The following is a 144179-nucleotide window of genomic DNA, read 5'->3' on the forward strand; positions in this document are numbered from 1 at the left end:
ACTTGCCTCCCACACCATATATTCTTAATACCTTCCACAGAGCATCTCTATCAAATCTATCATATGCCTTCTCCAGATCCATAAATGCTACATACAAATCCATTTGCTTTTCTAAGTATTTCTCACATACATTCTTCAAAGCAAACACCTGATCCACACATCCTATACCACTTCTGAAACAACACTGCTCTTCCCCAATCTGATGCTCTGTACATGTTTTCACCCTCTCAATCAATACCTTCCCATATAGTTTACCAGGAATACTCAACAAACTTATACCTCCGTAATTCGAGCACACACTCTTATCCCCTTTGCCTTTGTACAATGGCACTATGCAAGCATTCCGCCAATCCTCAGGCACCTCACCATGAATCATACATACATTAAATAACCTTACCAACCAGTGAATAATACAGTCACCCCCTTTTTTAATAAATTCCACTGCAATGCCATCCAAACCTGCTGCCTTGCCGGCTTTCATCTTCTGTAAACCTTTTACTACCTCTTCTCTGTTTACCAAATCATTTTCCCTAACTCTCTCACTTTGCAAACCACCTCGACCAAAACACCCTATATCTGCCACTCTATCATCAAACACATTCAACAAACCTTCAAAATACTCACTCCTTCTCCTTCTCACATCACTACTACTTGTTATCACCTCTCCATTAGCCCCGTTCACTGAAGTTCCCATTTTCTCCCTTGTCTTGCGCACTTTATTTACCTCCTTCCAAAACATCTTTATGTTCTCCCTAATATCTAATGCTTCCCTCTCACCCCAACTCTCATTTGCCCTCTTTTTCACCTCTTGCACCTTTCTCTTGACCTCCTGCCTCTTTCTTTTATACCTCTCCCACTCATTTGCATTTTTTCCCTGCAAGAATCGTCCAAATAATCTTACTTCTTCATCCCACCACTCACTACCCTTTCTAATCAACCCACCTCCCACGCTTCTCATGCCACAAGCATCTTTTGCGCAAGCCATCACTGCTTCCCTAAATACATCCCATTCCTCACCCACTCCTCTTACGTCCTTTGTTCCCACCTTTTTCCATTCTGTACTCAGTCTCTCCTGGTTCTTCCTCACACAAGTCTCCTTCCCAAGCTCACTTACTCTCACCACCCTCTTCACCCCAACATTCTCTCTTCTTTTCTGAAAACCCATACAAATCTTCACCTTCGCCTCCACAAGATAATGATCAGACATCCCTCCAGTTGCACCTCTCAGCACATTAACATCCAATGTGTATTAACATCCAGTGAGTATTTTGAAGGTTTGTTGAATGTGTTTGATGATAGAGTGGCAGATATAGGGTGTTTTGGTCGAAGTGGTGTGCAAAGTGAGAAGGTTAGGGAGAATGATTTGGTAAACAGAGAAGAGGTAGTAAAAGCTTTGCGGAAGATGAAAGCCTGCAAGGCAGCAGGTTAGGATGGTATTGCAGTGGAAATGATTAAAAAAGGGGGCGACTGTGTTGTTGATTGGTTGGTAAGGTTGTTTGATGAATGGATGACTCATGGTGAGGTGCCTGAGGACTGACGGTATGCTTGCATATTGCCATTGTACAAAGGCAAAGGGGATAAGAGTGAGTCCTCAAATCACAGAGGTATAAGTTTGTTGAGTATTCTTGTGAAATTATACGGGAGGGTATTGATTGAGAGAGTGAAGGCATGTACAAAGCATCAGATTGGGAAAGACCAGGTGATTTCAGAAGTTTGCTTTGAAAAATGTATGTGAGAAATACTTAGAAAAGCCAATGGATTTATATATAGCATTTATGGATCTGGAGAAGGCATGTGACAAGAGTTGATAGAGATGCTCTGTGGAAGGTATTAAGGATATATGGTGTGGGGGTAAGTTGTTAGAAGCAGTGAAAAGTTTTATCGAGGAGGTAAGGCTTGTGTACGAGTAGGAAGAGAGGAAAGTGATTGGTTCTCAGTGATTATTGGTTTGCGGCATGGGTGCGTGATGTCTCTATGGTTGTTTAATTTGTTTATGGGTGGGGTTGTTAGGAAGGTAAATGCAAGAGTTTTGGAACGAGGGGTAAGTATGCATTCTGTTGTGGAAGAGAGAGCTTGGGTAGTGAGTCAGTTGTTGTTCGCTGATGATACAGCGCTGGTGGCTGATTCGGGTGAGAAACTGCAGAAGCTGGTGACTGAGTTTGATAAAGCGTGTGAAAGAAAGAAGCTGAGAGTAAATGTGCATAAGATCAAGGTTATTTGGTAGAGTAGGGTTGAGGGACAAGTCAACTGGGAGGTAAGTTTGAATGGAGAACAACTGGAGGAAGTGAAATGTTTTAGATATCTTGGTGTGGATTTGGCACCTGATGGAACCATGGAAGCGGAAGTGAATCATAGGGTGGGGGAGGGGGCGAAAGTTCTGGGAGCGTTGAAAGATCTGTGGAAGTCGAGAACGTTATCTTGGAAAGCAATAATGGGTATGTTTGAAGGAATAGTGTTTCCAACAATGCTATGTGGTTGCGAGGCGTGGGCAATAGATACAGTTGTGCGGAGGAGGGTGGATATGCTGGAAATGAGATGTTTGAGGATAATATGTGGTGTAAGGCTGTTTGATCGAGTAAGTAATGATAGGGTAAGAGAGATGTGTGGTAATGAAAAGAGTGTGGTTGAGAGAGCAGAAGAGGGTGTTTTGAAATGGTTTGGTCACATGGAGAGAATGAGTGAGGAAAGATTGACCAAGAGGATGTATGTGTCAGAGGTGGAGAGAACGAGGAGAAGTGGGAGACCAAATTGGAGGTGGAAAGATGGAGTGAAAAAGATTTTGCGTGATCGGGGCCTTAACACGCAGGAGGGTGAATGTCTTATAAGGAATAGAGTAAATTGGAACGATATGGTATACCGGGGTCGATGTGCTGTCAGTGGATTGAACCAGGGCATGTGAAGCGTCTGGGGTAAACCATGGAAAGTTTTGTGGGGCTTGGATGTGGAAAGGGAGCTGTGGATTCGGTGCATTATACATGACAGCCTTTGTTGTCTTTTCCTAGCGCTACCTCGCGAACACATTTCATGTGTGGCGTGGTGGCGACAAGAATGAATAAGGGCAGACAGTATGAATTATGTACATGTGTATATATGTATATGTCTATGTGTGTATTTATATATGTATACGTTGAGATGTACAGGTATATATATGTGCGTGTGTGGACGTGTATGTATATATATGTGTAGGTGGGTGGGTTGTGCCATTCTTTCGTCCGTTTCATTGCGCTACCTCGCTGATGCGGGGGACAGCGAGAAAGTATCATAAGTAAATGAATATATATATATATATATATATATATATATATATATATATATATATATATATATATATATATATATATATATATATATATATATATATATATATATCTTTCTTTTTCTTTCATACTATTCGCCATTTCCCGCGTCAGCGAGGTAGCGTTAAGAACAGAGGACGGGCCTCTGAGGAAACATCCTCATCCAGCCCCCTTCTCTGTTCCTTCCTTTGGAAAAAAAAAAAAAAAAAAAAGAGCATATATATATATATATATATATATATATATATATATATATATATATATATATATTGAAAAGGATCATAATGTTATGCGTGACCAAGATATTCCTTTGAGTACACGGGGAAAATGAAACATGATAAGTTCCCAAGTGCACTTTCGTGTAATAGTCATATCATCAAGGGAGACAAAAGAGAGAAAACGCCATTTGACAATCACATGTTTACCAAATGGCGTCCTAGCTTCGTCTCTTCGATGTATATCAGCTGACTTATATTTCTCTCTTTTGTCTCCCCTGATGATGTGATTATTACACGAAAGTGCACTTGGGAACTTTTCGTGTTTCATTTTTCCCGTGGACTCATAGGAATATATATATATATATATATATATATATATATATATATATATATATATATATATATATATATATATATATATATATATATATATATATATATACCCTTCGGAGGTATATAACTCCGTGTTGTACCGTTAGATTCGGTAAAATGCTATATGCTGGTTATGTGCGCCCGTTGGGAAATGACCGGTGTAGACCCCGTTGCTCACCAACGTGAGACGAAAGGTATTCCAGTACTAAGTATTCGAATAGTTATTTCCTAACAGTCAGGCCCAGAGCCTAGCGGTAGATTTCCGCTTGTTGCACAGGGGTCGCTGGTTCTATCCTGGCTGTTGGAGGTTTGTTTGATATATATATGTATATACATATTTCTATATTATTACTATTATAAGAAAAGAGCTACGAGGGTTGATATACCATCTTTGGTTTTACTGGAATACTTGTCTTTACCCTCATCAATGCCTATAAAAAAGGATTATATACATATATCTATATCATGAGTTTCTGTTTAAAGTTAAAATGGGCCACTAAGTATATATTCTTATAAAGCCCCAATGTGAGATGAAAAATCGATATAGAATGACGTAACATTTATAATGAGTAGATTACATTAAAGCTTGACTTAAGAAAATTGCAGAGGTAATATTTCCTTGTCGAGATTAAACTTTACAGTTTATGATGAACATAGTTATGATGTTACGGGGACTAGAATATAGATGAAGCTGGAATCATTCATCATTACTCTTTTGTGTAAGGGGATAAGTGGACAGGGGAATACTGTATCGGAAATATATCAGTCAAATAGAGCAACCAAAGAGGCAGGGGTTCTAAACAAATAATTCACTTGGCTTATAATCCACGATAATCCCACCAAATCATGATCCACTCTCAGCTCGTCCCCTAGACACGTAATATAATCTTGTTAACCCTCCAGAGTGTCTCTCATCCCCCCTGCCCCCTCCTCCCGAAGCTCTCCCCGCCCCAAGAAAGGTGTTGTGGCGAGGCTGGGAAGCGGTGGCAGTAAGTGCTGGCCGTGCCACCCTCGGCGACGGAGCTGTGCCGCGAGACACTCCCACGCTGAACAATAACGATATCATGTGCTGGCCCATGTGCCCGAGGCTCATGTGACGGGAGAGTACCAGGTCTCTCTAGCCCAGGTCGCTGTGTTGTAACAGCATATGCTTGCGTTGTAACTAACAAGGATCGTTTCTGGGTGTTCACTGTAACTATGAGTTTGTGGAGTGGGTGGTGGTGTTGGGTAGTAGCTGTGAGTCAGAGTGTGGTGGGCGTGACCATAGTTGTGGCAATGCTGCCACTGGTAGTGCCCGTGCTCATCCTGCTGTGGGTATGGCGATTCCTAGCACTGCTCTTGGTGCGGGGAATCCACGGTCACGGGGCGCACGTAGCTTCGGGAATGGAGGCGCTTTTTGCGCTCGATTCCGCCGGTGCGCGGGCAGTAATTAGTGCGGCAGCTGTTCTCCGAGGGCAGGTGAGTGTGGCTGCAGTTAGAAAGATCATAGCTGAGCGCATCACCGATGCTCGCGACGAAAGCGGCCGCTTCAGACACCCGAAATTCAGACAGGTCGTGGAAAAACGATGTGGCGTGGTCGTGTGGATGTGGGCGGACAACTTCCATGTGGACAGTCACGTGCGTCAGCTGCAGGTGAACTGCCGTCCACGATTATTCCAGGATGAGAACGATGTACTAAATGAAATGAGCGCCCGTACCAACCTTCCCTTCGTGCGCGGCCAGGCCAGATGGGAGGTGCTCCTTGCGCCGTTGAAAAAGTTTGACACTTCTAAGAACAGCGAAGAAGAATGGACACACACGGTAGTGTTAATGAGGCTGCATCATGCCTTAGGAGATGGGCGCTCTGTCGTGGGCCTCATAGTAACGGCTCTTGTCGACCCACCCATGCCTGATCCCCGACCCTCACTTGTGGCCCGCCGCTCCTGGAGTGGGTGTGCTGGCCGCTACGGCCGCCTCCTGTGGGCCTTTACAAACCTTCCTTGGGTCGTTATAAGGGTACTGACACGGGGCGACTCCTCGCTCCTGCACGGCTGCAAGCTGGACGGTGAAAAGTTCCTGGCCTGGTCTCCTCCACTCTCCTTGGCTGCCGTCAAACGAGGACGTGCCCTGGCTGGTGTATCGGTCAACGACCTCCTATTAGCAGGCCTCTCAGGGGCGCTCTTTAGGTACATGTCCTAATATTTGGCGAAACAAGTGTAGTTCGGAAGTATTGAACGTGTTATGGGCATCTGGAAGGGATGACTGACAGACCTGGTGAAGTGAGGAGTTACCAAGGTGGAAGGACGTGCGGAAGACGAAGTATGTTGGTTTTTCTTCCCAAACACAGACACACACACACACACACACACACACACACGTCGCTTTAAAGAATATCAGAGATAGTGTTCAAAAGGTTAGAAAAAGTATGATGCTTACCCTCCCACTCATAGAAAACATTTAATGGCAATGAAAAAGTTCATATATATTGCCACAAATGAGCCGTAGAGATTTTCATTGTGCATTTCTTCACTCTTAAAGATGGATCCACTGTTCGGTATCCTATCGTTTATCAAGGTAGAAAACAACTTTTCTTAAACATTTACGAGACATATCAACAAAAAATACCCGTTATAGCATTAACATTGATAAATTAATTGTTCTACTGAAAATGTTAATGCACAGTGGAAAATATACAAGTATATATATATGTATATATAAATATATATACAACATCCAAACCTCCAACAGCAAGGATCGAGCCCCTGATCCCTGTGCACCAGGCGAGAGAGCTACCGCTAGGCTATGATCGTCCATAGCGGTAGCGCTCCCGCCTGTTCCATAGGGGTCCCGTGTCCGATCCTGGCTGTTGGAGGTATGTATGTTACATGAAAGTGCGCGATCGTATGCACTTTGTTCGTATATATGTACATATATATACACATAAACATATATATCTATTTATCATACTTCGTCCCGCGTTAGCGAGGTAGCGCAAGGAAACAGATGAAAGAATGGCCCAACCCACCCACATACACATGTATATACATACATGCAAATATATAACATTGTTGGAGCCACTATTCCTTGAAACATATCTATTTTTGCTTTCTGAGATAATGTTCTGGCCTTCCACACATTCTTCAACACCCACAAAACTTTCACTCCCTCCCCCACTATATTGTGACTCTCTTCCGCTTCCATGGTTCCATCCGCTGCCAAATCCACTCTCAGATATCTAAAACACTTCACTTCCTCCAGTTTTTCTCCATTCAAATTCACCTCCCAATTGACTTGTCCCGCAACCCTTGCTCTTATTCACATTAACTCTCAGCTTCTTCTTTCATACACTTTGCTAAACTTAGTCACCAGCTTCTACAATTTCTCACCTGAATCAGCCGCCAGCGCTGTATCATCAGCAAACAACAACTGACTCACTTCCCAAGCCCTCTCATCCACAACAGACTGCATACTTGTCCCTCTTTCCAAAACTCTTGTATTCACCTCCCTAACAACCCCATCCATAAACATACTAAACAACCATGAAGAAATCACGTACTCCTGCCGCAAACAGACATTCACCGCGAACCAATCACTTTCCTCTATTCCTACTCGTACATATGCCTTACATCCTCGATAAAAACTTTTCTCTGCTTCTATTAACTTACTATATATATATATATATATATATATATATATATATATATATATATATATATATATATATAGTCACAGTGGTGCGCGTGATCTGGTATATGTTGATCACGAAGGAGAAAATGAAACACGTTAAGTTTCCAAGTGCACTTCCGTGTAATGATCGCATAGTCATGGGAGATACAAGAATGAGACAAGATGAAGAACAGTCCGGTGATATACAAGGAAGAGACGTAGCTTAGACGCCATTGGTAAACAAGCGTTACTGGATGGTGGTGTTTGGGTTGATTTTGTTTGCGTCTGGCACAATGGCTATGGGAAATTTTTATCATGTGGACAGGAAAGGGAACTGTTTACAAGTTTTGCCGACGGCAAAGCTATCCAGTTTGTACAGATGTTTAATAATATTAATAATATTAATAATATTGTCATGACTTTTAACATATTTAAACAAAGTACCTGATTCTTGTCCTGTTCTTATACTACACTTATGTTGCTTAAGTCTAATATAAAGATCCTTACCAGTCTGCTCAACATGAAATTAGAGCTTTTACAAGGGGTTCTGTAAATACAACCAGCAGAATTTTCTTGTGAGTTTTTGATTAAAATTTTCTTTGAAGAATCTTTACTACTGAAGGCTACATTCATTCCCTCTAAAGACTTTAAGCAATCTGGCAAGTAATGTAAAGTTGTCACTAAAAGGGAGAACTAAAAGATTTTTGGTATCAAGGGGAGGTTTAAGTTTAACTCTATACAATTATTTCTTTGTCAACTTGAAGGATTTCTTAGATGTATCTAATAGAATATATCTTCTTAAGCTCATCATCAATAGATTCCGGACTGCATACACGTAATGCCCTAAGAAACATCGACAGAAATGACGATAGTTATACTCTGTCCATGTTGGGCTGAGTATAATGAATATAAGAACAAGCATTGGTGGGTTTTCTATATATGCTAAACTTAAACATGATTCTCTGACAGTCCCCAGTATTTCATCAGTACTCATATACCTCATCGGTACGAAAGTAAATTCTAGAATGATTTGGACAAAATTGAAATTGGATGGAGAGAGATGGGTGATTATTGGTGCTTATGCACCTGGTCATGAAAAGAAAGATCATGAGAGGCAAGTGTTTTGGGAGTGGGTACTGAGTGTGTCAGTAGCTTTGATCAACGAGACCGAGTATTAGTGATGGGTGATTTAAATGCGAAGGTGAGTAATGTTGCAGTTGAGGGTATAATTGGTGTACATTGGGTATTAAGTGCTGTAAATGGAAATAGTAAAGAGCTTGTGGATTTGTGTCCTGAAAAAAGACCGGTGATTGGGAAAACCTGGTTTAAAATGAGAGATATACATAAGTATAAATATATGAGTAGGAGATATGGTCATAGGGCATTATTAGATTACGTGTCAATTGATAGGCGTATAAAAGAGACTTTTGGACGTTGATGTGCTGAGAGGTGCAACTGGAGGGATCTCTGATCGCTATCTTGTGGAGGCGAAGGTGAAGATTTGTAGAGGATTTCAAAAAAGAAGAGAGAATGTTGGGGAGAAGAGAGTGGTGAAAGTAAGTTAGCTTGGAAAGGAAACTTTTGGGAGGAAGTACCAGGAGAGAGTGGGTGTAGAATAGGGAAAAGGTGAGAGCAGATGACGTGGGTGAGGAATGGGATGTATTTAGGGAAGCAGTGATGCCATGTGCAAAAGACGCATGTGGCATGAGAAAGGTGGGAGATGGGCAGATTAGAGAAGGTAGCGAGAGGTGGGATGAAGAAGTAAAGGTGTTAGTGAAAGAGTAAAGAAGCGTTTGGACGATACTTATAAAGATAGAGTCCAACTGACTGGAATATGTATAAAGGAATGCGGCAGGAGATCAAGAGGAAGGTGCGAGGGTTAAAAAAGAGGGCAAATGAGAGTTTGGGTGAGAGAGTATCATTAAACTTTAGGGAGAATAAAAAGATGTGAAGGAGGTAAATGGTGTGCGTAAGACAAGAGAACAAATGCGAACATCGGTGAAGGGGGCAAAGGGGGAAGTAGTGACAGGTAGTGATGAAGTGAGGAAGAGATAGTGCGAGTATTTTCAAGGTTGTTGAATGTGTTTCATAACAGAGCGGCAGATGTAGGGTGCTTTGGTCAGGAGGGTGAGAGGATCAGGGATAGTGATTTCGTTAAAAGAGAAGGGGTAGTGAAAGCTTTGCGGAAGATGAAAACCGGAAAGGCGGTGGGTTTGGGTGGAATTGCAGTAGAAGTTCTCAAGAAAGGAGATGTGTGTGTGTGTGTGTGTGTGTGTGTGTGATGTTGATTGACTGGTAAGGATATTCAATGTATGTATGAATCATGGTGAAGTGCCTGAGGATTGGCATGTTATATGGCTAATAGTTCTTAAGAGTATAACGTGTGAGCGCTAAGCTGCTAAAAGCGGTGAAAAGTTTTTCCAAGAATACAAGGCATGGGTACGAGCAGAAAGAGAGGAGAATGATTGGTTTCCAGTGAAGTTCGGTCTGCGGCAGGGGTGTGTGATGTCCCCATGGTTATTAAATTTGTTTATGGATGGGGTGGTTAGGGAGGTGAATGCAAGAGTTTTGGAGAGAGAGTCGAGTATGCAGTCTGTTGGGGATGAGAGAGTCTGGGAAGTGAGTCAATTGTTGTTTGTCAATGATATATCATCGACTCCTTGCTGCTGCACATTAGCCTTCTAGTTTCCCCGTTATCTTTGTCGTTTATATGTATATTTCTGGAGTTGTTCTCAAAGTATACCTGAATTTATGAAATACTTTTGTAAACGACTTCGAATGCATCTATAGTTTTAGTATTCACTACGTCTGACGGTAACTTATTCCAGTGCTCAACACACCTATAGGAAAAGAAGCTTTTCCCAAGACCGTAATACATCTTTTAGCCATGAGTCTTACTCCATTTGTCCTTGTGACCGTATGTTCTTGTATTTCGAAAAGATGCTTGTGTATATATATTTTATTTTTTTTGCTTTGTCGCTGTCTCCCGCGTTTGTGAAGTAGCGCAAGGAAACAGACGAAAGAAGTGGCCCAACCCACCCCCATACACATGTATATACATACACGTCCACACACGCAAATATACATACCTATACATCTCAATGTACACATATATATATACACACAGACACATACATATATACCCATGAACACATTTCACACGGTCTGCCTTTATTCATTCCCACCTCGCCACACATGGAATACCATCCCCCTCCCCCTCATGTGTGCGAGGTAGCGCTAGGAAAAGACAACAAAGGCCCCATTCGTTCACACTCAGTTTCTAGCTGTCATGCAATAATGCCCGAAACCACAGCTACCTTTCCACATCCGGGCCCTACACAACTTTCCATGGTTTACCCCAGACGCTTCACATGCCCTGATTCAATCCATTGACAGCACGTCAACCCCGGTATACCACATCGATCCAATTCACTCAATTCCTTGCCCGCCTTTCACCCTCCTGCATGTTCAGGCCCCGATCGCACAAAATCTTTTCACTCCATCTTTCCACCTCCAATTTGGTCTGCCACTTCTCCTCGTTCCCTCCACCTCCGACACATATATCCTCTTGGTCAATCTTTCCTCACTCATTCTCTCCATGTGCCCAAACCATTTCAAAACACCCTCTTCTGCTCTCTCAACCACGCTCTTTTTATTTCCACACATCTCTCTTACACTTACATTACTTACCCGATCAAACCACCTCACACCACATATTGTCCTCAAACATCTCATTTCCAGCACATCCACCCTCCTGCGCACAACTCTATCCATAGCCCACGCCTCGCAACCATACAACATTGTTGGAACTACTACTCCTTCAAACATACCCATTTTTGCTTTCCGAGATAATGTTCTCGACTTCCACACATTCTTCAAGGCTCCCAGGATTTTCGCCCCCTTCCCCACCCTATGATTCACTTCCGCTTCCATGGTTCCATCCGCTGCCAGATCCACTCCCAGATATCTAAAACACTTTAGTTCCTCCAGTTTTTCTCCATTCAAACTTACCTCCCAATTGACTTGACCATCAACCCTACTGTACCTAATAACCTTGCTCTTATTCACATTTACTCTTAACTTTCTTCTTTCACACACTTTACCATACTCAGCCACCAGGAGTGCAAGGAATAGAGTGAATTGGAACGATGTGGTATACCGGGGTCGACGTACTGTCAATGGATTGAACCACGGCATGTGAAGCGTCTGGAGTAAACAAATGGAAAGTTCTGTGGGCCTGGATGTGAAAATGAGCTGTGGTTTCGGTACATTATTAAATGACAGCTTGAGACTAAGTGTGACCGAATGGGGCCTTTGTTGTCTTTTCCTAGCGCTGCCTCGGACACATGAGGAGGGAGGGCGTTCTCATTTCTCCCCTGTCCCCAGGGATAGGGGAGAAAGAATATTTCCCACGCGTTCCTCACGTGTCGTAGAAGGCGACTAAAGAGGACGGGAGCGGGTGGCCAGAAGCCCTCCCCTCCTTGTATTTTAGCTTTCTAAAGCGGGAAACAGAAGTAGTCACGGGGAGAGTGCTCATCCTCCTCGAAGGCTCAGATTGGGGTGTCTAAATGCGTGTGGATGTAACCAAGATGAGAAAAAAGGAGAGATAGGTAGTATGTTTGAGGAAAGGAACCTGGATGTTTTGGCTCTGAGTGAAACGAAGCTCAAGGGTGAAGGGGAAGAGTTGTTTGGGAATGTCTTGGGAGTAAAGTCAGGGGTTAGTGAGAGGACAAGAGCAAGGGAAGGAGTAGCACTACCCCTGAAACAGTTGTGGGAATATGTGATAGAGTGTAAGAAAGTAAATTCTAGATTGATGTGGGTAAAACTTAAAGCTCATGGAGAGAGATGGGTGATTATTGGTGCATATGCACCTGGGCATAAGAAGAAAGATCATGAGAGGCAAGTGTTTTGTGAGCAGCTGAATGAGTGTGTTAGTGGTTCTGATGCACAAGACAGGGTTATAGTGATGGGTGATTTGAATGCAAAGGTGAGTAATGTGGCAGTTGAGGGAATAATTGGTATACATGTGGTGTTCAGTGTTCTAAATGGATATGATGAAGAGCTTGTAGATTTATGTGCTGAAAAAGGACTGGTGATTGGGAGTACCTGGTTTAAAAAGCGAGATATACATAAGTATACGTATGTAAGTAGGAGAGATGGCTAGAGAGCGTTATTGGATTACGTGTTAATTGATAGGCATGCGAAAGAGAGACTTTTGGATGTTAATGTGCTGAGAGGTGCAACTGGAGGGATGTCTGATCATTATCTTGTGGAGACGAAGGTGAAGATTTGGGGTTTTCAGAAAAGAAGAGAGAATGTTGGAGTGAAGTTAGTGGTGAGAGTAAGTGGGCTTGGGAAGGAGACTTGTGTGAGGAAGAACCAGGAGAGACTGATTACAGAATGGAAAAAGGTGAGAACAAAGGAGGTAAGGGGAGTGGGGGAGGAATGAGATGTATCTAGGGAAGCAGTGGCGGCTTGTGCGAAAAATGCTTGTGGCATGAGAAGTGTGGAAGGTTGGCAGATTGGAAAGGGTAGTGAGTGGTGGGATGAAGAAGTAAGATTACTAGTGAAAGAGAAGAGAGAGGCATTTGGACGACTTTTGCAGGGAAAAATACAAATGAGTGGGAGATGTATAAAAAAAGAGGCAAGAGGTCAAGAGAAAGGTGCAAGAGGTGAAAAAGAGGGCAAATGAGAGCTGGGGTGAGAGAGTATCATTAAATTTTAGGGAGAATAAGAAGATGTTTTGGAAGGAGGTAAATAAAGTGCGTAAGACAAAGGAGCAAATGGGAACTTCAGTGAAGGGGGCTAATGGGGAGGTGATAACAAGTAGTGGTGATGTGAGAAGGAGATGGAGTGAGTATTTTGAAGGTTTGTTGAATGTGTTTGATGATAGAGTGGCAGATATAGGGTGTTTTGGTCGAGGTGGCGGGCAAAGTGAGAGGGTTAAGGAAAATGATTTGGTAAGCAGAGAAGAGGTAGTAAAAGCTTTGCGGAAGATGAAAGCCGGCAAGGCAGCAGGTTTGGATGGTATTGCAGTGCAATTTATCAAAAAAGGGGGTGTCTGTATTGCTGAGTGGTTGGTAAGGTTATTCAATGTATGTATGATTCATGGTGAGGTGCCTGAGGATTGGCGGAATGCTTGCATAGTGCCATTGTACAAAGGCAAAGGGGATAAGAGTGGGTGCTCAAATTACAGAGGTATAAGTTTGTTGAGTATTCCTGGTAAATTATATGGAAGGGTATTGATTGAGAGGGTGAAGGCATGCACAGAGCATCAGATTGGGGAAGAGCAGTGTGGTTTCAGAAGTGGTAAAGGATGTGTGGATCAGGTGTTTGCTTTGAAGAATGTATGTGAGAAATACTTAGAAAAGCAAATGGATTTGTATGTATCTATATGTATTATGGATCAGGAGAAGGCATATGATATAGTTGATAGAGATGCTCTGTGGAATGTATTAAGAATATATGGTGTGGGAGGCAAGTTGTTAGAAGCAGTGAAAAGTTTTTATCGAGGATGTAAGCATATGTACGTGTGTGAAGAGAGGAAAGTTATTGGTTCTCAGTGAATGTAAGTTTGCGGCAGAGGTGTGTGATGTGTCCATGGTTGTTTAATTTGTTTATGGATGGAGTTGTTAGGGATGTGAGTGCAAGAGTTTTAGAAAGAGGGTCTAGTATGCAGTCTGTTGTGGATGAGAGAGCTTGGGAAGTGAGTCAGTTGTTGTTCGCTGTTGACACAGCGCTGATGGCTGATTCATGTGAGAAACTGCAGAAGCTGGTGACTGAGTTTGGTAAAGTGTGTGAAAGAAGAAAGTTAAGAGTAAATGTGAATTAAAGCAAGGTTATTAGGTAGAGTAGGGTTGAGGGTCAAGTCAATTGTGAGGTAAGTTTGAATGGAGAAAAACTGGAGGAAATAAAGTGTTTTAGATATCTGGGAGTGGATCTGGCAGCGGATGGAACCATGGAATCGGAAGTGAATCATAGGGTGGGGGAGGGGGCGAAAATTCCGGGAGCCTTGAAGAATGTTTGAAAGTCGAGAACATTATCTCGGAAAGCAAAAATGGGTATGTTTGAAGGAATAGTGGTTCCAACAATGTTGTTTGGTTGCGAGGCGTGGGCTATGGATAGAGTTGTGCGCAGGAGGGTGGATGTGCTGGAAATGAGATGTTTGAGGACAATGTGTGGTGTGAGGTGGTTTGATCGAGTAAGTAATGTAAGGGTAAGAGAGATGTGTGGAAATAAAAAGAGCGTGGTTGAGAGAGCAGAAGAGGGTGTTTTGAAATGGTTTGGGCACATGTAGAGAATGAGTGAGGAAAGATTGACCAACAGGATATATGTGTCGGAGGTGGAGGGAACGAGGAGAAGTGGGAGACCAAATTGGAGGTGGAAAGACGGAGTGAAAAAGATTTTGTGTGATCGGGGCCTGAACATGCAGGAGGGTGAAAGGAGGGCAAGGAATTGAGTGAATTGGATCGATGTGGTATACCCGGGTTGACGTGCTGTCAGTGGATTGAATCAGGGCATGTGAAGCGTCTGGGGTAAACCACGGAAAGTTGTGTGGGGCCTGGATGTGGAAAGGGAGCTGTGGCTTCGGGCATTATTGCATGACAGCTAGAGACTGAGTGTGATCGAATGGGGCCTTTGTTGTCTTTTCCTAGTGCTACCTCGCACACATGAGGGGGGAGGGGGATGGTATTCCATGTGTGGCGAGGTGGCGATGGAAATGAATAAAGGCAGACAGTGTGAATTGTGTGCATGGGTATATATGTATGTGTCTGTGTGTGTATGTATATGCGTACATTGAGATGTATAGGTATGTATATTTGCGTGTGTGGTCGTGTATGTATATACATTGTGTATGGGGGTGGGTTGGGCCATTTCTTTCGTCTGTTTCCTTGCGCTACCTCGCAAACGCGGGAGACAGCGACAAAGGAAAATAAACAAATAAAATAAATATGAAGGTGAAATTGCATGTAATTTTTCAATACATGCGGTGCTATATGTTTCGTGGAGACAATCCACCTCATCAGGTGCTAGCACTTTAAGTTATTTAAAACCCAAAATCATACTTGGTTATCTCTATCAAACACCTATCTTTACAGACCAAGCACTGTCAGCTTTGTGTGGTCGTAACCGATGCAAGGGAGATTGATTGAGGTGGGTCACGTGGGTGGGGTCGACCTGGGTAGCTGGGTGTTTCTTGAACAATTTCATTTTGATTTTTTAGTGTTTTGTCAATTCTGTCATAATGATTTGGGTAATGCTAGGATGGGCTTTAAAATTTCCTGCGGACAAATTAAAGTTCTTCGTGTTAGCAATTAAGAAAGATTCAATGACGTTAATTGTGGCACAATCAGCAGAGAGGTATATAGTAATGCGATTTTTAAGACCTCTGGGGTGATAATTTTCACGACAATATTTGGCGGTCGCATCTTTATGGTCATCCCTGCTTACTGAATGGCGGTGCCAATAACACCTCTCCGTCACAGTTTTACCTGTCTGGCCCACATAAATATATTTACATCCCTTGCATTTGAACGCATAAACACTCCTAACATTCATCAAGATCTTACTGATGGTGTTATTGTACTGGAAAGCAACATCACAAGCACCGCTTTTTCTTTTTGAGCATGTCTTAGATTAGGAAAAGATAGTACTTGTAATGTTGCAGGGATAACCACAAAAATGCTGTCGTTAAATATTGTCATGAAAATGATCATCCCACAGGTCTTGAAAATCCCGTTATTTTATTAGTCTTTTGCTGATTATGACACGTAACGCTATTGTATCTCTCTCAGTTGCAACGTCTACAGATTCACTTTGACAAACACCATGACGACTGAAGCTTCAGGAAATATCCCTTCTCATGCAACAGTTTATGTAATGACAGCTTAAAGCCAATGTTTCCTACAAGAGAATCGATCATCCTTTGTAAGGCTTCAGAAATGACTCAGATACGTACATCTAAGCCGCCTAGTATCTCAGTAACATTCGTGTTGAGAATGTATGTTTATTGAAACAAAAATTCACCTGACGCCATAAATGACTGAGACAAAAGAAGCCGTATGCAAAGAATACCAGTTAGTACATCCATTATGTCCATTCGATGAGTCGAAACACACTGGTGCTAACTTATTCATAAACACGACAGTGTACGCCATCTAACTCCAGCATCATAAAGATGAGGGCTTTTAATTCATAATAAGATCACTGAGTCCTCATATAGATACTCTCTGATGAAGTATCCTTTTTCATATTAATCTTGACTTCTACTCATAGATATACGTCGCTGAAGCGTCCCAGTCCATGATATTCTTGGGTTATAATTAATTAGTTTTTTATGGACAAAATTCATAGTACAATAATATGAAGGGCAAACAAATTTATCTATTTATATCTATCATACTTGATCGCCGTTTCCTGCGTCGGCGAGGTAGCGCAAGGAAACAGACAAAGAAAGAACCATCCACTCATTACACACATACACACACACACACACACACACACACACACACACACACATACAGACATATATTATTTTTCATACATTATACTTAATTGCCGTCTCCCGCGTTAGCGAGGTAGCCCAGGGAAACAGACGAAAGAATTGCCCAACCCACATGTATATACACAAACGCCCACACACACAAATATATACCTACACTTTTCAACATATACATACATATTCATACATACACAGAAACACATATACACATGTACATATTCATACTTACTGCCTCCATCCACTCTCGTCGCCACCCCTAAACACATGAAATAGCATTCCCTACCCCCCCTCCCCCAACCCGGTGGGGTAACGCTAGGAAAAAAAAAGGCTACATTCGTTCACAATCAATCTCTAGCTGTCATGCGTACTGTGCCGAAACCACAGCTCCCTTTCCACATCCAGGTCTCACGAAACTTTCCATGGTTTACCCCAGACGCTTCACATGCTCAGGTTCAACACATTGACATCACATCGATCCCGGTGTACCACATAGTTCCAATTCACTCTATTCCTTGCACGCCTGTCGCCCGATCGCGAAAAGTCTGTTTCACTCCATTCTTCCACATTAAATTTGGTCTCCCGCTTCTCCTCGTTCCCTCAACCTCTGACACATATATTCTCTTCGTCAGTCTTTCCCCACTCATTCTTTACATATGACCAATCTAAAAATGGTAACATACAATTATTTTAATTTTCGACAGTAAATTTGATGGAAGGTACTGAATTGTTAAGTATGTGGAGAAACATTTGTAGATTTTCATTTGTTGGTCAAACACAAAGAACATCATCTACATACCTAGACCAAATTGCATTAGAAGGTAAGATATCCTTTAGTAATTTTAGTTTCAAAAAATTCCATATAAAGATTACTTAGTACAGGTGAAAGAGGTATACCCATTGCCATACCAAATTTTTGAGCATAACAATCTCCATTGAATTGATATATGAAGTCTTTTATACACAATTTCATCAGTTCAATGAAAGCAGACTTTGAAACAGGTGAATGAATATCATCCAAGACATCAAAAAAATTTTATAAAAGGTCATCAACTGGAACTTTAGAGAAAAGTGAGGAGACATCAAAGCTAACTAGTTTGAAATCAAAATTAACAATGATATTGTTTAGCTTGTTGACTAGATCTACATTGTTCATGATATTAGAATTTGATACCTTACTCATTAAAGGGCTTAATAAAGAAACTAACCATTTTAAATATTCATGTGATGGAGCCTACTGAACTCACTAAAGGTCTTGCTGGAAAATTCTTTTTATGTGTCTTGATAATTCCATACATATATGGCAATGAAGTGGACGAAGATGACAAACTTTTGATAAAAGAACTATTACCTTTCAACAACAACTTCATTTCTTTATTGAAATGGGAATTAACTGCTTCTAAGGGATTTTCACTGAGTTTTGAATATGTTGTGTCATCATTTAAAAGATCATTTATTTTAGATAACTTTCTAAAAGGGGAAACAGAAGAAAGAGTCACGTGGGGAGGGCTTATCCTCCTCGAAGGCCCAGATTGGGGTGTCTAAATGTGTGTGGATGTAACCAAAATGAGAAAAAAGGAGAGATAGGTAGTATGTATGAGGAAAGGAACCTATATGTTTTGGCTCTGAGTGAAACGAAGCTCAAGGGTAAAGGGGAAGAGTGGTTTAGGGATGTCTTGGGAGTAAAGTCAGGGGTTAGTGAGAGGACAAGAGCAAGGGAAGGAGTAGCACTACTCCTGAAACAGGAGTGGCGGGAGTATGTGAAAGAGTGTAACAAAATAAACTCTAGATTGATATGGGTAAAACTGAAAGTGGATGGAGAGAGATGGGTGATTATTGGTGCATTTGCACCTGGGCATGAGAAGAAAGATCATGAGAGGCAAGTGTTTTGTGAGCAGCTGAATGAGTGTGTTAGTGGCTCTGATGCACAAGACCCGGTTATAGTGATGGGTGATTTGAATGCAAAGGGGAGTAATGTGGCAGTTGAGGGAATAATTGTATACATGTTGGTTTCAGTGTTCTAAATGGATGTGATGAAGAGGCTTTAGATTTATGTGCTGAAAAAGGACTGGTGATTGGGAGTACCTGGTTTAAAAAAAGCGAGATATACATAAGTATACGTATGTAAGTAGGAGAGATGGCTAGAGAGCGTTATTGGATTACGTGTTAATTGATAGGCATGCGAAAGAGAGACTTTTGGATGTTAATGTGCTGAGAGGTGCAACTGGAGGGATGTCTGATCATTATCTTGTGGAGAGAAGGTGAAGATTTGGGGTTTTCAGAAAAGAAGAGAGAATGTTGGAGGGAAGTTAGTGGTGAGAGTAAGTGAGCTTGGGAAGGAGACTTGTGTGAGGAAGAACCAGGAGAGACTGAGTAAGAAAAGAGAGAGGCATTTGGACGATTTTTGCAGGGAAATAATGCACATGACTGGGAGATGTATAAAAGACAGAGGCAGGAGGTCAAGAGAAAGGTGCAAGATGGTGAAAAAGAAGGGCAAATGAGAGTTGGGGTGAGAGGGTATCATTAAATTTTAGGGAGAATAAAAAGATATTTTGGAAGGAGGTAAATAAAGTGCGTAAGAGAAGGGAACAAATGGGAACTTCACTGAAGGGGGCTAATGGGGAGGTGATAACAAGTAGTGATGATGTGAGAAGGATATGGAGCGAGCATTTTGAAGGTTTGTTTAATGAGTTTGATGATAGAGTGGCAGATACAGGGTGTTTTGGTCGAGGTGGTGTGCAAAGTGAGAGGGTTAGGGAAAATTATTTGGTAAACAGAGAAGAGGTAGTAAAAGCTTTGCGGAGGATGAAAGTTGGCAAGGCAGCGGATTTGGATAGTAGTGCGGTAGAATTTATTAAAAAAGGGGATTGGTTGGTGAGGTTATTTGATGTATATGTGACTCATGGTGAGGTATCTGAGGATTGGTGAAATGCTTGCACAGTGCCATTGTACAAAGGCAAAGGGGATAAACGTGAGTGTTCAATTTACAGAGGTATAAGTTTGTTGAGTATTCCTGGGAAACTATATGGGAGAGTATTGATTGAGAGGGTCAAGGCATGTACAGAGCATTAGATTTGGGAACAGCAGTGTGGTTTTAGAAGTGGTAGAGGATGTGTCGATCAGGTGTTTGCTTTGAAGAATGTATGTGAGAAATACATAGAAAAGCAAATGGATTTGTATGTAGCATTTATGGATCCGGAGAAGGCATATGATATAGTTGATAGAGATGCTCTGTGGAATGTATTAAGAATATATGGTGTGGGAGGCAAGTTGTTAGAAGCAGTGAAAAGTTTTTATCGAGGATGTAAGCATATGTACGTGTGTGAAGAGAGGAAAGTTATTGGTTCTCAGTGAATGTAAGTTTGCGGCAGAGGTGTGTGATGTGTCCATGGTTGTTTAATTTGTTTATGGATGGAGTTGTTAGGGAGGTGAGTGCAAGAGTTTTGGAAAGAGGGGCTAGTATGCAGTCTGTTGTGGATGAGAGAGCTTGGGAAGTGAGTCAGTTGTTGTTCGCTGTTGACACAGCGCTGATGGCTGATCATGTGAGAAACTGCAGAAGCTGGTGACTGAGTTTGGTAAAGTGTGTGAAAGAAGAAAGTTAAGAGTAAATGTGAATTAAAGCAAGGTTATTAGGTAGAGTAGGGTTGAGGGTCAAGTCAATTGTGAGGTAAGTTTGAATGGAGAAAAACTGGAGGAAATAAAGTGTTTTAGATATCTGGGAGTGGATCTGGCAGCGGATGGAACCATGGAATCGGAAGTGAATCATAGGGTGGGGGAGGGGGCGAAAATTCCGGGAGCCTTGAAGAATGTTTGAAAGTCGAGAACATTATCTCGGAAAGCAAAAATGGGTATGTTTGAAGGAATAGTGGTTCCAACAATGTTGTTTGGTTGCGAGGCGTGGGCTATGGATAGAGTTGTGCGCAGGAGGGTGTATGTGCTGGAAATGAGATGTTTGAGGACAATGTGTGGTGTGAGGTGTTTTGATCGTGTAAGTAATGTAAGGGTAAGAGAGATGTGTGGAAATAAAAAGAGCGTGGTTGAGAGAGCAGAAGAGGGTGTTTTGAAATGGTTTGGGCACATGGAGAGAATGAGTGAGGAAAGATTGACCAACAGGATATATGTGTCGGAGGTGGAGGGAACGAGGAGAAGTGGGAGATCAAATTGGAGGTGGAAAGACGGAGTGAAAAAGATTTTGTGTGATCGGGGCCTGAACATGCAGGAGGGTGAAAGGAGGGCAAGGAATTGAGTGAATTGGATCGATGTGGTATACCCGGGTTGACGTGCTGTCAGTGGATTGAATCAGGGCATGTGAAGCGTCTGGGGTAAACCACGGAAAGTTGTGTGGGGCCTGGATGTGGAAAGGGAGCTGTGGCTTCGGGCATTATTGCATGACAGCTAGAGACTGAGTGTGATCGAATGGGGCCTTTGTTGTCTTTTCCTAGTGCTACCTCGCACACATGAGGGGGGAGGGGGATGGTATTCCATGTGTGGCGAGGTGGCGATGGAAATGAATAAAGGCAGACAGTGTGAATTGTGTGCATGGGTATATATGTATGTGTCTGTGTGTGTATGTATATGCGTACATTGAGATGTATAGGTATGTATATTTGCGTGTGTGGTCGTGTATGTATATACATTGTGTATGGGGATGGGTTGGGCCATTTCTTTCGTCTGTTTCCTTGCGCTACCTCGCAAACGCGGGAGACAGCGACAAAGGAAAATAAACAAATAAAATAAATATGAAGGTGAAATTGCATGTAATTTTTCAATACATGCGGTGCTATATGTTTCGTGGAGACAATCCACCTCATCAGGTGCTAGCACTTTAAGTTATTTAAAACCCAAAATCATACTTGGTTATCTCTATCAAACACCAATCTTTACAGACCAAGCACTGTCAGCTTTGTGTGGTCGTAACCGATGCAAGGGAGATTGATTGAGTTCGGTCACGTGGGTGGGGTTGACCTGGGTAGCTGGGTGTTTCTTGAACAATTTCTTTTTGATTTTTTAGTGTTTTGTCAATTCTGTCATAATGATTTGGGTAATGCTAGGATGGGCTTTAAAATTTCCTGCGGACAAATTAAAGTTCTTCGTATTAGCAATCAAGAAAGATTCAATGACGTTAATTGTGGCACAATCAGCAGAGAGGTATATAGTAATGCAATTTTTAAGACCTCTGGGGTGATAATTTTCACGACAATATTTGGCGGTCGCATCTTTATGGTCATCCCTGCTTACTGAATGGCGGTTCCAATAACACCTCTCTGTCACAGTTTTATTTGTCTGGCCCACATAAATATATTTACATCCCTTGCATTTGAACGCGTAAACACTCCTACTATTTGTCAAGATCTTTCTGATGGTGTTATTGTACTGGAAAGCAACATTACAAGCACTGCTTTTTCTTTTTGAGCATGTCTTAGATTAGGAAAAGATAGTACTTGTAATGTTGCAGGGATAACCACAAAAATGCTGTCGTTAAATATTGTCATGAAAATGATCATCCCACAGGTCTTGAAAATCCCGTTGTTTTATTAGCCTTTTGCTGATTATGACACGTAACGCTATTGTATCTCTCTCAGTTGCAACGTCTACAGATTCACTTTGACAAACACCATGACGACTGAAGCTTCAGGAAATATCCCTTCTCATGCAACAGTTTATGTAATGACAGCTTAAAGCCAATGTTTCCTACAAGAGAATCGATCATCCTTTGTAAGGCTTCAGAAATGACTCAGATACGTACATCTAAGCCGCCTAGTATCTCAGTAACATTCGTGTTGAGAATGTATGTTTATTGAAACAAAAATTCACCTGACGCCATAAATGACTGAGACAAAAGAAGCCGTATGCAAAGAATACCAGTTAGTACATCCATTATGTCCATTCGATGAGTCGAAACACACTGGTGCTAACTTATTCATAAACACGACAGTGTTCGCCATCTAACTCCAGCATCATAAAGATGAGGGCTTTTAATTCATAATAAGATCACTGAGTCCTCATATAGATACTCTCTGATGAAGTATCCTTTTTCATATTAATCTTGACTTCTACTCATAGATATACGTCGCTGAAGCGTCCCAGTCCATAATATTCTTGGGTTATAATTGATTAGTTTTTTATGGACAAAATTCATAGTACAATCATATGAAGGGCAAACAAATTCATCTATTCATATCTATCATACTTGATCGCCGTTTCCTGCTTCGGCGAGGTAGCGCAAGGAAACAGACAAAGAAAGAACCATCCACTCATTACACACACACACACACACACACACACACACACACACACACACACATACAGACATATATTATTTTTCATACATTATACTTAATTGCCGTCTCCCGCGTTAGCGAGGTAGCCCAGGGAAACAGACGAAAGAATGGCCCAACCCACATGTATATACACAAACGCCCACACACACAAATATATACCTACACTTTTCAACATATACATACATATTCATACATACACAGAAACACATATACACATGTACATATTCATACTTACTGCCTCCATCCACTCTCGTCGCCACCCCTAAACACATGAAATAGCATTCCCTACCCCCCCTCCCCCAACCCGGTGGGGTAACGCTAGGAAAAACAAAGGCTACATTCGTTCACAATCAATCTCTAGCTGTCATGCGTACTGTGCCGAAACCACAGCTCCCTTTCCACATCCAGGTCTCACGAAACTTTCCATGGTTTACCCCAGACGCTTCAGATGCTCAGGTTCAACCCATTGACATCACATCGATCCCGGTGTACCACATAGTTCCAATTCACTCTATTCCTTGCACGCCTGTCGCCTGATCGCGAAAAGTCTATTTCACTCCATTCTTCCACATCAAATTTGGTCTCCCGCTTCTCCTCGTTCCCTCAACCTCTGACACATATATTCTCTTCGTCAATCTTTCCCCACTCATTCTTTACATATGACCAATCTAAAAATAGTAACATGCAATTATTTTAATTTTCGACAGTAAATTTGATGGAAGGTACTGAATTGTTAAGTAAGGGGAGAAATATTTGTAAATTTTCATTTGTTGGCCAAACACAAAGAACATCATCTACATACCTAGACCAAATTGCATTAGAAGGTAAGATATCCTTTAGTAATTTTAGTTTCAAAAAATTCCATATAAAGATTACTTAGTACAGGTGAAAGAGGGTTACCCATTGCCATACCAAATTTTTGAACATAACAATCTCCATTGAATTGATATATGAAGTCTTTTATACACAATTTTATCAGTTCAATGAAAGCAGACTTTGAAACAGGTGAATGAATATCATCCAAGACATCAAATAAATCTTATAAAAGGTCATCAACTGGAACTTTAGAGAAAAGTGAGGAGACATCAAAGCTAACTAGTTTGAAATCAAAATTAACAATGATATTGTTTATCTTGTTGACTAGATCTACATTGTTCATGATATTAGAATTTGATACCTTATCCATTAAAGGGCTTAATAAAGAAACTAACCATTTTAAATATTCATGTGATGGAGCCTACTGAACTCACTAAAGGTCTTGCTGGAAAATTCTTTTTATGTGTTTTGATAATTCCATACATATATGGCAATGAAGGGGACGAAGATGACAAACTTTTGATAAAAGAACTATTACCTTTCAACACCAACTTCATTTCTTTATTGAAATGGGAATTAACTGCTTCTAAGGGATTTTCACTGAGTTTAGAATATGTTGTGTCATCATTTAAACGGTCATTCATTTTAGATAACTTTCTAAAAGGGGAAACAGAAGAAAGAGTCCCGTGGGGAGGGCTTATCCTCCTCGAAGGTCCAGATTGGGGTGTCTAAATGTGTGTGGATGTAACCAAGATGAGAAAAAAGGAGAGATAGGTAGTATGTATGAGGAAAGGAACCTATATGTTTTGGCTCTGAGTGAAACGAAGCTCAAGGGTAAAGGGGAAGAGTGGTTTAGTCAGGGGTTAGCGAGAGGACGAGAGCAAGGGAAGGAGTAGCACTACTCCTGAAACAGGAGTGGCGGGAGTATGTGATAGAGTGTAAGAAAATAAACTCCAGATTGATATGGGTAAAACTGAAAGTGGATGGAGAGAGATGGGTGATTATTGGTGCATTTGCACCTGGGCATGAGAAGAAAGATCATGAGAGGCAAGTGTTTTGGGAGCAGCTGAGTGAGTGTGTTAGTAGTTTTGATGCACAAGACCGGGTTATAGTATTGTGTGATTTGAATGCAAAGATGAGTAATGTGGCAGTTCAGGGAATAATTGGTGTTCATGTGGTTTTCAGCGTTGTAAATGGAAATGGTGAAGAGCTTGTAGAGTTTGTGCTGAAAAAGGACTGGTGATTGGGAATACCTGGTTTAAAAAGAGATATGTAAGTAGGAGAGATGGCCAGAGAGCGTTATTGGATTACGTGTTTATTGATAGGCGCGCAAGAGAGAGACTTTTGGATTTTATTGTGCTGAGAGGTGCAACTGGAGGGATGTCTGATCATTATCTTGTGGAGGCGAAGGTGAAGATTTGTAGAGGTTTTCAGAAAAGAAGAGAGAGTGTTAGGGTGAAGAGAGTGGTGAGAGTAAGTGAGCTTAAAGAAAAGACAGAGGCATTTGGACGATTTTTGCAGGGAAATAATGCAAATGACTGGGAGATGTATAAAAGAAAGAGGCAGGAGGTCAAGAGAAAGGTGCAAGATGGTGAAAAAGAGGACAAATGAGAGTTGGGGTGAGAGGGTATCATTAGATTTTAGGGAGAATAAAAAGATATTTTGGAAGGAGGTAAATAAAGTGCGTAAGAGAAGGGAACAAATGGGAACTTCACTGAAGGGGCTAATGGGGAGGTGATAACAAGTGGTGATGATGTGAGAAGGATATGGAGCGAGCATTTTGAAGGTTTGTTTAATGAGTTTGATGATAGGGTGGCAGATACAGGGTGTTTTGGTCGAGTTGGTGTGCAAAGTGAGAGGGTTAGGGAAAATTATTTGGTAAACAGAGAAGAGGTAGTAAAGCTTTGCGGAGGATGAAAGCTAGCAAGGCAGCGGATTTGGATAGTAGTGCGGTAGAATTTATTAAAAAAGGGAATTGGTTGGTGAGGTTATTTGATGTATATGTGACTCATGGTGAGGTACCTGAGGATTGGTGGAATGCTTGCACAGTGCCATTGTACAAAGGCAAAGGAGATAAACGTGAGTGCTCAATTTACAGAGGTATAAGTTTGTTGAGTATTCATAGGAAACTATATGGGAGAGTATTGATTGAGAGGGTTAAGGCATGTACAGAACATTAGATTGGGGAAGAGCAGTGTGGTTTTAGAAGTGGTAGAGGATGTGTCGATCAGGTGTTTGCTTTGAAGAATGTATGTGAGAAATACTTAGAAAAGCAAATAGATTTGTATTTAGCATTTATGGATCCGGAGAAGGCATATGATAGAGTAAGGAATATGTACGTGTAGAAAGAGAGGAAAGTGATTGGTTTTCAGTGAATGTAGGTTTGCGGCAGGGGTGTGTGATGTCTCCATGGTTGTTTAATTTGTTTATGGATGGGGTTGTTAGGGAGGTGAATGCAAGAGTTTTGGAAAGAGGGGCAAGTATGGAATATGTTGTGGATGAGAGAGCTTGGGAAGTGAGTCAGTTGCTATTCGCTGATGATAGAGTGCTGGTGGCTGATTCATGTAAGAAACTGCAGAAGCTGGTGACTGAGTTTGGTAAAGTGTGTAAAAGAAGAAAGCTGAGAGTAAATGTGAATAAGACCAAGGTTACTAGGTACAGTAGGGTTGAGGGATAAGTCAATTGGGAGGTAAGTTGAATGGAGAAAAACTGGAGGAAGTGAAGTGATTTAGGTATCTGAGAGTGCATTTGGCAGCGGATGGAACCATGGAAGCGGAAGTGAATCATAGGGAGGTGGAGGGGGCGAAGGTTCTTGTAGCGTTGAAGAATGTGTGGAAGTCGAGAACTTTATCTCGTAAAGGAAAAATGAGTATGTTTGAAGGAATAGTGGTTCCAACAATGGTATATGATTGCGAGGCGTGGGCTATAGATAGAGTTGTGCGCAGGAGGGTGGATGTGCTGGAAATGAGATGTTTGAGGACAACATGTGGTGTGAGGTGTTTTGATCGTGTAAGTAATAATAGGGTTAGAGAGATGTGTGGTAACAAAAAGAGTGTGGTTGAGAGAGCAGAAGAGAGTGTTTTGTAATGATTTGGTCACATGGAGAGTATGAGCGAGGAAAGATTGATCAAGAGGATATATGTGTCAGAGGTAGAGGGAACGAGGAGAAGTGGGAGACCAAATTGAAGGTGGAAAGATGGAGTGAAAAAGATTTGAGTGATCGGGGCCTTAACATGCAGGAGGATGAAAGGAGTGCAAGGAATAGAGTGAATTGGAACGATGTGGTATACCGGGGTCGACGTGCTGTCAATGGATTGAACCACGGCATGTAAAGCGTCTGGAGTAAACAAATGGAAAGTTCTGTGGGCCTGGATGTGAAAATGAGCTGTGGATTCGGTGCATTATTAAATGACAGCTTGAGACTGAGTGTGACCGAGTGGGGCCTTTGTTGTCTTTTCCTGGCGCTGCCTCGCACACATGAGGGGGGAGAGCGTTTTTATTTCTCCCCTATCCCTGGGGATAGGGGAGAAAGAATATTTCCCACGCGTTTCTCACGTGTCGTAGATGGCGACTAAAGAGGACGGGAGCGGGTGGCCAGAAACCCTCCCCTCCTTGTATTTTAGCTTTCTAAAGGGGGAAACGGAAGAAGTAGTCACGCGGAGAGTGCTCATCCTCCTCGAAGGCTCAGATTGGGGTGTCTAAATGTGTGTGGATGTAACCAAGATGAGAAAAAAGGAGAGATAGGTAGTATGTTTGAGGAAAGGAACCTGGATGTTTTGGCTCTGAGTGAAACGAAGCTCAAGGGTAAAGGGGAAGAGTTGTTTGGGAATGTCTTGGGAGTAAAGTCAGGGGTTAGTGAGAGGACGAGAGCAAGGGAAGGAGTAGCACTACCCCTGAAACAGGAGTTGTGGGAATATGTGATAGAGTGTAAGAAAGTAAATTCTAGATTGATGTGGGTAAAACTTAAAGCTCATGGAGAAAGATGGGTGATTATTGGTGCATATGCACCTGGGCATGAGAAGAAAGATCATGAGAGGCAAGTGTTTTGTGAAAAGCTGAATGAGTGTGTTAGTGGTTTTGAAGCACAAGACCGGGTTATAGTGATGGGTGATTTGAATGCAAAGGTGAGTAATGTGGCAGTTGAGGGAATAATTGGTATACATTGGGGGTTCAGTGTTGTAAATGGATATGGTGAAGAGCTTGTAGATTTATGTGCTGAAAAAGGACTGGTGATTGGGAATACCTGGTTTAAAAAGCGAGATATACATAAGTATACGTATGTAAATTGGAGAGATGGCCAGAGAGCGTTATTGGATTACGTGTTAATTGATAGGCGTGAGAAAGAGAGACTTTTGGATGTTAATGTGCTGAGAGGTGCAACTGGAGGGATGTCTGATCATTATCTTGTGGAGACGAAGGTGAAGATTTGTATGGGTTTTCAGAAAAGAAGAGATAATGTTGGAGTGAAGTTAGTGGTGAGAGTAAGTGAGCTTGGGAAGGAGACTTGTGTGAGGAAGAACCAGGAGAGACTGAGTACAGAATGGAAAAAGGTGAGAACAAAGGACGTAACGGGAGTGGGGGTGGAATGGGATGTATTTAATGAAGCAGTGATGGCTTGTGCGAAAGATGCTTGTGGCATGAGAAGTGTGGAAGGTTGGCAGATTGGAAAGGGTAGTGAGTGGTGGGATGAAGAAGTAAGATTACTAGTGAAAGAGAAGAGAGAGCTATTTGGACGACTTTTGCCGGGAAAAATACAAATGAGTGGGAGATGTATAAAAAAAGAGGCAGGAGGTCAAGAGAAAGGTGCAAGAGGTGAAAAAGAGGGCAAATGAGAGTTGGGGTGAGAGAGTATCATTAAATTTTAGGAAGAATAAAAAGATGTTTTGGAAGGAGGTAAATAAAGCGCGTAAGACAAAGGAGCAAATGGGAACTTCAGTGAAGGGGGCTAATGGGGAGGTGATAACAAGTAGTGGTGATGTGAGAAGGAGATGGAGTGAGTATTTTGAAGGTTTGTTGAATGTGTTAGATGATAGAGTGGCAGATATAGGGTGTTTTGGTCGAGGTGGCGGGCAAAGTGAGAGGGTTAGGGTAAACAGAGAAGAGGTAGTAAAAGCTTTGCGGAAGATGAAAGCCGGCAAGGCAGCAGGTTTGGATGGTACTGCAGTGGAATTTATCAAAAAAGGGGGTGTCTGTATTGATGAGTGGTTGGTAAGGTTATTTAATGTATGTATTGGTATCCCCTGCATCAGGAAGGTAGCACCAGGAAGATGGGGAAAAAAAAGGCCGCCTTCGTTTACCCTCAATCTCTATCTGTCGTGTGTATTGCACCTAGACCACAGCTCCCTATCCACATCGACGCCTCACAGGCGTTTTAGATGCCCTGTTTAAGTCCATTGACATCATGTCGACCCCGGTATACCACATCGTTCAAATTCACTATCAAAAATGATTAAGAGAGCGTTCAGTGAGCCAAGGAATCCGTCCACACTGGTCTCACGCAGCAGCATCCTTGTCACCATCTGATCCATGCATAAGATAAAAGGAAAACAACTCGACGGTGCTGCTTCCTGCCCAACGCCTTCCCGGACAGTCACTACAGCGAAGTGCATCACAATCTTCGTACTCTCTGAGCATCACTTTACCAGAACCCAGTGATTTTAGAACTTGAATTAGCTAATTACGTGGCGCTTTATCATAGACCTTGCTAAGATCGATGAAGAATTTATGTTATTTCACGTTCTTATACAATGTGTAGTCACACAAAAGCCTCAAGCTCATAATCTGCTCGATGCAGCCACGCCCTCGTTGAGGACCCGCCAAGTGTCCATCGCGCTAATGCCTCAATTGATACCACAGTTGACCTTTTGCCAGATTTAAAGAGAACAAACAATTTGTTGAAACACCAAAATATTGGGTAGCACATACCAGTGAACACAGCATTAAACACACTCAAGATAAACATAAACCAACTGACTGGTGGTGTGCTAATCAGGCCTAGACAGATTCCTATGCAGCTTTTGTTCTTCTTTATGTTGGTGTTTACAATGGCTAACTCCCTTGGCGTAAATGGGCCGAGTCAAGGTCAACATTCTCGACCTCGTCCTGTTGGTGTCCTGGATTTGATAATTCCTCAGTGTTGTCGAGATTGTTCATCATCAGGTCGCCAGTTTATAGCCGTCAATATTTGCCTCGTATCGTTAGTTTCCAGGAGACCCTGCCAACGTGATGAGTCTCGTCCACCTTAGCGGAGCCTGGACCTCTCGGAGCGCCTGCAGCAGCGCCGAGCCACGCGTTGGTTCACTATCTCAAATCCTGCTGATATCGAGGTGCTAACATGCAGGGCAGTCACAACGCTTATATCAAGGGTTGTCATATTTTTCCACTACTCGTAGATTATTCTAAATCAGTGGACTTGTACTTAGAACTTTTCACTAATGCTTGGTATGTAGCGGGTTTGTCGCACTGTTCGCCCACCTTACCAGATCGTTCCGATAGTATCGTAGTAGTCATGTGGTTCAACCCACTCATGTCTAGCGTCACACAAAGGGGCGCGTGGTTCGAACCCCAGATAAACTGATTCACATCTACGGCTTTATACAAGGGACAGAGCTATATTTTTTGCCACATACGAATCAACTTCAGAAATCCAAACACTTCCTTGCCTGAATGATAGGTCATCACGGCCAAGTGTTCTGCCGTTATGTTTGAGGTGATTCGCCACGACCATGTCATGTACACTGCACAAGTTAGTTAACAACACTCGTCCTTAGCCATTCACTATCCTATCCTTTACGTCACAGTACTCTTTGACACTACCATCAGAACATGCGGGGTGCCAACACGTGCATTCAAGTCACCCAAAACTACTAACTTATCACTGTCAACACATCGTGCATCAAGTGAACCAAATTAGGACGGGTCGAAATATAACGAGTCACTGGGTGGAATGTACACTCCTCCAAGCTTGACACATAGATACACATCTCTGGAACCTTCCAGTCAGTAATATTCTTGGGTTCCACACATAGCTAAATTTCACTAGAGCCTCCCAATACATAAGCTTGGGTCTTACGCATAGATACGCATTGCTTGAGTCTCCCAATCAATATTCTTGGTTCTTATATAGAGATACGCATTACTGGAGCCTCCCAGTCAATATTCTGGTGTCTTGCGCACAGATACACATCAGTGAAGCCTCCCAATCCATAATTTTCTTGAGCCCTACACAAATATGCACATCGCTGGAGCCTCCGAACCCATAATCTTGAAACTTACACATATATACACCACGCTGGGTCTTAAGCATAAATACGCAATGCTGGAGATTTCCAGTCCATAATATGCTTATGTTCTGCACATAAGCACCAACTGCAGTGTTCAAGTACACTTGTCTTGAACTCAGAACTTTTGGTAAATGCTAAGAAAATTATTCCAAAATTTTCAGCGCAGACAACATTGGAGTCATCTGAGTCGTCTTTATTTCCCCATAATCAACATCCACAGCACCAGACCTCCTGGGAAGCTCCACAAGTGTTACGCTTCACTATATCCATCGATACAAACTAACTTGAATATTCGCACGATGAACATACATATGTCAGTAATGAGTGAGAGTCGCTCTGGAGCGTTCTAGTGACTGATCCTCGTACAGACTATACAAGCATCATCAGAGATCAATATCTAGCATGACAGCTTCAGCATTAAGCCTGATTACCATTGAATTATCAATTTTATCTATAATGTCCCCAAGAGCTTTCTCATGGCTCCTAATGCTCAAGGCTGCGGTGCATCCGGTAGCAAGGAAATGTATGCTCCTTTGGAGTGGAAATTTCTTTCGTAAAGCTGTACTCCTAATGCTACAGCCTCGAGCAGGAGAAGCCCAGTAACACCGTATGATGTAAGAGTCAGAATCACCTTTTGATAAACGTCTCCTTATGAATCTACAACACCATTACTCATGACGAAAGTGTCAGCACTGCCATAAATATTCCACCAGGTATGTAAGTCAGATAATTTGTTGGTATTCTATAATCAGATATCATCAATACTACATGGTACGTGTACAGGAAAACTCACTTAACTGGACGTCCGACTGAAGACATCAGAAGGTACCAAAATTGCAGCATCGCAAGGTGTCGCAGTTGCGTAGAAGCTTCTGCTGTGAATTGTAAGAAAGTTTCAGTCTGGAATTACATAGAATCTCTTACTTATAAGTGTTTACGTGAACTGAAAGAAAGTTTCAGTTTAGTCTCTTATGAAATTTTATACATATATGTGTTTCTGGGAACTAAAAGAAAGTTTATTTCATTGATTTTATGAAATATCTTACATATATGTATGTCTGTGAGCTGGGAGTTTCATTCAAGAATTATACAAGATCCTTTACTTACAAGTGAATCTGTGAACTGTATGAAGGTTTCAGTCTAGAATTTATATATGATCATATACTTGTAAGTGTCTCCGTTAACTGTAAGAAAGTCTTATGCAAGAAATTTATTAAGATAGTTTCAGTCTACAATTTATAAATGTGTTACATATAAGTTCTTCTCTGAGTGCAATTTATATGAATCATATGAAATCATTCACTTACAATATTTCTTTATCAGAGCAGGGTGAAATAAGAGCTAACAAAGAAAAAGAAGTAAAAATCCTAAATGCTACATTTTCCTTCTTCACTCTCTCGTAAGTCCTGACAGTTTAGATGGCTGATAGGCAGAGAGGCATGACGAGACGTGATGTAACTGTGACAAGTATTCCTCCACCCTATTGTGTCCAAACGCCGCCAATAGAGGATGATAAAGATGGGAGCCCATCACTGTCGCGTCACGTACCCAACAGAGCTCTGTCGATATGTCGATGATCCCTTCACATCGTACTTTATGAGCAGCAATGAAACATAATCTGATATTTGACGTCCACTACTTCAACTCAACTCAAACACTCAAACGGCTTATTTGCTTCAATTTGTCACAAGAGTTCCCTACGTCCTACTGGACCCTTTTGTTCATTCTTGTATGATCTTAAGAAACTTTGTTCCACATCCCCTTCTCTCTTGAGACATGCATAGAGAACGATATAAGTTTATTCAAAATAACTGTTAGTACGAATAAACATAAAGAGATGATGATATATACAGTTTCAAGCAAAATAAACACAGAGAGATGATGAAATATACAGTTTGAAGCAAAATAAACACAGAGAGATCATGAAATATGCAGTTTGAAGCAAAATATTAAAAAGGTTATCAGCATAAGAAACTGATGTACAAGGTTGAAAATTTAGTGCACGAATAGGATCATAACATATACAAGGAAAATACAAGGAAGCTGTTAAGATTGTGGATACACTGTGCGCGTCGAGAATATGTAATAAGAATAAAGAGGATATAGGGTCACGTTGATTAAGCTTGTGCATATTGTACAAGCAAAGTAATAGGCCAAACAGTCCGGATCAGCACGGTCCACGGATTGTAACTTCATTCTTGCAAATTGGCTTTAAGGATACTTCATCTATGTCTGTCTTTCTTATAGATTATCTGTGTCTGAATATATGCATAAGCACACACACACACACACACACACAAACACACACACACACACATACATATATTTTTTTTATTTCTTTTTATTTTGCTTTGTCGCTGTCTCCCGCGTTTGCGAGGTAGCGCAAGGAAACAGACGAAAGAAATGGCCCAATCCACCCACATACACATGCATATACATACACGACCACACACACAAATATACATACCTATACATCTCAATGTACACATATATATACACACACAGACACATACATATATACCCATGCACACAATTCATACTGTCTGCCTTTATTCATTTCCATCGCCACCTCGCCACATATGGAATAACATCACCCTCCCCCCTCATGTGTGCGAGGTAGCGCTAGGAAAAGACAACAAAGGCCCTATTCGTTCACACTCAGTCTCTAGCTGTCATGCAATAATGCCCGAAACCACAGCTCCCTTTCCAATACCAGGCCCCACACAACTTTCCATGGTTTACCCCAGACGCTTCACATGCCCTGGTTCAATCCACTGACAGCACGTCGACCCCGGTATACCACATCGATCCAATTCACTCTATTCCTTGGACGCCTTTCACCCTCCCGCATGTTCAGGCCTTGATCACTCAAAATCATTTTCACTCCATCTTTCCACCTTCAATTTGGTCTCCCACTTCTCCTCGTTCCCTCCACCTCTGACACATATATCCTCTTTGTCAATCTTTCCTCACTCATTCTCTCCATGTGACCAAACCATTTCAAAACACCCTCTTCTGCTCTCTCAACCACACTCTTTTTATTACCACATATCTCTCTCACCCTTTCATTACGTACTCAATCAAATTACCTCAAACCACATATTGTCCTCAAACATATCATTTCCAGCACATCCACCCTCCTCCGCACAACTCTATCTATAGCCCGCGCCTCGCAACCATATAACATTGTTGGAACCACTATTCCCTCAAACATACCCATTTTTGCTTTCCAAGATAACGTTCTCGACTTCCACACAATTTTCAACGCTCCCAAAATTTTCGCCCCTTCCCCCACCCTATGATTCACTTCCGCTTCCATGCTTCCATCCGCTGCCAAATCCACTCCCAGATATCTAAAACACTTCACTTCCTCCAGTTCTTCTCCATTCAAACTTACCTCCCAATTGACTTGTCCCTCAACCCTACTGTACCTAATAACCTTGCCCTTATTCACATTTAATCTCAGCTTTCTTCTTTCACACACTTTACCAAACTTAGAAACCAGCTTCTGCAGTTTCTCACCCGAATCAGCCACCAGCGCTGTACCATCAGCGAACAACATCTGAATCACTTCCCAAGCTCTCTCATCCACAACAGACTGGATACTTGCCCCTCTTTCCAAAACTCTTTGCATTCACCTCCCTAACAACCCCAACCATAAACAAATTAAACAACCATGGAGACATCACGCACCCCTGCCACAAACCAATATATACATGTAAATAAATAATTTTTTTTTCACTCTATTCGCCATTTCCCGCGTTAGCGAGGTAGCGTTAAGAACAGAGGACTGGATCTTTGAGGGAATACCCTCACCTGGCCACCTTCTCTGTTCCGTCTTTTGGAAAATTAAAAAAAAAAAAAACGGGAGGGGAGCATTTCCAGCCCCCCGCTCCCTTCCCTTTTAGTCGCCTTCTACAACACGCAGGGAAATAAATTAATAAATAAATAAATATATATATATATATATATATATATATATATATATATATATATATATATATATATATATATATATATATATATATATATACATATATAATCATATATATATATATATATATATATATATATATATATATATATATATATGTATATATATATATATATATGTTGTATGGTTGCGAGGCGTGGGCTATGGATAGAGTTGTGCGCAGGAGGATGGATGTGCTGGAAATGAGATGTTTGAGGACAATGTGTGGTGTGAGGTGGTTTGATCGAGTGAGTAACGTAAGGGTAAGAGAGATGTGTGGAAATAAAAAGAGCGTGGTTGAGGGAGCAGAAGAGGGTGTTTTGAAGTGGTTTGGGCACATGGAGAGAATGAGTGAGGAAAGATTGACCAAGAGGATATATGTGTCGGAGGTGGAGGGAACGAGGAGAAGAGGGAGACCAAATTGGAGGTGGAATAATGGAGTGAAAAAGATTTTGTGTGATCGGGGCCTGAACATGCAGGAGGGTGGAAGGAGGGCAAGGAATAGAGTGAATTGGAGCGATGTGGTATACCGGGGTTGACGTGCTGTCAGTGGATTGAATCAAGGCATGTGAAGCGTCTGGGGTAAACCATGGAAAGCTGTGTAGGTATGTATATTTGCGTGTGTGGACGTATGTATATACATGTGTATGGGAGGGGGGGGTTGGGCCATTTCTTTCGTCTGTTTCCTTGCGCTACCTCGCAAACGCGGGAGACAGCGACAAAGTATAAAAAAAAAAAAAAAATATATATACATGGAGGAAGTGAAGTGTTTTAGATATCTGGGAGTGGATCTGGCAGCGGATGGAACCATGGAAGCGGAAGTGGATCATAGGGTGGGGGAGGGGGCGAAAATTCTGGGGGCCTTGAAGAATGTGTGGAAGTCGAGAACATTATCTCGGAAAGCAAAAATGGGTATGTTTGAAGGAATAGTGGTTCCAACAATGTTGTATGGTTGCGAGGCGTGGGCTATGGATAGAGTTGTGCGCAGGAGGATGGATGTGCTGGAAATGAGATGCTTGAGGACAATGTGTGGTGTGAGGTGGTTTGATCGAGTGAGTAACGTAAGGGTAAGAGAGACGTGTGGAAATAAAAAGAGCGTGGTTGAGAGAGCAGAAGAGGGTGTTTTGAAGTGGTTTGGGCACATGGAGAGAATGAGTGAGGAAAGATTGACCAAGAGGATATATGTGTCGGAGGTGGAGGGAACGAGGAGAAGAGGGAGACCAAATTGGAGGTGGAAAGATGGAGTGAAAAAGATTTTGTGTGATCGGGGCCTGAACATGCAGGAGAGTGAAAGGAGGGCAAGGAATAGAGTGAATTGGAGCGATGTGGTATACCGGGGTTGACGTGCTGTCAGTGGATTGAATCAAGGCATGTGAAGCGTCTGGGGTAAACCATGGAAAGCTGTGTAGGTATGTATATTTGCGTGTGTGGACGTATGTATATACATGTGTATGGGGGGGGGTTGGGCCATTTCTTTCGTCTGTTTCCTTGCGCTACCTCGTAAACGCGGGAGACAGCGACAAAGTATAATAAAAAAATAATATATATATATATATATATATATATATATATATATATATATATATATATATATATATATATATATATATATATATATATATATATTATCCCTGGGGATAGGGGAGAAAGAATACTTCCCACGTATTCCCTACGTGTCGTAGAAGGCGACTAAAAGGGGAGGGAGCGGGTGGCTGGAAATCCTCCCCTCTCGTTTTTTTTTAATTTTCCAAAAGAAGGAACAGAGAAGGGGGCCAGGTGAGGATTTTCCCTCTAAGGCCCAGTCCTCTGTTCTTAATGCTACCTCGCAAATGCGGGAAATGGCGAATCGTATGAAAAAAAAAAAAAAAAAATATATATATATATATATATATATATATATATATATATATATATATATATATATATGTATATATATATATATATATATATATATATATATATATATATATATATATATATATATATATATATATATATATATATATATATATATATCGAAAGAAATGGCCCAACCCACCCTTATACACATGTATATACACACACGTCCACACACGCAAATATACATACCTATACATCTCAATGTACACATATATATACACACACAGACACATACATATATACCCATGCACACAATTCACACTGTCTGCCTTTATTCATTCTCATCGCCACCTCACCACACATGGAATACCATCCTCTCCCCCCTCATGTGTGCGGGGTAGCGCTAGGAAAAGACAACAAAAGCCTCATTCGTTCACACTCAGTCTCTAGCTGTCATGCAATAATGCCCGAAACCACAGCTCCCTTTCCACATCCAGGTCCCACACAACTTTCCATGGTTTACCCCAGACGCTTCACATGCCCTGATTCAATCCACTGATAGCACGTCAACCCCGGTATACCACATCGATCCAATTCACTCTATTCCTTGCCCGCCTTTCACCCTCCTGCATGTTCAGGCCCCGATCACTCAAAATCTTTTTCACTCCATCTTCCCACCTCCAATTTGGTCTCCCACTTCTCCTCGTTCCCTCCACCTCCGACACATATATCCTCTTGGTCAATCTTTCCTCACTCATCTCTCCATGTGCCGAAACCATTTCAAAACACCCTCTTCTGCTCTCTCAACCACGCTCTTTTTATTTCCACACATCTCTCTTACCCTTACATTACTAACTCGATCAAACCACCTCACACCACATATTGTCCTCAAACATCTCATTTCCAGCACATCCACCCTCCTGCGCACAACTCTATCCATAGCCCACGCCTCGCAACCATACAACATTGTTGGAACCACTACTCCTTCAAACACCCATTTTTGCTTTCCGAGATAATGTTCTCGACTTACACACATTCTTCAAGGCTCCCAGGATTTTCGCCCCCTCCCCCACCCTATGATTCACTTCCGCTTCCATGGTTCCATCCGCTGCCAGATCCACTCCCAGATATCTAAAACACTTTACTTCCTCCAGTTTTTCTCCATTCAAACTTACCTCCCAGTTGACTTGACCCTCAACCCTACTGTACCTAATAACCTTCCTCTTATGCACATTTACTCTTAACTTTCTTCTTTAACACACTTTACCAAACTCAGTCACCAGCTTCTGCAGTTTCTCACATGAATCAGCCACCAGCGCTGTATCATCAGCGAACAACAACTGACTCACTTCCCAAGCTCTCTCATCCACAACAGACTTCATTCTTGCCCCTCTTTCCAAAACTCTTGCATTCACCTCCATAACAACCCCATCCATAAACAAATTAAACAACCATGGAGACATCACACACCCCTGCCGCAAACCTACATTCACTGAGAACCAATCACTTTCCTCTCTTCCTACACGTACACATGCCTTACATCCTCGATAAAAACTTTTCACTGCTTCTAACAACTTGCCATCCACACCATATATTCTTAATACCTTCCACAGAGCATCTCTATCAACTCAATCATATGCCTTCTCCAGATCCATAAATGCTACATACAAATCCATTTGCTTTTCTAAGTATTTCTCATATACATTCTTCAAAGCAAACACCTGATCCACACATCCTCTACCACTTCTGAAACCACACTGCTCTTCCCCAGTCTGATACTCTGTACATGCCTTCACCCTCTCAATCAATACTCTCCTGTATAATTTACCAGGAACACTCAACAAACTTATACCTGTGTGATTTGAGTACTCACCTTTATCCCCTTTGCCTTTGTACAATGGCACTATGCAAGCATTCCTCCAATCCTCAGGCACCTCACCAAGAGTCATACATACATTAAATAACCTTACTAACCAGTCAATGATACAGTCACCCACTTTTTTAATGAATTCCACTGCAATGCCACCCAAACCCGCTGCCTTGCCGGGTTTTATCTTCCGCAAAGATTTTACTATCTCTTTTCTGTTTACCAAGTCATTCTCCCTAACCCTCTCACTTTGCACAACACCTTGACCAAAACACCCTATATCTGCCACTCTATCATCAAACACATTCAACAAACCTTCAAAATACTCACTCCATCTCCTCACATCACCACTACTTGTTATCAGCTCCCCATTTGCCCCCTTCACTGTTGTTCCACTTTGTTCCCTTGTTTTACGCACTTTATTTACCTCCGTCAAAAACATCTTTCATTTCTCCCTATATATATATATATATATATATATATATATATATATATATATATATATATATATATATATATATATATATATATATATATATATATATATATATATATATTTTGGGAGCCTTGAAAAATGTGTGGAAGTCGAGAACATTATCCCGGAAAGCAAAAATGGGTATGTTTGAAGGAATAGTAGTTCCAACAATGTTGTATGGTTGCGAGGCGTGGGCTATGGATAGAGTTGTGCGCAGGAGGATAGATGTGCTGGAAATGAGATGTTTGAGGACAATGTGTGGTGTGAGGTGGTTTGATCGAGTAAGTAACGTGAGGGTAAGAGAGATGTGTGTAAATAAAAAGAGCGTGGTTGAGAGAGCAGAAGAGGGTGTTTTGAAATGGTTTGGGCACATGGAGAGAATGAGTGAGGAAAGATTGACCAAGAGGATATATGTGTCGGAGGTGGAGGGAACGAGGAGAAGAGGGAGACCAAATTGGAGGTGGAAAGATGGAGTGAAAAGGATTTTGTGTGATCGGGGCCTGAACATGCAGGAGGGTGAAAGGAGGGCAAGGAATAGAGTGAATTGGAGCGATGTGGTATACAGGGGTTGACGTGCTGTCAGTGGATTGAATCAAGGCATGTGAAGCGTCCGGGGTAAACCAAGGAAAGCTGTGTAGGTATGTATATTTGCGTGTGTGGACGTGTGTATGTACATGTGTATGGGGGGGTTGGGCCATTTCTTTCGTCTGTTTCCTTGCGCTACCTCGCAAACGCGGGAGACAGCGACAAAGTATAAAAAAAAAAAAAAAAAAAAATATATATACATATATATATATATATATATACATATAATTTGTATATATACAATTTGTATAGACTATCACTAATATTAAGATTATAATTCTTTGTTTATTTAATAATAGAAGACCGAATGATATTTCTCGTGGTAATAGAGTTAATAAATGAGATGGCACGTTCTTTACGTGATTATTCAAGGCATTTGATTGTTGTCCCGTTCTTATACTATAGTTATGATCCTTATGTCTAACAGAAAGATCCTTACCAGTCTGCCCAACATAAAACTTATCAATTTCTGCATGGCACTTTATAGATGCACCCGGGAGAATTTTCTGGTGAATTCCTGATTATGATATTCTTTATAGTATTATTGTTGTAGAAGGCAATATTTACATTAAAGGATTAAAGCAATATGGGAAGTAAAGTAAAATCATTATTAAAAGGGAGAGCTAAAAGATACTTGGTGTGAATGGGAGGTTTTGGCTCAACTCTATAAGATGATTTCCTTGCTAACTTAAGGGATTTATCAATGAAAGATCTAGGGTAGTTTAACTTAGATCTAATAAAATATATCTTCTCAAACTCATCATCAATATACTGTGGACTGTAAATACGTAATGCCCTAAGGAACATAGATTGAAATAATGATAATTTAACTGTGTCATGTTGAGATGAGTAATAATGGTGGGTTTTCTGTATATGCTAAACTTAAACTTGTTTCCTTGCCTATGGATCATGCAATCTAAATTTTCTATAGTAAATTTGATGGAAGGTGCTAAATTGTTAAGTAAGGGGAGAAATATATGTAAGTGTTCATTTGTTGGCCAGACACAAAGAAAATCATCTGCAGATCTAAACTAAATTGCTTTAGAAGGTAAGATGTCCTTTAGTAAAAAGATTATGTATAAAGATTACTTAGTACAGGTGAAAGAGGGATACAAATTGCCATACCAAATTTTTGAGCATAATAATCTCCATTGAATTGGAATAGAGTCTTTTATACACAATTTTATCAATTCAATGAAAACAGACTTTGAAACAGGTAAATGAATATCATCCAAAGCTAACTAGTTTGAAATCAAAATCAACATTGATATTGTTAAGCTTGTTGACTAAATCTACATTGTTCATGATATTAGAATTTGATACCTTACCCACTAAAGGGATTAATAAAGAAACTAACCATTTTGACCATTTATATGTGATGGAGCCTACTGAACTCACTATAGGTCTTGCTGGAAAATTTTGTTTATGTGTTTTGATTTGTTCATACATATATGGCAATGAAGGGTGCAATGATGACAAACCTTTCATAAGAGAACCATCACCTTTCAGCAACAACCTTATTTCTTTATTTGTATGGGAATCAACTGCTTCTAGGGGATTCTTACTGAGTTTAGAATATTTTGTGTCATCATTTAATAGAACACTCATTTGAGATAGATAGTTACTTTTGTCTAAAATCACAAGAGAGTTAGCCTTATCCGCTTTAGTGATATGTATATCATTGTCTTTTTTTGAGGTGTTGATATCTCTTATAAGTCTTTTAGGGCAATCAGGTTCCACTGGTTTTTACAAACTGGCATACACTAAACCCTTACATATATAAATTTCATCATTAGTCAAATTACTGTATTTTTCTAAGTTGCAACAAGACTTTGTGGCATCAACATAGCTGGCTTCCCTGTATGAGCTCACAAAACTTAAACCATAGCCTAAGGCACACGAGGAATCTTTATCTAGTTGTTTATTGGACAGGTTTATCACAGAAGAAGGGTTTGTGTTCTTAGTCCAGTCGCTGTTTTTGATAAGATAGGTCCAACTTACAATCGAATTTCATTTGTAGCCTATTGCATTCATTCCTTAGTCTATTATAGCAATAGTCCAACACCCAGCTCTTCCAATATGTCGGTATTGCCATTTGAAAGGCACGTTTCTTCTTTCTTGTAATACGAAAAGCCTCCTCCATTTCAATCTTTTTTAATTCAATGTGTTTCTTTGAAATGATGTTTTGGAATTGGTTAAATGGTCGACTAGATAGCTGCAACAATCGTTGAGGTGGGACAGATCTTGGCATCACTTGTTTATCAAGGCATTTTCTAAGAAATCCAAATCGTAACTTCAGTTGGTGGGCCTTGATTAACAATTTGGAGAAAGCAGTAGCGAAAGAAGAAAGTCCAGGACAGCTTGTAGAGAAGTGATAGATGAGCCGTGTGGAAACCATGTTGGAAAGGATCAAAATTTTGCACGTGATGAAATATATTCCTAAGAGTCAACGGGGAAAATGGAACGCGATAGATCCCCAAGTGCACTCTCGAGTAATAATCACATTATCGGGGGAGACACAAGTGAGAAATATAACAGTCAGTCGGGGTGGCGACGAAAATGGGTAAAGGCAGCAAGTATGAATATGTTCATGTGTATATTTGTATTTGTCTTTTTATGTATATGTATGTATACTTTGAAATGTATAGGTATGTAAATGTGCGTGAGTGGACGTTTACATATGCATATGTATGTGGGTGGACAGGGGCCATTTTTTCGTAGGCTTCATTGCGCTACCTCGCTAACGCGGGAGACAGCGATTAAGTATAATTGATGATGTATATATATATATATATATATATATATATATATATATATATATATATATATATGTATATATATATACTTATATATATATATATATATATATATATATATATATATATATATATATATATATATATATATATATATATATATATATATATATATATATATATATATATATATATAAACGAAACTCAAGGGTAAAGGGGAAGAGTGGTTTGGGAATGTCTTGGGAGTAAAGCCAGGGGTAAGAGGACAAGAGCAAGGGAAGGAGTAGCACTACTCCTGAAACAGGAGTGGTGGGAGTATGTGATAAAGTGTAAAAAAGTAGACTCTAGATTGATATGGGTAAAACTGAAAGTGGATGGAGAGAGATGGGTGATTATTGGTGCATATGCACCTGGGCATGAGAAGAAAGATCATGAGAGGCAAGTGTTTTGGGAGCAGTTGAGTGAGTGTGTTAGTAGTTTTGATGCACGAGATCGGGTTATAGTGATGGGTGATTTGAATGCAAAGGTGATTAATGTGGTAGTTGAGGGAATAATTGGAGTACATGGGGTGTTCAGTGTTGCAAATGGTAATGGTGAAGAGCTTTTAGATTTATATGCTGAAAAAGGATTGGTGATTGGGAATACCCGGATTCAAAAGAGAGATATACATAAGTATACGTATCTAAGTAGGAGAGATGGCCAGAGAGCGTTATTGGATTACGTGTTAATTGATAGGCTCGCGAAAGAGAGACTTTTGGATGTTGGAGGTGCAACTGGATGTATGCCTGATCATTATCTTGTGGAGGCGAAGGTGAAGATTTGTAGAGGTTTTCAGAAAAGAAGAGAGAATGTTAGGGTGAAGAGAGTAATGAGAGTAAGTGAGCTTGGGAAGGAGACTTGTGGAGGAAGTACCAGGAGAGACTGAGTACAGAATGGAAAAAGGTGAGAACAAAGGACGTAAGGGGAGTGGGGGAGGAATGGGATGTATTTAGGGAAGCAGTGATGGCTTGTGCTAAAGATGCTTGGGCATGAGAAGCGTGGGAGGTGGGCAAATTAGAAAGGTTAGTGAGTGTTGGTATGAATAAGTAAGATTATTAGTGAAAGAGAAGAGAGAGGCATTTAGACGATTTTTGCAGGGAAATAATGCAAATGACTGGGAGATGTATAAAAGAAAAAGGCAGGAGGTCAAGAGAAAGGTGCAAGAGGCGAAAAAGAGGACAAATGAGAGTTGGGTTGCGAAAGTATCAATAAATTTTAGGGAGGATAAAAAGATGTTTTCGAATGAGGTAAATAAAGTGCGTAAAACATGGGAACAAATGGGAACATCAGTGAAGGGGGCAAATGAGGAGGTGATAACAAGTAGTGGTGATGTGAGAAGGAGATGGAGTGAGTATTTTCAAGGTTTGTTGAATGTGGTTGATGATAGAGTGGTAGATATAGGGTGTTTTGGCCGAGGTGGTGTGCAAAGTGAGAGGGTTAGGGAGAATGATATGGTGAAGAGAGAAGAGGTAGTAAAAGCTTTGCAGAAGATGAAAGACGGCAAGGCAGTGGGTTTGGATGGTATTGCCGTGGAATTCATTGAATAACTGGGTGACTGTATTGTTGATTGGTTGGTAAGGCTATTCAATGTATGTATGACTCATGGTGAGGTGCCTGAGGACTGGCGGAATGCTTGCATAGTGCCATTGTACAAAGGCATAGGGGATAAGAGTGAGAGCTCAAATTACAGAGGTATAAGTTTGTTAAGTATTCCTGGTAAACTATATGGGAGGGTACTGATTGAGAGGGTGAAGGCATGTACAGAGCATCAGGTTGGGGAAGAACAGTGTGGTTTCAGAAGTGGTAGAGGATGTGTGGACCAGGTGTTTGCTTTGAAAATGTATGTGAGAAATACTTGGAAAAGCAAATGGATTTGTATGTAGCATTTATGGATCTGGAGAAGGCATATGGTAGAGTTGATAGAGATGCTCTGTGAAAAGTTTTTATCGAGGATGTAAGGCATGTGTACGTGTAGGAAGAGAGGAAAGTGATTGTTTCTCAGTGAATGTTGGGTTGCGGCAGGGGTGCGCGCTGTCTCCATAGTTGTTTAATTTGTTAACGGATGGGGTTGTTAGTGAGGTGAATGCAAGATTTTTGGAAAGAGGGGCAAGTATGAAGTCTGTTGTGGATGAGAGATCTTGGGAAGTGAGTCAGTTGTTGTTCGCTGATGATACATCGCTGGTTGCTAGTTCTGGTGAGAAACTGCAGAAGCTGGTGGCTGAGTTTGGTAAAGTGTGTGAAAGAAGATAGCTGAGAGTAAATGTGAATCAGAGTAAGGTTATTAGTTAGAGTAGGGTTGAGGGACAAGTCAATTGGGAGGTAAGTTTGAATGGAGAAAACTGGAGGAAGTGAAGTGTTTTAGATATCTTGGATTGGATTTGGCAGCGGATGGAACCATGGAGGCGGAAGTGAATCCTAGGGTGGGGGAGGGGGCGAAAGCTCTGGGAGTGTTGAAAAATGTGTGGAAGTCGAGAACGTTATCTTGGAAAGCAAAAATGGGTATGTTTGAAGGAATATTAGTTCCAACAATGTTATATGGTTGCGAGGGGTGGGCTATAGATAAAGTTGTGCGGAGGAGGGTGGATGTGCTGGAAATGAGATGTTTGGGGATAATATGTGGTGTGAGGTGGTTAGATCGAGTAAATAAAGAAAGGGTAAGAGAGATGTGTGGTAATAAAAAGAGTGTGGTTGAGAGAGCAGAAGAGGGTGTTTTGAAATGGTTTGGTCACATGGAGAAAATGAGTGAGGAAAGATTGACAAAGAGGATGTATGTGTCAGAGATGGAGGGAACGAGGAGAAGTTGGAACGATGTGGTATACCGGGATCGACGAGTTGTTAATGGATTGAACCAGGGCATGTGAAGCGTCTGGGGTAAACCTGGAAAGTTCTGTGGGGCCTGGATGTGGAAAGGGAGCTGTGGTTTCGAGCATTATTGCGTGGCAGATAGAGACTGAGTGTGAACGAATGTGGCCTTTGTTGTCTTTTCCTAACGCTACCTCGAGCACATGAGGGGGGAAGGGGATTTTCATTTCATGTGTTGCGGGGACTGCGACGGAAATGAAAAGGGCAGGCAGTACGAAATATGTACATGTGGATATATTTGTATGTCTGAGTGTGTATGTACATGTATACGTTGAGGTGTATGGGTATGTATTTTTGCGTGTGTCGACGTGAATATATATATACATGTGTATGTGGGTGGTTTGGGCAATTCTTTCGTCTGTTTCCTTGTGCTACCTTGCTAACGCGGGAGACAGCGACAAAGTATAATAAAAGAAAAAATAATATATATATATATATATATATATATATATATATATATATATATATATATATATATATATATATATATATATATATGAAATGGTTTGGGCATATGGAGAGAATGAGTGAGGAAAGAATGACCAAGAGGATATATGTGTCGGAGGTGGAGGGAACGAGAAGTGGGAGACCAAATTGGAGGAGGAAAGATGGAGTGAAAAAGATTTTGAGTGATCGGGACCTGAACATGCAGGAGGGTGAAAGGTGGGCAAGGAATAGAGTGAATTGGATCGATGTGGTATACCGGGGTTGACGTGCTGTCAGTGTATTGAATCAGGGCATGTGAAGCGTCTGGGGTAAACCATGGAAAGTTGTGTGGGGCCTGGATGTGGAAAGGGAGCTGTGGTTTCGGGCATTATTGCATGACAGCTAGAGACTGAGTGTGAACGAATGGGGCCTTTGTTGTCTTTTCCTAGCGCTACCTCGCACACATGAGGGGGGAGGGGGATGGTATTCTATGTGTGGCGAGGTGGCGATGGGAATGAATAAAGGCAGACAGTGTGAATTGTGTGCATGGGTATATATGTATGTGTCTCTGTGTGTATATATATGTGTACATTGAGATGTATAGGTATGTATATTTGCGTGTGTGGACGTGTATGTTTATACATGGGTATGGGGTGGGTTGGGCCATTTCTTTCGTTTGTTTCCTTGCGCTACCTCGCAAACGCGGGAGACAGCGACAAAGCAAAATGAAAATAAAATAAAATATATATATAAATATATATATATATATATATATATATTTTTATATATATATATACACATATATATATATATATATATATATATATATATATATATATATATATATATATATATATATATATATATATATATATATATATATATATATATATATATATATATATATATATATATATATATATATATATATATATATATATAGTTGGGGTGACAGAGTATCATTAAATTTCATGGAGAATAAACAGATGTTCTGGAAGGAGGTAAATAAAGTGCTTAAGACAAGGGAGCAAATGGGAACTTCAGTGAAGGGCGCAAATGGGGAGGTGATAACAAGTAGTGGTGATGTGAGAAGGAGATGGAGTGAGTATTTTGAAGGTTTGTTGAATGTGTTTGATGATAGAGTGGCAGATATAGGGCGTTTTGATTGAGGTGGTGTGCAAAGTGAGAGGGTTAGGGAAAATGATTTGGTAAAGAGAGAAGAGGTAGTAAAAGCTTTGCGGAAGATGAAAGCCGGCAAGACAGCAGGTTTGGATGGTATTGCAGTGGAATTTATTAAAAAAGGGGGTGACTGTATTGTTGACTGTTTGGTAAGGTTATTTAATGTATGTATGACTTATGGTGAGGTGCCTGAGGATTGGCGGAATGCGTGCATAGTGCCATTGAACAAAGGCAAAGGGGATAAGAGTGAGTGCTCAAATTACAGAGGTATAAGTTTGTTGAGTATCTGGTAAATTATATGGGAGGGTATTGATTGAGAGGGTGAATGCATGTACAGAGAATCAGATTGGGGAAGAGCAGTGTGGTTTCAGAAGTGGTAGAGGATGTGTGGATCAGGTGTTTGCTTTGAAGAATGCATATGAGAAATACTTAGAAAAGTAAATGGATTTGTATGTAGCATTTATGGATCTGGAGAAGGCATATGATAGAGTTGATAGAGATGCTCTGTGGGAGGTATTAAGAATATATGGTGTGGGAGGCAAGTTGTTAGAAGCAGTGAAAAGTTTTTATCGAGGATGTAAGGCATGTGTACGTGTAGGAAGAGAGGAAAGTGATTGGTTCTCAGTGAATGTAGGTTTGCGGCAGGGGTGTGTGATGTCTCCATGGTCGTTTAATTTGTTTATGGATGGGGTTGTTAGGGAGGTGAATGCAAGAGTTTTGGAAAGAGGGGCAAGTATGAAGTCAGTTGTGGATGAGATAGCTTGGGAAGTGAGTCAGTTGTTGTTCGCTGATGATACAGCGCTGATGGCTGATTCATGTGAGAAACTGCAGAAGCTGGTGACTGAGTTTGGTAAAGTGTGTGAAAGAAGAAAGGAGTAAATATGAATAAGAGCAAGGTTATTAGGTAGAGTAGGGTTGAGGGTCAAGTCAATTGGGAGGTAAGTTTGAATGGAGAAAAACTGGAGGAAGTAATAAAGTGTTTTAGATGTCTGGGAGTGGATCTGGCAGCGGATGGAGCCATAGTAGCGGAAGTGAATCATAGGGTGGGGGAGGGGGCGAAAATCCTGGGAGCCTTGAAGAATATGTGAAAGTCAAGAACAATAACTCGGAAAGCAAAAATGATTATGTTTGAAGGAATAGTGGTTCCAACAGGAAGGGTGAATGTGCTGGAAATGAGATGTTTGAGGACAATATGTGGCGTGAGGTGGTTTGATCGAGTAAGTAATGTAAGGGTAAGAGAGATGTGTGGAAATAAAAAGAGCGTGGTTGAGAGAGCAAAAGAGGGTGTTTTGAAATGGTTTGGACACATGGAGAGAATGAGTGAGGAAAGATTGACTAAGAGGATATATGTGTCGGAGGTAGAGGGAACGAGGAGAAGTGGGAGGCCAAATTGGAGGTGGAAAGATGGAGTGAAAAAGATTTTGTGTGATCGGGGCCTGAACATGCAGGAGGGTGAAAGGCGGGCAATTAATAGTGTGAATTGGATCGATGTGGTATACCGGGGTTGACATGCTGGCAGTGGATTGAATCAGGGCATATGAAGCGTCTGGGGTAAACCATGGAAAGGTGTGTGGGGCCTTGACGTGGAGAGGGAGCTGTGGTCTCGGGCATTATTGCGTGACAGCTGGAGACTGAGTGTGAACGAATGGGGCCTTTGGTGTTTTTTCCTAGTGCCACCTCGCACACATGAGGGGGGAGGGGGATGTTATTCCATATGTGGCGAGGTGGCGATGGGAATGAATAGGGGCAGACAGTGTGAATTGTGTGCATGGGTTTATATGTATGTGTCTGTGTGTGGATATATATGTGTACATTGAGATGTATAGGTATGTATATTTGCGTGTGTAGGCGTGTGTGTGTGTACATTGTGTATGGGGGTGGGTTGTGCCATTTCTTTCGTCTGTTTCCTTGCGGTACCTCGCAAACGCGGGAGACAGCGACAAAGCAAAATAGATAAATGAATATATATATATATATATATATATATATATATATATATATATATATATATATATATATATATATATATATATCCGTGGAGATAGGGGTGAAAATATACTTCCCACGCATTCTTCACGTGTCGTATAAGGCGACTCGAGCGGGGTGCTGGAAACCCTCCCCTCTTTGTATTTTAACTATCTAACAGGGAAAAGAGAAGGAGTCACGCGGGGAGTGCTTATCCTCCTCCAAGGCTCAGATTGGGGTGTCTAAATGTGTGTGGATGTAACAAAGATGAGAAAAAATGAGAGACAGGTAGTATGTTAGAGTAAAGGAACCTGGATGTTTTGGCTCTGAGTGAAACGAAGCTCAAGGGTAAAGGGGAAGATTGGTTCGGGAATGTCTTGGGAGTTAAGTCAGGGGTTAGTAAGAGGACAAGACCAAGGGGAGGAGTAGCACAACTCCTGAAACAGGAGTGGTGGGAGTATGTGATAGAGTGTAAAAAACTAAACTCTAGATTGATATGGGTCAAACTGAAGGTTGATGGAGAGAGATGTTTGATTATTAGTGCATATGCACCTGGGCATGAGATGAAAGATCATGAGAGGCAAGTGTTTTGGGATCAGCTGAGTGAGTGTGTTGGTAGTTTTGATGTACGAGTCCTGGTTATAGTGATGGGTGATTTGAATGCAAGGGTGAGTAATGTGGCAGTTGAGGAAATAATTGGAGTACATGGGGTGTTCAGTGTTGTGACTGGAAATGGTTAAGAGCATGTAGATTTGTGCGCTAAAAAAGGACTGGTGATTGGGAATACCTGGTTTAAAAAGAGAGATATACATAAGTATACGTATGTTAGTGGGAGAGATGTCCAGAGAGCGTTATTGGATTATGTGTTAATTGATAGGCGCGAAAGAGAGACTTTTGGATGTTAATGTGCTGAGAGGTGCTACTGAAGGGATGTCTAATCATTATCTTGTGGGGGCGAAGGTGAAGATTTGTAGAGGTTTTCAGCAAAGAAAAGATAATGATGGTGTGAAAAGAGTGGCGAGAGTAAGTGTGCTTGGGAAGGAGACTTGTGTGAGGAAGTACCAAGAGAGACTGATGACAGAATGGAAAAAGGTTAAAACAAAGGACGGAAGGGGAGTGGGAAAGGAATGTGATGTATTTAGGGAAGCAGTGATGGCATGCGCAAAAGATTCTTGTGGCATGAGAAGCGTGGGAGGTGGGCAGATTAGAAAGGGTAGTGAGTGGCGGGATGAAGAAGTAAGATTATTAGCGAAAGAGAAGTGAGAGGCATTTGGACGATTTTTGCAGGGAAAAAATGCGAATGACAGGGGATGTATAAAAGAAAGAGGCAGGAGGTCAAGAGAAAGATTCGAGAGGTGAAAACGAGGGCACATGAGAGTTGGGGTAAGAGAGTATCATTAGATTTTAGGGAGAATAACAAGATGTTTTGGAAGGAGGTAAATAAATTGCGGAAGACAAGAAAACAAATGGGAACTTCAGTGAAGGGGGCTAGTGGGGAGGTGATAACAAGTAGTGGTGATGTGAGAAGGAGATGGAGTGAGTATTTTGAAGGTTTGTTGAATGTGTTTGATGATAGAGTGGCAGATATAGGGTATTTTGGTCGAGGTGGTGTGCAAAGTGAGAGGGTTAGGGAGAGTGGTTTGGTAAACAGAGAAGAGGTAGTAAAAGCTTTGCGGAAGATGAAAGCTGGCAAAGGAGCTGGTTTGGATGGTATTGCAATGGAATTTATCAAAAAAAAGGGGATGACTGTATTGTTGACTGGTTGGTAAGGTTATTTAATGTATGTATGACTCGTGGTGAGGTGCCTGAGGGTTGGCGGAATGCTTGCATAGTGCCATTGTACAAATGCAAAGGGGATAAAAGTGAGTGCTGAAATTACAGAGGTATAAGTTTGTTGTGGGTTCCTGAGAAATTTTATTGGAGGGTATTGATTGAGAGGGTGAAGGCATGTACAGAGCATCAGATTGGGGAAGAGCAGTGTGGTTTCAGAAGTGGTAGAGGATGTGTGGATCAGGTATTTGCTTTGAAGAATGTATATGAGAAATACTTAGAAAAGCAAATGGATTTGTATGTAGCATTTATGGATCTGGAGAAGGCATATGATAGAGTTGATAGAGATGCCCTATGGAAGGTATTAAGAATATATGGTGTGGTAGGCAAGTTTTTAGAAGCAGTGAAAAGTTTTCATCGAGGATGTAAGGCATGTGTACGTGTAGGAAGAGAGGAAAGTGATTGGTTCTCAGTGAATGTAGGTTTGCGGCAGGGGTGTGTGATGTCTCCATGGTTGTTTAATTTGTTTATGGATGGGGTTGTTAGGGAGGTGAATGCAAGAGTTTTGGAAAGAGGGGCAAGTATGCAGTCTGTTGTGGATGAGAGAGCTTGGGAAGTGAGTCAGTTGTTGTTTGCTGATGCAACATCGCTGGTGGCTGATTCGTGTGAGAAACTGCAGAAGCTGGTGACTGAGTTTGGCAAGGCGTGTGCAAGAAGAAAGGTGAGAGTAAATATGAATAAGAGCAAGGTTATTAGGTAGAGTAGGGTTGAGTGACAAGTCAATTGGGAGGTAAGTTTGAGTGGAGAAAAACTGGAGGAAGTGAAGTGTTTTAGATATCTGGGAGTGGATTTGGCATCGGATGGAACCTTGGAGGCGGAAGTAAATCATAGGTTGGGGAGGGGGCGAAACTTCTGGGAGCGTTGAAAACTGTGTGGAAGTCGAGAACATTATCTCGGAAAGCAAAAATGGGTATGTTTGAAGGAATAGTGGTTCCGACAATGTTATATGGTTGCGAGGCGTTGGCTATGGATAGAGTCGTGCGGAGAAGGGTGGATGTGCTGGAAATGAGATGTTTGGGGATAATATGTGGTGTGAGGTGGTTTGATAGAGTAAGTAACGAAAACGTAAGAGAGACGTGTGGTAATAAAAAGAGTGTGGTTGAGAGAGCAGAAGAGGGTGTTCTTATATGGTTTGATGACATGGAGAGAATGAGTGAGGAAAGATTGACCAAGAGGGAATATATATATATATATATATATATATATATATATATATATATATATATATATATATATATATATATATATAGGAATAGTGGTTCCAACAATGTTGTATGGTTGCGAGGCGTGGGCTATGGATAGAGTTGTGCGCAGGAGGATGGATGTGCTGGAAATGAGATGTTTGAGGACAATGTGTGGTGTGAGGTGGTTTGATCGAGTGAGTAACGTAAGGGTAAGAGAGATGTGTGGAAATAAAAAGAGCGTGGTTGAGAGAGCAAAAGAGGGTGTTTTGAAGTGGTTTGGGCACATGGAGAGAATGAGTGAGGAAAGATTGACCAAGAGGATATATGTGTCGGAGGTGGAGGGAACGAGGAGAAGAGGGAGACCAAATTGGAGGTGGAAAGATGGAGTGAAAAAGATTTTGTGTGATCGGGGCCTGAACATGCAGGAGGGTGAAAGGAGGGCAAGGAATAGAGTGAATTGGAGCGATGTGGTATACCGGGGTTGACGTGCTGTCAGTGGATTGAATCAAGGCATATGAAGCGTCTGGGGTAAACCTTGGAAAGCTGTTTAGGTATGTATATTTGCGTGTGTGGACGTATGTATATACATGTGTATGGGGGGGGGGTTGGGCCATTTCTTTCGTCTGTTTCCTTGCGCTACCTCGCAAACGCGGGAGACAGCGACAAAGTATAAAAAAAAATATATATATATATATATATATATATATATATATATATATATATATATATATATATATATATATATATATATATATATATATATATATTTTTTTTTTTTTATTATACTTTGTCGCTGTCTCCCGCGTTTGCGAGGTAGCGCAAGGAAACAGACGAAAGAAATGGCCCAACCCCCCCCCCACACACACACACACATGCACACACACACGCCCACACACGCAAATATACATACCTACACAGCTTTCCATGGTTTACCCCAGACGCTTCACATGCCCTGCTTCAATCCACTGACAGCACGTCAAACCCCTGTATGCCACATCGCTCCAATTCACTCTATTCCTTGCCCTCCTTTCACCCTCCTGCATGCTCAGGCCCCGATCACACAAAATCTTTTTCACTCCATCTTTCCACCTCCAATTTGGTCTCCCTCTTCTCCTTGTTCCCTCCACCTCCGACACATATATCCTCTTGGTCAATCTTTCCTCACTCTTCCTCTCCATGTGCCCAAACCACTTCAAAACACCCTCTTCTGCTCTCTCAACCACGCTCTTTTTATTTCCACACATCTCTCTTACCCTTACGTTACTCACTCGATCAAACCACCTCACACCACACATTGTCCTCAAACATCTCATTTCCAGCACATCCATCCTCGTGCGCACAACTCTATCCATAGCCCACGCCTCGCAACCATACAACATTGTTGGAACCACTATTCCTTCAAACATACCCATTTTTGCTTTCCGAGATAATGTTCTCGACTTCCACACATTCTTCAAGGCCCCCAGGATTTTCGCCCCCTCCCCCACCCTATGATCCACTTCCGCTTCCATGGTTCCATCCGCTGCTAGATCCACTCCCAGATATCTAAAACACTTCACTTCCTCCAGTTTTTCTCCATTCAAACTCACCTCCCAATTGACTTGACCCTCAACCCTACTGTACCTAATAACCTTGCTCTTATTCACATTTACTCTTAACTTTCTTCTTCCACACACTTTTCCAAACTCAGTCACCAGCTTCTGTAGTTTCTCACATGAATCAGCCACCAGCGCTGTATCATCAGCGAACAACAACTGACTCACTTCCCAAGCTCTCTCATCCCCAACAGACTTCATACTTGCCCCTCTTTCCAAAACTCTTGCATTTACCTCCCTAACAACCCCATCCATAAACAAATTAAACAACCATGGAGACATCACACACCCCTGCCGCAAACCTACATATATATATATATATATATATATATATATATATATATATATATATATATATTTGGTAAATATGTTTACCAAATGGCGTCCTAGCTTCGTCTCTTCGATGTATATCAACTGACTGTTATATTTCTCTCTTTTTTTTTTTTGTTTTGCTTTGTCGCTGTCTCCCGCGTTTGCGAGGTAGCGCAAGGAAACAGACGAAAGAAATGGCCCAACCCACCCCCATACACATGTATATACATACGTCCACACACGCAAATATACATACCTACACAGCTTTCCATGGTTTACCCCAGACGCTTCACATGCCTTGATTCAATCCACTAACAGCACGTCAACCCCGGTATACCACATCGCTCCAATTCACTCTATTCCTTGCCCTCCTTTCACCCTCCTGCATGTTCAGGCCCCGATCACACAAAATCTTTTTCACTCCATTTTTCCACCTCCAATTTGGTCTCCCTCTTCTCCTCGTTCCCTCCACCTCCGACACATATATCCTCTTGGTCAATCTTTCCTCACTCATACTCTCCATGTGCCCAAACCATTTCAAAACACCCTCTTCTGCTCTCTCAACCACGCTCTTTTTATTTCCACACAGCTCTCTTACCCTTACGTTACTTACTCGATCAAACCACCTCACACCACACATTGTCCTCAAACATCTCATTTCCAGCACATCCATCATCCTGCGCACAACTCTATCCATAGCCCACGCCTCGCAACCATACAACATTGTTGGAACCACTATTCCTTCAAACATATCAATTTTTGCTTTCCGAGATAATGTTCTCGACTTCCACACATTCTTCAAGGCTCCCAGAATTTTCGCCCCCTCCCCCACCCTATGATCCACTTCCGCTTCCATGGTTCCATCCGCTGCCAGATCCACTCCCAGATATCTAAAACACTTCACTTCCTCCAGTTTTTCTCCATTCAAACTCACCTCCCAATTGACTTGACCCTCAACCCTACTGTACCTAATAACCTTGCTCTTATTCACATTTACTCTTAACTTTCTTCTTTCACACACTTTACCAAACTCAGTCACCAGCTTCTGCAGTTTCTCACATGAATCAGCCACCAGCGCTGTATCATCAGCGAACAACAACTGACTCACTTTCCAAGCTCTCTCATCCCCAACAGACTTCATACTTGCCCCTCATACTTATATACTGATTATATAAGTGTGGAAAAGAGAATGACTCTTGGTCGTAACTGCGCTGAGAGGAGCAGCTGATGGAATGTGTGATCTTCACTTGGTGGAAGCGAGGTAGAGGTTTGGGAAAAAAATAGAAATAGTGTCAGAGGTGCTAGAGGATGTGTAGGTCAGGTGTTTGCTTTAAGGAATGTGTGTGAGAAAATACCTAGAGAAACAGAAGCATTTGTAAGTGATATTTATGGATCTGGAGAAAGTATATGATAGAGTTGATACATATGAGTTGTGGAAAGTCCTCAGAATATAGTGTGTGGGAGAAAAGTTGCTAGACGCAGCAAAAAGTTTTTATACGGGTGTAAGGCGTGTGTATGTGTTGGATGAGAAGAAAGTGAGTTGTTCCGAGTTGTTCAGCAGTTGTGTGATGTCACCCTGGCTGTTTGATTTATATATGGATGGGGTTTTGTGGTAGGTAATTGCAAGAATCTTGAGGAGTTTGCTGTTTGCTGATGATACAGTTTTGGAAGCAGATTCAAGTGGGATACTGTAGTTGTTGAATGAGTTTGGAAGAGATTGTGAAAGCAGTAAGTTGAAATTAAATGTGAAAAAAAACAAGGGTATTAGGTTTGGCAGGGCAGAAGGACAGGCTAGTTAGGGTGTGAGTTTGCTTTGGAGATATCGAGGGCTACTACAAAAATTTTATCAAATTCCATGTGAGAGGAGGACTAGAGATGAGTCGCATAGGAGAGATTGCACCGTGGGAACTATGCTAGTTATCAAAATGAAGGGAATGAAATTTTAAGGTTTTACGACAATGAGATTTAAGGAGTGTCAAAGGCTTTAGGGTAGATGTGAAAGTTGAGAGGACTGGTTGAAAGTGTTAGAACAACCCCCTTTCTTGAGACTAAACTGCGCTAAGTTATGCTTCCAGAAGAAGGAGAATTTTGGGATTTTAGACAAAGACGAAATACGCGAGTAGTAAGAATCGGAGTCAGCGTAGAGGCACACTCACATTAGACTCGAGTACGTATACCATTTGGACCAAATACCTTGCCCACCGAAGCTCGGGAAATATTCAGAAGACTTTGCGATAAAATATGGTACAGGCCAGAGGTTCAGTGGGAGGAGACTGGGGTGGAGTAGTCGACTAAGAATCATCCAAAGTAGAGTCAGAAAAAAATAAGGTTAAAATAAGTAGTTTTATCAACTGGGGAGTTAGCTATGGATTGATCGGTCGGATGAAAGGAGGGAAAGTTGTATTCCAGAAGTTATTGGAAATGCTTTCGGTTAGGGATAAGAAATATCTATCAGGAGAAGGAGAAATAAAGAAAAGTGAAAGATGAGTAAGATTTGAGAGGAGGGAGATGCATAACCCAACTTGTAGCAAGCACCAGAGCCAGAGCGATCAAACCATGATTTAGGGGAAAAAAAATCTGGTAGAAAAGGGGACGCAGAGCTCCATCCCACCCAAGTTAACCTCTGCTATACGTCAGCGCAGTTAGGAGCATTTCATCTAGCGAAGCAGTACCCATCTCATGGAAATTCAGTGAAGAAACTTCTCAGTGATAACCTCTGACCTATCCTAAAGTACCAGAATTGGCAGTTCGAGAGGGAGGACTGGGAGTGGGCAAACTCAACTGGATGTGGGGGAGATAAGTTTGTGGTTGGAGGACTCTGAGGAGGCAGACATAATTCATATGTATTGGGAGAATTCAGATGATAAAAAATGTAGAATAACGGTCGGGGCTTCGTACTGGGTGTTTGATTATTTGTCCCTGATCAATGGGAAAGAGAAGGGAAGGAAAAGCCTCGACTGCACTGGGATCGTTCCAATTAAAACTTAATCGAAACTTATGGTGGCCATCAGAATCCCCTGCATAAAGGATTTCAGCGTGTGGATGTGAATAAAGCAATGCTTCGTGGCAAGAGATTAAGTAGTAAAGGAGTTTTACATAAATGGAGGTATTGATAGGTTAATGAACCAAATGACGTAAATGGCTTGGAAGTTAGAGACTCAAGATCCAAGAAAGAAGATCAGGGAGGCAGTAGACAGACAGTGTTCCACGATGGGGTAATTAGACTAAGTCAAGAATATTGCAGGAATGAATAGGGGAAGAGTCAGGCCTGGACGAGAGGAGGTGGAAACAGTCCAAGCGTCCTAGACGGGTGACGCCATTCTGATATATTGCTGGAGAGTCACTGAACTGGTCTGCTTCTAAGTTCTATTACTTGAGGTCGACAAAATCTAGTGTTGAAAGTAAAGATATGTGCGTATTATGTGTTGTCAACAATTATGTATGAGACGATAGAGTGTGAGTTTATAGAATGAATGTCAGAAATCTGACTGAAGCAGAAAATTTACCAACCTGGACCAGGGTGGAACACGGGGCAGCCATCGTAGAGGTGACATACTGCATCACCATCACTAACCTGCAGATACCTAGGCGGTAGTACCAACCTGGTCAGTGATTGTCTGGTACCTACTGTAGTACCACCCTGGTCAGTGATTGTCTGGTACCTACTGTAGTACCAACCTGGTCAGTGATTGTCTGGTACCTACTGTAGTACCAACCTGGTCAGTGATTGTCTGGTACCTACTGTTTATTGTCTGGTACCTACTGTAGTACCACCCTGGTCAGTGATTGTCTGGTACCTACTGTAGTACCACCCTGGTCAGTGATTGTCTGGTACCTACTGTAGTACCAACCTGGTCAGTGATTGTCTGGTACCTACTGTTTATTGTCTGGTACCTACTGTAGTACCACCCTGGTCAGTGATTGTCTGGTACCTACTGTAGTACCACCCTGGTCAGTGATTGTCTGGTACCTACTGTTTATTGTCTGGTACCTACTGTAGTACCACCCAGGTCAGTGATTGTCTGGTACCTACTGTAGCACCATCCTGGTCAGTGATTGTCTGGTACCTACTGTTTATTGTCTGGTACCTACTGTAGCACCACCCTGGTCAGTGATTGTCTGGTACCTACTGTTTATTGTCTGGTACCTACTGTAGTACCACCCAGGTCAGTGATTGTCTGGTACCTACTGTTTATTGTCTGGTACCTACTGTTTATTGTCTGGTACCTACTGTAGTACCACCCTGGTCAGTGATTGTCTGGTAGCTACTGTAGTATCACCCTTTTCAGTGATTGTCTGGTACCTATTGTAGCACCACCCTGGTCAGTGATTGTCTGGTACCTACTGTTTATTGTCTGGTACCTACTGTAGTATCACCCTGGTCAGTGATTGTCTGGTACCTACTGTAGCACCACCCTGGTCAGTGATTGTCTGGTACCTACTGTTTATTGTCTGGTACCTACTGTAGTATCACCCTGGTCAGTGATTGTCTGGTACCTACTGTAGCACCACCCTAGTCAGTGATTGTCTGGTACCTACTGTTTATTGTCTGGTACCTACTGTAGTACCACCCTGGTCAGTGATTGTCTGGTACCTACTGTTTATTGTCTGGTACCTACTGTAGTATCACCCTGGTCAGTGATTGTCTGGTACCTACTGTCTATTACTGATGTCTCATCATCCTTGGTAGTGTGGTCTTCATCTTACCTTCTGGGAAGTGAAACAAAACATTAGATATTAGTGGGTCATACACAGAGAGAGAGAGAGAGAGAGAGAGAGAGAGAGAGAGAGAGAGAGAGAGAGAGAGAGAGAGAGAGAGAGAGAGAGAGAGAGAGAGAGAGAGAGAGAGAGAGAGAGAGAGAGAGAGAGAGAGAGAGAGAGAGAGAGAGAGAGAGAGAGAGAGAGAGAGAGCAGAAGAGGGTGTTTTGAAATGGTTTGGTCACATGGAGTGAATGAGTGAGGAAAGATTGACCAAGTGGATGTATGTGTCAGAGGTGGAGGGAACGAGAAGTGGGAGACCAAATTGGAGGTAGAAAGATGGAGTGAAAAAGATTTTGAGTGACCGCGGCCTGAACATGCAGGAGGGTGAAAGGCGTGCAAGGAATAGAGTGCATTGGAACGATGTGGTATACTGGAGTCGACGTGTTGTCAATGGATTGAACCAGGGCATGTGAAGCGTCTGGAGTAAACCATGGAAAGTTCTGTGGGGCCTGGATGTGGAAAGGGAGCTCTGGTTTCGGTGCATTATTACATGGCAGCTAGAGACTGAGTGTGAACGAAAGTGGCCTTTGTTGTCTTTTCCTAGCGCTACCTCGCGCACATGAGGGGGGAGGGGGTTGTTATTTCATGTGTGGCGGGGTGGCGATGGAAATGAATAAAGGCAGACAGTATGAATTATGTTCATGTGTATATATGCATATGTCTGTGTGTGTATATATATGTATACGTTGAGATGTATAGGTATGTATATTTGCGTGTGTGAACGTGTATGTATATACATGTGTATGTGGGTGGGTTGGGCCATTCTTTCGGGAGACAGGAACAAAGCAAAATAAAGTAATATATATATATATATATATATATATATATATATATATATATATATATATATATATATATATATATATATATATATATATATATATATATATATATATATACATATATATATATATATATATATATATATATATATATATATATATATATATATATATATATATATATATATATTTTTTTTTTTTTTTTATACTTTGTCGCTGTCTCCCGCGTTTGCGAGGTAGCGCAAGGAAACAGACGAAAGAAATGGCCCAACCCCCCCCCCATACACATGTACATACACACGTCCACACACGCAAATATACATACCTACACAGCTTTCCATGGTTTACCCCAGACGCTTCACATGCCTTGATTCAATCCACTGACAGCACGTCAACCCCTGTATACCACATCGCTCCAATTCACTCTATTCCTTGCCCTCCTTTCACCCTCCTGCATGTTCAGGCCCCGATCACACAAAATCTTTTTCACTCCATCTTTCCACCTCCAATTTGGTCTCCCTCTTCTCCTCGTTCCCTCCACCTCCGACACATATATCCTCTTGGTCAATCTTTCCTCACTCATTCTCTCCATGTGCCCAAACCATTTCAAAACACCCTCTTCTGCTCTCTCAACCACGCTCTTTTTATTTCCACACATCTCTCTTACCCTTACGTTACTTACTCGATCAAACCACCTCACACCACACATTGTCCTCAAACATCTCATTTCCAGCACATCCATCCTCCTGCGCACATCTATATCCATAGCCCACGCCTCGCAACCATACAACATTGTTGGAACCACTATTCCTTCAAACATACCCATTTTTGCTTTCCGAGATAATGTTCTCGACTTCCACACATTCTTCAAGGCTCCCAAAATTTTCGCCCCCTCCCCCACCCTATGATCCACTTCCGCTTCCATGGTTCCATCCGCTGACAGATCCACTCCCAGATATCTAAAACACTTCACTTCCTCCAGTTTTTCTCCATTCAAACTCACCTCCCAATTGACTTGACCCTCACCCCTACTGTACCTAATAACCTTGCTCTTATTCACATTTACTCTTAACTTTCTTCTTCCACACACTTTACCAAACTCAGTCACCAGTTTCTGCAGTTTCTCACATGAATCAGCCACCAGCGCTGTATCATCAGCGAACAACAACTGACTCACTTCCCAAGCTCTCTCATCCCCAACAGACTTCATACTTGCCCCTCTTTCCAGGACTCTTGCATTTACCTCCCTAACAACCCCATCCATAAACAAATTAAACAACCATGGAGACATCACACACCCCTGCCGCAAACCTACATTCACTGAGAACCAATCACTTTCCTCTCTTCCTACACGTACACATGCCTTACATCCTCGATAAAAACTTTTCACTGCTTCTAACAACTTGCCTCCCACACCATATATTCTTAATACCTTCCACAGAGCATCTCTATCAACTCTATCATATGCCTTCTCCAGATCCATAAATGCTACATACAAATCCATTTGCTTTTCTAAGTATTTCTCACATACATTCTTCAAAGCAAACACCTGATCCACACATCCTCTACCACTTCTGAAACCGCACTGCTCTTCCCCAATCTGATGCTCTGTACATGCCTTCACCCTCTCAATCAATACCCTCCCATATAATTTACCAGGAATACTCAACAAACTTATACCTCTGTAATTTGAGCACTCACTCTTATCCCCTTTGCCTTTGTACAATGGCACTATGCACGCATTCCGCCAATCCTCAGGCACCTCACCATGAGTCATACATACATTAAATAACCTTACCAACCAGTCAACAATACAGTCACCCCCTTTTTTAATAAATTCCACTGCAATACCATCCAAACCTGCTTCCTTGCCGGCTTTCATCTTCCGCAAAGCTTTTACTACCTCTTCTCTGTTTACCAAATCATTTTCCCTAACCCTCTCACTTTGCACACCACCTCGACCAAAACACCCTATATCTGCCACTCTGTCATTAGACACATTCAACAAACCTTCAAAATACTCATTCTATCTCCTTCTCACATCACCGCTACTTGTTATCACCTCCCCATTTACGCCCTTCACTGAAGTTCCCATTTGCTCCCTTGTCTTACGCACCCTATTTACCTCCTTCCAGAACATCTTTTTATTCTCCCTAAAATTTAATGATACTCTCTCACCCCAACTCTCATTTGCCCTTTTTTTCACCTCTTGCACCTTTCTCTTGACCTCCTGTCTCTTTCTTTTATACTTCTCCCACTCAATTGCATTTTTTCCCTGCAAAAATCGTCCAAATGCCTCTCTCTTCTCTTTCACTAATACTCTTACTTCTTCATCCCACCACTCACTACCCTTTCTAAACAGCCCACCTCCCACTCTTCTCATGCCACAAGCATCTTTTGCGCAATCCATCACTGATTCCCTAAATACATCCCATTCCTCCCCCACTCCCCTTACTTCCATTGTTCTCACCTTTTTCCATTCTGTACACAGTCTCTCCTGGTACTTCCCCACACAGGTCTCCTTCCCAAGCTCACTTACTCTCACCACCTTCTTCACCCCAACATTCACTCCTCTTTTCTGAAAACCCATACTAATCTTCACCTTAGCCTCCACAAGATAATGATCAGACATCCCTCCAGTTGCACCTCTCAGCACATTAACATCCAAAAGTCTCTCTTTCGCACGCCTGTCAATTAACACGTAATCCAATAACGCTCTCTGGCCATCTCTCCTACTTACATAAGTATACTTATGTATATCTCGCTTTTTAAACCAGGTATTCCCAATCATCAGTCCTTTTTCAGCACATAAATCTACAAGCTCTTCACCATTTCCATTTACAACACTGAACACCCCATGCATACCAATTATTCCCTCAACTGCCACATTACTCACCTTTGCATTCAAATCACCCATCACTATAACCCGGTCTCGTGCATCAAAACCGCTAACACACTCATTCAGCTGCTCCCAAAACACTTGCCTCTCATGATCTTTCTTCTCATGCCCAGGTGCATATGCACCAATAATCACCCACCTCTCTCCATCAACTTTCAATTTTACCCATATTAATCGAGAATTTACTTTCTTACATTCTATCACATACTCCCACAACTCCTGTTTCAGGAGTATTGCTACTCCTTCCCTTGCTCTTGTCCTCTCACTAACCCCTGACTTCACTTCCCAGACATTTCCAAACCACTCTTCCCCTTTACCCTTGAGCTTCGTTTCACTCAGAGCCAAAACATCCAGGTTCCTTTCCTCAAACATACTACCTATCTCTCCTTTTTTCACATCTTGGTTACATCCACACACATTTAGGCACCCCACTCTGAGCCTTCGAGGAGGATGATCACTCCCCGCGTGACTCCTTCTTCTGTTTCCCATTTTAGAAAGTTAATACATATATATATATATATTTTTCTTTCAAACTATTCGCCATTTCCCGCGTTAGCGAGGTAGCGTTAAGAACAGAGAACTGGGCCTTTAAGGGAATATCCTCACCTGGCCCCCTTCTCTATTCCTTCTTTTGGAAAATTAAAAAAAAATAATGAGAGGGGAGGATTTCCAGCCCCCCGCTCCCTCCCCTTTTAGTCGCCTTCTACGACACGCAGGGAATACGTGGGAAGTATTCTTTCTCCCCTATCCCCAGGGATAATATATATATATATATATATATATATATATATATATATATATATATATATATATATATATATATATATATATATATAGTGCATATGAACACGCACTTACATATAACATACAAACCTTCAACAGCCAGGATCAAACTCGGGATCCCTGCGTAGCAGGCTGGAGCAGTAGTGTTAGGCTATGATCACCCCCTAAAAGAGAAATGACTTCATGGGGAAAATGAACGGCTGGGATGACTGTGGACCGACCGCTACAACCAGGGTTGAAACCTATGCGCTCAAACGAGGACAGCTCGTAAATGCGTTTCGGTCAGCAACTGTGACTGCTATACCACGGAGGTCTACAACTGTCTTATTTAGGGAATCAACAACTTGCTTAATCTGCACTTTGTGTGATCGCGTCTCGTCCTCAATCTTCGCCAAAAAAAATCATCGTATGATGGGAACTCTACACGCTATTTATTTCAAACTCTATTACAGTATTACAATGACATTACGTTTATGCAGGCGTAACCACTGTGCCCTTGTTAGCAGTCAGTTTCAGTCCATAATGTCTCGTGTCCTCTGGCGATTTACCAGTTAACGCAAACGTTATCCACATACAGTAGTATCCCTGCAGTCCACCTCATTTCAACCTTTTCCTGCATTAGTCCTCTGTCAGGATCTCTCCTACTGCTCAATTTACGAAGGATTCTGGCACAGGTACATACATAACAGATCCTTGTCTTACACCAGCCTCATCTCGAACCAACTAATCTTTTTCTGCTGTTCGCAGTCAATTTGCCTCTCTCTCTCTCTCTCTCTCTCTCTCTCTCTCTCTCTCTCTCTCTCTCTCTCTCTCTCTCTCTCTCTCTCTCTCTCATCTATTTATGTCTGTTTATCCATCTTTTTTATTTATCTGTCTGTGTATCTATATATGCATCTGTCTATTTATCGATCTACCTATCTATTTGTTCCTCTGTATATCAATTTATCCAACTAACTATCTATTTATCTATCTATCTATCTATCTATCTATATACATATATCTATCTAGTTATCCACCTTTTGTATATCTATCTATCTATCTATTTGTCTGTCTGTATATCTAGCTATCAATCCATCTATCCATCTTCCTGTCTATTGATTTATCTGTCTTTATAATAATCTGTCTATCAATCAATTAATCAATCAATTAATCAATCAATCAATCAATCAATCAATCAATCTATCGATCTATCTATCTCTACATACATCCATCTTGTTTCTAGCAATATTCAGTGTCTTCATCAGATTCAGTTCTTCGTGTACACAGTTTAACCAAATCCAGTCTCCATCTCTTCCAGTCTTTTCAAGTTAATGGACATTCTATCCACGTTTCTGTTTCACTAATTTCCTTCACGTTTATCCAGAAGGTAAAGCATGTGATGCCCTCAATATGGTGGTCTGACAAATCCTTAAACACATATTTTCATTTTTCCGAAACATTATCATATAAGGTCGTGATATGTCCACTGAAAGGATTCTTCTATTTATGTTTGAAGATCATCATATGCTTATTGTAATGGATGAACGATGTCATGTTACATGCACCGTCTAACAGGCTCCAGTTATACGGTACAATGGCACTATGGATGCATTCCGCCAGTCCTCAAGCACTTCACCATGTTCCATACATGCACTGAACATCCATACCAACCAATGAACAACGCGATCACCCCCTCTTTTTAAAATAAATTCCACTGCAATACCATCCAAACCCGCCACCTTGCGGCTTTCATCTTCTTTCATCTCTCTATCCTAAATAATTCTCCCTGACACTCTCACTTCGCACACCACCACCTAAACACCATATATCTGTCACTCTATTATCAAACACATTCAACAAACCTTCAAAATGCTCACTCCATATCCTTCTCACTTCATCACTATTAGTTATTACCTCCCCATTTACCCCTTCACCGATGTTTCTATTTGCTCTCTTCTCTTACGCACTCTATTTACCTCCTTCCAAAGCATCTTTTTATTCTCCCTAAAATCTAATGATACTCTCTCGCCCTCTTCTTCACTTCTTGCACTTTTCTCTTGACCTCCTGCCGCTTTCTTTTAAACATCTCCCAGTCATTTGCACTACTTCTCTGAAATAATCATCCAAACTCCTTTCTCTTCTCTTTCACCAACAATCTTACTTCTTCGTCTCACTTCAGGTGAGTATTCAAGTTACAGAACCATAAGTTTGTTGAGTATTCCTGCGAAATTATATGGAAGGGTATTGATTGAGAGGGTAAAGGCATGTACAGAGCATCAGATTGGGGAAGAGCAGTGTGGTTTCAGAAGTGGTAGAGGATGTGTGGATCAGGTGTTTGCTCTGGAGAATGTATGTGAGAAATACTTAGAAAAACAGAAGAATTTTTATGTAACATTTATGGATCTGAAGAAAGCATATGATAAGGCTGATAGAGATTGTTTGTGGAAGGTTTTATGAGTTTATGGTGTGGGAGCCAAGTTGTTAGAGGCAATAAAAAGTTTTACCAAGGATGTCAGGCATGTGTACGAGTAGGAAGAGAGAAAAGTGATTGGTTCCCAGTGAATGTCGGTTTGCGGCAGGGGTGCATGATGTCTCCATAGTTGTTTAATTTGTTTATGGATGGGGTGGTTAGGGAGATGAATGTAAGAGTTTTGGAGAAAGGGGCAAGTATGCAGTCTATTGTAGGTGAGAGAGCTTGGGGAGTGAGTCTGTTGTTGTTTACTGATGATACAGCATTGGTGGCTGATTTGGGTGAGAAACTGCAGAAGCTGGTAACTGAGTTTGGTAAAGTGTGTGCAAGAAGAAAGCTGAGAGTAAATGTGAATAAGAAAGAGCAAGGTTATTAGGTTCAGTAAAGTTGAGGGACAAGTTAATTGGGAGGTAAGTTTGGATATAGCAGCGAATGGAACCATTGAAGCAGAAAAGAGTCAGATTGTGGGGGAGGGGGCGGAGGTCCTAGGAGCGTTGAAGAATGTGTGGAAGGCAAGAACGTTATCTCGGAGAGCGAAAATGGGTATGTTTGAAGGAATAGTGGTTCCAACAATGTTATATGGTTGAGAGGCATGGGCTATAGATAGAGTTGTGCGGAGGAGGGTGGATGTGCTGGAAATGAGATGTTTGAGGTCAATATGTGGTGTGAGGTGGTTTGATCCAGTAAGAAAAGAAGGGTAAGAGTGATGTGTGGTAAATAAAGAGAGTGTAGCTGAAATGGTTGAAATGGTTTGGACTCACGGAGAGAATGAGTGAGGAAAGATTGACAAAGAGGATATTTATGTCAAAGGTGGAGGAAACAAGGAGAAGCGGGAGACCAAATTGGAGGTGGAAGGATGGAGTGAAAAAGATTTTCAACGATCGGGCCTGAGCATATAGGAGGGTGAAAGACGTGCAAGGAATAGAGTGAATTGGAACGATGTGGTATACTGAAGTCGACGTGCTATCAGTTGGATTGAACCATAGAATGTGAAGCGTCTGCGGTAAACCATGGAAGGGGGGGGGATTGTTATTTCATGTGTGGCGGGGTGGCGACAAGGATGGATGAAAGCAGCAAGTATGATAAATACATGTGTATATATGTATGTGTCTGTGTATGTATATATATGTATACGTTGAAATGTATATGTATGTACATGTGCGTGTATGGTCATGTCTGTATATACACGTGTATGTGGGTGGGTTGGGCCATTCCTCGTCTGTTTTCTTGCGCTACCTAGCTGACGTGGGAGACAACAATTTAGTAAAATATGAACAAATGAATATAAGAATATACAGTGGGATTGCATTGTTGTCTTAGATCTTATCCTTAACACCTGAAGAAGGTGTTAAGGATATTTCGTTGACTGCCTCGAAGACCCTGGCATTTGATAGGCCAAAAGCCAGAAAAAAAAAAAAAAACACCAAACCAACCAATATTTCAAGAGGGTATATGTTCAATGAAGGCGCGTATGGCTTGAGAATTGTCCTGAACACGTAAGAAAGGTGTTGAATTTTCTATTAATTGGTGGTTTTTAACTTGACATAAGTAACCTTTATCACCCTGATAATCGATTGGCCGAGAGCCTAAATAACCACCCAGTCAATACCATATCTGCCCATAGCGCTACTTTGAGATTGGTCCTACTATACCTTTGTATTCAAGTCGTCTACAAGAACACCTCATTTTTCTCAATCCTATCCATGCTACTCAGCCTTCCTAACAAGGTCGAACCACGGTAAATGAAGATGATGTTAGGGAAAAGCCTTTTCGAATAACAGTATTATCAGAATAGGATATGCGAGTTCTAAATATGGAGGGTAACTCGATATATTAATCATGTAATATCCCATCATATTCAATATCCTTTTTTATTCTACTCTGTGAAACAGGATTCTCACCATCCACGCTGTTGTTTCTGCAGGCACTTCAAGGAGGAGAATGCCGAAGTTCCTCGTCACGTGATGACGGTGTTACCGCTTGATGTAACGGCTCCTGGGACGCCCATCTCCCTCGCCAACCGCATCTCCCTGTGCACCGTGCCCCTCCCGACCAGTGAGTGCTCCTCTTACAAACCCATAACATGGCACAAATACATGATTCACTTTTAAAGACATAAGTTCTAGTAAATTAGATACTTAAGCTGGTAGGTACTAAGTGTACGGACACTTGCGAACATCAACGAAAGTCATATCAAATCGAAGTGTTGCTGTTCGCAGAAAACTCTGAAGCCTGGGATACTGAGTCTGAATTAACTCGATATTGAACGCGATAGTGAAGATTGGAAAAGCGTGGGGCTCAGTATCTCAAAACAAGGAAAAAACGCTCAGAAATCGAGAGAACCCACGAAAAGCACACCTAACTCGCCTGTAGCTCTGACATTTCTCTTATAAAGTTATATCTCAGAATATATCACTGTTGTAATACTATTTCGTTCACTTTTGACCGTTCTTATCTAGAACGTCCATGACAATATGCTCGGAATCTATTTCTGTTCACGTCCTGAACTAACAAAGATATCAAGCGCATGCAAGAAATTCCAGTCCTCTATGGTAAGAACCATGTCTTTTTTTAATTTCTTTGAAAGAACATTTGACCACATGGGTCACCGTGTGACTGACACAGATGATAACGTCATATTGATACAATACAACGAATGACGTAAACCTCGGGTCTTAGTAAAGGGTAAACGAGATTTCCTGAAGTCCTCCCTGGTTGTACTGTTTTCCTCTTTTTCTTCCATCCAAACTTCCACAAACCTAGTGCAGAATGAAACGTATTTTAAGGGAAATTCCACAGGCAAAATAATGGTCTGCTAAATGCAGCAAATCCATGATCATCAACGTCGTTCATGTTTATTAGTTCAGTTGTGTTAGTACGATCAATTCATATGTTGATAATGGTTGTGCACGCGCGCGCAGTGTGTGTGTGTGTGTGTGTGGTGTGTGGTAAAGTTCAAGTTGATTGATCAAAATGAAACTATGTGAAGATGAGGGTGTGGTTTCACTACACCGCGATCTTGACATGGCATAGTGATCTTAGCTTTATGATGATAGAGGTGATTGTGAAAATGAAGACATAATGAAGAGGAGAGCGTGGAACACAAAATGAATCTAGCATAGTGAAGATGACGGTTAAGTGATGATGGCCTTTGCAAAGAGAATGGGCGCATGGTAAAGAAAAAATATAGTGAAGAAATCAGATGAAATCTAAATTCAGCTTTGAAACAAGTGTTGTGAAAGAAAGAGTATTGTGAGGATGAAAGTATAGTGAAGAAGAGTATTGTGACCACAATCAATACGAACCATAGGATCAGGGTCGGTCGGCTGCATACTAAATGAATGAATGAGGACGTAAAGTAGACGAACATATTGATCATAGTGAAGACACGGATAAAATGAATATAATAGGGCAGTGAGGATGAAGATAGAGTGAAGATGAAGAAGTGGTGATGAAAGTGGAGCAAAGTGAGGTTGTGGTGAAGATAAAGATGTAGTGAACATGAGTTAGTTGAAGATGAGGGTGTAATGGAGATAGACTTTTTTGACCTGTCCCCAAAAAATATTATAAGCTAGAGTCAATGTATTTACGATTAAAACTACAACTACTACTACTACTTCTAGACTGCTACTACTACTGCTGTTGCTATTACTACTACCACTACTAATGCGACTACTACTACTACTGCTGTTGCTACTACTGCTACTACTACCACCACTACTAATGGTACTACTACTACTAAGCTGCTACTACTAGTGTTGTTGCTACTACTACTACCACTACTAATGCTACTACTACTACCACTACTAATGCTACTACTACTACCACTACTAATGCTACTACTACTACCACTACTAATGCTACTACTACTACTAGACTGCTACTACTACTGCTGTTGCTACTACTGCTACTACTGCTACTATTACTAATGCTACTACTACTACTAGACTGCTACTACTACTGCTGCTGTTACTACTGCTACTACTGCTACCACTACTAATGCTACTACTACTACTAGACTGCTACTACTACTGCTGTTGCTGCTACTACTACTACTACTACTACTACTAGTACTACTACTACTACTATTACTACTACTATTACTACTATTACTACTACTACTACTACTACTACTATCACTACTGCTACTACTACTAGACTGCCACTGCTACCACTGGTGCTAATAATACTACTACCATTACTACTACTGCCACTTCTACAACTTTCACATCCTTAGACCTCTTGAAACCTCTAAGATAAGTACATTTTCTTTTCTGTGCTGGAGGCCCCAGTTATGGACAGAATTCCACATCAAGGCTGGGGCCTTAATTGGAATATAGAGAGGATTATGAAAGGGAAAACGAGGATTTAAGGGAAAGTAATCAAGAACTTTAAAGGAAGTGAAAAACCTGTCTTTCAAAATGTGCTAGGTCATAGTTATTGGGAAAGACATGAAGAGGTAGTGACAATGTCAATGTTAGTTATGTTATAAAAGAAATCAAGCACACCTGTCACACGTGAGAGATTACGTTGAAGATCATGCTGAGACTCAGTTATTAAGTGGTGGTCATTTAGATGACATTTATTTTGCCTCGAATGATAGTTTCTATATTTCTTTTCTTAACTACAAAAGTTAGACTTATTTAACGATAATTTCCAGGCAGCGACTTATTTCCGTTTTTTTTTTTTTTGACATTGGAGTTACAATGGAAAACTTCCATTCCTCTGGAACTTCTGCCATAGGAAGAGATTTGTTGAAAAGAACAGTCAAGAGCTTAACTGTCTCATTTTTCACCATTTTCCTTTTCCTTGACGAAACTTAACAGGTCCTGACGTTTGATTTACTCTAATTCCGTTTATTGTTGGTTGTATATCTTCAGTTATTATGTTACTATACAAAGGAATACAAATAGATTCAAACAGCAACAGGTCACTGAATCCTTTCGAGGCTGTTTATGATCGTGGAATGTATCAGAAACCCTTAGATCTGTGTGGTAAAGTAGGAAGGCATACAGATAATTCAAAAGGAAAAGTCTGTAATTAGTTAATGAAGTATGTTGCAGAACGTCCTTCTTACAAATGATGATAATGATAATCGTAACAATTATAATAATGATAATAACAATAATAATAATAATGATAATAGTAATAATTATAATAATAACAATACTGATAACAATAATAATAGTAATAATAATAATAATGATAATGATGATAATAATGATAATAATAATCATAATAATAATAATTATAATAATAATAATAATAATAATAATAATAATAATAATAACAATAATGATAGTAATAATGATAATAATAATAATAATAATAATAATAGTGATAATGATAATAATAATGATAATAAAAATAATAGTAATGATGGTAATAATAATGATAGTAATAATAATAATAGTAATGATAATAATAATAGTAATAATAATAGAAATAATACTATTTCTTATATTGATAATGATAATGGCAGCTACTTGCTTTGTATTCGCCAGTTGACCCCGTTAAAGGAGTTCTCAGGTCAAGTGACCCCGGTGGTTATATGAGACTCGCGTCTGGCAGGGCGCGCAGTATACCCTTAGGGTAGTCTAAGGCTGCGTCACGGTGCTTTTAACCGATATGAAGACAATATCTCTATCTTCAAAAGGAAGCATGGGGTGTAGGCAGGGCGTCCAGGTCTTTGGGTTTACTTACGTTCAAGTCTGTATAGTTTCTTTGCAGTACATGATAGTAATGTATATTGCAATAGTGAGTTGAAGTGTTTTGCCTGCTTTTTTTGACCAACGAAGCATTTTTTGGGAAAGTTTTGTTAGTTCATCACCGACCAGAGCAGTGGACAGTCCATTTGAGACGTGCAGCACAATCTTTCTCAATTATAGATGTGTACCTGTCCTTGTATATTTGTATGGCTAGCCTGAAAATACAGATAATTACTGTCATGTTATCATATGTTAATTTTATGTTCTTTTCCTTATATATTCTGCAACATGAGATATAAGGATAAGGGCTCAGCCTCTTACCGACACAAAATACTGTCAAATTCTGGGAGTATCTGGAGTCAGATCACAGGCCAGCTTGGCCAGCTTGTCCGCCTCTTTGTTTCCTTGGCTCCAGTGTGTGTGTGTGAGGTTGTCCACAAGAAAGTGGTGAGGGAGTTCTGGTGGAGTGTTAGCAGACGCTGCTTGATTTGGTTAACCAGAGAAGGAAAGGTTGGTGATGGTGACCCTTCACAAGGAGAGTTATTAAGAAAGGCCAGTGTGTAGTGGGTAGTTGCAAGCTCACTGTCTTTAGTGATTCCCTCACGTGAGGGACGCGATAGAGGGAATTTTTCAAGGAACCTAACTTTGTTGTGAGCGAAAGCGCAGCTTGAAGATCCACCAAGTGATCTGTGTCGGTGAAGATTCGTGTAACAATGGGAGAAAGTTCTCGCATCATCCGCATGTTGCCCTCGACGACCTGCTCGTGTACTTGCACGGGAAGATCTTTGGAGACAACATAAGCATTCCCAATCCGAAAATCCAAAATCTGAAATGCTCTAAAATCCGAAACTTTGTGAACGGTGACATGACGTCACAAGTGGAAAATTCCACATCTAAACATTATTTTTCCATTGCGCTGTCGTTATTTCATTTTTTAATTACTACTAGGTACTTATTAGCGAATAAGTGTAAGAAAATGATTGTTTATCAATAGCATATAAGTTCAGAGTCAGGAATGAAGGTGATGCCAAACAACCACAGATTATCTACACGGGCGGCTCAGGTTGTGGCACTTGAGCTTTCTAATGGTTCAGTGTTACACAAACTTTGTTTCATGTGCCAAATTAGTCCATAGGAAATATTGTATAGATTACCTTCAGGCTATGTGTATAAGGTGTATATGAAACATAAATGGATTTTGTATTTAGATTTGGGTCTCATCCCGAAGATATTATGTATATGAAAATATGCCAAAATCTGAAATAAATCAAAATCCGAAATACTTGTGGTTCCAGGCGTTTCGAAGTAGGGTACTCAACCTGTATAGGGAAATATATAACAATAGGATATGTTTGTAGCCACGAGAGTGAAGAAGAGGTTGGATTTCCTCTTGCTCTTTTTCCATATCACTTTAGTGCAAAGTGTCTCGCATGTGTGTATAAAGTTTTGCTTATCTGGAATAAAGGCGGGCAGCATTATAGCTCTGTATGTGATGTAAAAATTTGGGTTGGGTGGGGGGACAGGGGCTAAAATGGGGCATTTGATATATTCTATGTCAGATATCGTAGCTAATAGTTATGTTTTATAGATAATGTATATCACTTTTAATTCAGTCTGCTTGGTAAGGACTTGTGTTGACATAGAACAGTCAAGTATGATTCTAAATGCAACATTCTCAAGCACCTCGAGGGGTCTTATGTATTCCTCAGGAAGAGAGGCAAGTCGTAAGCAGTGGTAGTTTATGACTGGTCGTACGTAGGTAATGTATAGTGTTCAGGCAAGAAGGATACAGGTGACCTTGCGTCCGTTTACAAGATCAGAGAGCTGACAGAACCTTATCAGGATAGTGTCGACCATGTTTTGTAGGAGCGATCCCAGTCGTATGAACAAATGCAGCAGCCCCTAGGTAGCAGCTTTGTAATGAACGGAATGATATCCACATAAATACGTAAGGCAATTACGCATCGGGTTCAGCAAGATATTCCTCGATTTTTCTCAGAGGATATATGGAGTCCATAGTCTAGGGTTGAAGTGAGAACGACGAAAGTAGTTCTTGTACTCCGCCTGGGGTACGCTGCCTGGATACAAATGTCTTCCATGAAAGTAACTGCGCTCTCTATGTCTAGGACAAATGCCCATTGATTGTAGATTTCTATATATTAAGATCAGAGTCGTCCCAAAGTAGAAAGGACGTGAGGAGTTGAGTGTACCCCTGATGTCGACACCTGACTGTCCGCTGTAGAGGTTGTGGTCGTAGATCTTCCTGAATACCTCACCCATTTACCACCAGAAGTGCAAGTGTCTCCTAATTCATACTTCACACAAAAATCCCTCCAGGAAGCAGGTTTTAGACTAAAAGTGTCCATTGATCCCACCACGACTCATCCAGGTACCCTCATATGTGTACCTTTTCTTAAAACAGAAACTCATAATCTCTATTCTCCTTCCAGCACACAACTCGACAAGTCTTTACCCACTTCAGATTACATTGGTGACTCCGTGCCCAAAGATGTGCTCTCATCTGTCACATCACCCTTCTTTGTATTCAGTTCCCTTAACACCATCCCTTGTTCACTTCCTACCTAAATGCAGTCCTCTTTAATCTACTCACCTCACTTCCAGGTGCATACACGCTAACAGCAACACAGTTATTGTGGGCAACTTACCCATATCAAACGTGAATATGCTCTCCTACGATCTTTAACACAGTCTCACAGCCCCCTGCTCATTAGTAATACCATCCCTTCTCTCGCTCTTGTCCTTTCATTAACCTGTACATTCCCAAACCACAGTTCAAGTAAAGCCTGAACTTCCGGGTCTCTCTCATGGATTAAGCATTATCTCCCCACTTCGTTTTACTCCAGCTGCAGCTCCATACATTTGGAGACTCAAACCTGAGGCCTTGAGGAGATATATTCGCTGGCATCATTCTTCTGTTCCACTATTTAAAAGATGATGATGTGAGAGGGTAGGATCTTCACTTCTCCAATCCCGTAACTGTTTGTCGCCTTCTGTGACATCCCGAAGATTCGTGGGTAAGATTCTACCCCATCCACAATGATGAGGAGTGTAGTGACCAGTGTGTAGAAGATATCGTTTTTCATGACCCGTAAAGGTCAGGTTAAAGAGCAATGGTGTTGATGGTTTATTGATATCTATGAGGTGTTGAAGATAGTCTTTGACGTGATCCATAAAGCTTAAGTAAAAATGAGGACGTAGTGAAGGTGTGCGTGTAATGAAACTGAGCTTGTAGTTGAGATGGAGGCAGAGCGAAGATGGACTCGGACCTGACATTTAAAACTCATTTCAAAGGCCTTCGAAATTACTTTAGGTTTGCTGGTATTTCCCTTCCGTAATGACCATTAGGATGGGTGATAATGCTGAGGTAGAAATATTGCATTCGTTTGCCAGTGTCACAATAACACCATAGCCAATAATGACACATCTCCCTCCACGATGTTCCGAGTAAACTCTCCGATAACTGATCAACGACAAGTGAAGGGTCCACATAGAAACATCTATAATCCAAACAGTACCGCTTCCGGAGAAACAATAGCGCTACCTCTGCGACTGCGATCGGAGCAGAAAAAAAATGCTATCTCTAGGGGACAGGAAATGTATACCAAGATGATTCCCGAACTGAGAAAAAATTCTATGACTTAAATCTATTTAGTCTAAACAAGGATAGGTTAAGAGATGATCTAATACAGGCACTGAGAAATATTTGTCAAAGTGGTTGAAATCAGTACTGTGGATATGTTTAATGAATATTTCGCTTCATTTCAATGTCTGATATCAATTACGCCTCCTTAGCTATATGAAACTTTTGTTGTACGTTTTCTGTTTTGAATATGTAAATATTTTAGATATGTCTTCCTTCTCTCACTAAACTGATCTATGACGTCATATGTCTTTCTCTACTAAACAGAATAAACAACAAAGCCCCTAAGGGACCCAGTGGTCTGTTGCTGTTTAAATTCCTTTGTATTCCTTTGTATAATAAACAAAGAGATATATGCAAGGTCTTTGACAGAGTGTGGACTGAATGCCTATAATACAAGCTACTTGAGCAAGGGAAGTCAGATATCACAGAAACACTACTGTTTAGCTTCCTTAAACAGCACACACCAGTAATCATCATCATTTTGGAGACATCACTAGAATTTCCTTGACTAAACTGGGTCCCATAAGGTATTGGAATTGTTACCAAAGATATTCATTAATCACACAACTGATATTCCTTCTTCAACTAGAAATATGTTTATGGGCGGAACATCCTTTATGCCGATAACCACACACTAATAAGAGTTTCAAACAATTCAGTCCCAGAATACACACTTCTGATAAAGACAGAGGCTTTCAGAGTAAAGAAATTCGAATAAGACTAGAAAATATAAACAAACATAGCAGATAACCATAATGATCGGTCTGTATAGACTCTGGTATCTTCTGGAAAGGCTAAATTCACACCTGGTGAAAGCAATGATCACACTTATTCTTACCTATTCCCTTGTGCCCACACATCTAGCCTTCAAAACTCGCTCGCTGACGCTGCGCAGAATACAAAAGTAGATTCTACGATTCATCACAAAATAGAGGTTCCCATACATCGAAAAACACAATTAATAAAAAACTAATTGTTAAACAAACTAGACATATCCCAGAACCTGACAGGTAAACAAACATGGAACGTCCCTTGTTTTCTACGGGATCCGTAAAGTAGCAACGTAACAACGAGCCGTCCACTGACGTATAGGATGATCATCACTTAGTTTAGCTATACTTCCTTGTATTTCCTTAATTATCAAGACACTTCATCCTTACATACACATTCCCCAACCTGCCTGCCGGAGGATATACATAAGGCATCAAAAACACGTTCTCAGAATACTTTTCCCACACGCAAAATAAACTACATTAGACTCCGTAATTCCTTACTCTTATTTCAAAACTATGTCGTCGCTCGCCCAACCTGTTCTTCATTTCCCTATCAACCCATTTAAAAGACAAAATCGACGTCCAAATTTAGCATTTCTGGTTAATTTTGTCTTTACATTCTGTTATTTCTGTGAGCGTGTACTTTTCAGTTATCCACTTTTCATCTCTTACTTACTCCGCACTCCCAATATCTACTCCCACAGCCAATCTTCTATAGGATATCTGTTATGAAACGAAAGAAAAATCACCTGTAGATAAAAGAATATTTCTTGAGAGGTGTATATCCATTTACAAAGTATCTAGAAATATTGGGGAAAATGTCATACACTCAAAAGCCAGGGAGAAAGAGAGGAACGCCGTTAACAATTTTCATTCCTCAGGTAAGATGTCTCGATATACTCGCCTTATGACTGTACATCGTCGTCTCAACATCCTGAAGAGTTCTCCAGACGTCTTGGTCAACTATGTGGCGCTCGACCTCATCTCCAACCTCCTGCCGACGCCCCTGGCTCGCCGAGCCCTGTGTACGCATGGTGTCACCATGGTAGCCTCCAACATGCCGGGTGAGAACACTTCGTTGTTGTATAAAGATAATGGGAAAGGGTGCGAGAATATCCTCTATGGTTAGCTGTTCAAAAAGCCACTTGAGTAGCCTTGTTGTGTTGTTGAAGCAAAGCTTGCCTCTTCTACTTTACATATTTGATCGCTATTTCCCGCCATAGCTACGTAGCGCCAGAAAGCATATATATATATATATATATATATATATATATATATATATATATATATATATATATATATATATATATATATATATATATATATATATATATATCCCTGGGGATAGGGGAGAAAGAATACTTCCCACGTATTCCCTGCGTGTCGTAGAAGGCGACTAAAAGGGGAGGGAGCGGGTGGCTGGAAATCCTCCCCTCTCGGTTTTTATATATATATATATATATATATATATATATATATATATATATATATATATATATATAGGCGACTAAAAGGGGAGGGAGCGGGGGGCTGGAAATCCTCCCCTCTCTTTTTTTTTTTCTTTTTTCTAATTTTCCAAAAGAAGGAACAGAGGGGGCCAGGTGAGGATATTCCAAAAAAGGCCCAGTCCTCTGTTCTTAACGCTACCTCGCTATCGCGGGAAATGGCGAATAGTATGAAAAAAAAAATATATATATATGCATATATACATATATATGTCAAGAGAGAGGTGCAAGAGGTGAAAAAGAGGGCAAATGTGAGTTGGGGTGAGAGAGTATCATTAAATTTTAGGGAGAATAAAAAGATGTTCTGGAAGGAGGTAAATAAAGTGCGTAAGACAAGGGAGCAAATGGGAACTTCAGTGAAGGGCGCCAATGGGGAGGTGATAACAAGTAGTGGTGATGTGAGAAGGAGATGGAGAGAGTATTTTGAAGATTTGTTGAATGTGTTTGATGATAGAGTGGCAGATATAGGGTGTCTTGGTCGAGGTGGTGTGCAAAGTGAGAGGGTTAGGGAAAATGATTTGGTAAACAAAGAGGTAGTAAAAGCTTTGCAGAAGATGAAAGCCAGGAAGGCAGCAGGTGTGGATGGTATCGCAGTGGAATTTATTAAAAAAGGGGGTGACTGTATTGTTGACTGGTTGGTAAGGTTATTTAATGCATGTATGACTCATGGTGAGGTGCCTGAGGATTGGTGGAATGCGTGCATAGTGCCATTGTACAAAGGCAAAGGGGATAAGAGTGAGTGCTCAAATTACAGAGGTATAAGTTTGTTGGGTATTCCTGGGAAATTAGATGGGAGGGTATTGATTAAGAGGGTGAAGGCATGTACAGAGCATCAGATTGGGGAAGAGCAGTGTGGTTTCAGAAGTGGTAGAGGATGTGTGGATCAGGTGTTTGCTTTGAAGAATGTATGTGAGAAATACTTAGAAAAGCAAATGGATTTGTATGTAGCCTTTATGGATCTAGATAAGGTATATGATAGAGTTGATAGAGATGCTCTGTGGAAGGTATTAAGAATATATGGTGTAGGTGGCAAGTTGTTAGAAGCAGTGAAAAGTTTTTATCGAGGATGTAAGGCATGTGTACGTGTAGGAAGAGAGGAAAGTGATTGGTTCTCAGTGAATGTAGGTTTGCGGCAGGGGTGTGTGATGTCTCCATGGTTGTTTAATTTGTTTATGGATGGGGTTGTTAGGGAGGTAAATGCAAGAGTTTTGGAAAGAGGGGCAAAAATGAAGTCTGTTGTGGATGAGAGAGCTTGGGAAGTGAGTCAGTTGTTGTCGCTGAGGATACAGCGCTGGTGGCTGATTCATGTGAGAAACTGCAGAAGCTGGTGACTAAGTTTGGTAAAGTGTGTGAAAGAAGAAAGTTAGGAGTAAATATAAATAAGAGCAAGGTTATTAGGTACAGTAGGGTTGAGGGTCAAGTCTGTATCATGACAGTGATACAGCCTTGCAAATGGTGTACTTTTCATTCACTCATGGTGTAACCACATGAAAGCAGATTTCAGTAACACACATTTCATACATGTTTAACATTTCCCAGGCTGGTAAGGTGGTGTTAGGATCAGAGAAAGAAAAGGCCCCATTTGCTTACAACCATTCTTTAACTATTTTGAATAATGCACCAAAACCACAGCCCCCTATCAACAACCAGACCCCACAGACCTTTCCATGGTTTCTCCTGGCTCCCTCATTTGCCCTGGTTCAGTCCATTTACAGCATGTCACTCCAGTTCACTCTATCCCATGCATGCCTTTCACTCTCATGCATCTTCAGGATTCGAGCACTCGGAATCATTTTCTTTCATCCTTTCATCTCCAATTGGTTTCCCCCTTCTTGTCCATTCACTTCTGACACATACATACATACATACATACATATATATATATATTTTTTTTTTTTTATACTTTGTCGCTGTCTCCCGCGTTTGCGAGGTAGCGCAAGGAAACAGACGAAAGAAATGGCCCAACCCCCCCCCATACACATGTATATACATACGTCCACACACGCAAATATACATACCTACACAGCTTTCCATGGTTTACCCCAGACGCTTCACATGCCTTGATTCAATCCACTGACAGCACGTCAACCCCGGTATACCACATCGCTCCAATTCACTCTATTCCTTGCCCTCCTTTCACCCTCCTGCATGTTCAGGCCCCGATCACACAAAATCTTTTTCACTCCATCTTTCCACCTCCAATTTGGTCTCCCTCTTCTCCTTGCTCCCTCCACCTCCGACACATATATCCTCTTGGTCAATCTTTCCTCACTCATTCTCTCCATGTGCCCAAACCACTTCAAAACACCCTCTTCTGCTCTCTCAACCACGCTCTTTTTATTTCCACACATCTCTCTTACCCTTACGTTACTTACTCGATCAAACCACCTCACACCACACATTGTCCTCAAACATCTCATTTCCAGCACATCCATCCTCCTGCGCACAACTCTATCCATAGCCCACGCCTCGCAACCATACAACATTGTTGGAACCACTATTCCTTCAAACATACCCATTTTTGCTTTCCGAGATAATGTTCTCGACTTCCACACATTCTTCAAGGCCCCCAGAATTTTCGCCCCCTCCCCCACGCTATGATCCACTTCCGCTTCCATGGTTCCATCCGCTGCCAGATCCACTCCCAGATATCTAAAACACTTCACTTCCTCCAGTCTTTCTCCATTCAAACTCACCTCCCAATTGACTTGACCCTCACCCCTACTGTACCTAATAACCTTGCTCTTATTCACATTTACTCTTAACTTTCTTCTTCCACACACTTTACCAAACTCAGTCACCAGCTTCTGCAGTTTCTCACATGAATCAGCCACCAGCGCTGTATCATCAGCGAACAACAACTGACTCACTTCCCAAGCTCTCTCATCCCCAACAGACTTCATACTTGCCCCTCTTTCCAAAACTCTTGCATTTACCTCCCTAACAACCCCATCCATAAACAAATTAAACAACCAAGGAGACATCACACACCCCTGCCGCAAACCTACATTCACTGAGAACCAATCACTTTCCTCTCTTCCTACACGTACACATGCCTTACATCCTCGATAAAAACTTTTCACTGCTTCTAACAACTTTCCTCCCACACCATATATTCTTAATACCTTCCACAGAGCATCTCTATCAACTCTATCATATGCCTTCTCCAGATCCATAAATGCTACATACAAATCCATTTGCTTTTCTAAGTATTTCTCACATACATTCTTCAAAACAAACACCTGATCCACACATCCTCTACCACTTCTGAAACCACACTGCTCTTCCCCAATCTGATGCTCTGTACATGCCTTCACCCTCTCAATCAATACCCTCCCATATAACTTACCAGGAATACTCAACAAACTTATACCTCTGTAATTTGAGCACTCACTCTCATCCCCTTTGCCTTTGTACATGGCACTATGCACGCATTCCGCCAATCCTCAGGCACCTCACCATGAGTCATACATACATTAAATAACCTTACCAACCAGTCAACAATACAGTCACCCCCTTTTTTAATAAATTCCACTGCAATACCATCCAAACCTGCTGCCTTGCCGGCTTTCATCTTCCGCAAAGCTTTCACTACCTCTTCTCTGTTTAACAAATCATTTTCCCTAACCCTCTCACTTTGCACACCACCTCGACCAAAACACCCTATATCTGCCACTCTATCATCAAACACATTCAGCAAACCTTCAAAATACTCACTCCATCTCCTTCTCACATCACCACTATTTGTTATCACCTCCCCATTTGCGCCCTTCACTGAAGTTCCCATTTGCTCCCTTGTCTTACGCACTTTATTTACCTCCTTCCAGAACATCTTTATATATATATATATATATATATATATATATATATATATATATATATATATATATATATATATATATATATATATATATTTTTTTTTTTTTTTCCGCTGTCTCCCGCGTTTGCGAGGTAGCGCAAGGAAACAGACGAAAGAAATGGCCCAACCCACCCCCATACACATGCCTTGATTCAATCCACTGACAGCACGTCAACCCCGGTATACCACATCGCTCCAATTCACTCTATTCTTTGCCCTCCTTTCACCCTCCTGCATGTTCAGGCCCCGATCACACAAAATCTTTTTCACTCCATCTTTCCACCTCCAATTTGGTCTCCCTCTTCTCCTCGTTCCCTCCACCTCCGACACATATATCCTCTTGGTCAATCTTTCCTCACTCATTCTCTCCATGTGACCAAACCATTTCAAAACACCCTCTTCTGCTCTCTCAACCACGCTCTTTTTATTTCCACACATCTCTCTTACCCTTACGTTACTTACTCGATCAAACCACCTCACACCACACATTGTCCTCAAACATCTCATTTCCAGCACATCCATCCTCCTGCGCACAACTCTATCCATAGTCCACGCCTCGCAACCATACAACATTGTTGGAACCACTATTCCTTCAAACATACCCATTTTTGCTTTCAGAGATAATGTTCTCGACTTCCATACATTCTTCAAGGCTCCCAGAATTTTCGCCCCCTCCCCCACCCTATGATCCACTTCCGCTTCCATGGTTCCATCCGCTGCCAGATCCACTCCCAGATATCTAAAACACTTCACTTCCTCCAGTTTTTCTCCATTCAAACTCACCTCCCAATTGAATTGACCCTCAACCCTACTGTTCCTAATAACCTTGCTCTTATTCACATTTACTCTTAACTTTCTTCTTTCACACACTTTACCAAACTCAGTCACCAGCTTCTGCAGTTTCTCACATGAATCAGCCACCAGCGCTGTATCATCAGCGAACAACAACTGACTCACTTCCCAAGTTCTCTCATCCCCAACAGACTTCATACTTGCCCCTCTTTCCAAAACTCTTGCATTTACCTCCCTAACAACCCCATCCATAAACAAATTAAACAACCATGGAGACATCACACACCCCTGCCGCAAACCTACATTCACTGAGAACCAATCACTTTCCTCTCTTCCTACACGTACACATGCCTTACATCCTCGATAAAAACTTTTCACTGCTTCTAACAACTTGCCTCCCACACCATATATTCTTAATACCTTCCACAGAGCATCTCTATCAACTCTATCATATGCCTTCTCCAGATCCATAAATGCTACATAGAAATCCATTTGCTTTTCTAAGTATTTCTCACATACGTTCTTCAAAGCAAACATCTGATGCACACATCCTCTACCACTTCTGAAACCACACTGCTCTTCCCCAATCTGATGCTTTGTACATGCCTTCACCCTCTCAATCAATACTCTCCCATATATTTTGCCAGGAATACTCAACAAACTTATACCTCTGTAATTTGAGCACTCACTCTTATCCCCTTTGCCTTTGTACAATGGCACTATGCACGCATTCCGCCAATCCTCAGGCATACATACATTAAATAACCTTACCAACCAGTCAACAATACAGTCACCCCTTTTTTTAATAAATTCCACTGCAATACCATCCAAACCTGCTGCCTTGCCGGCTTTCATCTTCCGCAAAGCTTTTACTACCTCTTCTCTGATAACCAACTCATTTTCCCTAACCCTCGCACTTTGCACACCACCTCGACCAAAACACCCTATATCTGCCACTCTATCATCAAACACATTCAACAAACCTTCAAAATACTCACTCCATCTCCTTCTCACATCACCACTACTTGTTATCACCTCCCCATTTGCGCCCTTCACTGAAGTTCCCATTTGCTCCCTTGTCTTACGCACTTTATTTACCTCCTTCCAGAACATCTTTTTATTCTCCCTAAAATTTAATGATACTCTCTCATCCCAACTCTCATTTGCCCTTTTTTCACCTCTTGCACCTTTCTCTTGACCTCCTGTCTCTTTCTTTTATACGTCTCCCACTCAATTTCATTTTTTCCCTGCAAAAATCGTCCAAATATATATATATATATATATATATATATATATATATATATATATATATATATATATATATATATATATATGTGTGTGAAAGTATGTATATACATGTGTATGGGGGGGGGTTGGGCCATTTCTTTCGTCTGTTTCCTTGCGCTACCTCGCAAACGCGGGAGACAGCGACAAAGTATAAAAAAAAAAAAAAAAAAATGTATATACGGAGAAAATGAAACACGTTAAGTTCCCAAGTGTACTTTCGTGTAATAATCACATCATCAGGGAAGACACAACAGAGAAATATAAGTCAGTTGATATACATCATAGAGACAAAGCTAGGACGCCACTTGGTAAACATGTGATTGTCCAAAACATACAAGGAGCGTTCATAAACTTATCATTTTACCAATCTGATCAACAATAAAGTTATCTATTTTGTATATACCATCACTAAAATTAAGATTATAATTCTTTGTGTTTTTAATAATAGAAGATTCAATGATATTTCTCTTGGTAATAGAGTTAGAGTTTATGACTGAGATGGTATTACTCTAGTCAATACTTTGATCATAGTTTTTAACGTGATTAAACAAGGCATTTGATTCTTGTCCGGTTATTATACTATATGTGGCTTAAGTCTAACAGAACAATCCTTACCAGTCTGACCAACATAAAATTCATTACAATAAAGAAATGAAGTTGTTGTTGAAAGGTAACATTTTTCCTATCAAAAGTTTGTCATCTTTGTCCCCTTCATTGCCATATATGTATGGACTTATCAAAACGCATAAACAGAATTTTCCAGCTAGACCTACAGTGAGTTCAGTAGGCTCCATCACATACAAACTGTCAAAATGGTTAGTTTCTTTATTAAGCCCTTTAGTGGGTAAGGAATCAAATTCTAATATCATGAACAATGTAGGTTTAGTCAACAAGCTAAAACAATATCAATGTTAATTTTGACTTCAAACTAGTTAGCTTTGATGTTTCCTCACTTTTTACTAAAGTTCCAGTTGATGACCTTTTAGAATATCTATATGATGTCTTGGATGATATTCATTTAACTGTTTCAAAGTCTGTTATCAGTGAACTGGAAAAATTGTTTATAAAAGACTGAATTTCAATTCATTGGAGATTATTATGCTCAAAAAGTTGGTATGGCAATGGGTAACCCTCTTTCACCTGTACTAAGTAATCTTTATATGGAATTTTTTGAAACAGAATTACTAAAGGATATCTTACCTTCTAATGCAGTTTGGTTTAGGTATGTAGATGATGTTCTTTGTGTTTGGCCAACAAATGAAAATCTACAAATATTTCTCCCTTTACTTAACAATTTAGTACCTTCCATCAAATTTACTGTAGAAAATGAAAATAATGGTATGTTACTATTTTTAGATTTCATGATCCATAGGCAAGGAAACAAGTTTAAGTTTTGCAAATACAGAAAACCCACCAATGTATGCTCACATATCCATTATTACTCATCTCAACATGACAGTTAAACTATCATTGTTTCAGTTTATGTTCCCTATGGCATTACGTATTTGCAGTCCAGAGTTTATTGATGATGAGTTTGAGAAGGTATATTCTACTGGATCCAAGTTAAAGTACCCTAGATCTTTCATTGATAAATCCCTTAAGTGAGCAAAGAAATCATTTTACAGAGTTGAGCCCAAACCTCCCATTGACAATATGGATCTTTTAGTTCTCCCTTTTAATAATAATTTCACTTTACTTCCCATGTTGCTTAAATCCTTTAAAGTAAATGTTGCCTTTAGCAACAATAATACTATAAAGAATATCTTAATCAGGAATCCACCAGAAAATTCTCTTGGCTGCATCTATAAGGTGCCTTGCGGAAATTGTGATAAATTCTATGTTGGTCAGACTGGTAAGGATCTTTCTGATAGACTAAAGGAACATAGATATAGTATAAGAACGGCACAAGAATCAATTGCCTTGTTTAATCACGTTAGAAACTATGATCATTGTATTAACTGGAGTAATTTCCATTTCAGTTATTAACTCTAACTCTACTACCAAGAGAAATATCATTGAATCTTCTAATATTACGTACATATAGAATTATAATCTTAATATTAGTGATGGTCTATACAAATTAGATAGCTTTATTGTTGATAAAATTCGTAAAATGATAATTCAATGAACGCTCGTTGTATGTTTTGGACAATCATATGTTTACCAAATTGCGACCAGGCTTCGTCTCTTCGATGTATATCAACTGACTTATATTTCTCTCTTGTGCCTCCTCTGATGATGAGATTATTACACGAAAGTGCACTTGGGAACTTATTTTGTTTTATTTTCCCAGTGGACTCATAGGAATAGCTTCATCACGCGCAAAGTTTTGATCCTTTTCAACATATATATATATATATATATATATATATATATATATATATATATATATATTTTTTTTTTTTTTTTTTTGCTTTGTCGCTGTCTCCCGCGTTTGCGAGGTAGCGCAGGGAAACAGACGAAAGAAATGGCCCAACCCACCCCCATACACATGTATATACATACGTCCACACACGCAAATATACATACCTACACAGCTTTCCATGGTTTACCCCAAACGCCTCACATGCCTTGATTCAATCCACTGACAGCACGTCAACCCCGGTATACCACATCGCTCCAATTCACTCTATTCCTTGACCTCCTTTCACCCTCCTGCATGTTCAGGCCCCGATCACACAAAATCTTTTTCACTCCATCTTTCCACCTCCAATTTGGTCTCCCACTTCTCCTCGTTCCCTCCACCTCCGACACATATATCCTCTTGGTCAATCTTTCCTCACTCATTCTCTCCATGTGCCCAAACCATTTCAAAACACCCTCTTCTGCTCTCTCAACCACGCTCTTTTTATTTCCACACATCTCTCTTACCCTTACATTACTTACTCGATCAAACCACCTCACACCACACATTTTCCTCAAACATCTCATTTCCAGCACATCCACACTCCTGCGTACAACTCTATACATAGCCGACGCCTCGCAACCATGCAACATATATATGTATATATATATATATATATATATATATATATATATATATATATATATATATATATATATATATATATATATATATATATATATTATCCCTGGGGATAGGGGATTAAGAATACTTCCCACGTATTCCCTGCGTGTCGTTGAAGGCGACTAAAAGGGGAGGGAGCGGGAAGCTGGAAATCCTCCCCTCTCGTTTTTTTTTTTAATTTTCCAAAAGAAGGAACAGAGGGGGGCCAGGTGAGGATATTCCACAAAGGCCCAGTCCTCTGTTCTTAAACGCTACCTCGGTAATGCGGGAAACGGCGAATAGTTTAAAAGAAAAGAATATATATATATATATATATATATATATATATATATATATATATATATATATATATATATATATATATATATATATATATATATATATATTTTTTTTTTTTTTTTTTTTTTTGCTTTGTTGCTGTCTCCCGCGTTTGCGAGGTAGCGCAAGGAAACAGGCGAAAGAAATGGCCCAACCCACCCCCATACACATGTATATACATACGTCCACACACGCAAATATACAATACCTACACAGCTTTCCATGGTTTACCCCAGACGCTTCACATGCCCTGATTCAATCCACTGACAGCACGTCAACCCCGGTATACCACATCGATCCAATTCACTCTATTCCTTGCCCTCCTTTCACCCTCCAGCATGTTCAGGACTCGATCACACCAAATCTTTTTCACTCCATCTTTCCACCTCCAATTTGGTCTCCCACTTCCCCTCGTTCCCTCCACCTCCGACACATATATCCTCTTGGTCAATCTTTCCTCACTCATTCTCTCCATGTGCCCAAACCATTTAAAAACACCCTCTTCTGCTCTCTCAACCACGCTCTTTTTATTTCCACACATCTCTCTTACCCTTACGTTACTTACTCGATCAAACCACCTCACACCACACATTGTCCTCAAACATCTCATTTCCAGCCTCGCAACCATACAACATTGTTGGAACCACTATTCCTTCAAACATACCCATTTTTGCTTTCCGAGATAATGTTCTCGACTTCCACACATTCCTCAAGGCTCCCAGGATTTTCGCCCCCTCCCCCACCCTATGATACATTTCCGCTTCCATGGTTCCATCCGCTGCCAGATCCACTCCCAGATATCTAAAACACTTTACTTCCTCCAGTTTTTCTCCATTCAAACTTACCTCCCAATTGACTTGACCCTCAACCCTACTGTACCTAATTACCTTGCTCTTATTCACATTTACTCTTAGCTTTCTTCTTTCACACACTTTACCAAACTCAGTCACCAGCTTCTGCAGTTTCTCACATGAATCAGCCACCAGCGCTGTATCATCAGCGAACAACAACTGACTCACTTCCCAAGCTCTCTTATCCCCAACAGACTTCATACTTGCCCCTCTTTCCAAAACTCTTGCATTCACCTCCCTAACAACCCCATCCATAAACAAATTAAACAACCATGGCGACATCACACACCCCTGCCGCAAACCTACATTCACTGAGAACCAATCACTTTCCTCTCTTCCTACACGTGCACATGCCTTACATCCTCGATAAAAACTTTTCACTGCTTCTAACATCTTGCCTCCAACACCATATATTCTTAATACCTTCCACAGAGCATCTCTATCAACGCTATCATATGCCTTCTGCCGATCCATAAGTGCTACATACAAATCCATTGGTATATATTCCTTTGAGTCCACGGGGAAAATGAAACATGAAAAGTTCCCAAGTGCACTTTCGTGTAATAATCACATCATCATGATTTGGACAATCACATGTTTACCACATGGCATCTTAGCTTCGTCTCCGATGTATATTAACTGACTGTTATATTTCTCTCTTATGTGTCACCTGATGGTGTGATTATTACACGAAAGTGCACTTGGGAACTTTTCGTGTTTCATTTTCCCCGTGGACTCATAGGATTATCTTGATCACGCGCAAAATTGTGATCCTTTCCAATATATATATATATATATATATATATATATATATATATATATATATATATATATATATATATATATATATATATATATATATATATGTAAATATATACACCTATATATATATATATATATAGGTATTGTTGACTGGTTGGTAAGGTTATTTAATGTATGTATGACTCATGGTGAGGTGCCTGAGGATTGGCGGAATGCGTACATAGTGCCATTGTACAAAGGCAAAGGGGATAAGAGTGAGTGCTCAAATTACAGAGGTATAAGTTTGTTGAGTATTCCTGGTAAATTATATGGGAGGGTATTGATTGAGAGGGTGAAGGCATGTACAGAGCATCAGACTGGGGAAGAGCAGTGTGGTTTCAGAAGTGGTAGAGGATGTGTGGATCAGGTGTTTGCTTTGAAGAATGTATGTGAGAAATACTTAGAAAAGCAAATGGATTTGTATGTAGCATTTATGGATCTGGAGAAGGCATATGATAGAGTTGATAGAGATGCTCTGTGGAAGGTATTAAGAATATATTGTGTGGGAGGCAAGTTGTTAGAAGCAGTGAAAAGTTTTTATCGAGGATGTAAGGCATGTGTACGTGTAGGAAGAGAGGAAAGTGATTGGTTCTCAGTGAATGTAGGTTTGCGGCAGGGGTGTGTGATGTCTCCATGGTTGTTTAATTTGTTTATGGATGGGGTTGTTAGGGAGGTAAATGCAAGAGTTTTGGAAAGAGGCGCAAGTATGAAGTCTGTTGGGGATGAGAGAGCTTGGGAAGTGAGTCAGTTGTTGTTCGCTGATGATACAGCGCTGGTGGCTGATTCATGTGAGAAACTGCAGAAGCTGGTGAATGAGTTTGGTAAAGTGTGTGGAAGAAGAGAGTTAAGAGTAAATGTGAATAAGAGCAAGGTTATTAGGTACAGTAGGGTTGAGGGTCAAGTCAATTGGGAGGTGAGTTTGAATGGAGAAAAACTGGAGGAAGTGAAGTGTTTTAGATATCTGGGAGTGGATCTGGCAGCGGATGGAACCATGGAAGCGGAAGTGGATCATAGGGTGGGGGAGGGGGCGAAAATTCTGGGGACCTTGAAGAATGTGTGGAAGTCGAGAACATTATCTCGGAAAGCAAAAATGGGTATGTTTGAAGGAATAGTGGTTCCAACAATGTTGTATGGTTGCGAGGCGTGGGCTATGGATAGAGCTGTGCGCAGGAGGATGGATGTGCTGGAAATGAGATGTTTGAGGACAATGTGTGGTGTGAGGTGGTTTGATCGAGTAGGTAATGAAAGGGTAAGAGAGATGTGTGGAAATAAAAATAGCGTGGTTGAGAGAGCAGAAGAGGGTGTTTTGAAGTGGTTTGGGCACATGGAGAGAATGAGTGAGGAAAGATTGACCAAGGTGTCGGAGGTGGAGGGAACGAGGAGAAGAGGGAGACCAAATTGGAGGTGGAAAGATGGAGTGAAAAAGATTTTGTGTGATCGGGGCCTGAACATGCAGGAGGGTGAAAGGAGGGCAAGGAATAGAGTGAATTGGAGCGATGTGGTATACCGGGGTTGACGTGCTGTCAGTGGATTGAATCAAGGCATGTGAAGCGTCTGGGGTAAACCATGGAAAGCTGTGTAGGTATGTATATTTGCGTGTGTGGACGTATGTATATACATGTGTATTGGGGGGGGTTGGGCCATTTCTTTCGTCTTTTTCCTTGCGCTACCTCGCAAATGCGGGAGACAGCGACAAAGTATAATAAAAAAAAAATATATATATATATGTATATATATATATATATATATATATATATATATATATATATATATATATATATATATATATATATATATATATATATATATATATATATATATATATATATATAGATATATATATATATATATATATATATATATATATATATATATATATATATATATATATATATATATATATATATATATATATATATATATATATATATATATATATATATATTATCCCTGGGGATAGGGGGGGGAAGAATACTTCCCACGTATTCCCTGAGTGTCGTAGAAGGCGACTAAAAGGGGAGGGAGCGGGGAGCTGGAAATCCTCCTTTCTCTATTTTTTTTTGATTTTTCCAAAAGAAGGAACAGAGAAGGGGGCCAGGTGAGGATATTCCCCCAAAGGCCCAGTCCTCTGTTCTTAACGCTACCTCGCTAATGCGGGAAAGATCGAATAGTTTGAAAATATATATATATATATATATATATATATATTTTTCTTTCTTTCAAACTATTCGCCATTTCCCGCATTAGCGAGGTGGCGTTAAGAACAGAGGACTGGGCCTTGAGGGAATACCCTCACCTGGCCCAATTCTCTGTTCCTTCTTTTGGAAAATTAAAAAAAAAACGAGAGGGGAGGATTTCCAGCCCCCCGCTCCCTCCCCTTTTAGTCGCCTTCTACGACACGCAGGGAATACGAGGGAAGTATATATATATATATATATATATATATATATATATATATATATATATATATATATATATATATATATATATATATATATATATATATAGTTGTGGGAGTATGTGATAGAGTGTAAGAAAGTAAACTCTCGATTACTATGGGTAAAACTGAAAGTTGATGGAGAGAGGTGGGTGATTATTGGTGCATATGCACCTATGCACCTGGGCATGAGAAGAAAGATCAAGAGAGGCAAGTGTTTTGGGAGCAGCTGAATGAGTGTGTTAGTGGTTTTGATGCACGAGACCGGGTTATAGTGATGGGTGATTTGAATGCAAAGGTGAGTAATGTGGCAGTTGAGGGAATAATTGGTATACATGGGGTGTTCAGTGTTGTAAATGGAAATGGTGAAGAGCTTGTAGATTTATGTGCTGAAATAGGACGGATGATTGGGAATACCTCGTTTAAAAAGCGAGATATACATAAGTATACTTATGTAAGTAGGAGAGATGGCCAGAGAGCGTTATTGGATTACGTGTTAATTGACAGGCGTGCGAAAGAGAGACTTTTGGATGTTAATGTGCTGAGAAGTGCAAATGGAGGGATGTCTGATCATTATCTTGTGGAGGCTAAGGTGAAGATTTGTATGGGTTTTCAGAAAAGAAGAGTGAATGTTGGGGTGAAGAGGGTGGTGAGAGTAAGTGAGCTTGAGAAGGAGACCTGTGTGAGGAAGTACCAGGAGAGACTGAGTACAGAATGGAAAAAGGTGAGAACAATGGAAGCAAGGGGAGTGGGGGAGGAATGGGATGTATTTAGGAAATCAGTGATGGATTGCGCAAAAGATGCTTGTGGCATGAAAAGAGTGGGAGGTGGGTTGATTAGAAAGGGTAGTGAGTGGTGGGATGAAGAAGTAAGAGTATTAGTGAAAGAGAAGAGAGAGGCATTTGGACGATTTTTGCAGGGAAAAAATGCAATTGAGTGGGAGATGTATAAAAGAAAGAGACAGGAGGTCAAGAGAAAGGTGCAAGAGGTGAAAAAAGGGCAAATGAGAGTTGGGGTGAGAGAGTATCATTAAATTTTAGGGAGAATAAAAAGATGTTCTGGAAGGAGGTAAATAAAGTGCGTAAGACAAGGGAGCAAATGGGAACTTCAGTGAAGGGCGCAAATGGGGAGGTGATAACAAGTAGTGGTGATGTGAGAGGGAGATGGAGTGAGTATTTTGAAGGTTTGTTGAATGTGTTTGATGATAGAGTGGCAGATATAGGGTGTTTTGGTCGAGGTGGTGTGCAAAGTGAGAGAGTTAGGGAAAATGATTTGGTAAACAGAGAAGAGGTAGTGAAAGCTTTGCGGAAGATGAAAGCCGGCAAGGCAGCAGGTTTGGATGGTATTGCAGTGGAATTTATTAAAAAAGGGGGTGACTGTATTGTTGACTGGTTGGTAAGGTTATTTAATGTATGTATGACTCATGGTGTGGTGCCTGAGGATTGGCGGAATGCGTGCATAGTGCCATTGTACAAAGGCAAAGGGGATAAGAGTGAGTGCTCAAATTACAGAGGTATAAGTTAGTTGAGTATTCCTGGTAAATTATATGGGAGGGTATTGATTGAGAGGGTGAAGGCATGTACAGAGCATCAGATTGGGGAAGAGCAGTGTGGTTTCAGAAGTGGTAGAGGATGTGTGGATCAGGTGTTTGGTTTGAAGAATGTATGTGAGAAATACTTAGAAAAGCAAATGGATTTGTATGTAGCATTTATGGATCTGGAGAAGGCATATGACAGAGTTGATAGAGATGATCTGTGGAAGGTATTAAGAATATATGGTGTGGGAGGCAAGTTGTTAGAAGCAGTGAAAAGTTTTTATCGAGGATGTAAGGCATGTGTACGTGTAGGAAGAGAGGAAAGTGATTGGTTCTCAGTGAATGTAGGTTTGCGGCAGGGGTGTGTGATGTCTCCATGGTTGTTTAATTTGTTTATGGATGGGGTTGTTAGGGAGGTAAATGCAAGAGTTTTGGAAAGAGGGGCAAGTATGAAGTCTGTTGGGGATGAGAGAGCTTGGGAAGTGAGTCAGTTGTTGTTCGCTGATGATACAGCGCTGGTGGCTGATTCATGTGAGAAACTGCAGAAGCTGGTGAATGAGTTTGGTAAAGTGTGTGGAAGAAGAAAGTTAAGAGTAAATGTGAATAAGAGCAAGGTTATTAGGTACAGTAGGGTTGAGGGTCAAGTCAATTGGGAGGTGAGTTTGAATGGAGAAAAACTGGAGGAAGTGAAGTGTTTTAGATATCTGGGAGTGGATCTGGCAGCGGATGGAACCATGGAAGCGGAAGTGGATCATAGCGTGGGGGAGGGGGCGAAAATTCTGGGGGCCTTGAAGAATGTGTGGAAGTCGAGAACATTATCTCGGAAAGCAAAAATGGGTATGTTTGAAGGAATAGTGGTTCCAACAATGTTGTATGGTTGTGATTCGTGGGCTATGGATAGAGTTGTGCGCAGGAGGATGGATGTGCTGGAAATGAGATGTTTGAGGACAATGTGTGGTGTGAGGTGGTTTGATCGAGTGAGTAACGTAAGGGTAAGAGAGATGTGTGGAAATAAAAAGAGCGTGGTTGAGATAGCAGAAGAGGGTGTTTTGAAGTGGTTTGGGCACATGGAGAGAATGAGTGAGGAAAGATTGACCAAGAGGATATATGTGTCGAAGGTGGAGGGAACGTGGAGAAGAGGGAGACCAAATTAGAGGTGGAAAGATGGAGTGAAAAAGATTTTTTGTGATCGGGGCCTGAACATGCAGGAGGGTGAAAGGAGGGCAAGGAATAGAGTGAATTGGAGCGATGTGGTTTACCGGGGTTGACGTGCTGTCAGTGGATTGAATCAAGGCATGTGAAGCGTCTGGGGTAAACCATGGAAAGCTGTGTAGGTATGTATGTTTGCGTGTGTGGACGTATGTATATACATGTGTATGGGAGGGGGTTGGGCCATTTCTTTCGTCTGTTTCCTTGCGCTACCTCGCAAACGCGGGAGACAGCGACAAAGTATAATGAAAAATAAAAATATATATATATATATATATATATATATATATATATATATATATATTTTTTTTTTTTTTTCTTTTTTTTGCTTTGTTGCTGTCTCCCGCGTTTGCGAGGTAGCGCAAGGAAACAGACGAAAGAAATGTCCCAACCCCCCCCCCCCATACACATGTATATACATACGTCCACACACGCAAACATACATACCTACACAGCTTTCCATGGTTTACCCCAGACGCTTCCCATGCCCTGATTCAATCCACTGACAGCACGTCAACCCCGGTATACCACATCGCTCCAGTTCACTCTATTCCTTGCCCTCCTTTCACCCTCCTGCATGTTCAGGCCCCGATCACACAAAATCTTTTTCACTCCATCTTTCCACCTCCAATTTGGTCTCCCTCTTCTCCTCGTTCCCTCCACCTCCGACACATATATCCTTATAGTCAATCTTTCCTCACTCATTCTCTCCATGTGCCCAAACCACTTCAAAACACCCTCTTCTGCTCTCTCAACCACGCTCTTTTTATTTCCACACATCTCTCTTACCCTTACGTTACTTACTCGATCAAACCACCTCACACCACACATTGTCCTCAAACATCTCATTTCCAGCACATCCATCCTCCTGCGCACAACTCTATCCATAACCCACGCCTCGCAACCATACAACATTGTTGGAACCACTATTCCTTTAAACATACCCATTTTTGCTTTCCGAGATAATGTTCTCGACTTCCACACATTCTTCAAGGCTCCCAGAATTTTCGCCACCTCCCCCACCCTATGATCCACTTCCGCTTCCATGGTTCCATCCGCTGCCTGATCCACTCCCAGATATCTAAAACACTTCACTTCCTCCAGTTTTTCTCCATTCAAACTCACCTCCCAATTGACTTGACCCTCAACCCTACTGTACCTAATAACCTTGCTCTTATTCACATTTACTCTTAACTTTCTTCTTTCACACACTTTTCCAAACTCAGTCACCAGCTTCTGCAGTTTCTCACATGAATCAGCCACCAGCGCTGTATCATCAGCGAACAACAACTGACTCACTTCCCAAGCTCTCTCATCCCCAACAGACTTCATACTTGCCCCTCTTTCCAAAACTCTTGCATTCACCTCCCTAACAACCCCATCCATAAAGAAATTAAACAACCATGGAGACATCACACACCCCTGCCGCAAACCTACATTCACTGAGAACCAATCACTTTCCTCTCTTCCTACACGTACACATGCCTTACATCCTCGATAAAAACTTTTCACTGCTTCTAACAACTTGCCTCCCACACCACATATTCTTAATACCTTCCACAGAGCATCTCTATCAACTCTATCATATGCCTTCTCCAGATCCATAAATGCTACATACAAATCCATTTGCTTTTCTAAGTATTTCTCACATACATTCTTCAAAGCAAACACCTGATCCACACATCCTCTACCACTTCTGAAACCACACTGCTCTTCCCCAATCTGATGCTCTGTACATGCCTTCACCCTCTCAATGAATACCCTCCCATATAATTTATCAGGAATAGTCAACAAACTTATACCTCTGTAATTTGAGCACTCACTCTTATCCCCTTTGCCTTTGTACAATGCACTATGCACGCATTCCGCCAATCCTCAGGCGTCTCACCATGAGTCATACATACATTAAATAACCTTACCAACCAGTCAACACATACTATCCCTGGGAATAGGGGAGAAAGAATACTTCTCACGCAACTCTCGCGTGTCGTAGAAGGCGACTAAAGGGGACGGGAGCGGGGAGCTAGAATCTCTCCCCTCTTTGTATTCTAACTTTCTAAAAGGAGAAACAGAAGAAGGAGTCACGCGGAGAGTGCTCATCCCCCTCGAAGGCTCAGACTGGTATGTCTAAATGTCTGTGTATGTAACCAAGATGAGAAAAAAAGAGAGATAGGTAGTATGTTTGAGGAGAGGAACCTGGATGTTTTGGCTCTGAGTGAAACGAAGCTCAAGGGTAAATGGGAAGAGTGGTTTGGGAATGTCTTGGGAGTAAAGTCAGGGGTTAGCGAGAGGACAAGAGCAAGGGAAGGAGTAGCACTACTCCTGAAACAGGAGTGGTGTGAGTATGTGGTATGTGATAGATTTTAAGAAAATAAACTCTAGATTGATATGTGTAAAACTGAAAGTGGGTGGAGAGAGATGGATGATTATTGGTGCATATGCACCTGGGCATGAAAAGAAAGATCATGAGAGGCAATTGTTTTGGGAGCAGCTGAGTGAGTGTGTTAGTAGTTTTGATGCACGAGACCGGGGTATAGTGATGGGTGATTTGAATGCAAAGATGAGTAATGTGGCAGTTGAGGAAATAATTGGTGTATATGGGGTGTTCAGTGTTGTAAATGAAAATGGTGAAGAGCTTGTAGATTTATGCGCTGAAAAAGGACTGGTGATTGGGAATACCTGGTTTAAAAAGCGAGATATACATAAGTATACGTATGTAAATAGGAGAGATGGCCAGAAAGCGTTATTGGAATACGTATGAATTGATAGGTGCGCGCGAGAGAGAGACTTTTGGATGTTAATGTGCTGAGAGGTGCAACTGCAGGGATGTCTGACCATTATCTTGTGGAGGCTAAGGTGAAGATTTGTAGAGGTTTTCGGAAAAGAAGAGAGAATGTTGGGGTGAAAAGAGTGGTGAGAGTAAGTGAGCTTGGGAAGGAGACTTGTGTGAGGAAGGACCAGGAGAGACTGAGTACAGAATGGAAAAAGGTGAGAACAAAGGACGTACGTGGAGTGGGGGAGGAATGGGATGTATCTAGGGAAGGAGTGATGGCTTGCACAGAAGATGATTGTGGCATGAGAAGCGTGGGAGGTGGGCAGATTAGAAAGGGTTGTGAGTGTTGGGATGAAAAAGTAAGATTATTAGTGAATGAGAAGAGAGAGGCATTTGGACGATTTTTACAGGGAAATAATGCAAATGAGTGGGAGATGTATAAAAGAAAGAGGCAGGAGGCCAAGAGGAAGGTGCAAGAGGTGAAAAACAGGAGAAATAAGAGTTGGGGTGAGAGAGTATCATTAAGATTTAGGGAGAATAAAAAGATCTTTTAGAAAGAGGTAGATAAAGTGCGTAAGACAAGGGAATCAATGGGAACTTCAGTGAAGGGGGCAAATGGGGAGGTTATAACAAGTAGTGGGGATATGAGAATGAGATGGAGTGAGTATTTTGAAGGTTTGTTGAATGCCTTTGATGATAGAGTGGCAGATATAGGGTGTTTTGGTCGAGGTGTCGTGCTAAGTGAGAGGGTTAGGGGGGATGATTTGGTAAACAGATAAGAGGTAGTAAAAGCTTTGCGGAAGATGAAAGCCGGCAAGGCAGCGGGTTTGGATGGTACTGCTGTGGAATTTATTAAAAAAGGGGGTGACTGTAGTGTTGACTGGTTGGTAAAGTTATTTAATGTATGTATGACTTATGGTGAGGTGCCTGAGGATTGGCGGTATGCTTGCATAGTGCCATTGTACAAAGGCAAAGGGGATAAAAGTGAGTGCTCAAATTACAGAGGTATAAGTTTGTTAGGTATTCCTGGGAAATCATATGAGAGGGTATTGATTGAGAAGGTGAAGGCATGTACAGAGCATCAGATTGGGGAAGAGCAATGTGGTTTCAGAAGTGGTAGAGGATGTGTGGATCAGGTTTTTGCTTTGAAGAATGTATGTGAGAAATACTTAGAAAAGCAAATGGATTTGTATGTAGCATTTATGGATCTGGAGAAGGCATATGATAGAGTTGATAGAGATGCTCTGTGGAAGGTATGAAGAATATATGGTGTGGGAGGCAAGTTGTTAGAAGCAGTGAAAAGTTTTTATCAAGGATGTAAGGCATGTGTGCGTGTAGGAAGAAAGGAAAGTGATTGGTTCTCAGTGAATGTAGGTCTGCGGCAGGGATGTGTGATGTCTCCATGGTTGTTTAAATTGTTTATGGATGGGGATGTTAGGGAGGTGAATGCAAGAGTTTTGGAAAGAAGGGCAAGTATGCAGTCTGTTTTGGCTGCGAGACCTTGGGAGGTGAGTCAGTTATTGTTCGCTGGTGATACAGCGCTGGTGGCTTATTCGTGTGAGAAACTGCAGAAGCTGGTGACTGGTTTTGGTAAAGTGTGTCAAGGAAAAAAGCTGAGAGTAAATGACAATAAGAGCAAGGCTATTAGGTACAGTAGGGTTAAGGGACAAGTCAGTTTGGAGGTAAGTTTGAATGGAACAAAACTGAAGGAAGTGAAGCGTTTTAGATATCTGGGAGTGGATTTGCCAGCAGATGGAATTATGGAAGCGGAAGTGAATCATAAGGTGGGGGAGGGGGCAAAAGTTCTGGGAGCGTTGAAGAATGTGTGGAAGTCGATAACATTATCTCGGAAAGCAAAAATGGGTATGTTTAAAGGAATAGTGGTTCCAACAGTGTTATATGGTTGCGAGGCGTGGGCTATCGATGGAGATGTGCGGAGGAGGGTGGATATGCTGGAAATGAGATGTTTGAGGCCAATATATGGTGTGAGGTGGTTTGATCGAGTAGGTAATGAAAGGGTAAGAGAGATGTGTGATAATAAAATGAGTGTGGTTGAGAGAGCAGAAGATAGTGTTTTGAAATGGTTTGGTCACATGGAGAGAATGAGTGAGGAAAGAATGACCAAGAGGATATATGTGCCAGAGGTTGGGGGAACGAGGAGAAGTGGGAGACCAAATTGGAGGTGGAAAGATGGAGTGAGAAAGATTTTGAGTGATCGGGGCCTGAATATGCAGGAGGGTGAAAGGAGGGCAAGGAATAGTGTGAATTGGAACGACGTGGTATATCGGAGTCGACGTGCTGTGAATAGATTGAACCAGGGCATGTGAAGCGTCTGGGGTAAACCATGGACAGTTCTGTTGGGCCTGGACGTGGAATGGGAGCAGTGGTTTCGGCGCATTATTACATGACAGCTAGAGACTGAGTGTGAACGAATGGGGCCCTTGTTGTCTTTTCCTAGCGCTACCTCGCGTATATATATATATATATATATATATATATATATATATATATATATTATCTATTTATTTATTTTGCTTTGTCGCTGTCTCCCGCGTTTGCGAGGTAGCGCAAGTAAACAGACGAAAGAAATGCCCCAACCAACCCCCATACACAATGTATACACACACACGTCCATACACGCAGATATACATACCTATACATCTCAATGTACACATATATATATACATACACAGACACATATATATATATATATATATATATATATATATATATATATATATATATATATATATATATATATATATATATATATATATATATATATACATATATATATATATATATATATATATATATATATATATATATATATACATATATATATATATATATATATATATATATATATATATATATATATATGTATATATATATATATATATATATATATATATATATATATATATATATATATATATATATACATATATATATATATATATATATATATATCCGAAATGGTATATGAGAGATTTGAACCAGAATATGGTTATGCATTTTCGACGATCAGTTTGTTTGAATTTATGTTAGAGGTAAGGGTAGGAGGGCTAACTGCTGGACCTTGCACGACTTCAGTCTTGCAAACAAGTGGTAAACTGTCTTGAGGAAGCCATACTTGGCGATGGCGGTAGTGAAGGAGGTAGTGGGTGTTAGTGATGAGCGGAGGTTAGGAGGAAGTGGGTGAGGAGATACGTTTGTATGTTTGTTCTTAATGTGATTATTGTCATTAGAGAGAGAAACCACTTTCTTTTAGTAGGTTTTTGGGGCTGGGGGGTTGACACCGTAAATCTTTAGTGATAAATGGATGCATGTATAAGGAATCACTGGCTCATTTGTCCAGTCGCATTCTCTCTCTCTCTCTCTCTCTCTCTCTCTCTCTCTCTCTCTCTCTCTCTCTCTCTCTCTCTCTCTCTCTCTCTCTCTCTCTCTCTCTCCTCACCAGCAGGGCTGGTTCATGACATACAATAAGTGTCACCATCATGGCTCACTCACACGTTGGTGTTGTACACATGTACAAAGTAGTCTTTCTTCCTTTTAACATGTACCTGTACGTATTTACGCTAGTTACGATACTTATTACCATACTCCAGGTTCCTTGTACAGATCAGGAAGGATGTCTGTACATTGGTGGTTATAATACTTACGCCATATGCCGTTATCGCATCCGTACGTAAACGCTAAATGTTATAGTCGTAACTCCAGGCTAATTCTTCTATCAGTGCCTCCTAATCAATTCTCGTAACCGTATTTCTAAGCAAACTCATCTAGCCGTACCATCAAGCCAGCCCTCGTAGCCGTGTCTTAACGCTACCTCTCATAGCTGTGCCTTCAAGCTAACTTCTTCAGTCTACCACAGCAGGGCTTAGGTGTGCTTTGCCCACGTAACTTAGCCGCCGCGCACCAGTATATTCTCACATAGGATACTAATGAAAATATGCTTCACTGAACAAGCAAAAACAAATGATACAAAGACAGAATACTTTCAAGAACAAAATTCTAATGTGCATTTTACTGATAAGACTAAGTTTGACATGAACCATCTATAACCTTACAAACCAGTGAACAATACCACAGTAACATTCGAAACTATTTACGCACAAAAAGGATTTCATGGGTGAATCTGGCTCCCCGAGTAAGGTTTCGTTAAAGAACTTTTCGTTTCAGAGGAGTCCTCATTTCCCTGCTTCTGGAAGCAGCGCAGGTTTGGGCTGCAGGATCCTCTGGAAAGAGAGCCTAGATAACGCCAGAACTTTTGCTAAGAAAGAGTAATTATATATAGATAAGTAGACATGACGTCCCATTATCAAGCTTCGTTATATGAAACAGAATTACATTCCACCCATGAAATATCCAAGCAAATTGTCTTTACCTTTTGTAGTTTTATTAAGAAATAAATGACTGTAGAAAAGATCCATCCACGAAATCCTGGATTTTCAGATTTATTATTCTTTATAGATTCTAAAACAGATTATCTGTACCTGAAGTGAAACCTTTACCAGACACATTCAAGTTAAACTTCATTTGTGTAAAGCGTATTTTGCCAGACTCCCTCGGTCAGGGACAGAGCACCTGGTTTCCCCAGGTTGTAACTTGCTGCAAGTATAACTCAAAGGAGGAAGACTCAAACTTCTGTAGCAGAGCAGTTCCTATGGCCTATGCGCCCATCGGTGCCACAACTGGTAGGGTAATTTCCGCCTTTTTGAGAAGAGAATACGAAGTTATACGACTTTCTAAAATGTTGAAATCCTCCTGGTGTCTGCTCTTCCACTTGAGTTAGATAGGAAATAATGAATCAGTAAATCCATTAGAGTAGCTGACCATGTGCTTAATATAATATAGATCTTTGATGCCATCCAAATGGACACACACACACACACACACACACACACACACACACACACACACACACAAACACACACACACACACACACACACACACACACACACACACACACACACACACACACACACATACACACACACACACACACACACATACACACACACATACACACACACGCACACACATAAACGCACACACACACACACACACACACACACACACACACACACACACACACACACACACACACACACATACACACAACGTCTTAGTGACAGGAACATACGTCCTTAGGGTTATGTCGATTTCACCGACTCTGTTGACCGCAGAAATCCATTACGATCCCTGCAAGCTTTGACTGTGTGATTCGTACTAAGGACTTCCTCAGTACTAGAACCTTGTGAACTAAAGACTTCCTCAGGACTAAAGACTTGTTCCTCCCGCGTTGTTCTGTGGCCAAGTACGTCATGAACAATGTATGATGATTGGACTAATCAAATAGCGCAAGATACCTAACAAGTCGATGAAATACAACCTCATCTGCTAAAATCTCCGACTGTACTCTATCGTAGAAAACAACATTTTCATTGCTAAGTTTACACAATATGTGATCAGGTCTGTTCATTGGTTCGTAGTCATACTTTGCAACTTTGCTCTTCTTTATTCAATCCAACAAAATTTCGAAAGGATACACCTGGTTTCTTAAACATAAAAGATGAATACGTATCATAGCTTGACTTTCTATTCACTCTCTTTTACCATATGCTAAAATTAGTTTTAAACAAACTCCCTGGTTGAAATAGGAAGGGGGTATGGTGTCTTTCTTACAGGAGTAGAGTCTGTTATTTGATTTCCTAATCTTACTAGATTGGTATGACCTGCTTGGTCAATACCAGTGTTAGAATACCCAAGTGATCAGCTCTAAAATGTTCAGTCTTTGTTCTTACAACAAGCTCGGTATAATCTTTTTTTTCCTTCGAGATGACTTCAGAACAACTTTACTAAACCATAGACATCCCTATGGTTATCCCTAGTCTAACATCTTGCCATAGTCTTACAAAACCACAACATTTGATGCCTTAATTACATACGTTTTAGCATACTTGCCTGAGACACCTTTCACTAACCTTGACCTTATAGTTAAGCTCTCTAACTTTCCGAATGATTTCAACAATATATTTGAGTCACTTGACAACAGTAACTGTCCTTTATTATTCATCTCAAACGACACTTTTGTTTACTCTTCTGTCGCTGTCACGTTCGTATTTCTGTGAACAGTCCTATAGGTCTTGATGTATCAAATTGCAGGTTCCTGAAGATCATCTGTATATTCATAAGTGTAAAGCATATCCTCTATCCCAGTTTCAGTAGCCATTAACTAATTCCACATCTTTACTAGCCCCATTTTCTCAGAGGCAAATACCGTGGTAGGAAGAGACCCATGCTAATCTTGGGATCGTTCACGGCACATATATATTATCACATCTTTATAAGTTCCATTTAATATTTCGTTAAGCTGATATAACACTGGGTGATAAGAGGTACTGAAGACCTGTTTTAACAGTAATAAGTCGTCAATTTTCGTACATTAATTGTGAAGTAAGTTGTGATTCACAAAACACTTCAGAATGCTTTTACATCCTTTTCTGTATCTATTTCTGGAAAAAAAATACAGCTATAGGCCATCTGATAGCATGATCAACGAAGGTCAGAATTGATTTCTCACCTTCGGTTGAAGTTTGAGCATATTGACCTTCTCAGATCTACAAATATAACACTATTCCTTTATCTCGCAATTGATACTAAACCAATAAAAACTATTCGCCATTTTATCGGTTGTTTTCTGCCTATCCAAATGAACTACCATCTGGGATTCTTGGGCTCACATTAAAACTTTCACTGTAAACTTTATGTAGCAAGATCTCTGTTTCTCCTGCGCTCACTCTATAACAGACAACTCTCCACTTGTATGACCTCAAATTTCCTTACCTATTACTAGTTGTTCTTACTTCTCTGGGATAATAAGAAGCATTTCAAGGGTCATTGCATCATCCTGGCCACCCCTGGGGACTCCAAGTGTCGATTTCTTCGTCGTCGCTGTCCCCTGATCTCCGCTCCTGCAGCGGTCTCCTCTGCATACTTGACAGTCTCCTCAACAGGAACTGGGGTTACTGTACACCAGGCGAGATCAGACACCTCTATAGTCACCTCATGGGAGTACTCCTTTCTCTCGCCAGATGGCTACTAGCAAAACATTCAAATGTTCATGCAGACAGGGCTGGTAGTATGTTTAGTGTGATTGATAACGATCAAGCATTTACAAAAAACCACGCATGAATGTCATTGAATGTACTATTTCGTAGTGTTGCTAAGATCTGCTATTGTCGCGCAGTAGCTGCCAATCACGTAGTATGTTACATGACGCTTATTAGCGAGTGTCTATCTGCAAGAGCAATTTGACTGCTTTATTTTTGGCCATTTATTCAACAGTTCATTCTGCTATGTTCCACGTACCCCTATTCCTCCCCAGTACAGCGTTACCTTCTCAGTTGACGTTAACATATTCGTTAACTCCTGTATTGGCATAAATGCAGTTGATATCATCAGAAGTAAAAAGAAAGCATGACAAGATGCTCTTCAGATCATACCAGAGCAAGTAAAATATTTTCAGTGGGCAAAGTGAAGGTAGACACGTATCGTAATTATGCAATTATCATGTCACTAATAGAAGTGAATGGATTCCATCAAGAATCGATCAGCATGTTAATGGATGAGCTAATGATGAGAGATCAAGCCGCTAACGTACGTAGTAAAGCTACATGAGTCTGCTGTCATGTTCGAAACCCTACGAAAAAGAGTGGTTCAAAAGATACATCTTTGTGATACCATCTTCTTCAAAGGAATAAAAACAACGGACTAATGGGTCATTTCGAGCATGTTTCTAATTGTGGAAGAGATTAGAAACACAGATGGTATTGTGGTTAGAGCAGAGGAGCCAACGGATAAGTAAAGGAGAAATGTTTGGCAATTTTACATGTAACTAAGGAAGATTAGATAATATCATTCGTGAATATATATTGAAGTATTATTCTAACCTGCTTTTAGATTCCTTTAACTGGTAAAGCATGTTGCAAGTTAACTGTCTTGAGGAAGAAGATAATATCTTGCCTCATTACTGTGAACGAAGGCAGACAGATTCTGAAGTAAACACAGATCAAGACCATCAAGGCCGTTGTTAAATCTAAGAACCTGTTCCATATCACGTCTTAACCTTCTCTTTGCTAAGATATATATGTTTACGTTATCTCTAAGACTTACTTCTCACTCCTGTCTGGGAATTAATTCGGTAGCCAGTCGTGCTAGTCTCTTTATTGTCTTTATCTTCATTAACGCAGGGTACCAAAACCTGAGCACAATAATGATGGTGAAGACGCAGCGGGGAGTCGCAGAGATTGAAATGCGCTTCTAATTTTGTGAATAATAACGTTTCAGTTGACAATTACGAATAATCATATGCTAAAATACTTCAGACTCCATTCCCTGCTATACAGCAAAGCGAATATACAAAATATTCCCCCAACATTCCAGTCTTCACGTGATTATTCCTAATTAACACTCATTTATCCAGTCAGTATGATTCATATAAACTATTAACACACCTTAAGTTAAGATTAATAACTTCATGATTTACCACATCTGTACAATCTTTCATCTTTCTTTGCATATTAATCCTTCCACATAATTTCCTTCCCTAAAATAACTTGGTACTGCAGAAACCTGTGTCTTAAATCTGGGTCAAACTCTCAGGAAATCCATTCCAGCCACCTACGCTCGACGGGTTACTCCCCTATTGCTAAGCCAATCAACCCATACGTCTGAGCTGATTAGGGAAGACGTTCTTAGCCTCCGCTGCCTTCCAAACGACCTGCGTCTTGTATGGCTTCCCGGCCGATCGGGATGTGGCCCAAGTTGCCCAGCCTCACGTAAATATTATTTGTAACTTGAATGAGTGGATCAATAGACACCAATATCTGAAGAACAATGACACCTGGAACGATAGCCTAAGAATGATGTTGCTCCAACTAATCCGAAATCTGCAGAAAACCCAGATGCAGAGAATACCTTAAGGATCAGGACCCAGTAAACATCGGAAGCGTGAGAACTTTTGAATCTCAGAAAAGAGAAAAGCTCTGACAATACCTGGAATATGTCATGATCTACAAAGAGAAAATATCTGGACATTAACAACGTCATCAAATCTGAGATTGCTAAAATTTGGCTACTACCAAGTCACCGGGAGTGAAACTACTCTGAGAACTTTCGGAGTTTGATAATATCATGGACGTGAGAGGAATGACACACCCTCAAGAACACTACTAGTAACCCTGGTAAAAGCAAATGCACTGTAAACCCAAGTTCTCACAGCCTTGAGATCTCCAGGACACAAAGAACATAGGTGGCATCTAGAAATATGTCTTACTTCACAATTTCTTTCTCCCATGCCATTGGCTCTAGTTATGGACGGAAGCCATCGAAATCACAAATAAAGAAAAAGGAAATAAAAGAAAATTAGATGATAATCTACAACATACGGAGGAGGTCGAAAACTTGCTTTTAAAAGATGACGAGGTTGTAGTTGTTGGGGACGAGAAGAGCAGGCGGAGAGCTACAAAGTTTAGCGTTGTAGAGAATGGAACAGATATCATAATGGCCAACCTGTGAGCTACCAACGACCACATAGCAGTCCTGTGACACATGGAGGTAAAGATATTACATGTCGGATTAATGGAGGAAATCCGCCAGTAGTTTTGTCTACCATTGTGGGAAATGTATAAATTGGAGAACAATTCTTATACACTTAATGAAAAATATTCTATTGTTTGTTATCAAAGTGTGCAGAGTAATGATGCAGCTTACTGACACAGTTCCTGCTATTTTGTCCTTTAGGAAAGCGCTTGGTCTTAAGCGAAACTTAAATAGGTTCTCCTTAGAGATTAAAGAAAAAAGATCAATACTATGATAACAATTGGTAATCGATGGTTTTGCAGACATACATCAGGGTAGAGCATCTTCGTTTTCATCTGGACCTGCAGTCAGGTTGCCCGTGGGAACGTGTAAACTCTTAGCAATAACTAGAACACTCTGAGAGTGTTCCGTTTTTTTTTTTACGATTAGTGTTTACAAAGTGACATTTACAGCCATAATGACCCTGTCAATTTCATGGCCAAAAGCTGATATAACCAACAAACTAGAGTTGTATACCTGATCCTGGAGAAATCTCCCTTACGACACGTATCGTAATTATGCAACTAGGATGTCACTGAACGTAGTGTCACCGGATCCTTCATACTAACGCAACGCTTCACAATCACATAACAACTTTGGGCAATATTTTATTGCATTATACTTCCCATACCTGTTTGACATACTACTTAGTGAAAAGATATCTAGGATATTAAAAGGTTAAGGAATTTTCCGATTAACGATATCTACTGCTTCAGAATGTAAAATGGATTTTAGAGGTTTAGGGAGTTTCATTACATTTTTAGATTAACCATATTCTTTCCTAATTATGGAAAGATGTCCCAGCTTTTTACAATTATATATCTGTATTTCAGGGCCACAGGAGCAGATCAACCTGTTTGGAGAACCCGTGGACGACCTCATGTTCTGGATCCCTAACAAAAGCAGAACAGGTAACTTAACTCTACAGTCTTGTAGATGTTACACCTTCTTTCAGCGGTAGGAAAGTCACTGTGAGGCTAGATTGTCGTTCGTGGGTGACTGCTCATATATACCAGGGAGTTCTTGATGACACGAGAGATATGAGAAAATTAAGAGCTAGTTGGTTTGATGTACCAAGAAAAGTCTTGAATACTACACATAACTTTCCCGAGGATGAGTTAGTTTCTATCGTCAGATAAAGATGGAATGTTATCGCTATGAGCTCTGAGCAACTGACCATATTATTGTAATCAGTGAACGTCTGGTCTTCGTGCGATGTTTAGTGTTGAGAGGCAAACCTTATGGAGGCCACATGGATAATCACAAAACCAGATATGTTTGAAGGGGAAATTTGATAAAAGCATTAAGACACAGGTAGGGTACAGAGGATTTTGGTCGTTCTCATGGCAACTTATGGGAGATGAGAAAGATGGGACTGAAGTAAAGGACAAGATAGTGTTACGGAAAGATAAGATACGTAGAATTTATTCTGAAATAAAAAGTTTTGTAAGAAATGTGAATAAATGAAATTAGCGAGTTGGAAAATAAAGACAAATATGAAAAAAAAAGATGGAAAAAATTATAGAGGACGAATTGACAAGTTAGTAAACAGAATGTGAACATTATTCAGAACCTGGATATACTTGAATGATTAATCATGAGTTATCATCAGATCCATTAGCTAGATGACACACCTGGCATAAACTTACATTATATTTCCTTTTTTTATAGTCCTTTTAGATTCTTCCGTTCATCGTGTTTCATCACCTGCCAATTTCTCCCTTGGGAAAAATTATCTTCTCTAAGACTAACAATTTCGACAACAGTATTCTTAAGAACTATGGAGAGAACACCTTATTTAATGTTGTTTTCTCAGTTGTCAAATGATTTACATCAGAGAAAGGATAATCAAAAGAATCAATTTATCAATTAAAGAAACAGACTAATGAAAATAATCATATTCAGATCCGAAGAAAAGAATGAAAGAAAACAGGATTATGTGTGAGAACAGCTGTTGTAGTTGTGAGGCAACACAGGTGATAGTTTGGATGCATTTAAGAAGGATGTATTGAACCGACGCCTTTATGTAATATGTATAAAAAGATTAAAGGGAAACAGAGTATCAAAGAAGGAATGTGTAGTAGATGGCAACCATTCCTGATGCAATTCCGTAGAAGCAATAGCGGGTGGCAGGCAGCCACCGACCTGAGACGTGCTCCTGTTCAGACTTAGATCGCTGTCTTTATTCCCTTACCTCAACCACATGTGGGTTGCTGGCATCCAACCACAATCCCACAACCTCTTTTGTGTCATACACAGCGTTTGACTATGCATCACTCACACATCTTTGTCTCTTTAAATTGATTTTTCTTTCTTTACAAACTTTGTAATTTATGGCAATATTACAGAAGTCTCCTGAGTTGAAAGGAGCTGGCCGGATCTCAGGGTCCACTGGACGGACATCATATGACTGAGATCCATCCAACTTCCATCTCCTAGTCCTGGCTACCTAACTTCTTACCACGAAGCTCTGCTCTCTTCCCAGCCAAACGTTAAGATCCTCAATACAGATGACTTCAATATACACCACAAGGATTGATTAGGTTCCAATTGATACGATTCTGGTGGAGTCCAGGCCTTTCCTTTTTCTTTGCCACTTCTAAATAGGTAAACCGCTGTCATTTTTTCCATGCATCCAGTACATGTTTGAGATATATAAATGGCCAGTAACCCCCACTGAGGAAAACACCAACCAGTCTAGGCATTAAATGGCATGCATGACATTTACTCTTCATACTAATAACATGAACACAAAGCAACACGCAAACTAAATACCCTTAAAACTAACTGACAAAAGATTTGGATAAGACGAAGAGTACCTCAGAATCCTATACAAACAATCAATTTGCTCCACTTTAAACTACGCCTTCCCTTCCCGGTCTTCCCCTTTCTGAAGAGAAAATATAACAAAACTGTAAACCATACAAAACAGTACATTCAGAACAATCACTAGTTGCCTAGCAACCACAAACACGCAATACCTTCACAATGAAAAGAAAATCTTCCCAGTTTAGTATGACTTGAAAATGCTAAACATGTAATTCTGTGAAACAGCGCCCAAACTACTCTCGTACTATCCACCAACTACCGAGTAGAAATAACAAGTTTACCTCTGCCTCACGTTTTAGTAGCCTCTACTCACAGATCTCCCCAGCCACAACAAATATGATAATGACAAGAAAGATACACGCCAGAATAACTAGCTTTCCAGTAAGCTTTGCTCACAAACCAATTGCGATCATATATCTGCATTAAGATACGTTTGATACGACAACATTTGTCAACCAGGCCTATGGGATCACATATCCGTAGTGTTCTTAGAAAATATATACATATCTACAAACATTTTCAGAGAAGAATCATGTACTGAGAAATAATAGATATTGCTCTCAGAGTTAGTAGAGTTCCTGTGGGTTTTAAATTACAACTGATCAGGTTCTCTATTTATCAACACATCAAGAATAGGCAGTTTGCCTTCTTCTTCCCATTCAAATTTAGATTTAATGGTGGGATGGATGTTACTTGATGGTGGGATGGATGTTACTTGATGGTGGGATGGATGTTACTTGATGGTGGGATGGATGTTACTTGATGGTGGGATGGATGTCACTTGATGGTGAGATGGATGTCACTTGATGGTGGGATGGATGTTACTTGATGGTGGGATGGATGTTACTTGATGGTGGGATGGATGTCACTTGATGGTGGGATGGATGTCACTTGATGGTGGGATGGATGTTACTTGATGGTGGGATGGATGTTACTTGATGGTGGGATGGATGTCACTTGATGGTGGGATGGATGTCACTTGATGGTGGGATGGATGTTACTTGATGGTGGGATGGATGTCACTTGATGGTGGGATGGATGTCACTTGATGGTGGGATGGATGTCACTTGATGGTGGGATGGATGTTACTTGATGGTGGGATGGATGTTACTTGATGGTGGGATGGATGTTACTTGATGGTGGGATGGATGTTACTTGATGGTGGGATGGATGTCACTTGATGGTGGGATGGATGTTACTTGATGGTGGGATGGATGTTACTTGATGGTGGGATGGATGTCACTTGATGGTGGGATGGATGTCACTTGATGGTGGGATGGATGTTACTTGATGGTGGGATGGATGTCACTTGATGGTGGGATGGATGTCACTTGATGGTGGGATGGATGTCACTTGATGGTGGGATGGATGTTACTTGATGGTGGGATGGATGTCACTTGATGGTGGGATGGATGTCACTTGATGGTGGGATGGATGTCACTTGATGGTGGGATGGATGTCACTTGATGGTGGGATGGATGTTACTTGATGGTGGGATGGATGTCACTTGATGGTGGGATGGATGTCACTTGATGGTGGGATGGATGTTACTTGATGGTGGGATGGATGTTACTTGATGGTGGGATGGATGTTACTTGATGGTGGGATGGATGTCACTTGATGGTGGGATGGATGTTACTTGATGGTGGGATGGATGTTACTTGATGGTGGGATGGATGTTACTTGATGGTGGGATGGATGTTACTTGATGGTGGGATGGATGTTACTTGATGGTGGGATGGATGTTACTTGATGGTGGGATGGATGTTACTTGATGGTGGGATGGATGTTACTTGATGGTGGGATGGATGTTACTTGATGGTGGGATGGATGTTACTTGATGGTGGGATGGATGTTACTTGATGGTGGGATGGATGTTACTTGATGGTGGGATGGATGTCACTTGATGGTGGGATGGATGTTACTTGATGGTGGGATGGATGTTACTTGATGGTGGGATGGATGTTACTTGATGGTGGGATGGATGTTACTTGATGGTGGGATGGATGTCACTTGATGGTGGGATGGATGTTACTTGATGGTGGGATGGATGTTACTTGATGGTGGGATGGATGTCACTTGATGGTGGGATGGATGTCACTTGATGGTGGGATGGATGTTACTTGATGGTGGGATGGATGTCACTTGATGGTGGGATGGATGTTACTTGATGGTGGGATGGATGTCACTTGATGGTGGGATGGATGTCACTTGATGGTGGGATGGATGTTACTTGATGGTGGGATGGATGTTACTTGATGGTGGGATGGATGTTACTTGATGGTGGGATGGATGTTACTTGATGGTGGGATGGATGTTACTTGATGGTGGGATGGATGTTACTTGATGGTGGGATGGATGTTACTTGATGGTGGGATGGATGTTACTTGATGGTGGGATGGATGTTACTTGATGGTGGGATGGATGTCACTTGATGGTGGGATGGATGTCACTTGATGGTGGGATGGATGTTACTTGATGGTGGGATGGATGTCACTTGATGGTGGGATGGATGTTACTTGATGGTGGGATGGATGTTACTTGATGGTGGGATGGATGTCACTTGATGGTGGGATGGATGTTACTTGATGGTGGGATGGATGTTACTTGATGGTGGGATGGATGTCACTTGATGGTGGGATGGATGTCACTTGATGGTGGGATGGATGTTACTTGATGGTGGGATGGATGTCACTTGATGGTGGGATGGATGTTACTTGATGGTGGGATGGATGTTACTTGATGGTGGGATGGATGGTATTCCATTAATTGAAGAAAACGTCACAGTCTCGGGAGGTGCCACACGGAAGACAGATCATCCACGTATGTCAACCAGACTTTCAGATGATTATTCACTGAAGCTAGAATTTCAGTCTCAAAGTTTTCCATAGACAAGTTACTAAGAATAGGATCAAGAGGGTTTCCCATGGCAAGACCAAATTTCTGTCTAAAAATTACCTTCATCATCTTGGAAAATATTTTTAACAACACAAAGCTTTACTAAGTACATGGAAGTTTTTGTGGGCAGGGGCAAGGCAAGACTAAGATCGGGAAATTCCCTCCTTGAATATATGATGGCTTCATTAATGGGTACTTTAATGAAAAGGCGATTTACTTCGAAGCTAGTTCGTTTATGACTAGGAAAATTAATGTTTTTGTTTACAAAATCTAAGTTATCGATTATATGCAATGAAGAGATTTTTTTTCCTATGCTTACCATACATGAGATGATTGGTCTGATGGGACATCCATCTTTGTGAGATTCTTGGGAGACCATATATATAAGGAAGAGGGATTAACCATCCTTACTGACTTCAGAATGTCCTGGTGTTTATATAACAGTTGGTCTTATTATGGGGATTGGATATTAATCTTTCATATGTATCCGGTTCAATGTTAAGCGCCTTGGCCAGTGAAGGTGTTTCTAAGTGTTATGATATGCCACAGAGATTCCATAGACCCCTCGTAAATCTCAAGAAAAATGAAGCTGTTTACATAACAAAATCAGACGAGAACAGCCAGTTCCTGATTTTGAATACAGTTGACTATGTATGTCAGCTGCTGGATCTTTTAAATGATATTGATACGTATGAAAGATTAACTACCAATTCCACTGTAAATACCATAAATCTAGAGCAAACCAGTTGTTAAAAAAGCGCCATGATATTCTGAAGTCAGTAAGGGTGGTTAATTCCTCTCTTCCTTATATATATGGTTTCCCAAAAACTCACAAAGATGGATTTCCCGTCATACCAATTATCTCATCTGTTAATTCCCGTAGTTATGAATTGTCTAAATGGCTAGCAAAACACCTTAGCAATGTTCAAGGAAAAATCTCTTCATTGCATGTCATCAATAGCTTAGATTTTGTAAATAAAGATAGAAACATTAATTTTCCTGATCATAAATTCATTAGTTTTTATGTAAATTCCGTTTTCACTAAAGTCCCCATTAATGAAACCATCACAAATCTAAGGAGGAAATTCCATGATCTCAGTCGTGTCCATGCCGATAAAAACTTATATAGATTTAGTAGAACTCTGTGTTTCCAATAATGATTTCCAAGGTGATGAAGGTGTTTTTTTTTTATAGAGAGAAATTCGGTATTTCTATGGAATATCTACTTAGTCCTATTCTTAGTAACTTATTTAAGAAATATTCTGAGACTGAAATTCTAATTTCAATCACCAGTCATGCGAAAGTCTGGTTTGAATGGGTAGATGATGTGTTGTCCTTGTAGCCATCCTCCCAAGACTGTGATGTTATCCTTAATGAATTGAATAACATCCACCCCACCACCAAATTCAAGACTGAATGGCAAAAGAGGGCAAACTGCCCTTTTCTGATGTGTTGACAGCAAGAGAATCTAATAATTTGTATATCAAGATCTACAGGATGCCTGCCAAATCTGAGAGATATATTCATTTTTTCTCATTAAATGATTCTTCTATTAACATGTCTGTATTTATGTCTATGTTTTCAAGAGCGCTTCTGATATGTGATCCCATAAGTCTGGAGGACGAATGTTGTCAAATATGACGTATCTTTAGGCAGTTGTATCATAGCAAGTAGTTTGTTAACAAGGAAAGCTAGGAAGACATTTTATGCTTCAAGTAACAATAATGTGACAAATGAGGACATCGAAATCTTTAGTGTAGTCCTATTCTCCCGACGTAGCCAATCTAAGACGTTCAAAAAACAATGCTTGTAAAGTTGCTTTCCAATACATTAACGCTATCAATAAGACTTAGATATGTCGTACGGGCAATTCATGGAACAATCGAGAGTGTTTAGGAAGGCAAATGTAAGGCATGTAAAAATATGTACATAGACCAGACCGGAAAAACAATAACGGATGGATGTTATTGGCACAATTACGCAGTAAACAGGGATGACCATTAGGATGTTACCACTAAGCACTACCGTGAAAAAGATTAGCCCATAGACCTTAAAAATCACGTTATTCTATACCCTTCTGCTGATTATGCCACACACAATGTCAATGAATCTGTCTATATTACTAATACTAAGATCATTAATTTGTCTCATCCTATCATTAACCAAACCAATGGAAGAGAATTGACGAATTACGAAAACGCAAGAAATGTTGTCCAAGATACACCCAGCTACTCGGGTCAACGACCGCCACATGACCCACTTAATCGCTCTCCCTTTTAATGGTTATTATCGGTCAAGCCAGTGTGTTGTCTGTACCAGTAGACGCTGGACGGGGATATTTCATCGTGATGCTGGAATGTGAATAACTTTGTTAAGTACTGGCACCTTATGAGGAGGACTGTCTCCACGAAACATGTCGTGCTACATATAAAGAAAAATTACATGTTGAATAAGATTATATGAACTCTCCCTGAAGTGCAATTTCACTTTCATAACTTTCATCACAGGCTAGTGTGATCATATATACAGGAGGTCAAGAGAAAGGTGCAAGAGGTGAAAAAGAGGGCAAATGAGAGTTGGGGTGAGAGAGTATCATTAAATTTTAGGAAGAATAAAAAGATGTTTTGGAAGGAGGTAAATAAAGTGCGTAAGACAAGAGAACAAATGGGAACATCGGTGAAGGGGGCAAATGGGAAGGTAATAACAAGTAGTGGTGATGTGAGAAGATGGACTTAGTATCTTGAAAGTATGTTGAATGTGTTAGATTGTAGAGTGGCAGATATTGGGTGTTTTGGTCGAGGTGGTGTGCGAAGTGAGAGGGTCAGGGAGAATGATTTCGTAAACAGAGAAGAGGTAGTGAAAGCTTTGCGGAAGCTGAAAGTCGGCAAGGCGGCGGGTTTGGATGGTATTGCAGTGGAATATATTAAAAAAAGGAGTGACTGTGTCGTTGACTGGTTGGTGAGGATATTCAGTGTATGTGTGGTTCATGGTGAGGTGCCTGAGGATTGGCGGAATGCTTGCATAGTACCAATTAACAAAGGCAAAGGGGATAAAGGTGAGTATTCAAATTACAGAGGTATAAGTTTGTTGAGTATAAGAGGGTATTGATTGAGAGGGTAAAGGCATGTACAGAGCATCAGATCGGGGAAGAGCAATGTGCTTTCAGAAGTGGTAGGAGATGTGTGGATCAGATGTTTGCTTTGAAGAATGTACATGAGAAATACTTAGATAATCAAATGGATTTGCACGTAGCATTTATGGATCTGGAGGGGGAATATGATAGAGTTGATAGAGATGCTCTGTGCAAGGTATTAAGAATGTATGGTGTGGAAAGGCAAGTTGCTATAAGCAGTGAAAAGTTTTTATCGAGGATGTAAGCATGTGTACGAGTAGGAAGAGGTGGAAAGTGATTGGTTCTCAGTGAATGCCGGTTTGCAGCTGGGGTGCGTGACGTCTCCATGGTTGTTTGATTAGTTTATGGATGGGGTTGTTAGGGAGGTGAATGCAAGAGTTTTGGAAAGAAGGGCAAGTATGCAGTCTATTGTGGATGAGAGGGCTTGGGAAGTGAGTTGTTGTTCGCTGATGATACATCGCTGGTGGCTGATTCGGGTGAGAAACTGCAGAAGCTGGTGACTGAGTTTGGTAAAGTGTGTGAAAGAAGAAAGCTGAGAGTAAATGTGAATAAGAGCAAGGTTATTAGGTACAGTACGGTTGAAGAACAAGTGAATTGGAAAGAAAGTCAGAATGGAGAAAATATTGAGGAAGTGAAGCGTTTTAGATATCTGGGAGTGGATTTGGCAGCGGATGGAACCATGGAAGCGGAAGTGAGTCACATGGTGGGGGAGGGGCCGAAAGCTCTGGGAGCGTTGAAAAATGTATGAAAGTCGAGAACATTATCTCGGAAAGCAAAATTGGGTATGTTTGAAGAAACAGTGGTTCCAACAATGTTATATGGTTGTGAGGCGTGGGCTATAGATAGATTTGTGCGGAGGAGGGTGGATGTGTTGGAAATGAAATATTTGAGGACAATATGTGGTGTGAGGTGGTTTGATAGAGTAAGTAATTAAAGGGTAAGAGAGATGTGTGGTAATAAAAAGAGTGTGGTTGAGAGAGCAGAAGAAGGTGTTTTGAAATAGTTTGGTCACACTGAGAGAATGAGTGAGGATATTTGTGTCAGAGGTGGAGAGAACGAGAAGTGGGAGACCAAACGAGAGGTGGAAGGATGGAGTGAAAAAGATTTTAGCGATCGGGGCCTGAACATGCAGGAGGGTGAAAGGCGTGCAAGGAATAGAGAGAATTCGAACGATGTCGTATACCGGGGTCGACGTGGTGTCAATGGATTGAAACAGGGCATATGAAGCGTCTGGGGTAAACCATGGACATGTTTTGTGGGGCTCGGATGTGGAAAGGGAGCTGTAGTTTCGGTGCATTATACATGACTGCTAGAGACTGAGTGTGAACGAATGTGGCCTTGGTTGTCTTTTCCTAGCGCTACCTTGCGCGGATGCTGGGGAAGGGGGGGAGTCATATCATGTGTAAGGTGTGGCGACGGGAAAGAATAAAGGCAGCAACTGTGAATTTTGTGCATATGTATATATGTATATGTCTGTGTATGTGTATGTATGTATACGTTGAAATGTATAGGTAAGTATATGTCAGTGTGTGAGTGGACGTGTATGTATATACATGTGTATATGGGTGGGCTGAGCCTTTCGTCTGTGTCCTTGCGCTATATATATATATATATATATATATATATATATATATATATATATATATATATATATATATTTATTTATTTATTTAATTATTTATTGTGTTTTGTCGCTGTCTCCCGCGTTTGCGAGGTAGCGCAAGGAAACAGACAAAAGAATGGCCCATCCCACCCACATACACATGTATATACATACACGTCCACACACGCAAATATGAATACCTATACATCTCAATGCATACACATATATACACACGCAGACATATACATATATACACATGCAAATAATTCATACTGTCTGCCTTTATTTATTCCCATTGCCACCCCGCCACACATGGAATAACATCCCCCTCCCCCCTCATGTGTGCGAGGTAGCGCTAGGAAAAGACAACAAAGGCCTCATTCGTTCACACTCAGTCTCTAGCCGTCATGTATTAATGCACCGAAACCACAGCTCCCTTTCCACATCCAGGCCCCACAGAACTTTCCATGGTTTGCCCCAGACGCTTCACATGCCCTGGTTCAATCCATTGAGAGCACGTCGACCCCGATATACCACATCGTTCCAATTCACTCTATTCCTTGCACGCCTTTCACCCTCATGCATGTTCAGGCCCCGATCACTCAAAATCTTTTTCCCTTAATCTTTCCACCTCCAATTTGGTCTCCCACTTCTCCTCGTTCCCCCCACCTCTGACACATATATCTCTTGGTCAATCTTTCCTCACTCATTCTCTCCATGTGACCAAACCATTTCAAAACACACTCTTCTGCTCTCTCAACCACACTCTTTTTATTTCCACACATCTATCTCACCCTTACATTACTTACTCGATGAAACCACCTTGCATGTTCAGGCCCCGATCACACAAAATCTTTTTCACTCCATCTTTCCACCTCCAATTTGGTCTCCCACTTCTCCTCGTTCCCTCCACCTCCGACACATATATCCTCTTGGTCAATCTTTCCTCACTCATTCTCTCCATGTGCCCAAACCATTTCAAAACACCCTCTTCTGCTCTCTCAACCACGCTCTTTTTATTTCCACACATCTCTCTTACCCTTACGTTACTCACTCGATCAAACCACCTCACACCACATATTGTCCTTAAACATCTCATTTCCAGCACACCACCCTCCTGCGCACAACTCTATCCATAGCCCACGCCTCGCAACCTTACAACATTGTTGGAACCACTATTCCTTCAAACGTACCCACTTTTGCTTTCCGAGATAATGTTCTCGACTTCCAAACATTCTTCAAGGCTCCCAGAATTTTCGCCCCCTCCCCCACCCTATGATTTACTTCCGCTTCCATGGTTCCATCCGCTGCCAGATCCACTCCCAGATATCTAAAACACTTTACTTCCTCCAGTTTTTCTCCATTCAAACTTACCTCCCAATTGACTTGACCTTCAAACCTACTGTACCTAATAACCTTGCTCTTTTTCACATTTACTCTTAACTTTCTTCTTTCACACACTTTATCAAACCCAGTCATCAGCTTCTGCAGTTTCTCACATGAATCAGCCACCAACGCTGTATCATCAGCGAACAACAACTGACTCACTTCCCAAGCGCTCTCATCCCCAACAGACTGCATACTTGCCCCTCTTTCCAAAACTCTTGCATTCACCTCCCTAACAACCCTATCCATAAACAAATTAAACAACCATGGAAACATCACACACCCCTGTTGCAAACCTACATTCACTGAGAACCAATCACTTTCCTCTCTTCTTACACGTACACATGCCTTACATCCTCGATAAAAACTTTTCACTGCTTCTGACAACTTGCCTCCCACACCATACATTCTTAGTACCTTTCACAGAGCATCTCTATCAACTCTGTCATATGCCTTCTCCAGATCCATAAATGCTACATACAAATCCATTTGCTTTTCTAAGTATTTCTCACATACATTCTTCAAAGCAAACACCTGATCCACACATCCTCTACCACTCCTGAAACCACACTGCTCTTCCCCAATCTGATGCTCTGTACATGCCTTCACCCTCTCAATCAATACCCTCCTATATAATTTCCCAGGAATACTCAACAAACTTATACCTCTGTAATTTGAGCGCTCACTCTTATCCCCTTTTTTTATACAATGGCACTATGCAAGCATTCCGCCAATCCTCAGGCACCTCACCATGAATCATACATACATTAAATAACCTTACCAACCAGTCAACAATACAGTCACCCCCTTTTCCAATAAATTCCACTGCAATACCATCCAAACCTGCTGCCTTGCTGGCTTTCAGCTTCCGCAAAGCTTTTACTACCTCTTCTCTGTTTACCAAGTCATTTTCCCTAACCCTCTCACTTTGCACACCACCTCGACCAAAACACCCTATATCTGCCACTCTATCATCAAATACATTCAACAAACCTTCAAAATACTCACTCCATCTCCTTCTCACATCACCACTACTTGTTATCACCTCCCCATTTGCCCCCTTCACTGAAGTTCCCATTTGCTCCCTTGTCTGACGCACTTTATATGTGTGTGTGTATGTGGGTGGGTTGGGCCACTCCTCGTCTGTTTCCTTGCGCGACGCCGTCAACGCGGGAGAAGGTGGTTAGGTAAACTAGATATATAAATAAATATATAAAAGGGAATCGCACTTTGGTAGGAGTTCATATGATTTTATTTAAGATGTAAATTTTGTATACGTATGGCACAACATGTTTCGTGGAGACAATCCTCCTCATGAGACTTAAAGAAGTTATCTTAATCACATCACACCGGAGTACCGCCGTCCAGTGTCTACCAGTATAGACAACACACTATACTGGTAGACGCTGGACGGCTGTTCTCCGTTATGATGTTGGGATTTAGATATCTTTGTTAAGCACTGGCACCTGATGAGGTGGATTGTCTTCACGAAACATGTCGAGCCACTTGTATAAAAAAAATACATGTTAGAGAAAATTATATAATCTTCAACTGAAGTGCGATTTCATCTTCATAACTTTAATAACAGAGTGGTGTGATCATCAATGCTATATATATGAAGGGAATTTCTATTTAAGCTCCATAATGATATGGTGTTGAATATTTGGTAACGTTGATTAACACAGATATGTAGTGTGTGTTGTGTGGTGTGTTTATGGTGTTTCATGTTAATAATTCTGAAAAAAATTCCAGGGTTGGGAGTGTCCATGCTCAGCTACTGTGGTACAATACGTGTGGGGCTGAATGTGGACTCTGCTCTCATTCCGACGAGGGACTTGGCGCAGAGGGTGATGGAAGACCTGGTGTCCGAGGTCAACGGCACCCTGTCAGAGTTGATGCCCACGGAGGCCACCAAGCCGGAGGAGGTTCACTACCAGTTACAGGATGACACTGAGAGTGGTGGCAGTGATCTGACGCTGATAGCAACACACAGTACTGATGAATATGATGATGGGTCTGGTATTGGCATCTTCACGTACTCGGACCTACAGGAAGATAGTTACGATACCAGGAAGTTGGACGAATCGAGCTCATCTTTGCCTAGTGATGATCTCTGTCCTTCAGAGAGCCAACATCTGCTAGGAAGAGGATTCAGAAGTAGTATGTTATTTGCGAAATCCTTAATAAAGAGTGACACGGACATAGGGAAGAGTTACCGCGAGAATAAGCATCACAGATTTGCACACAGTGATATTAACATCAAAATATCAGATAGTAACCAAGTTCAGGACAGATAACCAGATACCTAATAAACTACCCAAATAATCTCTAAAACCTAAATTTTTTCCTTTAAATGGGTTATCTTGGTGAATTTTTGCACTGAATTACGATGTGATTCTTCTCTTATTGATCAAAACGAGTAGATACAGGAGGAACATGGACTCTGCTTGGTAGCGAGAGAGCACTGATGGGGACAGAAGGAGTGAGTAGACCTTGGGGAGGGATACAGAGCTCTTCTGGCACTGGATAAAAAGTAACGAGTCTAATAGGAAAGAAAAGGAAGAACGTCCTCTGAGGAGGAAATGAAAAGCAGGGTCTGCTGGGATGAGAAAGGGGAAAAAGATGACGTACTAGGATATAGACAGAGAGAAGAATAGTCTGTTGTTAAATACTAATAAAGACGAAGAAAGATGCTAGAAGAGGAGGGAGAGAGAGCCTATTAAGATGAAGAAACGAGAGATAGTTAAGGAGGGAGGGAGGGAGATGAGGTAGGATATCTACTAGGGGGAGGGATGGGAGACAAGCAGACAGTCTCCTGTTGAAAAATTGATTCAGGAGGGAAGGTTAGTTGAGGGAGAGAGTGAGTTGTTCAAGGTTTAAGAGAGGAACCCCTTTACTACAGGATGACAAATTCATTACCTGAAAAAGTATGGATGGCATGATATGCTTGCCCGAGCAGTAAGAGGATTCTAGATGCTCGAGGGAAGATATAGGATCTGCTTGTCAGTGTGTTGCAATATGGCTTATTTCTTATGACGATGAGGTGTTTACTTCCTGATGGGTAAGAAAAATGTATTTCTATGTCTACTGTACGAAAAAGATTGCTCACTGTTGTTTCTTCTAAATAGTATGCATCGGATATACCTAATGACCTCTACTTACTTGAAAAGATGTGTTAATGATGTCTAGTATGCAAATAAAGTATTACCATATCTATTGAAAAGATTAACCTAAAGATTAACCTAAATGAATGACAAAACCTGATGATTCATACACACACACACACACATCAAATTTCTTCAAAATAAGAAATTGCAGCTACGATGGTTGTCAAATTATAAATAACATACATGTTCCCTTTCTCCCTATCAAATCAAATAAAGTTTTGCAGAAAGTTCCTTATCTTTGTTGTTAAATGGTCGAGGGAAAAGCTTGCTAAATACTTAAACTCCCCCAAAAATTTCACAAGATCATATGTATAATTGTACACACTGTTTACTGTCTTTGTTTTCTGATCAAGTATAGCCATCTATCTGTCTGTGTATGTATGAATCTCTCTCTCTCTCTCTCTCTCTCTCTCTCTCTCTCTCTCTCTCTCTCTCTCTCTCTCTCTCTCTCTCTCTCTCTCTCTCTCTCTGTCTGTCTGTCTCTCTCTCTCTCTCTCTCTCTCTCTCTCTCTCTCTCTCTCTCTCTCTCTCTCTCTCTCTCTCTCTCTCTCTCTCTCTCTCTCTCTCTCTCTCTGTCTGTCTGTCTGTCTCTCTCTCTCTCTCTCTCTCTCTCTCTCTCTCTCTCTCTCTCTGTCTGTCTGTCTTTTTGTCTGTCTGTCTGTCTGTCTGTCTGTCTCTCTCTCTCTCTCTCTCTCTCTCCTATTTCATTATACTTAATAGCCGTTTTCCGAATCTGCGACGTAGCACAAGGAAACAGACGAAGAATGGCCCAACTACTCTTACACGCACACACACACACACACATATATATATATATATATATATATATATATATATATATATATATATATATATATATATATATATATATATATATATATATATATATATATATTTTTGCTTTGTCGCTGTCTCCCGCGTTTGCGAGGTAGCGCAATGAAAAAGACGAAAGAAATGGCCCAACCCACCCCCATACACATGTATATACATACGTCCACACACGCAAATATACATACCTACACAGCTTTCCATGGTTTACCCCAGACGCTTCACATGACCTGATTCAATCCACTGACAGCATGTCAACCCCGGTATACCACATCGATCCAATTCACTCTATTCCTTGCCCTCCTTTCACCCTCCTGCATGTTCAGGCCCCGATCACACAAAATCTTTTTCACTCCATCTTTCCACCTCCAATTTGGTCTCCCACTTCTCCTCGTTCCCTCCACCTCCGACACATATATCCTCTTGGTCAATCTTTCCTCACTCATTCTCTCCATGTGCCCAAACCATTTCAAAACACCCTCTTCTGCTCTCTCAACCACGCTCTTTTTATTTCCACACATCTCTCTTACCCTTACGTTACTTACTCGATCAAACCACCTCACACCACACATTGTCCTCAAACATCTCATTTCCAGCACATCCATCCTCCTGCGCACAACTCTATCCATAACCCACGCCTCGCAACCATACAACATTGTTGGAACCACTATTCCTTCAAAGATACCCATTTTTGCTTTCCGAGATAATGTTCTCGACTTCCACACATTCTTCAAGGCTCCCAGGATTTTCGCCCCCTCCCCCACCCTATGATCCACTTCCTCTTCCATAGTTCCATCCGCTGCCAGATCCACTCCCAGATATCTAAAACACTTTACTTCCTCCAGTTTTTCTCCATTCAAACTTACCTCCCAATTGACTTGACCCTCAACCCTACTGTACCTAATTACCTTGCTCTTATTCACATTTACTCTTAACTTTCTTCTTTCACACAGTTTACCAAACTCAGTCACCAGCTTCTGCAGTTTCTCACATGAATCAGCCACCAGCGCTGTATCATCAGCGAACAACAACTGACTCACTTCCCAAGCTCTCTCATCCACAACAGACTTCATACTTGCCCCTCTTTCGAAAACTCTTGCATTTACCTCCCTAACAACCCCATCCATAAACAAATTAAACAACCATGGAGACATCACACACCCCTGCCGCAAACCTACATTCACTGAGATCCAAGCATTCCGCCAATCCTCAGGCACCTCACCATGAGTCATATTTACAGTAATTAACCTTACCAACCTGTCACAATACAATCACACCCTTTTCATAATTTCCACTGCAATACCATCAAACCCGCTGCCTTGCCGGCTTTCATCTTCCGCAAAGCTTCTACTACCTCTTCTCTGTTTACCAAATCATGCACCCTAACCCTCTCACTTTGCACACCACCTCGACCAAATCACCCTATAACTCCCACGCTATCATCAAACACTTTCAACAAGCCTTAAAAATCTCCATCTTCTCATATCACCACTACTTGTTATCACCTCCCCATTAGCCCCCTTCACCGAAGTTCCCATTGATTCCCTTATCTTACACACTTTATGACCTCCTTCCAAAAACATCTTTTTCTCCCTAAAATTTAATAATACTCTCTCACCCCAACTCTCATTTGCCCTCTTTTTCACCTCTTGCACCTTTCTCTTGACCTTCTGCCTCTTTCTTTTATACATATCCAAGTCATTTGCATTATTTCCCTGCAAAAATCGTTCAAATGCCTCTCTCTTCTCTTTCACTAATAATCTTACTTCCTCAACCCACCACTCACTACCCTTTCTAATCTGCCCACCTCCCACGCTTCTCATGCCACAAGCATCTTTTGCACAAGCCGTCACTGCTTCCCTAAATACATACCATTCCTTCCCCACTCCCCTTATGTCCTTTGTTCTCACCTTTTCCCACTTTGTACTCAGGCTCTCCTGGTACTTTCTCACACAAGTCTACTTTCCAAGCTAACTTACTCTCACCACTCTCTTCACCCCAACATTCTCTCTTCTTTTCTGAAAACCTCTACAAATCTTCACTTTCGCCTCCACTAGGTCATGATCAGACATCCCTCCAGTTGCACCTCTCAGCACATTAACATCAAAATGTCTTTCTTTCGCGCGCCTACCAATAAACACTTAATCCAAGAACGCTCGCTGGCCATCTCTCCTGCTTACATACGTATACTTATGTACGTATACCTCTGATTTTAAACCAGGTATTCCCATTCACCAGTCCTTTTTCAGCACATAAATCTACAAGCTCCTCACCATTTCCATTTACAAAACTGAACACCCAATGTACACCAATTATTCCCTCAAGTGCCACATTACTGACCTTAGCATTCAAATCACCCATAACTATGACCCGGTCTCGTGCATCATAACTACTAACACACTCACTCAGCTGCTCCCAAAACACTTGCCTCTCATGATCTTTCTTCTCATGCCCAGGTGCATATGCACCAATAATCACCAATCTCTCTCCATCCACTTCAGTTTTACATCAATCTAGAGTTTACTTTCTTACATTCTATCACATACTCCCACCACTCATGTTTCAGGAGTAGTGCTACTCCTTCCCTTGCTTTTGTCCTCTCACTAACTCCTGAATTTACTCCAAAGACATTCCCAAACCACTCTTCCCCTTCACCATTGAGCTTCGTTTCACTCAGAGCCAAAACATCCAGGTTCCTTTCCTCAAACATACTACCTATCTCTCCGTTTTTCTCATCTTGGTTACATCCACACACATTTAGACACCCCAATCTGAACCTTCGAGGAGGATGAGCACACCCCGCATGACTTCTTCTTCTGTTTCCCCTTTTACAAAGTTAAAATACAAGGACGTGAGGGTTTCCAGCCCCTCGTTCCTGCCCTCTTTAGTCGCCTTCTACGACACGTGAGGAATGCGTGGGAACTGCATGAGAAGAGTGGGAGGTGGGCAGATTAGAATGGGCAGTGAGTGGTGGGATGAAGAAGTAAGATTATTAGTGAAAGAGAAGAGAGAGGCATTTGGACGATTTTTGCGGGGAAATAACGCAAATGACTGGGTGATGTATAAATGAAAGAAGCAGGAAGTCAAGAGAAAGGCGCAAGGGGTGAAAAAGAAGGCAAATCAGAGTTGCGGTGAGAGTGTATCGTTAAATTTTAGAGAGAATAAAAAGATGTTTTGAAAGGGGGTAAATATAGTGCGTAAGACAAGGGAAGAAATGGGAACATCAGTGAAGGGGGCTAATGGGAAGGTGATAAGGAGTGGTGATGTGAGAAGGAGATGGAGTGAGTATTTTGAAGGTTTGTTTAATGTGTTATCTGATAGAGTGGCAGATATAGGGTGTTTTGGTCGAGGTGGTGTGCAAAGTGAGAGCGTTAGGGAAAATGATTTGGTCAACAGGGAAGAGGTAGTAAAATCTTGGCAAAGATGAAAGCCGGTAAGGCAGCGGGTTTGGATGGTATTGCAGTGGAATTTATTAAAAAAGGGGGTGACTATACTGTTGACTGGTTGGTAAGGTTATTTAATGTATGTATGACTCATGGTGAGGTGCCTGAGGTTTGGCGGAATGCTTGCATAGTGCCATTGTACAAAGGAAAAGGGGATAAAAGTGAGTGCTCAAATCACAGAGGTATAAGTTTGTTGAGTATTCCTGGGAAATTATATGGGAGGGTATTGATTAAGAGGATGAAGGCATATACAGAGCATCAGACTGGGGAAGAGGAGTGTGGTTTCAGAAGTGGTAGAGGATGTGTGGATCAGGTGTTTCCTTTGAAGAATGTATGTAAGAATTACTTAGAAAAGCTAATGGATCTGTATGTAGCATTTATGGATCTAGAGAAGGCATATGATAGAGTTGATAGAGATGCTCTGTGGAAGGTATTAAGAATATATGGTGTGGGAGGCAAGTTGTTAGAAGTAGTGAAAAGTTTTTATTTAGGATGTAAGGCATGTGCACCTGTAGGAAGAGAAGAAAGTGATTGGTTCTCAGTGAATGTAGGTTTGCTTCAGAGGTGTGTGATGTCTCCATGGTTGTTTAATTTTTTTATGGATGGGGTTGTTAGAGAGGTGAATGTAAGAGTTTTGGAAAAGGGGGCAAGTATGCAGTATTTTTGGATGAGAGAGAACTTGGAAAGTGAGTTAGTTGTTTTTTGCTGATGATACAGCGCTGGTGGCTGATTCATGTGAGAAACTGCACAAGCTGGTGACTGAGTTTGGTAAAGTGTGTGAAAGAAGAAAGCTGAGAGTAAATGTGAATGAGAGCAAGGTTATTAGGTACAGTAGGGTTGAGGGAAAAGTCAACTGTGAGGTAAGTTTGAATAGAGAAAAACTGGAGGAAGTGAAGTGTTTTAGATATCTGGGAGTGGATTTGGCAGTGGATGGAACCATGGAAGCGGAAGTGAATCATAGGGTAGGGGAAAGGGTGAAAGTTCTGGGAGCGTTGAAGAATGTGTTGAAGTCAAAAACATTATCTCGGAAGGCAAAAATGGGTATGTTTGAAGAATTAGGGTTCCAACAATGTTGTATGGTTGCGAGGCGTGGACTATGGATAGAGTTGTGCGGAGGAAGGCGGATGTGCTAGAAAGGAGATGTTTGAGGACAATATGTGGTGTGAGGTGGTTTGATCGAGTAAGCAGTGAAAGGGTAAGAGAGATGTGTGGTAATAAAAAGAGTGTGGTTGAGAGAGCAGAATAGGGTGCTTTGAAATGGTTTGGTCACATGGAGAGAATGAGTGAGGAAAGATTGACAAAGAGGATATATGCGTCAGAGGTGGAGGGAACGAAGAGAAGTGGAAGACCAAATTGGAGGTGGAAAGGTGGAGTGAAAAAGATTTTGAGTGATCGGGCCTGAACATACAGGAGGGTGAAAGGCGTGCAAGGAATAGAGTGAATTGGAACGATGTGGTATACCGGGGCCGACGTGCTGTCAATGGATTGAACCAGGGCATGTGTTCCCTTTGTTCTCTTGTCTTACCACTTTATTTACCTCTTTCCAATCATCTTCTTATTCTCCCTAAAATTTGATGACACTCTCTAACCCCAATTCTCATTTCCCTCATTTTCCCCTTTTTGCACCTTTCTCTTGACCTCCTGCCTTCTTTCTATTATACATCTCCGAGTCATTTGCATATTTCCCCGCAAAATCATCCAAATGCTCTCTCTTCTCTTTCACTAATAATCTTACTTCTCAACCACCACTCACTACCCTTTCTATCTGCCCACCTCCCACGCTTCTCATGCCACAAGCATCTTATTCGCAAGCCGTTCACTGCTTCCCTAAATACATCCCATTTCTTCCCCAACTCCCCTTACGTCCTTTGTTCTCACCTTTTCCATTTGACTCAGGCTCTCCTGGTACTTCTCACACAAGTCTCTTTCCAAGCTAACTTATCTCACCACTCTCTTCACCCCAACATTCTCTCTTCTTTTCTGAAAACCTCTACAAATCTTCACTTTCGCCTCCACTAGGTCATGATCAGACATCCCTCCAGTTGCACCTCTCAGCACATTAACATCAAAAAGTCTTTCTTTCGCGCGCCTACCAATAAACACTTAATCCAAGAACGCTCGCTGGCCATCTCTCCTGCTTACATACGTATACTTATGTACGTATACCTCTGATTTTAAACCAGGTATTCCCATTCACCAGTCCTTTTTCAGCACATAAATCTACAAGCTCCTCACCATTTCCATTTACAAAACTGAACACCCAATGTACACCAATTATTCCCTCAAGTGCCACATTACTGACCTTAGCATTCAAATCACCCATAACTATGACCCGGTCTCGTGCATCATAACTACTAACACACTCACTCAGCTGCTCCCAAAACACTTGCCTCTCATGATCTTTCTTCTCATGCCCAGGTGCATATGCACCAATAATCACCAATCTCTCTCCATCCACTTCAGTTTTACATCAATCTAGAGTTTACTTTCTTACATTCTATCACATACTCCCACCACTCATGTTTCAGGAGTAGTGCTACTCCTTCCCTTGCTTTTGTCCTCTCACTAACTCCTGAATTTACTCCAAAGACATTCCCAAACCACTCTTCCCCTTCACCATTGAGCTTCGTTTCACTCAGAGCCAAAACATCCAGGTTCCTTTCCTCAAACATACTACCTATCTCTCCGTTTTTCTCATCTTGGTTACATCCACACACATTTAGACACCCCAATCTGAACCTTCGAGGAGGATGAGCACACCCCGCATGACTTCTTCTGTTTCCCCTTTTACAAAGTTAAAATACAAGGACGTGAGGGTTTCCAGCCCCTCGTTCCTGCCCTCTTTAGTCGCCTTCTACGACACGTGAGGAATGCGTGGGAACTGCATGAGAAGAGTGGGAGGTGGGCAGATTAGAATGGGCAGTGAGTGGTGGGATGAAGAAGTAAGATTATTAGTGAAAGAGAAGAGAGAGGCATTTGGACGATTTTTGCGGGGAAATAACGCAAATGACTGGGTGATGTATAAATGAAAGAAGCAGGAAGTCAAGAGAAAGGCGCAAGGGGTGAAAAAGAAGGCAAATCAGAGTTGGGGTGAGAGTGTATCGTTAAATTTTAGAGAGAATAAAAAGATGTTTTGAAAGGGGGTAAATATAGTGCGTAAGACAAGGGAAGAAATGGGAACATCAGTGAAGGGGGCTAATGGGAAGGTGATAAGGAGTGGTGATGTGAGAAGGAGATGGAGTGAGTATTTTGAAGGTTTGTTTAATGTGTTATCTGATAGAGTGGCAGATATAGGGTGTTTTGGTCGAGGTGGTGTGCAAAGTGAGAGCGTTAGGGAAAATGATTTGGTCAACAGGGAAGAGGTAGTAAAATCTTGGCAAAAGATGAAAGCCGGTAAGGCAGCGGGTTTGGATGGTATTGCAGTGGAATTTATTAAAAAAGGGGGTGACTATACTGTTGACTGGTTGGTAAGGTTATTTAATGTATGTATGACTCATGGTGAGGTGCCTGAGGTTTGGCGGAATGCTTGCATAGTGCCATTGTACAAAGAAAAGGGGATAAAAGTGAGTGCTCAAATCACAGAGGTATAAGTTTGTTGAGTATTCCTGGGAAATTATATGGGAGGGTATTGATTAAGAGGATGAAGGCATATACAGAGCATCAGACTGGGGAAGAGGAGTGTGGTTTCAGAAGTGGTAGAGGATGTGTGGATCAGGTGTTTCCTTTGAAGAATGTATGTAAGAATTACTTAGAAAAGCTAATGGATCTGTATGTAGCATTTATGGATCTAGAGAAGGCATATGATAGAGTTGATAGAGATGCTCTGTGGAAGGTATTAAGAATATATGGTGTGGGAGGCAAGTTGTTAGAAGTAGTGAAAAGTTTTTATTTAGGATGTAAGGCATGTGCACCTGTAGGAAGAGAAGAAAGTGATTGGTTCTCAGTGAATGTAGGTTTGCTTCAGAGGTGTGTGATGTCTCCATGGTTGTTTAATTTTTTTATGGATGGGGTTGTTAGAGAGGTGAATGTAAGAGTTTTGGAAAAGGGGGCAAGTATGCAGTATTTTTGGATGAGAGAACTTGGAAAGTGAGTTAGTTGTTTTTTGCTGATGATACAGCGCTGGTGGCTGATTCATGTGAGAAACTGCACAAGCTGGTGACTGAGTTTGGTAAAGTGTGTGAAAGAAGAAAGCTGAGAGTAAATGTGAATGAGAGCAAGGTTATTAGGTACAGTAGGGTTGAGGGAAAAGTCAACTGTGAGGTAAGTTTGAATAGAGAAAAACTGGAGGAAGTGAAGTGTTTTAGATATCTGGGAGTGGATTTGGCAGTGGATGGAACCATGGAAGCGGAAGTGAATCATAGGGTAGGGGAAAGGGTGAAAGTTCTGGGAGCGTTGAAGAATGTGTTGAAGTCAAAAACATTATCTCGGAAGGCAAAAATGGGTATGTTTGAAGAATTAGGGTTCCAACAATGTTGTATGGTTGCGAGGCGTGGACTATGGATAGAGTTGTGCGGAGGAAGGCGGATGTGCTAGAAAGGAGATGTTTGAGGACAATATGTGGTGTGAGGTGGTTTGATCGAGTAAGCAGTGAAAGGGTAAGAGAGATGTGTGGTAATAAAAAGAGTGTGGTTGAGAGAGCAGAATAGGGTGCTTTGAAATGGTTTGGTCACATGGAGAGAATGAGTGAGGAAAGATTGACAAAGAGGATATATGCGTCAGAGGTGGAGGGAACGAAGAGAAGTGGAAGACCAAATTGGAGGTGGAAAGGTGGAGTGAAAAAGATTTTGAGTGATCGGGGCCTGAACATACAGGAGGGTGAAAGGCGTGCAAGGAATAGAGTGAATTGGAACGATGTGGTATACCGGGGCCGACGTGCTGTCAATGGATTGAACCAGGGCATGTGTTCCCTTTGTTCTCTTGTCTTACGCACTTTATTTACCTCTTTCCAATGCATCTTCTTATTCTCCCTAAAATTTGATGACACTCTCTAACCCCAATTCTCATTTCCCTTCATTTTCACCTTTTGCACCTTTCTCTTGACCTCCTGCTTCTTTCTATTATACATCTCCGAGTCATTTGCACTATTTCCCCGGAAATATCATCCAAATGCTTCTCTCTTCTCTGTCACTAATAATCTTACTTCTTCATACCACCACTCACTACCCTTTCTGATCTACCCACCTCCCACGCTTCTCATGCCACAAGCATCTTATTCGCAAGTGTTCACTGCTTCCCTAAATACATCCCATTTCTCCCCAACTCCCCTTACGTCCTTTGTTCTCACCTTCTTCCATTCTGCACTCAGTCTCTCCTGGTACATTCTCACACAAGTCTCCTTCCCAAGCTGACTTAATCTCACCACTCTCTTCACCCGACAGTTCGCTCTTCTATTCTGAAAACCTCTACAAATCTTCACCTTCGCCTTCACAAGATAATAATCAAACATCCCTCTGATTGTACTTCTCAACACATTAACATTCAAAGATCTCTCTTTCACGCTCCCATCTGTTAACACATAATCCAATAACGCTCTCTGGCCATCTCTCCTACTTACATATGTACACTTATGGATGTCTCTCTCTTTACACCAGATATTCCCAATCACCAGTCCTTTTTCAGCACACAAATTTACAAGCTCTTCACCATTCTCATATACATTCCTGAATATCCCATGTACAGCAATTATACCCTCAACTGCCACATTACTCACCTTTGCATTCAAATCACTCATCACTGTAACCCGGTCTCGCGCATCAAAACCGCTAACACACTCTCTCAGCTTATCCCAAAACACTTGCCTTCCAGATGCATAGGTACATTGATGCATAGGCACCAATAATCACCCATCTCTCGCCATTCACTTTCGGTTTTACCCATATCAATCTATAGTTTATTTCCTACACTCTATCAGAGATTAGAAAGGATAGTGAATGGTGGGGTGAAGAATCAAGATTGTTAGTGAAGGAGAAGAGAGAGGCATTTGGACTATTTTTGCAGGAAAATAGTGCAAATGCCTGGGAGATGTATAAAAGAAAGATGAAGGAGTTCAAGAGAATGTGCAAGAGGTGAAAAGAGGGCAAATTAGACTTGGGGTGAGAGAGTGTCATTAAATTTTATGGAGAATAAAAAAGATGTTTTGGAAGGAGGAAAATAAAGTGTGTAACACAAGAGAACAAATGGGAACATCGGTGAAGGGGGCTAATGCGGCGCTAATGATTAGTAGTGGTGATGTGAGAGAGAAGGATATGGAGTGAGTATTTTGAAGGTTTGTTGAATGTGTTAGATGATAGAGTGGCAGATATAGGGTGTCTGGTCGAGGTGCTGTGTGAAGTGAGAGGGTTAGGGGAAATGATTTAGTAGATAGAGAAGAGGTAGTAAAAGATTTGCGGAAGATGAAAGCCGGCAAAGGCAGCGGGTTTGGATGATATTGAGGTGGAATTTATTGAAAATGGGGGTGACTGTGTTGTTGACTGGTTGGTAAGGATATTCAATGTATGTATGACTCATGGTGAGGTGCCTGATGTTTGGTAGAGTGCATTCATAGTGCCATTATACAAAGGCAAATGGGATAAAGGTAAGTGCTCAAATTACAGAGGTATAAGTTTGTTGAATATTCCTGGAAAATTCTATAGGAGGGTATTCTTTGAAAGGATGAAAGCATGTACAGAGCATCAGATTGGGGAAGTGCAGTGTGGTTTCAGAAGTGGTAGAGGATGTGTAGATCAGGTGTTTGCTTTGAAGAATGCATGTGAGAAATACTTAGAAAAGCAAATAGATCTGTATGTAGCATTTATGGATCTTTAGAAGGCATATGATAGAGTTGATAGAGATGCTCTGTGGAAGGGATTAAGAATATATGGTGTGGGAGGTAAGTAGCTAGAGGTTTTCAGAAAACAAGAGAGAATGTTGGGGTGAAGAGAGTGGTGAGAGTAAGTGAGCTTGGGAAGGACACTTGCGTGAGGAAGTACAGGAGAGATTGAGTACAGAATGGAAAAAGGTGAGAACAAAGGACGTAGGGGGAGTGGGGGAGGAATGGGATGTATTTTAGGAAGCAGTGATGGCTTGCACAAAAGATGCTTGTGGCATGAGAAGCATGGGGGGGTGGGTAGATTAGATAGGGTAGTGAGTGGTGGGATGAAGAGGTAAGTTTATTAGTGAAAGAGAAGAGAGAGGCATTTGGACGATTTTTGCAGGGAAATAATGCAAATGACTGGGAGATGTATAAAAGAAAGAGGCAGGATTTCAAGAGAGAGTTGGTGTGAGAGAGTATCATTAAATTTTAGGGAGGATAAAAAGATGTTTTGGAAGGAAGTAAATAAAGTGCGTAAGACACGGGAACAAATGGGAACATCATTGAAGGGGGCTAGTGGGAAGGTGATAACAAATAGACGTGATGTGAGAAGATGGAGTGAGTATTTTGAAGGCTTGTTGAATGAGTTTGATGATAAAGTGGCAGATATAGGATGCTTTGATTAAGGTGGTGTGCAAAGTGAGAGGGTTAGGGAAAATGAATTGGTAAACAGAGAAGAGGTAGTAAAAGCTTTGCGGAAGATGAAAGCCGGCAAGGCAGCGGGTTTGGATGGTATTGCAGTGGAACTTATTAAAAAAGGGGGTGTCTGTATTGTTGACTGGTTGGTAATGTTATTTAACATATGTATGGCTCATGGTGAGGTGCCTGAGGATTTGCGGAATGCCTGCATAGTGCCATCCTGCAAAGGCAAAGGTGATAAAAGTGAGTGCTCAAATTACAGAGGTATAAGTTTGCTGAGTATTCCTGGGAAACTATATGGGAGGGTATTGATTAGGAGGGTGAAGGCATGTATAGAGCATCAGACTGGGGAAGAGCAGTGTGGTTTGAGAAGTGGTAGAGGATGTGTGGATCAGGTGTTTGCTTTGAAGATTGCATGTGTGAAATGCTTAGAAAAGCAAATGGATTTGTATGTAGCATTTCTGGATCTGGAGAATGCATATGATAGAGCTGAAAGAGATGCTCTGTGGAAGGTATTAAGAATGTATGGTGTGGGAAGCAAGTTCTTAGAAGCGTGAAAAGTTTTTATCGAGGATTTAAGGCATGTGTACTGTAATATTTCTCTCTTGTGTCTCCCCTGGTGATGTGATTATTACACGAAAGTGCGCTTGGGAACTTATCGTGTTTCATTTTCTCCATGGACTCGTAGGAATATCTTGATAACGCGCAAAATTGCGATCCTTTCCTTTGTTAAGTTTAGCATATACAGAAAACCTATCAATGTATGCTCATATATCTATCATTACTCATCTCAACATGACATAGTTAGATTATCATCATTTCAATCTATGTTCCTTAGGGCGTTACGTATTTGCAGTCCAGAGTTTACTGATGATGAGTTTGAGAAGATATATTCTGTTGGATCTAAGTTAAAGTACCCTAGATCTTTCGTTGATAAATTCCATAAGTTAGCAAAGAAATCATTTCATAGAGTTGAGCCCAAACATCCCTTTGACACCTAGAATCTTTCAATTCTCCCTTTCAATAATTATTTTACTTTACTTCCCATGTTGATTAAATCCTGAAATGTAAATGTTGCCTTCAGCAACAAGGATACTATAAGGAATATATTAATCAAGAATTCACCAGAAAATTCCCTTGGATGCATCCATAAAGTGCCATGTGGAAAATGTGATAAATTTTATGTTGGCCAGACTGGTAAGGATCTTTCTGTTAGACTTAAGCAACATAAATATAGTATAAGAGTGGGACAAGAGTCAAATGCCTTGTTTAATCACGTTAAAAACGATGATCAGTGTATTGATTGGAGTGATACCGTCTCAGTTATTAACTCTAACTCTATTACCATGAGAAATATCAATAAATCTTCTATCATTAGATACACAAAGAATTATAATCTTAATATTAGTGATGGTCTATACAAATTAGATAACTTTCTTGTTGATAAAATTTGTAAAATGATAAGTTTATGAACGCTCGTTGTCTGTCTTGGACTGTTATATTTCTCTCTTGTGTCTCCCCTGATGATGAGATTATTACACGAAAGTGCACTTGGGAACTTACCGTGTTTCATCTTTCCCGTGGACTCATAGGAATGCCTTGTTCACGCGCAAAATTGTGATTCTTTCCAATATATATATATATATATATATATATATATATATATATATATATATATATATATATATATATATATATATATATATATATATATATATATTTGCGTGTGTGGACGTATGTATATACATGTGTATGGGGGGGGGGGGGGGGTTGGGCCATTTCTTTCGTCTGTTTCCTTGCGCTACCTCGCAAACGCGGGAGACAGCGGCAAAGTATAATAAAAAAAAAATAAATATATATATATATATATATATATATATATATATATATATATATATATATTGGAAAGAATCACATATATATATATATATATATACATATATATATATATATATATATATATATATATATATATATATATATATATATATATATATCTTTTTTTTGTGCTTTGTCGCTGTCTCCCGCGTTTGCGAGGTAGCGCAATGAAACAGACGAAAGAAATGGCCCAACCCACCCCCATACACATGTATATACATACGTCCACACACGCAAATATACATACCTACACAGCTTTCCATGGTTTACCCCAGACACTTCACATACCCTGATTCAACCCACTGACAGCACGTCAACCCCGGTATACCACATCGATCCAATTCTCTCTATTCCTTGCCCTCCTTTCACCCTCCTGCATGCTCAGGCCCCGACCACACAAAATCTTTTTCACTCCATCTTTCCACCTCCAGTTTGGTCTCCCACTTCTCCTCGTTCCCTCCACCTCCGACACATATATCCTCTTGGTCAATCTTTCCTCACTCATTCTCTCCATGTGCCCAAGCCATTTCAAAACACCCTCTTCTGCTCTCTCAACCACACTCTTTTTATTTCCACACATCTCCCTTACCCTTAAGTTACTTACTCGATCAAACCACCTCACACCACACATTGTCCTCAAACATCTCATTTCCAGCACATCCATCCTCCTGCGCACAACTCTATCCATAGCCCACGCCTCGCAACCATACAACATTGTTGGAACCACTATTCCTTCAAACATACCCATTTTTGCTTTCCGAGATAATGTTCTCGACTTCCACACATTCTTCAAGGCTCCCAGGATTTTCGCCCCATCCCCCATCCTATGATCCACTTCCGCTTCCATGGTTCCATCCGCTGCCAGATCCACTCCCAGATATCTAAAACACTTTACTTCCTCCAGTTTTTCTCCATCCAAACTTACCTCCCAATTGACTTGACCCTCAACCCTACTGTACCTAATAACCTTGCTCTTATTCACATTTACTCTTAACTTTCTTCTTTCACACACTTTAACAAACTCAGTTACCAGCTTCTGCAGTTTCTCATATGAATCAGCCGCCAGCGCTGTATCATCAGCGAACAACAACTGACTCACTTCCCAATCTCTCTCACCCCCAACAGACTTCATACTTGCCCCTCTTTCCAAAACTCTTGCATTTACCTCCCTAACAACCCCATCCATAAACAAATTAAACAACCGTGGAGACATCACACACCCCTGCCGCAAACCTACATTCACTGAGAACCAATCACTTTCCTCTCTTCCTACACGTACACATGCCTTACATCCTCGATAAAAACTTTTCACTGCTTCTAACAACTTGCCTCCCACACCATATATGCTTAATACCTTCCACAGAGCATCTCTATCAACTCTATCATATGCCTTCTCCAGATCCATAAATGCTACATACAAATCCATTTGCTTTTCTAAGTATTTCTCACATACATTCTTCAAAGCAAACACCTGATCCACACATCCTCTACCACTTCTGAAACCACACTGCTCTTCCCCAATCTGATGCTCTGTACATGCTTTCCCCCTCTCAATCAATACCCTCCCATATAATTTACCAGGAATACTCAACAAACTTATATCTCTGTAATTTGAGCACTCACTCTTATCCCCTTTGCCTTTGTACAATGGCACTATGCACACATTCCGCCAATCCTCAGGCACCTCACCATGAGTCATTTTTTTTTTTTTCAAACTATTCGCCATTTCCCGCGTTAGCGAGGTAGCGTTAAGAACAGAGGACTGGGCCATTGAGGGAATATCTTCACCTGGCCCCCTTCTCTGTTCCTTCTTTTGGAAAATAAAAAAAAAAGAAATTGAGAGGGGAGGGTTTCCAGCCCCCCGCTCCCTCCCCTTTTAGTCGCCTTCTACGACACGCAGGGAATACGTGGGAAGTATTCTTACTCCCCTATCCCCAGGGAAAACCATGAGTCATACATACATTAAATAACCTTACCAACCAGTCAATAATACAGTCACCCCCTTTTTTAATAAATTCCACTGCAATACCATCCAAACCTGCTGCCTTGCCGGCTTTCATCTTCCGCAAAGCTTTTACTACCTCTTCTCTGTTTACCAAATCATTTTCCCTAACCCTCTCACTTTGCACACCACCTCGACCAAGACACCCTATATCTGCCACTCTATCATCAAACACATTCAATAAACCTTCAAAATACTCACTCCATCTCCTTCTCACATCCCCACTAATTGTTATCACCTCCCCATTTGCGCCCTTCACTGAAGTTCCCATTTGCTCCCTTGTCTTACGCACTTTATTTACCTCCTTCCGGAACATCTTTTTATTCTCCCTAAAATTTAATGATACTCTCTCACCCCAACTCTCATTTGCCCTCTTTTTCACCTCTTGCACCTTTTTCTTGACCTCCTGTCTCTTTCTTTTATACATCTCCCACTCAATTGCATTTTTTCCAATTGTATACCAAAAATTGTATACCAAAATAACAGAGTTTACCACATAAACTGCTTCCCATGTTTATATGGTTGATAAAACTCTTTGACTGCTACCAAGAGTTAGGTAACGATGTGTACCCACACATGTCATTAATCATGACCGTCATTGAGTGACGAGACAATCATTAATGATTTGTTCAATGATCTATATCACTTCGACAGACGATACATCACATACATACTTACATACATACATACATACATACATACATACATACATACACACGCAATATATACACACATATACAATACATACATACATATATACATACATACATGCATTCATACATACATACATACATACATACATACATACATACATATATGGACAAAAAATTATCTTGGTAAACAATCATCTTGGTCAACCTTTACTCTTAATACGACTGTCAGTTTTATGTAACCATTTGCATCCATTCTATGTAACTATGTCACCATTGTATATACCTGAGTTACCGGTCTATAGGTCTGATGAAAGTGAGGGATTCCATCGATCTAGGCGTAAGGGGATTTCAGCCCACCAATAGTCATTAAAATAATCATATTCATAAAATTGGTGGGCCGAAATTGACGCTGATCAAGATCATTTTTCTCTGAGGTATATATGTGATAACGTGTGCATGTATGTATGTATGTATGTATGTATGTATGTATGTACGTATGTATGTATGCATGTATGTGATAACTATTAGAGTTAAATACATATGCATCATCGAACCAGTTATCAGTCACTGTTATCATCACTGAATGGTACATCAGTGATAAAGGGGGACCAGAATCGCTACCTAGCTGTTGGTAGAGGCTGTAGTGTCAGCCAGCCACATATACGAGGAGACAATGTGGATGGTACACTTTGTGATCTTTAGGTATCTCTAGATGATGTCGGCATGAAAGCTTCTGGGTAGGTGTCACGAGACAAGACACCGCTGTCTTACAAAAACGCTCCTTTCAAGGTTCTATTATCATTATCATCATTATTAGGTGAAATAAGACCGAAATCACTTATTCCTTGGTTGTTTCGATGCTCTTATTTGGTCCTTCACTTTGAAAGGAAATATTACATAATGTATATACGATGTATGTAGATGTTTCGGCTACGGTTTTCACTTGCTCCTTTATAACATACATTATCCTCCCTGTTCATTTGAATGAAGCTTAGGAATTCTGAATGGTAAAGATTGTAGAATTCTGGAATACTGTGTCAGAATTAAGTTTTCTCACAAACCAGATAATCATAGAACGCTTCAAGATTCATGACTAATATTTAGTTACCCACTAAACATTTATCGTTTTCTTTATCATTTACATACAAAAAAAATTGAAGCATTGAGGGATAACTATAATCGTCATGCAATTTCATATGCTGTGGTTTCGGTGCATTATTACATGACAGCTAGAGACTGAGTGTGAACGAATGGGGCCTTAGTTGTCTTCTCCTAGCGCTACCTCGCGCCCATTTGGGGGGGAGGGTGTTGTTATTTCATGTGTGGTGGGGTGGCGATGGGAATAAATAAAGGCAGACAGTATGAATTATGTACATGTGTATATATGTATATGTCTGTGTGTGTATATATATGTGTACATTGAGATGTATAGGTATGTATATTTGCGTGTGTGGACGTGTATGCATATACATGTGCATGTGGGTGGGTTTGACCATTTCTTTCGTCTGTTTCCTTGCGCTACCTCGCTAACGCGGGAGACAGTGACAAAGCAAAATAAATAAATAAATAAATATATATATTATCCCTGGGGACAGGGGAGAAAGAATACTCCCCACGTATTCCCTGCGTGTCGTAGAAGGCGACTAAAAGGGGAGGGAGCGGGGGGCTGGAAATCCTCCCATCTTTCTTTTTTTTCTAACTTTCCAAAAGAAGGAACAGAGAAGGGGGCCAGGTGGGCATATTCCCTCAGAGGCCCAGTCCTCTATTCTTAACGCTCCCTTGCTAACTTGCTAACGCGGGAAATGGCGAATAGTTTGAAAGAGAGAATATATATTTTCTTTTCTTTCATACTATTCGCCATTTCCCGCATATATATATATATATATATATATATATATATATATATATATATATATATATATATATATATATATATATATATATATATTTTCTTTTTTTTTTTTTTTTTGCTTTGTCGCTGTCTCCCGCGTTTGCGAGGTAGCGCAAGGAAACAGACGAAAGAAATGGCCCAAACCACCCACATACACTTGTATATACATACGTCCACACACGCAAATATACATACCTACACAGCTTTCCATGGTTTACCCCAGACGCTTCACATGCCCTGATTCAATCCACTGACAGCACGTCAACCCCGGTATACCACATCGATCCAATTCACTCTATTCCTTGCCCTCCTTTCACCCTCCTGCATGTTCAGGCCCCGATCACACAAAATCTTTTTCACTCCATCTTTCCCACTCCAATTTAGTCTCCCACTTCTCCTCGTTCCCTCCACCTCCGACACATATATCCTCTTGGTCAATCTTTCCTCACTCATTCTCTCCATGCGCCCAAACCATTTCAAAACACCCTCTTCTGCTCTCTCAACCACGCTCTTTTTATTTCCACACATCTCTCTTACCCTTACGTTGCTTACTCGATCAAACCACCTCACACCACACATTGTCCTCAAACATCTCATTTCCAGCACATCCATCCTCCTGCGCACAACTCTATCCATAAACCACGCCGCGCAACCTTACAACATTGTTGGAACCACTATTCCTTCAAACATACCCATTTTTGATTTCGAGATAATGTTCTCAACTTCCACAAATTCTTCAAGGCTCCCAGGATTTTCGCCCCCCCCCCACCCTATGATTTACTACCGCTTCCATGGCTTCATCCGCTGCCAGATCCACTCCCAGATATCTAAAACACTTTACTTCCTCCAGTTTTTCTCCATTCAAACTTACCTCCCAATTGACTTGACCCTCAACCCTACTGTACCTAATAACCTTGCTCTTATTCATATTTACTCTTAACTTTCTTCTTTCACACACTTTACCAAACTCAGTCACCAGCTTCTGCAGTTTCTCACATGAATCAGCCACCAGCGCTGTATCATCAGCGAACAACAACTGACTCACTTCCCAAGCTCTCTCATCCCCAACAGACAGCATACTTGCCCCTCTTTCCAAAACTCTTGCATTCACCTCCCTAACAACCCCATCCATAAACAAATTAAACAACCATGGAGACATCACACACCCCTGCCGCAAACCTACATTCACTGAGAACCAATCACTTTCCTCTCTTCCTACACGTACACATGCATTACATCCTCGATAAAAACTTTTCACTGCTTCTAACAACTTGCCTCCCACACCATATATTCTTAATACCTTCAATAGAGCATCTCTATCAACTCTATCAAATGCCTTCTCCGGGATCCATAAATGCTACATACAAATCCATTTGCTTTTCTAAGTATTTCTCACATACATTCTTCAAAGCAAACACCTGATCCACACATCCTCTACCACTTCTGAAACCACACTGCTCTTCCCGAATCTGATGCTCTGTACATGCCTTCACCCTCTCAATCAATACCCTCCCATATAATTTACCAGGAATACTCAACAAACTTATACCTCTGTAATTTGAGCACTCACTCTTATCCCCTTTGCCTTTGTACAATGGCACTATGCACACATTCCGCCAATCCTCAGGCACTTCACCATGAGTCATACATACATTAAATAACCTTACCAACCAGTCAATAATACAGTCACCCCTTTTTTTAATAAATTCCACTGCAATACCATCCAAACCTGCTGCCTTGCCGGCTTTCATCTTCCGCAAAGCTTTTACTACCTCTTCTATGTTTACCAAATCATTTTCCCTAACCCTCTCACTTTGCACACCACCTCGACCAAAACACCCTATATCTGCCACTCTATCATCAAACACATTCAACAAACCTTCAAAATACTCACTCCATCTCCTTCTCACATCATCACTACTTGTTATCACCTCCCCATTTGCGCCCTTCACTGAAGTTCCCATTTGCTCCCTTGTCTTACGCACTTTATTTCCAGAACATCTTTTTATTCTCCCTAAAATTTAATGATACTCTCTCACCCCAACTCTAATTTGCCCTCTTTTTCACCCCTTGCAACTTTCTCTTGACCTCCTGTCTCTTTCTTTTATACATCTCCCACTCAATTGCATTTTTTCCCTGCAAAAATCGTCCAAATGCCTCTCTCTTCTCTTTCACTAATAATCTCACTTCTTCATCCCACCACTCACTACACTTTCTAATCAACCCACCTCCCACTCTTCTCATGCCACAAGCATCTTTTGCGCAATCCATCACTGATTCCCTAAATACATCCCACTCCTCCCCCACTCCCTTTACTTCCATTGTTCTCACCTTTTTCCATTCTGTACTCAGTCTCTCCTGGTACTTCCTCACACAGGTCTCCTTCCCAAGCTCACTTACTCTCACCACCCTCTTCACCCCAACATTCACTCTTCTTTTCTGAAAACTCATATAAATCTTTACCTTAGCCTCCACAAGATAATGATCAGACATCCCTCCAGTTGCACCTCTCAGCATATTAACATCCAAAAGTCTCTCTTTCGCACGCCTGTCAAGTAACACGTAATCCAATAACGCTCTATGGCCATCTCTCCTACTTACATACGTATACTTATGTATATCTCGCTTTTTAAACCAGGTATTCCCAATCACCAGTCCTTTTTCAGCACATAAATCTACAAGCTCTTCACCATTTCCATTAACAACACTGAACACCCCATGTATACCAATTATTCCCTCAACTGCCACATTACTCACCTTTGCATTCAAATCACCCACCACTATAACCCGGTCTTGTGCATGAAAACCACTAACACACTCATTCAGATGCTCCCAAAACACTTGCCACTCATGATCTTTCTTCTCATGCCCAGGTGCATATGCACCAATAATCACCCATCTCTCTCCATCAACTTTCAGTTTTACCCATATCAATCGAGAATTTACTTTCTTACATTCTATCACATACTCCCACAACTCCTGTTTCAGGAGTACTGCTACTCCTTCCCTTGCTCTTGTCCTTTCACTAACCCCTGACTTTACTCCCAAGACATTCCCAAACCACTCTTCCACTTTACCCTTGAGCTTCGTTTCACTCTGAGCCAAAACATCCAGGTTCCTTTCCTCAAACATGCTACCTATCTCTCCTTTTTTCACATCTTGGTTACATCCACACACATTTAGACACCCCAGACTGAGCCTTCGAGGAGGATATATATATATATATATATATATATATATATATATATATATATATATATATATATATATATATATATATATATATTATCCCTGGGGATACAGGAAAAAGAATACTTCCCACGTATTCCCTGCGTGTCCAAGAAGGCGACTAAAAGGGAAGAGAGCGTGGGGCTGGAAATCCTCCTCACTTGTTTTTTTTTTTTTCCAAAGAAGGAACAGAGAAGGGGGCCAGATGAGGATGTTCCCTCAAACGCCCAGTCCTCTGTTCTTAACGCTACCTCGCTAACGCGGGAAATGGCGAATAGTATTATCTCGGAAAGCAAAAATGGGTATGTTTGAAGGAATAGTGGTTCCAACAATGTTGTATGGTTGCGAGGCGTGGGCTATGGATAGAGTTGTGCGCAGGAGGATGGATGTGCTGGAAATGAGATGTTTGAGGACAATGTTTGGTGTGGGGTAGTTTGATCGAGTAAGTAACGTAGGGGTAAGAGAGATGTGTGGAAATAAAAAGAGCGTGGTTGAGAGAGCAGAAGAGGGTGTTCTGAAATGGTTTGGGCACATGGAGAGAATGGGTGAGGAAAGATTGACCAAGAGGATATATGTGTCGGAGGTGGAGGGAACGAGGAGAAGTGGGAGACCAAATTGGAGGTGAAAAGATGGAGTGAAAAAGATTTTGTGTGATCGGGGCCTGAACATGCAGGAGGGTGAAAGGAGGGCAAGGAATAGAGTGAATTGGATCGATGTGGTATACCGGGGTTGACGTGCTGTCAGTGGATTGAATCAGGGCATGTGAAGCGTCTGGGGTAAGCCATGGAAAGCTGTGTAGGTATGTACATTTGCGTGTGTGGACGTATGTATATACATGTATATGGGGGTGGGTTGGGCCATTTCTTTCGTCTGTTTCCTTGCGCTACCTCGCAAATGCGGGAGACAGCGACAAAAAAAAAAAGAAAAAAGAAAAAAAAAAATATATATATATATATATGTATATATATATATATATATATATATATATATATATATATATATATATATATATATATATATATATATATATATATATATATATATATATATATTTTATATATATATATATATATATATATATATATATTTCTCCCCTATCCCTGGGGATAGGGGAGAAAGAATACTTCCCACGTATTCCCTGCGTGTCGTAGAAGGCGACTAAAAGGGGAGGGAGCGGGGGGCTGGAAATCCTCCCCTCTCGTTTTTTTTTAATTTTCCAAAAGAAGGAACAGAGAACGGGGCCAGGTGAGGATATTCCCTAAGAGGCCCAGTCCTCTGTTCTTAACGCTACCTTGCTAACGCGGGAAATGGCGAATAGTATGAAAGAAAGAAAGATATATATATATATATATATATATATATATATATATATATATATATATATATATATATATATATATATATATATATACTTATATATATATATATTGTTAATTGACAGGCGCGCGAAAGAGAGACTTTTGGATGTTAATGTGCTGAGAGGTGCAACTGGAAGGATGTCTGATTATTATCTTGTGGAGGCTAAGGTGAAGATTTGTATGGGTTTTCAGAAAAGAAGAGTGAATGTTGGGGTGAAGAGGGTGGTGAGAGTA

General features: G+C 41.0%; 1 protein-coding gene across 1 annotated transcript; it reads left to right on the forward strand.

The window, feature by feature from the left end:
- Positions 1–4514: 4514 nt before the first annotated feature.
- Positions 4515–121222, forward strand: LOC139754955 (putative diacyglycerol O-acyltransferase Mb3154c). The gene is made up of 5 exons (XM_071672779.1): positions 4515–6051; positions 67896–68026; positions 76998–77180; positions 106993–107070; positions 119761–121222. Exons 1-5 carry the CDS (start codon positions 5084–5086, stop codon positions 120303–120305), a joined length of 1905 nt encoding a protein of 634 aa, XP_071528880.1. The 5' UTR covers positions 4515–5083; the 3' UTR covers positions 120306–121222.
- The last annotated feature ends 22957 nt before the right edge of the window (positions 121223–144179 follow it).

Source organism: Panulirus ornatus, chromosome 18 (assembly GCF_036320965.1).
Source record: "Panulirus ornatus isolate Po-2019 chromosome 18, ASM3632096v1, whole genome shotgun sequence".
Classification (NCBI taxonomy): Eukaryota; Metazoa; Arthropoda; class Malacostraca; order Decapoda; family Palinuridae; genus Panulirus; species Panulirus ornatus.

Bases quoted from the DNA above. Each gene is read 5' to 3' on its own strand.
- LOC139754955 (XM_071672779.1), top strand. From the start codon at position 5,084: ATGAGTTTGTGGAGTGGGTGGTGGTGTTGGGTAGTAGCTGTGAGTCAG. The intron at 6,052-67,895 runs GTACATGTCCTA...TTGTTTCTGCAG, and splicing joins CTCTCAGGGGCGCTCTTTAG to GCACTTCAAGGAGGAGAATG. The intron at 107,071-119,760 runs GTAACTTAACTC...AAAAAATTCCAG, and splicing joins CCCTAACAAAAGCAGAACAG to GGTTGGGAGTGTCCATGCTC.